The 121,896-nt window shown below is 32.4% G+C and overlaps 9 protein-coding genes and 1 long non-coding RNA gene across 21 annotated transcripts; 5 read left to right on the top strand and 5 right to left on the bottom strand.

The window, feature by feature from the left end:
* Nucleotides 1–2,204: 2,204 nt before the first annotated feature.
* On the bottom strand, nt 2,205–5,558 carry LOC137811240 (syntaxin-22). Of its 2 annotated transcripts, none has more exons than XM_068612903.1 (7): nt 5,121–5,558; nt 4,856–4,949; nt 4,419–4,558; nt 3,844–3,918; nt 3,252–3,409; nt 3,036–3,136; nt 2,205–2,569 (listed from the first exon to the last, which is right to left on the bottom strand). In XM_068612903.1, exons 1-7 carry the CDS (start codon nt 5,306–5,308, stop codon nt 2,504–2,506), a joined length of 822 nt encoding a protein of 273 aa, XP_068469004.1. In that variant the 5' UTR covers nt 5,309–5,558; the 3' UTR covers nt 2,205–2,503. The 2 variants fall into 2 exon arrangements, with proteins under 2 accessions (XP_068469004.1, XP_090154623.1); XM_090298497.1 differs by lacking the exon at nt 2,205–2,569 and adding an exon at nt 2,767–2,928 and having other exon boundaries at nt 5,121–5,550.
* A 4,590-nt stretch (nt 5,559–10,148) lies between these two features.
* On the top strand, nt 10,149–13,454 carry LOC137811239 (binding partner of ACD11 1). The gene is made up of 5 exons (XM_068612902.2): nt 10,149–10,376; nt 11,635–11,738; nt 11,843–11,918; nt 12,536–12,616; nt 12,709–13,454. Exons 1-5 carry the CDS (start codon nt 10,371–10,373, stop codon nt 13,279–13,281), a joined length of 840 nt encoding a protein of 279 aa, XP_068469003.1. The 5' UTR covers nt 10,149–10,370; the 3' UTR covers nt 13,282–13,454.
* A 5,720-nt stretch (nt 13,455–19,174) lies between these two features.
* On the bottom strand, nt 19,175–19,943 carry LOC137811238 (ribosome maturation factor). Its single transcript, XM_068612901.2, has 3 exons — nt 19,668–19,943; nt 19,527–19,574; nt 19,175–19,443 (listed from the first exon to the last, which is right to left on the bottom strand). The coding sequence occupies exons 1-3, from the start codon at nt 19,867–19,869 to the stop codon at nt 19,316–19,318; spliced, it is 378 nt and encodes a 125-aa protein (XP_068469002.1). The 5' UTR covers nt 19,870–19,943; the 3' UTR covers nt 19,175–19,315.
* A 1,310-nt stretch (nt 19,944–21,253) lies between these two features.
* On the top strand, nt 21,254–22,544 carry LOC137811243 (uncharacterized). The gene is made up of 2 exons (XM_068612905.2): nt 21,254–21,609; nt 21,891–22,544. The coding sequence occupies exons 1-2, from the start codon at nt 21,479–21,481 to the stop codon at nt 22,333–22,335; spliced, it is 576 nt and encodes a 191-aa protein (XP_068469006.1). The 5' UTR covers nt 21,254–21,478; the 3' UTR covers nt 22,336–22,544.
* Nucleotides 22,545–23,577: 1,033 nt separating this feature from the next.
* On the bottom strand, nt 23,578–28,196 carry LOC137811241 (Plastid-lipid associated protein PAP / fibrillin family protein). Its single transcript, XM_068612904.1, has 3 exons — nt 27,560–28,196; nt 24,966–25,161; nt 23,578–24,151 (listed from the first exon to the last, which is right to left on the bottom strand). Exons 1-3 carry the CDS (start codon nt 28,150–28,152, stop codon nt 23,840–23,842), a joined length of 1,101 nt encoding a protein of 366 aa, XP_068469005.1. The 5' UTR covers nt 28,153–28,196; the 3' UTR covers nt 23,578–23,839.
* Nucleotides 28,197–32,058: 3,862 nt separating this feature from the next.
* Nucleotides 32,059–41,151, top strand: LOC137811237 (inactive poly [ADP-ribose] polymerase RCD1). Of its 9 annotated transcripts, XM_090298502.1 has the most exons (9): nt 32,180–32,456; nt 32,842–32,904; nt 36,765–37,684; nt 37,780–37,999; nt 38,767–39,008; nt 39,283–39,380; nt 40,323–40,448; nt 40,527–40,622; nt 40,874–41,151. In XM_090298502.1, exons 3-9 carry the CDS (start codon nt 37,657–37,659, stop codon nt 40,898–40,900), a joined length of 837 nt encoding a protein of 278 aa, XP_090154628.1. In that variant the 5' UTR covers nt 32,180–32,456; nt 32,842–32,904; nt 36,765–37,656; the 3' UTR covers nt 40,901–41,151. The 9 variants fall into 9 exon arrangements, with proteins under 9 accessions (XP_068468999.1, XP_068469001.1, XP_090154627.1 ...); XM_068612898.2 differs by having other exon boundaries at nt 32,059–32,456; nt 36,765–37,999; XM_090298501.1 differs by lacking the exon at nt 32,842–32,904 and having other exon boundaries at nt 32,176–32,456.
* Nucleotides 41,152–43,595: 2,444 nt separating this feature from the next.
* LOC137811236 (inactive poly [ADP-ribose] polymerase RCD1) lies at nt 43,596–50,154 on the top strand. Of its 3 annotated transcripts, none has more exons than XM_068612895.1 (8): nt 43,596–44,034; nt 44,414–44,471; nt 46,330–47,598; nt 48,422–48,663; nt 49,024–49,100; nt 49,348–49,491; nt 49,574–49,669; nt 49,835–50,154. In XM_068612895.1, exons 3-8 carry the CDS (start codon nt 46,478–46,480, stop codon nt 49,880–49,882), a joined length of 1,728 nt encoding a protein of 575 aa, XP_068468996.1. In that variant the 5' UTR covers nt 43,596–44,034; nt 44,414–44,471; nt 46,330–46,477; the 3' UTR covers nt 49,883–50,154. The 3 variants fall into 3 exon arrangements, with proteins under 3 accessions (XP_068468996.1, XP_068468997.1, XP_090154624.1); XM_068612896.1 differs by having other exon boundaries at nt 43,653–43,992; XM_090298498.1 differs by having other exon boundaries at nt 43,716–44,000.
* Nucleotides 50,155–50,321: 167 nt separating this feature from the next.
* Nucleotides 50,322–51,581, top strand: LOC150029090 (uncharacterized). Its single transcript, XR_016518600.1, has 2 exons — nt 50,322–50,463; nt 51,202–51,581. It is a non-coding gene; the product is annotated as an uncharacterized LOC150029090 (long non-coding RNA).
* Nucleotides 51,582–55,730: 4,149 nt separating this feature from the next.
* On the bottom strand, nt 55,731–59,892 carry SKL2 (shikimate kinase like 2). Its single transcript, XM_068612894.2, has 8 exons — nt 59,604–59,892; nt 58,619–58,809; nt 58,348–58,542; nt 58,052–58,113; nt 57,283–57,349; nt 57,079–57,197; nt 56,405–56,581; nt 55,731–56,152 (listed from the first exon to the last, which is right to left on the bottom strand). Exons 1-8 carry the CDS (start codon nt 59,799–59,801, stop codon nt 56,043–56,045), a joined length of 1,119 nt encoding a protein of 372 aa, XP_068468995.1. The 5' UTR covers nt 59,802–59,892; the 3' UTR covers nt 55,731–56,042.
* Nucleotides 59,893–76,992: 17,100 nt separating this feature from the next.
* KAN2 (Homeodomain-like superfamily protein) lies at nt 76,993–82,305 on the bottom strand. The gene is made up of 6 exons (XM_068612893.2): nt 81,153–82,305; nt 80,879–80,955; nt 79,843–79,888; nt 79,570–79,729; nt 78,425–78,485; nt 76,993–77,583 (listed from the first exon to the last, which is right to left on the bottom strand). Exons 1-6 carry the CDS (start codon nt 81,799–81,801, stop codon nt 77,455–77,457), a joined length of 1,122 nt encoding a protein of 373 aa, XP_068468994.1. The 5' UTR covers nt 81,802–82,305; the 3' UTR covers nt 76,993–77,454.
* Between the last annotated feature and the right edge of the window lie 39,591 nt (nt 82,306–121,896).

Below are 121,896 nucleotides of genomic sequence, written 5' to 3'. Positions count from 1 at the left end.
CACATGTCGATATGGTCGCAACTTAACTAGCACTTGATCACCCACTTTGAAAGGGTGAGGCAGTCTCTTCTTATTAGCATAATACTTCATGACAAATTGCGCTTTGAGTAATTGGGAACGCAACTTATCAAGTAACTTTTGCCGCTTTGTAAGATCTACATTCACAACCTCATTGCGACTAGTTCCTATGACATATTGGGGCAACGAAAGTGGCGTTTGACTATAAACAATCTCATAAGGGGTAATCCCAATGGAGGAATGCTTGGCTGAGTTATAGTGTCACTCTGCCCAGTGTAAATATTTTCCCCACAACTTCGTTTCAGCATGGACGAAGGCTCTCAAATACTGCTCCAACATTTTGTTAATTGCTTTCGTTTGTCCATCGTTTTGCGGATGATAAGCTGATGACATTCTCAATTTTGTGTCACTCATTCGAAAGAGTTCCTTCCAGAAATTACTCATAAAGACAAGGTCCCTATTGGATATTATACTTTTAGGCATGCCATGCAATTTGCACACCATGGAAGCAAATAATTTAGCAACCTTAACAGCTAAAAAGTTTGTTGGAAGCATGCCAAAACGAGTTTCCTTTGAAAATCTATCAACAAACACTAGAATCACAGAGTAATTTTGGTAAGAAGGGAGCCTTGTGACAAAGTCAAGGTATATATCTTCCCAGACTGTAGTGGGAAGAGAAATTGGTTGTAATAACCCATAGGGTAGCTGTGTATGTGACTTGATTTGCTGACATATGACACAACCTTTAACAAATTCAACCACGTCTTTTTTCATTCATTTCCAAAAGAAATTTCACTCAATTGCCCATAAGTTCTATGTATTCCAACATGACCAGCCATTGGATGGCATGAAATTCCTCCAAAAGGACTTGCGAAGAGGGGATTTGCAAGGAATATAAATCTTGTCATGATAAAGGATAATTCCTTTAACAATTTTAAATCCTGGATGTTCCTCTGGGCAACCAAGCACTTTTTGGTACAATTGTTTGAGTTCTGGATTTGCACTATAAGTTTCTTGTTTCTTTGATATCAAATCACATTGTGGCACAGTCAACCCCATCATTTGTAATAAACTCCCATTTGTCTTGTTAAAGGCATCAACTACTTGTTAGCTGCTCCTGGTTTATACATAATTTCATCCAAGCAACTTGGACAAATAATACTATTTTTCAGGCGTTTGCACCACTTGCATCATCAATTCTCGAAGACTTCATTGATTCGTATGAATGATGAATTTTCTTCCCAGAAGATAAGTATGTCATTTTTTGCCATCTGAGTTCCAAATTGGTCATGCGAATATTCATTGCTTCTTGAAAGGTTTTCTGGCTCTCTCTAATAATTGCATAATAGAATTTATTTTTTCATCATTCTTTGACGCAAGCATGGCGTCTCTTAGTGTTTGTCTCTCAATGAAAGCACCAAAATGCAATGCCTATTTTACAAGTTAGGCTTCCTCCAAAAGATAATGAAATACTAGATAATTCTCTCATTTCTTTATTGTCAAAGTTTCCATACATATAACCAAAACAAGAACTACCAACTCAGCAAAACAGAATGGCAAAACAACAAAACAACAAATTTATGGAATCCTAACAACTTGGATTCGGATTCTCAACCATTACTTTCTTTTGCCTTTCACAGTAAAATCATAATCATCAAAATACTTAGGCTTAGTGTTTTGTCTTCAGTTGCAGTGTTTAGGGTTCAAGTTAAGTTAACAAAGAGTGATTCACTTAGAGTCTATTTAACTTGCAGATTTTGTTGAGTTAAAAAAAGGTGATTTAAATTAAAGCGAATCATCTTTTACCGGTTATTTAGCATGCTGTCTATTTAACTCAATCTAAATAGGTTTAAATATATTTATATAGATTAAAATCGAATTGATGCACTCATTTTATACAATAATAACATGTCTTTTAAAGATAAAAATATTATAATAAAAGTATAGAAAAATATAATATAATTTATATATTAAATTATTATATGTATATTAAAATTAATTTTATTACTAATTCATAATCAATAAGTGGTTGGAGAATTGTAGAACGATTACAAAGTTCAAATTTGGGAAAAGAACCCTAGATAGAGAAAAAACAACTCTAAGGAGGAACAATGGGAAAAAAAATTATCCTAGATAGAGATACTGCTAAGAGTCGGTAATGCTAACTTTCAAGTTGCATTTACAGGTAAAGAACAAATTAATATTTGTTTTATTAAGGAAAAAAAAGTAACACAACAAGCAGGTTGGGACACATCCTTAAAAGGCCCAAGCACCAACAAAGAACAGAGAAGATATACCCTAAACAAAATAACGATACACTAATGTTAATATTCCCACGTCATGTACCGAACCTGTGAGACAAGGTCCCGGGGTCATTCATGAGATCTGGTAAATCATCACTCAGTGTTAATCATCAGCGAGGGAGATCCTATCTGCAGTTCTGTAAATAGTGCATCTGATTCATGATAAAATTGATAGTCTTTGACTAAGCAGCAAGGACAATGATGACGATTAGAAGCACGATCCCAAATATCACCAAAAGCAAGCAGGTCTACATATAAAAAACAAACAAGAACATTCGTGTTTAACAAAGAAAAATACATGAAGCTTTAAAATGATAAAGAAAAGTTAGGATCAAAGATCAAGATATTGTATCCATCATTCATAATTTGAAATTGAACCTAAGGAAATTGTTATATGATCAATCATCCATCACCATGCCATAACCCAGCTCCCTAAAACAAATGGTATCCACTATGGAAACAGAAAACCTTCCAAGTGGCGACCAAAGCCCAAAATATTGACTTAAACGGTGTATAACAAGGCCTCTGTCATTCTTATAAATATGAATCATATATTGCCTTTCGAAAGTTCAAACTGAAGTCATGAAGGCTTCAATTCATTTAGCCCCTGACATGTATATCTGTTCAATAAATTATGCATCTAAATTTATGCGATGAGCACAAATGGGGTCAAAACCCAAAAACCAATAATAGATAAGAGATATTATATATTACCAAAGATGAATTTGATCTTTGCGTCTTTGATGCTTTGGCAAGTTGAGATTTTGCTTGTACAGTTGCTTCATGAGAATGCTCAATATTGGACCCAATATCATCTGCAAAAGTGGAATTTTTTTACATCAAATAACATAATCAAGTCTAGACATTAAAAATAGATTTAATACAGGAATAAGTGCAATTAGAAAAACGTAAGGGCGAAAACTAAGTTACCAATCACTGTTCCTTGCTCATGGACAAGCACAGCAAGATCTTTGAAAATCTCATTCACTTCACCAATTTGCTGCTGGATTTCTTGAATGCCTTGATCTCTTTCCTCAATGATAGCCTCATTAAATGCAATCTCATTATCTAAGAATAATACCTCCTGTCTGTGTGGCATCAATAATACAAGAGCTTAGAAAATAAAATAATGCGATGGTCAAATTTGAAGAGTATTGTCTTCAAATATTACAATGTTCAGTTTTTTTATCGAACTTAGTAATATGTGGCAGAATCCTGCCTATAACCATATCACCAAATCCTTTGTCACACCAAGGTAAAACAGAAGAAGACACTTTCTAGTAGCAATGCCATTACAGATGAAACGTGAAATTAGTTGAATTTGAAAAGAAACCTTCAGATAAATAATTTGATGTAAAGTTATTTAATTAAATAAAATGATGAGTGGATCCTGCCAGTTATAATTTTTCCATTTTATCCAATATTGATAATAGAAATAGAGCTCTTAATCTTAAAAAAAAAACAATAATCTCATGAAAATAAATCTGTAAATCACCCATTCACTATCGATGAGAGAAATCACCTTCTAGATTCCACAAGAAGGGCCCGCTCTTCTGGAGTCTTATCAGAACTAATGGCTATTTCGCCAGCTGTATAGCTGCAAATAGGAAGGAAAGTCCATATCATTAGCATTCTACGGATAGGTAATGAAGATTAGAAACAACACCAAACAGGTAGGCACTAAAGAAACACAACTGTTCACCAAAAAGAAACCTTTTAGTTCATTGTTCCAAACCAGTTCAACCAATAAAGTTGCTTCCGTATAAGTCACATACACAAACACAAGGAGCATCTTGCCTCATACACAGTTAATCTCCAACTAGGAAAACAATTATGCGCATAATTTTTCAGTCAAACAGTATGTCCCTCTTATAGAGAGGGGAGAATAATGTGCCTTAATCGCTGATTATAAAATGGAAAGAAAATAGATCTTCCTATGATCCTATCAGAGAAGTAAAGGCCAGTTCTCTAATTTACAGAATATTTACAGCTTAATTTAATCAATCAGAATACTTACTCAGCAATAAAACCAAATCAATAATAATTAAAGACATATTATAACATATATTGGCTGATTCAAACAATCAATTATTATACCTGGATGGAAGAACTGCTTGTGGAACAAAAGATGTATAAGCTGTTTCCCTCTCAGCTGCAAGACGCTGAGTCTTCTGAAACTCTTTCAACACCGCCTGAAAATCTTTTGCAAGCTTAGCATCTGCTATCTTCTTATTCGCCTGCAAATACAAACAAGACATTGAATCGCCACATTTTCTTTCCTCATTCTTTCCTCAAGGAAAACAAAAATCAAGATCACACCACCGATAATTCAGTAGATAGCTATCAAAAATACAACAAATGCATCCACTCAAAAATAAACCCAAAACTACTTTAATCTAGACTGCGTTCTATAAAAGTGCCAGCTCAGCAACAAACTCAGTAGTTTGCAAAGAAGCTCACCCATTACAGAATCCGATCAAGACAAAAACAAGTCTAAGATGCTATGCATGCTGAATTAAAGTACAAGGCATTACATTAACTTCAGCATTGTGATCAATCTCACTAGCTTGCTTAAGTTTATTCGAAGTATCCTTCACCAATTGTCCAATATGCAGTCTTGTCTTATGCCTGCAAGATGCTAACACGCATCAGCCACGTGACCGTGATAGAAACAAAGCTTAATCCAATCGTTATCTTAAGCGACAAGCAATACGCAATCCGATCAATAAAAAGAACATAATCGAGGCACATAGAGAGAAAGAGAGAGTAAAGAAATTATGATGATGATGATGATCTTACAGCTTCTCGCGGAGTTCGGGCGTGTCCTTGGGGGTTCCGAGGGTGTTGACGAGTCGCTGGAACGTGGAGACGGCGGTGTTGATCTGAAATACGCCGGAGGCCACCGCATGCGTAGGGTCTTGTTTGCCGTTGATCAGGTTGCGCCGGGAAGCGAAAGGCCGGCCAGCCTCGATGTCCTGAAAGCTCATTTTTGTATAATTAATAAACTAAATAACTGTGCGTAACCCTAAGTTCTTTTTTGTATTCGAGGAGAAGATTCTGGAATTGGAAAGAGAACTAAGGTGGGTGTTTGGTACGTATAAAGGGGGAATGTGGCGAATTTAGAGGCTCTGGTGTCCAAACCCACAGGGACTGAGATTCGAAGTTTGCAATGAAGATTGTAAACGCGATTGAGAGAGAGAGAGTTGAAGAATGTTTGTTTGGTGATGATGAGTGAGTGAGGATTTCTTCGGTATAAGTAATAATATGGAAGTCTTCGTTGTAATTTCGTCGGCACGTCCACGTGGACCCACAAAACACGTGTTTCTTCCAGCGGAGCACATAATAAATACATGAGTCTTTTCTACTCTCGTTTTCGAATAAATTTTTTTATATAATAAAAGTTAAATATATATTTACTTTCTGAATTTGAATTTGAATTGAATTTTTTTTTTCTTTATTAAAAATATAATGTTATTGAATTTTTAACTTTAAAAAGTGTTATAAAATATTCTTTTAGTAGAAAGAGTTAATGACTTTGACACATAATAAATGAAGTTTCAATAGATAAGATGTTTCAACTCTTATAAACTCTTATAAAAAGAAACATAATACTAGTATAGTTTACAATTCAAATTTATGCCTCAAAAAATAATAAAATAACAATCTAATGATCATAAAACATCAATTTTATAATAACGTATTAATTATATTATAACCTTAAAAAAATAGTTTGGGGTCAATTGGTCTAAATAGAAATTAATTACACATTCACAAAGCCTTACACTAAAAATTAAAACATAATAGTGGTTGGACACATTACATTCTTGTTTAAATTTTTTCAATTGAATATTTCTATGTAGTGTGTCATAATCTTACTGAAATATTATTTTAAAATGGAAGAATGGTTGAAAATAAATAGTTTAATTTAAGAAGGGGTTGGATAAAAATAGAAGGATAGTTATTAAAATAAATGGTATACAAACAAAAACTTGACCTGAACCCTAAATTCTAAAAGATAAATCCACACATTGAAGACTTCATAATTATAAAACACTCTTTTCATATCTTAATATAAAACTTAAATGACTATAGTAAGTAACACGTGTAAAATATGTTTATATTCTGCATATATCACTTTTATTTATAGGTATTGGATAAGATACTGTAATTTTGCATGCAAATTTTGTTGGCACGTGTCAAAGTTGCACTAGATGTTGATAGTCTTCTAACTAATAAAGATTTATGTTGCATTTAGCTTGTTATGCTTCAAACAATATTGAATATCACTTCTTTGTTCTTCTAACAACACCAATTTTAATCTAATACTGCGCAGAGAGTTTTTCTGTTGTACCAGTGACTTTTCAAGATGATTTGTAAATTCAAATCGAATTTGCCTTTTAATATAGAATTTTGAGTTTTTTTATTCATCTAGAAGTAGTACAAGATAATATAATTGTATTTATTTTCAATGAACATATTTAAAATAAAAATATTAATTTGTTAAAACTAGACATTATTTATTATGATTAAAATTATGAATTTTTTAAATAGATTTTATTTATAAAAACTAAATTATCTTTAATTAAACTGTAAAAATAACATTGTTTAAAACGTATCGCATAATAATACGATAATCTCAATTACCAAACATTATTTTATACTTGTAATCAATAATGAAAAAAAAAATTACATTGAAAAAATGGATACATAATTAAAATTATAAGTACACTTTTTATTATTTTTAATAAAAAGCCATTTTTAGTTCATCAATCAAAATCGTTAAGACAGAACCCAAAAAGTGGCCCAAATATGCATAATTCAGGGGTGCCAGGCTGGGGAGCTAGGTGAGTAAAAGAGTAGTGGCCCAAATGTATAGAAAACTTGTGTTTCTTGTATTATACTGTGGCATTATACCAGTGGCGTGAAATAACAAAGATGTCCTCACTTATTGTTTAAATTGATTTCGAGATTTGACTCTTCTCACTTCGTGCGGTCTTTTATCGTTTCAAGTGTTAAACTGTTTTAAGTATTTGGTGGGAGACGTGAGTGTAGTTGATGCTGGTTAGGTTCATTTGCAGTAATTTGTTCAGTGCTTTTACAGTCTCTCGTGGTTGTTCTTGTCAAGAAAAAAAAATGAGTTTTTGATTTATTTTTAATTTTAAAATTTGGTTTTTCGTAATGGGGTTTAGGGTGTAATGGGATTTAAGTTACAAGTGAGGAAAATTATTTTAGAAAGGCAATTATGGAATAGGAATAATAACTTCGGGAAAAATTATTGTGGAATGCAAAAGTTATTTTATGAAATCCCTTTTCTGAAAGTGATTATTCTTATTTTGGAATTGTATTTCCATAATGAATTTTCTATTTATCAATTTAATTATGGATTTTCAATTATAGAATGCATTAGAGCATCTTTCGGATTGCTTATTATGGAAGGTCTTTCCCGAAAATGATTTTCAAAAGTCTATCTTTTGTTGTTTAACCCTAAAATTCATATTTAATTATTGTTTTTTACCAGAATCAGCTAACCTAAGCTTCTAAACACGCCTTTCACGCACAACACCGAATTTAAATTTTGCTTACACCATCACTCGAAACCATCAACCGCCAACACATTCTCACTTTTACACTATTTCCTTTCAAATGAAAGGTGCAAGGGCAATTGTAATATTTAAAAAAAAATGGTATAATGAAGGTCACAAATAATAGTGCAGGAATCAAAAAGACTACCTAAAATTGGTAAAGGCCAGATAATTTGGTATGGTTGTTTCTTCCCGCACCAGATCATATCATTTCAAACCTGCACTCAGCACAATTATATAAAAAAGTCTATTTTACTTATTTAAAACATAGGTTCAGTAAGGCACACACAACACCTGGGTCATTCATTCCATACACTTGAACATGGCGATAGAGATGGAAGGAATTGTCAGAAGAAGTATGCACGGGAAAAGGCAGTGATGGTCGTTGGAAATCCCACATCGACTAGAGATGAGAGCCTTTCATAGTATATAAGTGGGTGCAAACCTTAACCCTATGATCTGATTTTATGGAGTTGAGTTAGGTTTAAAATTCACTTCGTAATAATAGTGGATTGTGATACACCGTTCTTATTCGAGAAGAATATAAATTTTCGTAAAACTTTTGAATCTGTATATTCTGAAGTATTATTTTTATTACGAATATCCATATCCATAAGTCAAATCATGAATATCAACAATCTTCCAATGCAAACATCCATAACTAACTGACCTAATTCCAGATTTCAAAATTCAAAATATATAATAACTAATTTTGAATTGTTTCATCCATAAACAAACTTGAATAATAAAGAAAATTTTGAATTATAAATTTTATGATGAGTGAATGTTTGAAATGATCTGTGTAAGATGAAAAAAATCATTTGGTATTATTAAAGCAACAAGAATGACCCCTTACAAGTCCAAAAGAAAGTAGCCTAGAATTGTCATAATCATACCAGATAAAAAGAACAAAACATAAAGACTTAAAATGCATTTGTTACAACACTACTATATAATATAATCATAACAACACGGAAATATTTAAGAATAACAAGTAATGCAAACACGGTGATCTTAAATTTATTGTAATATATTTTAATGTTAATTACCTTTATATAATAAAATTTGTTAATTTCCTACAATGATAATAATATGATAACAATGCTAATAAAAATATAATAATAATAATAATAATAATTATTGAAATGATGAAAATAATTGTAAGTATTAATGTTATTAGTGATAGAAAGCATTGATAATAACAACAATAATGGAACAAAAGTATTTCTTTTAGATATTTTACATTTTGAAATAAAAAAGTTGCCTCGTGACTTATTAAAATAAAAATAAATAAAGTTTATGGTATTATATTATTATTGTGATTGAGGTTTTTGTGTAATTTTTTAAAATTAAAAATAAAATAGGAAAATTTTATGTTTAGTGTGTAGGAGAAATTATTGTTAAGAAGTTTCATTAGGACAAGTTATTTTTTATTTTAAAATAAGTTTAATTTGTCTTTTTAATTTGATAAATGCTAACAAGTGGTATTAGGATTTTGATTTAGAAGTTGGTGTGAAATTTGTCTTTTTATGATTTTATCAGTTAAAAGCCAAAGATGAAAGTTTATAAACAAAAAGGGTGTAGAGATTTTTGTATGAGTAGCAGAAGCTAGAGTTACCACTTTGCTTAAAATGGAAAGATAAATAAATATATATAATTACAAATGGTAATAAGAAATGAAAAAAAATATTTCTTTGAAAACTAAAGTTACATTCTAGAAGATGACTTGTTTAATTTGAAATCATGTTTTTTAATACAACTGAGATTTTCTTAAATTGGAAGCAATCATCATGTGGTGGATGATGATGGAGAGAGTTCGTGAAACCCATGACAAACTCACATGCATACATAGGGATACACGTCAACTACTTCATGCTTGGCACAACCATAATGTTCCAGGAATTTTTTTATAAAATAAAATAAAAATTCTAATTGAGAGACCAAGTGCAGGGTGCTTCTAGGTACACCCAAAGATCACGAGATCATAATTTTTTTTTATTATAAAGTTTTTAATTTCTCAATCTGGATTAATAATGTTTAATTCATATAAAAAAATCAAATAATCAAAGTTATGTGAATATTATATATCAAGCTCATTATGATTATAAGAATGGTGATAGAAATTTCTGAAATATTCAATAAAAAAAGTCATTAGTAAAACAAAATAAAATACTAACATTCCTAAATTGAAAGGGAATCTGTTGGGAAAAGTTGTTTATTCACGCGTATTCATGCTTAGTTATTTGAAATCCTCAAATCCACGATTTTGGCACGTGATCTCTGAGCTTCCACGTGCGAGTCTAACCGAGTTTAACCAAGGCACGTGTGTTGAATCGCTCTTAAATCCCGAAACATTTTTTTCTTCTTCGCTGATCTCGCTCCTCACATCACCACTTGCGACACCACCAGAGTTTACTTAAGCCGCCACGTTTTCATTCACCGGAGATTCTATCTGTTATCATTTCCGATGTCGGTGAGTTCTCACCGCACCGTTTCTGACTCTCAATCCGCAAGTGTATTCTATGATTTTTTCTTCTTCTCACATTTAAGATTTCTGAAGATTTTCTGGCATGCTAATGAGGTTTTTCTACTGATAAATTTATCTCACATGGTTAGGAATGAAAATTTTAATTGTTTTTACAATATATTTAATTGCTTAATTTGTGTATTTTGATTGGTAGCGATTGTTGAGCGGTTGGTATTTTGGGTATACGAACCTGAAGACATAATTGTTGTGTTCTTAATAGGCACTCAATGTTCGATACAAAACAGTATCGGTGTACTGTTGCTTAAATCATTGAGTGAATAGAATCTAGAATTCTAAGTTGTTGTTCCAATTTGACATGTTTTATTCTTTTTAGTTCTTGTGAAAATTTAGGGATTTGTTTCATGGTTGGCTTATCTTTAGGGATAGTGGAAGTGTCCACAAGTAGTTTCGAGTTTATAGTGATATTGATATGAAACTTTTGACTATCTGTAAGCAACAAAAAGATTGAGTTGATCCCAGACAGATGTTCATGTTGATTGTTGCACATAATATAATATATGTTCTATTACTTCTGTAAAAATTGACATTTTTTTTTCGTCACTGGGTAATCACGGTGAAAGAAACATGATACGGGAATGAAAAATTCATCTTAGTTGTTGATAAGGGTTTCTGGGGATGGAATTACTTGGAAATGGCAAAGTATTGAATAGTGAGAGATTGGGAAGGGTAAATTACCTCTGTTGAGATTATAAGATTTAGATTTAGTTAGGAAAGGAGGAAGAGAGAAAGCAGACTTTGAATAACAGTGCGTTATGATGAGTTAAGAGTTAAGAGATACAAAGCACTAAATTTATTTATTCTTATACTAGACTCATAATCCTAATCAAAGAGGAAACATATTAAAAAATATCCTTTTAAAGGCAGTTTGTAAATGCATAAATAATAATTACAACAATTTTCAAAAATCATTTTATGAATCACTTATCTTCTGTTCTTAAACTTTCTGTCTACTTACAGCTTCATAAGATATACATTATAAAAATAGATTATAAACATGCTTACAAGTTATTACATATGAGACATCATAAGAGGATTTCTCTTTAATAGTAAGTATTTCCGTTGAGTAATGTGCTATGAAATTTGAATTTGTGCTTTTTGAGTTTCAGAAATTTATTGCATATGACGAAGAGAGTATTCTGTAATTCCAGGCTTCAGAATTTTAATACTTGCACTCTTTTCTCAGATAAAAACTGTCAAAGTCGTTAATGTTTCCTTGGGAGCAACTGAACAAGACATTGAGGAGTTCTTTTCATTTTCTGGTGGCATTGAATATGTTGAACTACAGAGGTCAGTTATTTTGCTCAGTTTCTTGAATCCCCTTTTAGGTTGTTTACATTTCTAATTTAGCAATTTTTGTTATACAAATAATAAATTTATGTATATTAATGCAGCCATGATGAACGATCTCAAAATGCTTATATTACCTTCAAGGAACCACAGGGAGCTGAGACTGCCGTACTTCTTTCGGTAATCCACTTGCTCACGTTATATTAATGTTTGTATCATATTAAATTTGTTTCAACAACAAAAAATGTCATATTCATTATTGGTGTTGAGATTTCAAGCTTTAGAACTGCAGAATTGTTTGTCATTATCTATAAGGCATACACTGTGCAGAAACGTTCAGCTTTTTAGAAACTTAATGCAGTATCATCGAGCTACCTAAAAAAAAGTTCTATTTGAGAATCATGGAATTCCATATGATTAAAGATCTTACAGTGTTTCTTAATACTGGAAATCAATTTTCTGCTTTGCATTGACATGACATTACCTTTTCCAGTGCAATTATTTAAAAATTTCAATCATCCTCCAGAATGAGATTGAGTATAAATGTAGTTTGATTCGGTTTATTCAACAATCTTACTGATGGTAATCTGAACATGTGTTGTTTTTGTGGTGATTCAAAAGAATAGTCACTTGAAGTATGGACAGTTAGCTGTAATTCACAATGTGCGACATTATCTGATTGTATTATTTCATGTGACTATTAAATTTAGTGGCTTTCTTGTGATTACACTAATGACATACACCTTGCTCAATTCCACAATGTATGACCAAATATAACCTAGATTCATTTTTCTTAGGGAGCAACCATAGTGGATATGTCAGTTACAATAACTCTGGATCCGGATTACCAGCTTCCACCGGCTGCCTTTACATCATCTGTGAGTCCTGCTAAGACCCTCTAACTACTACTTAAATATTGTACACAAGTAACTTTGTTGTTTTGGTCTTGCAACCACTAATATTTTTGCAGGAAAAGGACAATCAAACTCCTGGTGGTGCCGAATCTGCTTTCCGGAAGGCAGAGGATGTGGTCTCTGGCATGCTAGCCAAGGGCTTTATCTTAGGGAAAGATGCTGTCAGCCAAGCAAAAGCGTTTGACGACAAGCACCAGTTATCGTCCACAGCCTCAGCAAAAGTTTCATCTTTTGATCAGAAAATTGGACTCACTGAGAAAATAAGTGCTGGTGCTACAGTTGTTGGTGATAGAGTTCGAGAAGTGGATCAAAAATTTCAGGTTTCTGAAAAGACCAAATCAGCATTTGCAGCTGCAGAAAAGACAGTCAGCAATGCTGGTTCTTCCATAATGAAGAATCGGTATGTGCTTACTGGGACATCCTGGGTCACAGGTGCTTTTAGTAAGGTTTCTAAGGCCGCTGGGGAAGTAGGACAGAAGACTAGAGAGAAAGTGGCGAGTGAAGAACAGCAACAGAAACAAAATGTGGAAGATCAGCACGCACAGGTCCTTTCTGAGTCCTCCAGGCAAGCAGAAGCAAGTGAGCAGAAGAGTTCTAAGCCTGCTCCTGCTCAGGGTTTGATCCTTTGATTAGCTTCTTTGTATGTATGTATATACTTTCTCCGAAACTGTCGCCAAGTGTTTCAGGATGATTACAACCTTTGTTTTTTTTCACTTATGATGTGAATGTAGGACTCATTTACTGTTGGACATGAGTTTAATTATTTAATTTTCTTCTATAATATACTTTCCTAGGTGTCAAATAATTTGTTTCTCCTATTTATTTTGGTGACAGTAGTCCAGAGGAACAGAGGAAGGGAAAATTAAAACTACACAGACAAATAACAATTACAGGCCGAAATTAAAAATGATAATCATAAAATATATAAAATAGTGTTTTAGAAAATACGTTAATTTCATTTCTCTTCAGAAAAGTATGAAGTTATACTGTTTTAATCACTGTAACCCTCAGAACAATTTGATCCATCAAATTTATCATGCGTCCCAACTTAAATTGTCTCTCAAAATCCACAAAATGTCAATATTATGTGGTTAAATATATTCTTGGTCCTTATATATATTTTTTTAAAATTTAACTTTTGCACATGTATATTAAAAATTAATTAATTAGTTCTTAAATGTAAATTTAGTCCTTTTTTTATCAATTTTGTTACAATAAAAACCACCTCTAAAACTGAATTTAAATATAAAAAAGGATTAACATTACATATTTTATGAATTTAGTCTACTAAAAATTCTGTAACAGTAATAAAAATCCTCACTAAATATTAAATTTAGATATAATAATATTAAAACTATATATTTTTATAAATTGGAAGATTGAATTCATTCCTTTGTAAGTACAAGGACCATATAATTTTGAAACAAAATACAAGAACCAAACAGTTACTTTTCCCTTTTTTTTCTCTTCTGATCAAGGTCGTGTATACAAAAAAAACTAATAAATACAGTGTATTGGATTCGAAATTAAGTTCACAATACCTTATATATTTTAAAAAATAATTTAAATTATTAGGTGGTATTTTCTTATATTCTTTATATTTAAATTTTTAGTATGATTGTATAATATAAAATAAAATATGTATATACATACACATTGCACTTAATTGGGAAAATTTATTATTCATTTAGAAAGTTTTACAACAAAAAAAACTTGTTGGTTTAGTACGCACTAATTTGATACTAGTGGTTTTGAATTTATTATTTTATAAACTGATAATAAAAAAAAATACTGATGACATAAATTAAAGTCTTACTAGAAGTATTAAAATAATTTTTTACATGCAATATTATTAATAATATTTACAATTATTAGCATTTTCAAATGTAATTTTTTTTATAATTAAAAGTTTTAAATATAATTTGAGAATTTTTATGTTGTAAATCGGTGATTGGATAGATTACTATTCGTGGTACATTAAATTTGTTTGATTAATAATAATTGGAAATCTTAAAGTGTGATGATTATATCTATAAATAATTTGTGATTCAGTAACTTGAGACAAGTTAAAGCTAGAAGATTACTCTCTTTCTCTAAATACTGATATTTTCTATATTTTACTATAAAATTGCTATTAGCAATATATTATAGAGCTTAATATATAGCAATGGCTATAAGAGGTATGCTCCCACTTTTCAAATTATTATTCATCACCAAAGCATTAGAGAAAGTAACGACTCTCCTTAAGTTTCAATTAGAAAAATTAAAAATTATCTAAAATGTTCTTATTCTCAACATCTTTAATTATTATATGTTTACGGAAGATGTTAACCTTTAGGAAATTAGTTAAGAAATTGAAAATAGTTTTTTTTATTGAGATGCATTCAAAATGTTTCAATGTAATTTTTAATACATTTCATACTATTTTTAATAAAAAAAAAATATTCTTTTAAGTGGATGGTGGTTTCAAAAGTATGTGTTTAGTAATTTTTTTTTATGGCTTTTTCGTTAAGAGTAAATGACTGAATGAAAAATTTATATAAGTATTTTGTATCAAATAAACAAAAAGTTTTGTATTTGAATATTGAATATCAAATATTTATAATAATAATAATAATAATGATGAATAATAATAATAATAATAATATTTTTTATATCTGCAATGAAAAGGAACTATTTGGATTTTCACACTTCACATCCTTGGTTCTCCTTCTCACTCAATTTCATTTAGCGGTATATTAATTTTATATTTTTGTTATATTTTCCAATAGTACTTTTATCACTCCATTACCTATATAAATATCTCAAATTCAGTAGTCATTTATAATTTTAAGTTTAAAACTGAAATCATACTAATTTTTTTTTTATTGAAATATGTTTATGAAACTGTAAACTGGAAAGGGTCTTAATTTTTTTAAATTAATGAATTTTAAATGAAAAAATATTTTAATCATGCAAAAGACTATATTCACAATGAATATGAGTCTAATAATAGAACTTTATGACACGACTCTGATACTTAGTCTAACTTAAATGTCTAACTTAAATTTTTTCTTTAAAATTTCATTTTTTTTCTAACATTGTACCGTTATGTAACTGATGTTCCGACTTTAAAATTATTAAATTAATATTATTAAAGTTAAGCATTACATATGAAAATTTGAAAATTGGAAGCTCCATTTAAGTAGTGTATATAAATTTTATATTCAAATGATGAGGGGGTTTTTTTCAAGGTTACCGTTGAAACGTGAAATTGAAAACTTAAGGCGATGCCGGCATGAAATATTTATTTAAAAAATATTTTTAAGTTTAAATTTAATTTTACAAAACCAGTTAATAACGTGAGTTATACTTATATTTGTAAACTATGAAATTGTGGTATTATATATTGAGTCTGATTAATTTTTTTACATTCTTGTAAATAAGAATAAAATTTGTATAAAAAATCTTAAATAATAATAAATATTTTATATAATAATTTCATAATTTTTTTATATTATTATAATAGTTAAAATAACAAAATTATGTATCATCACATAAAAAAATATTATTAGAAATAATATAGAAAACTAAAACCAATTTATATGTTAAGAAAAATGATATATAAGTAGATAACCATAAAGAATTATAAGAATAATTTGATTAGAAATCATTTCTTCCTAAACTGAATAATTTAGTTGAAAAATATTCTTCTTAATTAAAATAAGAATATTTTTATTCATAATTGATTAATTGATGTGGGATTTTACTAATAGCAGCCACACATGCATGACATGAATCTATGTCACTTTGTTTTAAACTTTTTGCATTGTGAAGTAATTTGTGGAATGAGAGAACTTCTTCAATGTCTATTCACGAGTTATATAGTTTTGCCAAGTTCAGCTCGTGAAACCATGCCCCACATTCTTTTATTTATTAAATAAAGTTGTTGTTTGGTGATAACTGTAGTTGGGATATGGACCATTTCCTCTTTATTTAAACTTTCATGTCATCATCAACTTTTAATTTTCAATAAATGCAAAACCAGAAGTTGTGGTGGGTACAGTGGATACATATTAGATGAGTTTAGAAGAGACAAAACCAATGAGATATAAAATTTATCAATCATGAAATGTTATCATAAAGTAAATTTTTAATCCTCAATCAATTAAATTGATCAATTGGTAAGCTTAATCGTTACGCAAAATTGCTTAGTAGGGATTCAACTTTAGCCCCACTACCAACTAAAAGGGGAGGAACAAAAAAGTGTGCTTCAGGAAGAAAATGGAGCATAGGTGTCAGTGGGAAGAACTTTGCATCATTGTTATGTTCGCCACATGACTTTGTGGATATACTAACCACTTACTGATTTTTTAATATGTTAAAAATTTATATTTTATATTTTAATTATTTAAATAAAGAAATTTAAAAAAAATTAAAATAAATAAATCAGATAAAAAAAACATAATTTTATTGTAAAAAATTGTGTCAAAATTACATAAATTTAATATATAAATTAAAGTCGTGTTAAAATCATGTAATTTATTATAAAATTGTACAAAAGTAAAAATCTACACTGCTTCAATAGTGCATATGTTCACAGAGGCCACTGTTAAATTATACCTATGTAATTATATATTTCACAAGTATATTTATTTATAAATTATACAGTATTATGATAAAAAAAATAAAAAATTCAATTTGTCAATGTATTGTAATTACCATTTGGTGAAAACAATAGTCAAGTGACTTTTTGTTTTTGTTTATATTATGAGTGTTTTGAATAATGGGATAGGTACTGAAGTGACATTATTGGTTAATTTAGTTGATTTTTTAAATTATTAATGCACCAGAATAACTTTCATAGATTATAAATAATGTTGAATTGAGAATGTCAAATTCATCTTGATGAAGTATTGATTAAGATTGATTTAAAAAATATAAAATAAAATACCTAAAAATGAGAAATAAGGTTTATGAAATTTCAAATTCTTAATTTTTTTTACACAGCAGATGAAATATGTAATTCACATACTTTATGAAATTCTAGTTTTAAAAATATTGCAACAATGTATTTTATTTTAAAGTATTTCAAATCTCTATTTAAATAAATTATTAATTGATTTACTTATTCAATTGTATGAGTTGGTAGTTTTAATAGTGTTTTTCTTTGGTCAGTATTAGTTTGTATTGTTAGTTCAACATTTTAATATTCGAACATACATATATTACCATTTGGCCAAGTCAACTCACGCAACCATCAAGGGATGACGATACTTTGACACTGTTTTAATTTTTTTATATTCGTTCTACAACCAATAATAATAATAATTTATTATAATATAAATTTAATTTAAAAAAAGTTGTAAAGTATTTTTTTTTCACTAAATTGTATGAATAAATTATATACGAAAATTGTACAAATTGATTAAGTATCCAAATTTTAAAAAATATTTAAATAAATAAAAATTATCAAGATACACAATAATATCTAACATATTTAATAAAAAAATTGGCAATTATTTCCTCTTTGGACTTTTTTTTGCCAAATGTACCCAGTCAACAAGAATTATACATGTTTATTAATTAGTTTAGTCTGTAACGATTATCTAATATTTCTAAGACAGTTTTACACTAATTTGTGTGTCAAGTAATATCCAAAATGTTTTAATACTCTCCAAACAATAATAAAATGCACTAAATTAATAAATAGTGCATACTTCAGCTGCACTAGTATAATTTTATTATTTCAAATATTACTTAGGAATTAAAATAATACTGGACAAATATATATATATATATATATATATATATATATATATATATAAAATAATTTATTTTGGTGTTATCCGAGGATTAGGCTACGTGTCTTCTTCTTCCAATGGATGTCGTGAATGCAATATAAACTATATATATCTAAAAATTGATGTGATGATATATTCTATCATGCCTATCCTATCTATCTTTGAATATCATTAGGGAGCAGCCAATAAAAACCTCCAGGAATGCCCCACGTACCAGACACACACACGCTATCATAGTCTGCGTCCGATCATACATATACTTTACTAACCATTATTCAAGTTTCATCCAAACACACATAGACCAAACAAATGAAGAAAGGTTCCAAGCAAACACATATTTATATCATGAGTTTTTCACTTAAGCACCGACACTTTTGCCCTCTACAGTACTTTTCCTGTTCGTTGCTTTCCATTAACTCCCTCATACAATGACACCTGGACCTAACCTCAGAGCAACTCAGGTTGCACGGACTTCCCATGCACTCAGCGGTAACTCTTTCAGTTTCTAAAACAGCCAACACCTCACCCCAATTTCCTTCATCATAAAAAAACTCGTCAAATTCCAGCTGGCACTTAACCGCAACCCGAGGGTGCAGTAACGGTCCCCAACTCCAGCTGTATCCAACATTCACCGGGCGCACGCAGGCTATCTTGCGCCCGGAACACAATACCGTGAACACTCTCACTCACTCATTTCCTTAGCAGAGAAATAGAGATGACAAAAACAAAATGGAGAATCTAAGCAGGTGAAATTGGTTTTTATTTTATTTTAAATTTTGTGGCGATAAATAAAAGCGAATCGGATGTACAACGTGAACAAGAATATAGAATGGAGGCAAGGGAAAATATTACGGAAGGCGAGGAGCGAGCACATGTGAGCTTAAAAATCGGCGAGTTTCCGGTGAGAGCGAGATTTCGGAATCTGTTGCAAAGTTCGGATCGCCAAAACCTCGCTTCTTTTTACATCCATGTAATGTCCAATGTCGCCGCCGATCTTGTCCGGCAAATCTAGAAACAGATCGATACAAATGCATGAACAAAAAATAATTTAAAAATAAAAAAGAAGGTCGAAATGCATTGCTTTTGCGTACCTAAACGATGCGAGGGCGAGCGGTTGAATCCGGAGAAATGATTCAAGTCTGAGAGGAGGAGGAGGAAGAGATGAGGGATTTTGAAATTGAGAAATTGAAGTATGTGATATTATTATATGAAATAGGTGAGTGGTGGAGTACCTGATGGAGAGGGAGCGTGGGAGAAGAGGTAGAGGATGAAGAAGCAGAGGAGAGTGAGGACAGGAATGAAGTGAACGAACTTGTGCGGTGATGGAGGCGGCGAGGAGAGACGGTTAGGTTTGGGAGCATCGTCTTCATCGGAGAGGAGCGCCTCTAGTTTGGGGACTTTGGGTGATGGTGAACCCAGGGATTGTCTCTGCATCGTGGCTGCTACAAACAACAGAATGAGATAGAGACGAGAGAGAGAGATAGAGAGTGTGTTTCTTGTCCACTATGAATGAATTTTATTTTTAAGCTTTTTCTTTTCTTTTCTTCTTATTTTATTTTATTATTATTATTATTTTTATTTTTATGCTGAGTTGCTTGTCTTCTTTCTTATTGTGTTTCCTTTTCCTTTACTCATCTCTTTGTTTTTGCCTTTTCACTTTGGGATGCCTTTTTAGGTTCTCCCACCTCTTTGCTCTAGGATAAATTAAAGAAAATTAAAATTTAATGTACTGTAATTTTAATGTTTTATTTTTAATACTATCTTACAAAATGTGGATGAATTTCTCTTACTTATTAAAATAAATTTAATTTAGTTGAATGAGTTTTAATTACTTATCCTTAGGAAAATCAAAATATAATATTGGCATTTATTTTATTTCTAAAATATTATATTATATTGGGTACGTTCATTTATATTTTAGGTTCTTTAAGTTTGTTTGATGAGAAATTATCGGTAATAAATGACAGTGGATTTTTCTCCCTTTGATGATATAACACGAGAATCCAATACAATTATGCAACCTAGGAACAAGAGATAATTAGGCTTATTTAATCAACCCTAAAAAAGCGAAACACGAAGGACACAATGCAATAGGATCAGCCTAAAGAACCCAAATAGGCTTCACCCACACAAAGCCCAATATGAATTCGGCTTTGCTGTTTCTACTTCTTATTTTGCTAAGCTTTTACACCCTATAATTTTTGTAAATTTTGTTTAAATAATTTTGACAGAAAATTCCACTATTTAGAAAATATACAATCAAAATATGTCTTCATTGTGTTAAGAGAGAGTGCATGAATCAATACAAAACTGAAACATGTTTTCATTCTGTATTGTGAAATTCTTAATTTTAATTATTTATTTACTCAATGTACATGTATATTTTCAAAATTTTAGGTCGTGTATATAGAAACTACTCACTATAGCCCATATATGTATACTTTCAAGTTTATTACCCTTTAACACATTTTTAAATCTATTTTATTTTATGTCATTCCAAATTGTAGAAACTATTAAATAACTAACATTTTTAAATATATCGCCTACGTAAAAAACAATTATAAATTTGTGTATATAATAAGTTATGTGATAATGCAAATTAAAGTTAGTGAAATAATTACAGACTTGCTTAACTGAGATTATTTTTATTGTTACATTTTAGAAATATGAAGTAAGGGCACGTTTTTTATTTGACGGACGTGCCACTTCAAACTATGGGGTCACAGAATGTAAAGACGTGCATAAAATAATTGCAAAATATTAGTATTTTTGGACATTGGGCTGAGCTTGAAAGTTCAAGGCCCATATGAAGAAGGTAGAACAGTTGAGAGGTGCAAAGGCAAAATTGAACGCCAAAAATGGTGCAAGAGGAGGGGAAATGAAAAACGCAAGAAGGAGCGTCACCGAAAGAAAATTCTGGAAGCGCAAATGAGAAGGGGAACAGAATATTGGGCGGCAACAGGAAAAGGAATTGTCAACATTAGTGTTCAAGAACATTAGAAAATCGAAAGAGAGGAAAAAAGTTGTAGAGAGAGGAATTTCAATGGTGTTGTGGGAGATAACGCTAGGAACCGCGTATTTCTTGGGTCTCAAGCGAACATACAAGCTCGCTCTCAGGATTCAACGCAGGGTCGTAAGCCCCAAGTACCCTAAACTTCGCCAATTTCTTCACAGGTTCCTTCCTCTCTTCGATTCCCAATGCTTTTCTTATTCTTTTCTACCGGTAGGCAATAATAGGGTTTTGATTTTATTCACACAAAATTGCAATAATTTTGTTAAGGATTGCTAACTATTAGAAAATGAATTGTGACCTCAAGATCCAGTGTTTAAAAGGATAGTCATTAATCAATGATCAATCAATTGCTTTTAGCTGATTAAAAAGAACTAAATGTAGATTCCATCATGAAATTACGAATGGATGTTAGGGACTTACGTTTCTGTTCGGTGTTTTGCAGACGGACCCGTGGTGTGTTCGATGTAGCAATCAAAGTTCATCGGAACATTCAAGATAGGGACATAGAAGTAGGTAGGAATATCGGGAACTTTATATTGCGGTGCCTGGACCGAATGAAACCATCGGCGCAGATTCGTGGTCCACCACCTTCGAATGGTAAGCCCACTGAAAGCATTGGAAGGCATGCCGCAGGAGGTGGCAGTTCCAATCACAAAGGTTCTGGGACGTTGAGGAGGGACTCTGATAGGAATTTGTTTACCTCAGCAAGGACAATGGCGTCTCCTACAGTTCCGAGAGTGATACGACGGTCAAATCCTGGTGGGACTACCATCCATGGCAGGCACTTTAGCGTTTCTACGCCTCAAATTGTCTCATCAAATTATAGAGTAAATTTGTCAGGGGGTGTTGTTAGGAAGGACATTATGCAGTGGATGATGCATAACTAACCCTTTTGGAAAATGATGGTGGTGGCATACGCAAATTTGTCGTTCTGTTATCGTTGTCTCTTTGTATTCTGTATAGTTCATCAGGCTTCCTTTTGGATAACCAGTGGTTAAGCGTTTGTTTTTAGTTTTGATTAAAAGAACTAGTTGTTAATATGATGGATAATTTTCCTGTTGAATGAATAATGACATGGAGATTGTGCTGTTCTTTAGTTTGTTTTTCCCAGCAAAATTGGTTTGTGCAACTTGTAGTCTGATTTTTTCCATCCGTCAACTGCTCAGGCATACCGTGTTTATGCAAATCTAGGTACCGTGCTTATATGATATTCTAATGCATTCTTCTTTGGAGGTGACATTACCCTTTTTTTCACAACTGTTCTCACGCAAAAGTACAGATGCGAATGTAGACATAGCAAGTATTATTAACTAACCAAATGCAGGAATCACGGAACTGGTTTTCTAGTTTTATTTTTTGCTCTCGAGAATTTGCTGATTTTGAAGCAGAGGCTAACAAAGCCCGAAAAGGTTAAGCTGATGAATAATTGCAAGTATTTATTCTTATAATGTATTTATACATTTTAAAAATACCCATCAACCGAAGTTGGAGCTAGATTTTCAAATGTTTCTCCAAGTGGTAAGTGATAAATAACCTAAAACTTCAGCTTCGCTGTCTAGACAAAAATTACCGCATTCATTTCTATCAATTCTAACTTATCTAGCCGACAGAGTATGCGTTACGAACTATGCGTCATCTACACAGTCATCAATTCCTTTACATTTAGTTCGGTACGAGAAAATCGAAGTTATTGTCTGTGACAGACTATGGCATGTATCTTAGGTACAAAATGTAAGACCCTACATAGATGATGACATAAAAATTTTAAGTTTTTATGTTTAAAATTGTTTTTCTTATTGGCGGATTTCTTTTCTGAAAACTAACAAAGCACAACACAATAAACGAGTCCTAATTCCTAAACATAAAGGTCAATGAAAAATAAGTTTTGTCGGGAAAACTACTAATTTCCCTGGTGGGTTTTTTTTTCTTTTGAAATGAATTGATAATGTTCAGTTATCAAACGGTAGCAAGAGAATGCATGCCATTATGCACCCCAAAACAATCTCTTGAAGAAGGGTGAGAAATCAATAACAACCAAGTCCAAAGTATGCAGAACAGCAACAACTGCGTACAAAAATACCCATTTTGCATATAATTTTAATCTAGCTCCCAACTAAGACAAAACAGTCTCAATCTCAAAAGTAGCTTCATAAAATCGATTTCATATTCCCTCACCAAATCAATATTTCACCGAAGCTAATAAGGAGTAGACACTGTCTTTCCGATACTTTTATATACTGTAAATTGCAGCCTGAAAACATAACCCGTCATTTTTAAATATACATCAGCTTGAGAGGAAAAAGAATTGAGACATTTTGAATAAACCTTTCAGATTATTTTCAGGGGACGGGGACGGATGGGAGATGAAGAAAGACTATGATGATTACTTTCCTATTGATCAAGAAGGGGACTTCCTTCTCTTGCCAGGATGAAAAGACCACCATCCCCTCTTGATATTCGCAAGTCCTGATCAAGATATGTAGTAAGAAGCCAGGAGCTTGTCCTCTCGCCAGGGATGGGAATCTTCAGAGGCGGCTGACCAGAAATGACCCGCGATATGTTTTCCACCAGACCTTGCAGTGGACCAAGGGATTGTTGCAGAGGCTGTAGGCTAAGCTTTTGGCCAAAAATGTCCACATTTTCTGGTAGTTCAACTTTGGACTTTATCTCTGGAGGTTGTACTGAACCTTCTTTAAAAGTGACCTGCTCGCATTTAAAAATGTTAACAAGAGTTCTCTGATCACTGAAATCTCAAAAGTTCATATGCACACTACACAAACTATGGATTAACATACGACTTTTGCCTGCATAAGAATTGCAATATCATTAACAATAAGCATTATACATATCATATTTGCGAGATAGAATAGAAGCGACTATATATTTAACCACTTAATTATAAAAAGATGAACTCTTTCAAGCACCAGCAAATTACAAAGCATGGAATGATAAACGTAGTAAGTATTTTTCTTTTAACATCATATTAGCTGTACATATTATCCTTTATCCTCTTCTTTTTTTCTTTTGGCCAATAAATCAATACAGTCAAAGATGTCAAAATGCACAATTGAGGAAGTAAGGTGAAGCGTCAGCACCTCTTGCAGTCTTACTGATCAAAACACTGTCTTCAGCGTTACAGGCGTGTCTTCATGGTCCAGGTGAAGCACACCCTTAATGAGTTGTCAACCATTGCAAAATAATAAGGTCATACCATCTAATTTGCATTAGACTTTGACAATTTTGGCACAACCAGCTCATGGTTTTGTGAAACATCTTAATCTTTTATTTATTGTGAACATTACCTTTATGGCTCAAATAGTTCATTTATATGGAAATCTGATGCAATATAGTGAAATATTTTACTCTTCCTTTTAACATTAAAATAATTCATCAATGAGAAATTCACTTTTGGTGCCTTTCACCTTTAGATGTTAACCCCTAGAACCTTTTGTCATTTTACTACCTTGTCTTTAAAAAATCAGCATTCATTAAATAATAATGTTTTTCAAGGGAATACCTGTATTCTTGCAGGGCTTCGAACTTCAAATGAGGCAGATGCACTGAAAGACAAAGATGCAAAAGGGCTAGATAATGTTGTGGAGTTTATAATGGTGAAGCTACTGGTATCAATTGTTTGAGAAATCCTGTCCACCTTCAACAAAGGCAATCTTCCTGCTGCTAGAAGAGGAAACAGTTCAGAAGATGCTGTGTACCTGAAAACAGTTTGACAAGCAAAGAAACAATGACTTTATTTAAGAACTAGCACAATACATTCTGAGTTTATTTTAATGTCAAAAGGAATATTAAGTGTTGAGTAACAAAAACACTTCAAAGGTTTATAATTATGAGTTTTGCCTGTAGAAAATTTTACTTGATAGCTGTTACCCCAATATTATCCTCAATTTTCAATCAGCCAGCAATGTAATATAAGCACATTACACTAAATATGAATCCAATAAAAACCAGAGACAGTATGAGAAACCACCAAAGTACAAATGGCAATCAACCTTTTAAGATTCTTATAATGATAAAAAAAAAAGGAAAGAAACAGAGCAAATCATTCATCCCGGTGGACCAGGGTTAATTAGTTTAGTTAAGTCAGCATTTGGTTCTGAATACTGCAATACTAACATTAACCCTTTCCAGTAAAACTTCCTCATGACCTTTTTCACCTTTCCAACTCGACTTGCTGGTTGTCCAGCCATTTCCAGGGCTGATTAGTTGAATTTAGAATAAATATAAATATATACTGTAAAAAATGTCTATAAATATAAATTACTTAATTGAATATATTTAAGCAAGAAAACAAAATTAGAAGGAGCCATAAATCATTATTGGTCAAGTTTAGATAATTTTTCCCTCCTTTCTCAAACATCTAATCCACATGCACTTAGAAATTGTTTCATATATTTTTTTAAGTGATACTTTTCTATATATAATTATTTGATTTTTGTGATGTGCATGTGATGTGACGTGCCTTTACCATTACTTCATATTGCCAACAAATATTTGATAACATTAATTTAGTAGAAAAGTAATATTGATATGGCATTATTCAAAGGTTGTGTTCCTTCCTATAATTTTATTCAAAATATATAACATATCATCCCTTACTTACAATTCAACATTATTTAAAGGTGGTTCAAGTTTCCTCCTCCTAAGGATCCTTTTGGTTTCTAATAACTTATTTCATCCCTTATTCAAATTTAAAAAGGTATCCTTTTGCTATTTAAAAGATTAAATAAAAAGTATTCTTAAAAATTAACATTAAATTTTAAGGATTAGCTTAAATTTGAGGTACAATAAAAGAAAATTTAGCTTGCAGCTACAAACATTTAAAATTGTTCAATTGTAAAAAGTAAATATTATTTAAAAAATATTATAAGAATGAAACTTCTTTATTCACAATATGCATCTCTAAAAAATCAAAATAATGATATGTAGACAAATATTACTTAAGAATTATATTATATTTTTTCTAAACACACAGGAAGCTATGGATTAAAGAATTTAGAAAGATAAAAAAAATCTATAAACACACCTAATAATAATTTATGGATATTGTAATTATTTTGTTCCTTGCACAAAAATATTCAATTAAGTAATTGGTATTTATATGAAAATTTTCAAAAGTTGCGTTTTTGTTGTTGGTTATAAATTTGACTTAAATGACTGACAACCAACATGTTATAATTTCCCTTAGCTGACTGGCTCAATGAAGGGATTTAGTTCCTTGATGGGATTCCTAGCCCACTCTAAAAGGCTTTTTAACAGTTGCAAACTGAAGTTCAGCCAAGTTATACTACTGCAATGCAATTGCTGTAAAGAAAGTGTTCTAAACTACAAAAAAATAACATGGCTTCCCAACAGTCACAAAAATTCCGTCTCAACTTATCCTGGAAACTCTAATCAACAATTCATACGATGATCTTGTGCCATAAAGAAACCAATGAGTACTTCGTACTTGTTTAGAGGTTGAGGTTGATGAAGAACAACAATCTTAGTTCAACAACTTCCTCTCACCCACTTCTTCTCCCCTATGAATTAGTTGGTGATGTAGATGATACAGGCTTGTCATTCTCAAGGACATAAACCATGAAGCCTTATCTATCAATCAAGTAATAACATATTCGTAAGAAAAGACATCCTACATCATACAACAAACCCCGTGACAGGCTCATGAGGAAAGAGCCACCAACCCCTCAACATTTCACCTATAAATATCATATGGCAACCTCAGTCAAATACACATAATCGATATACAGTAGCCTTTGCTCAAGTTCAACAGAAATGTCAACCATGAAGCACTGTTCCAGTTCTCCATAACATCAACCAAACTCACCTAACCTAATTATGTGAAACAGTGATCTTCTGAAAATAGTCTCAGATGTTCATCGACTTAAAACATGTTTAAATCCTATAATCTTCTCTTACTAGGTTCACATGATGCGTTTATACTTATCTATTGCTCCAGTCAAACACTCATTAAACAATTATTGGAAAACAATTCATTCAAAAACGCAATGATACATAAATCATGAGACATTTTATATGCATAACGATATTATAACACACACGAAAATCACAATTCGTAAAGAAATTCACACTTACAGCAACACCCAGTTCCCATCTAGAATGGCAGGTTCCTCCACCGGAGCAAGGTTAGGGTTCACCGCTTCCAACTGAGTCACCAACTCGGACACCTCAGCACGAACCTCGGACCCGGCTTGAATCCCTAACTCGGTGCCATAGAGAGTATCTACCAAAGCACGCTTCAGCCCCTCCACCTTATCATCCACTCCCTCCTCTGCCGGAGTCTCAGCGATCGGAGTTCCGTTCCCGCCGTCTATATATCCGCCAGCGTCGGGTGCTTCACCTCCTTCCTCCCATTCGTCCTCGTACTTGGGAGGATCCGAGTCGGGAAGCTTGGACGACGACGCTTGAGCTTCGGGCTCGAGGTCTTCGCCCCACTCGTCGGAGATCTTCCCAGCCGGTTTGCCAGCGTCGTCAGCGGCGGAGGCGCGGAAGCGACGAGAAGGGAACCTGGGAGAGCGAGGTGTGAGAGAGAGGTGAGAGAGCGGAGAGGAGAGAGAAAGTGGTTTAACGTTTTGAGAGAAGATGAAGGGAGTGCGGGAAGTCACGGGGACGAGAGCCATCGGAACAGGGTGGCTATAGGGTGAAACCCAAACTGAAATCTGAGCCATTTTTTTCTGCTTCTCCTCTGGTTAGTACAACACAGTTATGCTTTATAACAACCACAAATAACTAATTGACAAATTAAAATGAACCATGAATAAGAAATTTGACATTTATTAATAATATTAATTATTTTTTTTCACTATTAATTTCAGATGAGTCGATATTAAAAAAAATAAAAAATGACATGTAAAAAAATATATTAATTAATTAATTAAATTTTTTCTTCTGTAGTTTGTTTGAAGTTTTTATTTTTAATTTGTAGTTTTGAAATTAGAGGGTATAATATGTCCATGTTAAAGTTATAATTGATTTAATGGTGATAGATAAAAAAATAATAATATTTTACTAAAAATGGAGTTGTTTGAAATGAATTGGAAAGATAATTAAAAATAAAAATTATTTTACTATATATGAGATTTGGTATTTTTGAGAATATATTTTTTTTTTATCTTAAGTTTATTTGTATATAAAAATTGTCTATTAATATTAATTTAAAAAATTAAAAAAAAATATTTTTTTAGATAATTCATATCAAATAACAAAATAATTATTTTTTTAATAAAATAAAATACATTAAACGAATCAGAAAAAATTTATGTAGAATAAGGGTATAAAAAAAATCTTCTTTATATACCTATATAAATTATTATTGTTTATATCACATTTTTATAAATCCAAAACCCATAATTACTTTTTTTAACTTTTTATTCTAGATGCATCTCTATTTAAAATGCATAAATTCGCCTATTTTAAAAAACATTTGATATTTTCTTACGATGACGTGTGTGTTTTTAATAATTAATTTCATTTCTTATTTAATTTAAATTGAACAGTGTATCTTTTCAACATTTAAAAGTTTAAATAAAAACATTTTCTTATGATAACGTTAACTTGGATGAAGTTTATTTTTTAAAATAAAAAATAGCATGTAATTACAAACATTTTAAGTTTTCACTATTTAACAAATACATAAAACAAAATAATTGTATATAGACAGGTATTAGTCGATAAACTATAATATTAAACACATCTTAAATGGATAAACATAAATAGACTATATAATTGAGAGACAATCGTGTTAAAAAAAACATATGATAATAATAATGGATATTTCTATTGGGTTTCTTATTTAATTTTAAATAATTTTTTCTTTATCCATTATGATCATCTATACATACAATGTATTTAAATCACATTGGCCACACAACTCATCAATCAAGTTATATTTAATGCACATGTGAGGTAACATACTGTAAAGTCAACCTTAATGTTACATGATACTATTACTAATTAATAAAATAGTATAATAACATCCCAGAAACATATGCATTAATATATTTATTAAATATCACATTAATTATAATGATATATATTAGTGACTAGTTAAGATCGTCTAACTTTGTAAGTAAATTTTGATTTCATTAACATTAGTATGATCTATTAATATTTTCACACAAAATCTCATAACACATGTAGCATAAACAGTTTGGATGTGTGATGATGATACATATTTACTATATAAAAAAATCTAAAATATATTTAAATTTTTAAATTATATATGTATGTGTGTTTTTTATCTTTATAAAAAAACTATATTTTCTACTTATTTTTAGTTATGCAATTCAATCAATCTCACTTTTTATTTTTATTTTTATCATTCTCTTGTTTTGTATATTTTAATAAAATAAGTATATAAAGAATTAAAATTAAACACTAAGAAGATAAACATAACACTGTAACAACATTTTTCATATAACCAAAGGTCCAAACAATTTCAAACACCTAAAGTCTAATGTAAAAATTAAAGGATAATTCATATTACATAAAACCATTTAAAGTAAAATAAATAAATAACAAATAACAGTCACTCATTCATGTAATCGTATCATAGATGACTTCAAATTCCTAAATAATAAAAAATGGTAGAAAGATACATAACTAAAATAATCAAAATAATCATAACTAAAATAATTATAACAATCATAAACATGTATGTTCCAACCAAATAAAGTAATAAGATTAATAAAGGTAGGTTTTAGGATTTAGGGTATATTAACACAAAAATATATCTTTTAATATAACTTTAAAAATCTTTATTTTATCTCTTAAAAATGATTTTTTTTTATATTTTTTTAATGAAAAAATATCATGAGACCAGTTTTTTTTTTCTTTTTAATTTGAAACAGTTAAATTTTGTACAATAAAAAATAAATGTCACCCTATTTTTTTTTTTTATTACAGGTAATATTAATACTGTTTGTTTTCATAAAAAAAATTATTGATTTAAGAGTTTAGGTTTAGGATATGTATTTTTTAGAAGCAACGTGCAATAATCAAATAGGAAGAAATTCCAAAATAATCAATACTGATAACCTAAAGCTGTGATGGTGGCAAAATGAGAAATGTGTTCTAAATGGTTATCATTTCTAAGTCTCAGTTATTTATTTTAATTTTTTAATATTTTTAAGATAAGGTTTCAATGAAATCAAATAAATGATATATCTAAAACTATTATGACTAACAATTTAAAAGACGTTTACCTAAACTTTAACTTATTGTTTAATTGATAATTACAAAAATGAACACTTTTGAATTTATCTGTTTAACTTGTTGCAAAGGCTATAAAAAAACAATTGTTTTTTTAGCAACAAATCGTTACATGAATTTTTTTTATTTTTATTTTTTGTTAAATCTTTTCTTTTATAAATTAATTCAATTTTTTAAAAATTATAGCAATCATTTACAAATTTGAAATAAAAATAATAATTATAAATTTAATTCATTAATACGAAAATATTTCTATTTATTCTGTATGTATTGTTTATATTATAATTTAATAAAAAAATTATAACATATATTTTACTAATTAATGTTATCATTATCATTATGATATCCATTACTTAGCTTAATCTATCAAACCTAATGTTGCATCATTTTTTTACTTTTTAAATTATTGTGTACGTCGTCACAACCATCAACATCGTCAACCCCACGACCATTCTTCCCATCTTTCATGATTACAGACTATCGCAACAATGTCAGAACGCTTAAGGGGTTAAGTCAATCGTGATCGAAGAGGAGGCATATTTTGTAAGAGATATTGTCGTCAACCGCCGACAGTCTTGCAATCACCAAAAACCCTAAACCAAAATGTTTTCTTCATATAATGAAGTGTCCATAATCGCGATTACCTGGCATAATGGATTACCTCGTCATTCATAATCAACTATTTATACTAAAACTTACCATTTTACCTCTCTGTAACTCTAATTTATACGATATTGCTCTTTCGCTAACCACCATGTCACAACCTCAAAGACCCAGAACGACCCATAAATATGAATGGAACACCATAAAACCACCTCCCGAACCACCAAAATCTTTACATGCATGAAAAATAATATATGTATCATGAACAATGAAAAACATGCAGAACTACCATGAAAAAAAAAAAAAAAATTTCATATTTACGAAGTAACACTTAATTTTTTTATTTTTTCTAATTAACGAAAGTATCAAACATTATTGAATCACTCCACTAAACTCTGAACCAACATAATCTTTGCATACATAAAAAATAGCATATAACATCATGAAGAATAATGACATACAAAACTACCATGCACAAAAATAAAGTAAAAACATTTTTATAATTATAAAATAAGAACATTTTCATCAATTGAACATACTTATCTTTTTAGTATCATAAAATTAGAAAAACATTTAATTGATGCAATTGAAAAGCTGAAATGGTTGGTAGTATTTATTATTTTTATTTGATATCAATGTAAGACCATTACTAATAAACAAACTAAAATCATCATCAACATTGAGCAAGATTTGATGAATGATCAAGGGTCATTAATAAAATTTAAATTCCATAATTAAAATGTAGCCGATCAAAATTATGTAATTAAGTTTATTTTTTTAATTTTCAAGATGCAAGTCCAGTGAAAACGGGCTGTGAGAAAGCAACATGCGAGCCTGGTAGGTTTATCAAAGCCCTAGAATGAATCTTGCATGAGTTTACTTGGAAAAGGGGTGGTGGTGAGAACACTAGGGGTCTATAGAGTGGGAAAGGTCTCCACTGTTATGTTTGTCCTCTAGTCGTTTGGGTTCTACCAAATCCTGTCATTCGCCGACTCAACCACATAGGGTTGTTCTTCGGCGAAGAACACTACCATTGCATGTATCTTCATCCTAGTTGATGCACTGGAGTTGAGAATAGAGATTAAGAAAAACAAAAAAAAATAAAATTCTGTGGCAAATAGGTAACTCTGTGTAGTTTTCTGTGTTTCTACTGTCTGAGGTAATTCTGAAACCTTCTCTCGATTCCTCCATATGTTTTATTTTCAATTGGTAGTTTGAATGATTGCGGTGATTTTGAAAATTTTTCGCTTTTGTTTGGCTTGCTTTTGTTTGGCTTTGCCATTAGAGGCAGTATTTGGTAGATCGGTTGGGATTGGTTGTTTTCTGTATTTGATCTGATTTTGATGTTTTTTTTCCCATGAATTTCTAGGCTGATTTTGCTATTAGAATTTGGAAGTGATATAAATGTGGAATTCTTTTTGGCTGTGTTTTGTTTATAGAATGTCTTTGCTGGTTTATTAACTGCCACGGACCTTTCGATTTCTTGATGTTTTTTTTTTCTCTGTTTTTTTTATGATTTTTATGCTATTAATTTCCATCACCAGGAGAAGAGCTGTTTCAGGAAGAAACATGTTGAGTATGCACACACTAGCTGCATGCATGGCTGGGTACGCTTAAGCCTTTTAAATTCATTTATACATGCGCGATTAGTTAATTTTGTCGTAAATCTTATGTTTCTCTGATTTGTGAATTTCTTGATGTTTAAGGTTTGGTGTTTGTCTAGGTTGCCTAGATAATTGTTCTGGTTTGGTGAGAATTTAAAATAATAAATCCAGTTGCTACCTGGAATTTAGTTTATTATTTTTTATTCTCTTAGTTATCCATCAATCTCTCATTTTATACAATCAGGGGTTACTCTTAGTTTTCTTGGTCTAATTGAATTTCGAATTTTGGTTATTTTCCTTTCTACCTACTCTTTGTGGTCGTACTTGTAATGGCATACATCAAGCATGCATGATTTTTGGCCTGTTTTTTCTGGAGATATTTTTGCATTGCAAACTTAATATAACAGCAGTGCATTTTTTTCATATATTTATATTTGCATCTTTATATGACTCTATTGGAGTATTTAGATGATAGCAAACACAAACTATTTGGATATAAACTACTAGTAATTGGGTTCAGAAGTACTAACTATTCTCGAAAATCTATTAATTATCTAATATTGAATTGTGCATTTGTGTTGGTGAAAATTGTATATGATCTTAAAGTTTAAGTCTTGTAAGGGGAGGACTTTCTCAAGCCTTAGTTAAATACTTAGGCTGTGTGTATAGGTGATGTGGGACTAAACACACTCCTCACTCCTAGCACAATGAAGGTGCCAACAACCCTCATGCCTTAGGATATTGGCTTGCAACATATATAATGTGGGTGATCCAACAATGAATCGAGGATGGACTTTGATCACGTATTATTAGAGTATAGTTTTACTCTGTTATTTTTCTTTTCTATATACTCTGCACATCTATTGATGGTAGGCTGTTTTTCATTCTATTGTACTTTCTAACTTAGAGTTGGTTAGAGCACGGGTCTCTAACTCTTATCATATAAATACTATATTACTGTTTTCAGTGGGCTTTCATTTTAGATAATAGTTCAAAAAGTTCCCCAATATCTTTCTCTAATCCTAGATCTATACGTGAACAATGCCTTCTTTGATGACACCCTTGAGGAAGAAGTCTACGTGATCCAACCTCTTGGATTTGAAGTCTCAGATAAGTTTTTTGTCTGCTGGTTGAACAAGGTCATTTATGGTCTCAGTCAAGCTCCCACCGTTTGGTCTGACAAATTGAGAGCCACATTGCTTCTGTTTCAGTTTTCAGCAATTAAATGTTATCCATCTCTATTGGTCTATTGTACTCAAACATATGTCATCTACATTCATGTTTATCTCGATCACATTATTATCACTAGGAAATCTTCTACTTTGATACAAATTTTAATCTCCAAACTTTTGCTCTCTCTTTAAGGACCTCCATGTGCTTGTTTACTCTTTAGCCATTAAAGTCAAGCATAAGTTGGATTGTTCACTCATTCTCACCCAAGGAAATATGTTCATGATCTCCTAATAAAAATCATTGATTGGAGATGGGACGACTAATTGTTTAGGTTATTGCATGTTGCATGTTGTTATCTTAGTCCTATGTTGCAGTATAATAAGAAATTTAAAGCTGATTTTTAAATGAAGCTTGGAATGTATGATTGTTAGATAAGTTGGTTGGAGATATTGATGAGATCAATAAGATTGATGCTTAGATTGAGAGTTTCAAGTGTAAATATGGATTATTTTGGTACTCTAATAGCTTAACATGCACTTAAAACGAAAACTCCAGCACAATAGTGGAAATTATATGGTGATGAACATCCACAATTACAAAGGTTTGCTCTTAGAGTATTGAGTTTGACTTGTAGGTCATTTGGTTGTAAGTGTAATTGGAGGGCTTTTGAGAGGGCAAGAACTTAAGTTTATAAAATTGATTTTATAATTATTTACTTATACCACCTATTATGTGGGTATGATGTGTTAGTTCATTTTTCAGTTATTTAGGTCCACCACAAAAATAGAAATCATTTATGGTGAAAGACCATGTATGATGTGGTGTTTGTGATGGCTAATTCAAGATTGAACAAGAAGGATGTTCAAAAGACAAAAATGACTATAACATTGATAATATTGCTTTTGATGATGAAGGTGAATGAAGAAGCAAATTCAACTTTGGATGCTTCAGATGAAGACATCTTAGTTGAATTTGGAGAAGATGTTAGTGGTGTTATTGCATCTAATGATGATTTGGAGATTCCTCCGGTTGTTGAAAATGATGAAGGTCGTGGAGGAGATGACATCAATGAAAATGAAGATAGTGTGAAGGACGATGATTATCCTGCTTTTAATATGAAAAATCTCCTTGGATAGTTTGTTTGTATTAAGCAATTATGATTCTACTGTTTATTATGAGTAATTTTATGAATGGTTAACCTATTTGTAGTTTGTGTATTGAATCTTACTACTTAAGACCTACTATGTGTTATTTTTATTGTCTCTATTATTTTAATGCATGCACAAGTCTATGAATATAGTTTTTCATATACTCAAAACTCTTATTATGATCCTGAAATTCCAATTTTTTATCCCGATCCTCGAGTTTGACAACATTGGTATTGTGATGCTGATTGGTCCTTTGACCTAGATAACTAATGGTCTAGATTTGGTGGTACTATGTTTGTAAGATCTAATTTGGTATCTTGGTAGTCTAAAATGCAAACAGTTTTTGCTCGTTCCAGCATTGTGTTAAGAGTATATTTATACTTTGTCTTATATTTCTTTTCTATGTACTCTTTTTATAGCATAGATGGTATGCTGTTTTTCCTTTTATCGAACTCTCTAACTAGCTCTTTTTGTATCACTATTTTCAATGGGTTTTCAATTTAGGAAATAGATCAGAAAATTTTCTTTGTATCTTTCTCTTAAATCTAATACAATTGGAATTATGCTTAATGCCTAACTCAATGACATGAAAACAACTTACAAGGTGAGAACTTCCTTAGCCTTAGTTATGAATACTACTTAGGCCATGTCTATTGGTCCATGAAATCATTAGACCTAAGAGTTTCAATTAGCACAGGCTAGGAGTGACTGCAATTAAGGCAACTTTCGAATACCTCTTATGTCTGGTGCTTTAAAAACCCAACCAATAATCAACTCAATCAATATACCGAGTTAATGAGTTACTAGGCAAACTAGTAAGTCACTAGTTGAACCACATGAGTTCTTTAGGTGACTTAAAAGAGAATATTGTGTAAATATACTATTTATTTATTATATATATACTTAATATTGTTATGGTCATGTGAGGATGGAGGTTCTGGTGCTTAAAATGCCTCGGGTCCTATTCTTGTCAAGGGGGGAATTTTACATTTTCATTCAGAGCATACATTTCCCTTTTAATCAGCACACAGCCCACAGATTCCATTTATTGCTATGTGCATTTACTGGACTTTGTGTATCAACTTTTCTTGGACCACATAATTGCCAGTAGCTCCCGGGGCCATGTGCTTCAACTTGCTCGTGGACCTCACCATAAAATGGTTGCCTGGAACTGGTTAGCCGGTTTTACAAGTGGCTCTGATATATGAGAAGAAGTTCATGTAAGATTGAAGAAATTTCGCCTAGAATGAATAGGCAATGGACAATAGCATTATCCTGTTCATTGAGTTTATTTATATTTAAAGTCTTCCAAGTCAACTGACTGTCTTTTGGATGTTGTTGATTACTCTTTTAACGATATTTTATTAGTTCAATGCTGTTTGAGATAGTACTTTTGCGATATTTTACTTGTGTAAGTATCATATTACTTCATTTTGTTATGCATGGAATGCTTTTATTGATTTATGCCTTGTTCTTTATTTTTTAACTTATAAAATGATCCTATATATTAGTTAAATATTCTAAAATGTTTTAAATATCCAGGGAATACCAAATATTCTTGATATCGTGGTCTTCTGCATTGCCGCCACAGTTTCTTTGAAGTTTCTCAGGGTCTAGGGTTGTATTCCATTAATGCACCTTAGAATATTTACTTAGGCTTGTTTGTAGATAGTTTTCTTGCTGAAAGAAATGGAAGTGAGAACTGCAAAGGCATTGGATCGGATTGCACTCAGATTGAAGAGAAAACGAGCTACCCAATATGCTGCACGTATATGCCGAGCTTTGCAGCCTTCAGGCAGGGTTGTGAAACAGAAAAAAATGGGTGAATTTAGAAAAAAGCATGCAAATGCTGGTCCTCATATTGGGCGGTCCTTGAGTAACCGCTTTTTAAGTTATAAAAAGAGTGGGAAACCGGCTCGTCTGATGTTCTATAAGAATAGCGAGTGGGTGGACTTTCCTAGGGATATTCTTGATTTTGTTAAGAAAGATCTTGAAGTCAAGAAGTCGGTTGTGGAGGTGGAGTTAAATGGGTATCATATGGTGTTAAATTTTTTCCGTATGTATATGTTGAACATGAAAACTGGTTTGCAACAACCGATTGCTTGGATTGATGAGGCAGGAGGCTGCTTTTTCCCTGAGGTCTATGCTGCTTATGATGAACAGCCTTATAATATCTGCAAACAGGACAGTGGAAAAAGTACAGAGTCATATGATTCTAATGAAATAAAATTACAATTAGAAATTGAAATAAATGGGCTGGATCAGTGCAAGTTGAGGGAGTGTACAGAGGAGTCCAATTCTTTAGTTAATGGTATTAGAATTGATACTAAACAAAAAAACTGTCCATATGATGTAGAAGTAGAAAATAGCATTAACAAAAAGGACTGTGAAAATGTTGACGAATCTATACAGCAAAATCAAGACATAGATTTAGATGCATATACTGAATCTATATATGGAAGGTTGGATTTCAATTTTGTACACAAGATATTTCTTAAGGGAATGAACAATAATGGCATTACTGATTCTGACATTGTTGGAATTGACCGGTGCTCAGGTGCGTCAATGCAAGCACGATTGGACCTATTCTTGAAGCAAGTTGATATTACCAAAAAATGTCATGGAAATGCTAATGTTCAGTATGCTTGGCTTGCTTCTACTAAAGGAGAACTGTATACAATGATGGAGTATGGGCTTGGCCACTGTAGACTATCTGCATCTAAAGGCATATATGGCACTGGTGTTCATCTTGCAGCTGTTACCTACCCTGACACCAGGTTAATTTTGATATCTTCAACTGCAAACAACTTAATCTTTCAAATTCCTTTTTTTTGTAGTCATGATCAACTTATATGTGGCTTATCTATTATCTGGGTGAAAGTAAGATGAATGGTTGTGTACGAGCTTCTTCTGATTTCTAGATTTAGCTGCAAAGTTGATGAACAATTTGATTCTATATGTTCTAATGCAATTGGTCACCAAAATCTATCTAAATTATAGCATGAGTCATAGTCTCCACTACTGCAATTTTATGTTAGAAATTTCTATGCTAGTATTTTTTCTCATCGTCGATCTTACTTTTGTTCTTGACTGTCCATATGTTCTTTCTCTGTACTCTATGCCATTGAAGAAGTATTTATATTTATATAATTTTTAAGGTAAACATTATTGTCTAGATATTGATAAAAATTGAATATATCCTAAATTTATGTAGTAGAATACTGGTTATAAAGTGTGTTATTCATAACTGCTGGAATATTCTTTAACCAGTTTTTGCTGTACTACTTTTACTTTCGGTGTAGAGTTGTGAGCATATTTTCTTCCTGGTTTTGTTCTTTTCCTAATTATTATAATTATGACTGTCAATTTTTTTGTTGAGATTGTTTTATTATATGTATATTACACACAGTACTTTTTTTCCAATATCTACTTTTATCATATTATTATGTTTATTTCACACTTTATTGTGCCTACTATTATGTATTTTATCTATATCATTCTTTTGGAATGTTTAGAGAAGGATTAAATTTTGCTGTATGTACAGTGCACGTTATTGTGATGTTGACGAAAATGGGGTTCGACATTTGGTCCTTTGTCGTGTAATAATGGGGAACATGGAGATTCTCCATCCCGGCACTGGTCAGTTCCAACCCAGTAGCTGTGAATATGATAATGGGGTGGATGACATTCAATGTCCGAGATATTATGTGGTGTGGAATATGAACATGAACACCCATATCTATCCAGAATTTGTTGTTAGCTTCAAGGTGCCTTTTGATGCTGAAGGTGATAAATTGTTCCTTTAATTTTCCCTGTTACTATTTAATATTATGTACTTAGTACTCAATGAAGTAGAACAAAAGGCAAACTAGTTGATACACGTGGATCTTTCTTTCCTTTTGGTTGAAAAATTTCTATAAGATGTTAGTATTAGGAAACATTGCTTCTTCAATAGATTGTTGATACCTCCTCGTGGGTGGTTTCTGATGCGAAGTTGTATGAGTGTTATACCTTTCTTAATTTTTTGTCTTGATCATTAATATGTGATGCATTTTTACAGCTCTTTTTTGTGGAAGTGAAAGGAAGAATACTGTTTCTGGGGTTATGACAGCCTGCCATGGACCTCAAGGACTCTTAAATTCTTGTGCAGTAGTTAAGGTATGTTACTTGATATTTGAGTTTTAGACTGATTCTTTCCCAGGCTTTGTATGTTAATACCTATTTTATAACATTTGATTTTACCTGCAACTGTTATCTTTGTTTCTGTTTACCTTTTGGCCTTGTATTTTCAATTTAATATTTAAAAGTACATTGTGTGTTTTAAGGGAAATAACTCAGAAGGAGTTGGAAGTTTCATGAAGGTTTGACTATTAAGGTAGTCTGATAGTTATAAAATGGTCTGAGTTATGGTTGCAAACACAAATTAGAGTTTTGGTGAGGAAAAACAATATTTATGCCAGAAACAGATTAGGGTATGGTTTACTTTCCCAATAATCAGTTGGTAATTTAGATTGAAGGTGATTGGGACATTACGATAGCTTCATAACATATTTGAAGTTGTCTGAATGGTAGTCTGTTTTCTCCCCCACAAGGAATTCAGTCATTATTGTTTTAATATCTCATTTTTTTGGTTTTTAGGTCCTGTTTTGTAGATAAGAGAGAAATGGAGTGAATGGAAATAAAAATAAGTGAAAACAGGGTGAGAAATAAAGTGGAAGTTAAAGATATTTGGTTGAAGATAAACGGAGAAGAAATTAGGAGAGAGAGAGAGGAGAGGGGAAATAGATTAGAAATAAAGTAGAAAAGTACTGGTGGGACCCACTCATTTTTAGTTATTTCCTTCTATTTCTTCTCTATCAGACACTCTTAATTAAATGTATTTTTTCTATTTTCACTCTCACCCTCCAACCAAACACGTTTGGTTTTCTATTAGAAAAGTGCCAAATGTACAGTAACCAGGAAATACTAGTTTTACTTTTCTGTTTACAGTTTCCAACAAACACTTTTTTGAAATTTGTCTTAAGTCAATATTGTTGGCATTATTGCCCCATATAAAGATCATAATAGAAACAATTTTGGATTTGTGGGATATTTTTCCAGGGAACAACTGCCGCAAGAGGTCCAACATCGCCTTGGATGCCTTTTCCTTTGCTTTTTGCTGCTATCAGAAACAAGGTTCCTCCTAATGATATGGAACTTGTCAGAAGACATTATGAACAGTTCAGGGTATGTAAAGTAGCTCCACTTGTTGCCTACGCCTTGATTGATGAAATATCTCTAATATATCGTGCTGTTCTTGTTCAGTCAAAGCAGATATCCCGGGAAGATTTTGTGAAGAATCTGAGGTTAATAGTTGGAGATGCTCTATTGAAACTTGCAGTGACCCAACTTCAATCGAAGGTATAGATTACCTTTTTTTTTATAATAGGTACTGTTTACTTTTTAAAAAACTTAATTTTGGCTTTGAAATCTTGCTATTGGTCTTCAACTGTGGTATAATATTAGTTTATACCTTATAAAGGAATGACTGGCTATTAAGTATGTTGGGTTATGAAATTCGTATTTGTAATAAATTTTGAAATCATAGGCAACTAACTTGCTTCTGCTATGTGGTCATACCTCCTAAATGATGTTTAACTGGCTGCATGCAGATACCATCCAATGTTAAGAAAGGCTAAGGCTTTAGTATTTTGATGGATATTTCTGCTTTTGGAGGCAAATATTTTCAATTTTTTGCTGGACAAGTCAATTGTGATATTATTAGCTCCTCCTAGCCATTTCTTTTCATCTTCTTTCGTCATTTTGGAGTTTGAATGTAGTTGATGCTAGAACTTCATTAGTTTACTTTAAACCATCTGTTTTCAGATACATTCTCAACCCACCTATTTGCTACCTTATGTTTTTTTTTTATAATAACATTCATTAAATATTTCCTTTTGTCTTTTTCACTTCCACTTCTCATCCGTATTTTGGATTGGTGTATCGCATCATAGAAAATAAGTTTTGAACAACTCTGGACATGGAAGAAGACCCCAATTTCTTGAAAGATGAATCAAACTTAATCATTCTTAAGGGACATAATTATTTGAAGATATTGTTAAAATTAACAGATAACAAACAATTTATATTTAGTAACAATTTATATTTAGTTACTAAGGTTCATTGACCTACGGTCTATTAAAACCTGGTATAGTTACTTTTTTTTTAATCTAAATTATCCTTCTTTTTTCACGTGCTTTGTATGTCACATTTATAAATACTGTATCTCCACGTGTAATCTAAATTATCCTTCTTTGTATGTCACATTTATAAATACTGTATCTTCACGTGTAATCTAAATTATCCTTCTTTGAATGTCACATTTATAAATACTGTATCTTCACGTGTAATCTAAATTTTATCCTTCTTTTTCACGTGCAAACAATCATGTTACTGATATAAAAAGAGTCATCTATTTTTTATATTAATGTAAACATTTAAGTTGTGCTCAATAATTTCATAAGTTGCAATGCATTTACAACATGGAATACCACGGGTGTAGAAAACAAGAAAATTCTCAATTTCCTACTAGACATTACAATAACTTCACAGAAAATGATTTAGGTTTCCCCATAACAGAATGAGGAAGCTTTTTGTGAACCTTCAATTTTTTTTATAGATTGCTTGTTTTGTCATGTTCACTGCAATTAATTATGAAATTGCATGATTGTTAATTGATACGTGGAAAGGAAAATAATATATATTTTTTTTGTTAGTTTGGGGATAGGTGGGTATGAATTGTTTTTTTTGGAACCAATGGTGAAATGGAAGAAAAAAAGAACCCTTTTTATTATTTATGTTAAGTTTCTTGTTCTTCAAACCAGTCTAAAATGGTTGTCAGAATGTATTTGATTTCAGAACTAAATTTTAGGAGAGAAAACAAACCAATCATACAAAAACCTACATTATGACAACGACGTTAGTACTTAAGTCGTTGATGCATCGAGGGTATATGTGACGAAAGATGAAGAAAATCTGGATGAGCTAGCTCCTTCTTATGAAGCTTTATGCTCATTTCTTCTCCAATGTCAATCCCACTCTAACCAGACACTTCCTAAAACTCGATGTTTATAATCGTTGAAAATCCTATAAACTCGATGTTTATAATCGTTGAAAATCCTATAATCATGGTTTGCATATGATGGAGAATTTGCAACAAACCAGATCATACCTGAAGATAGGTATACATCATCATCTCTGTCATTCTATATACTGCATCATCATCTTTTAATGTAACAGAAAAATCAAATTATATATATTTTAAAAAATAATTGGACGAAATTAATTTTTAAAAAAGTACTAAACTAAATTAACTGTTAACCCTTAATGCAGGGATAAAAGATAATTATATATTAGAACTCGTGTATAAAAAGAAAAAAAAAAATCTTAGGAGAAATGTTTTATTTGTTTCTGATTAATAGCTGTTTACTAATTGTTTTGCAATTTATCTTATCCACTTTATAAGACCTATGAGGTTCAATTTTATCCAATGTAGAATGAGATTACTAGTCTTCTTATATAAACAGAAATTTCATTACTGATCCTAATCTGAAATACCATAACTCACGTAACTAGTCTTTAAAAAAAATGCTTTTATTATTAAAACGAAAGTTACAATATAAACAATTGTCCATATATATATATAACAAAATCTAATCATTTATCACATTTTTATATTAACTTTAATTCTATATTAATTAAATCAATTATACCAAATTTCAAAGTCACAAATTTATCAAATATTTATTAATACATTTAATATATACATCATCTAAACCTTAAATAAATAAAATATGATTTTAAATATTTTTTTTAAAAACAATAAATACAAAAAATTAATCATTAAACAAGTCGTACACCAATAATATTATTTTAATCTTAAATAAAAGAATTGAAATCTGTACAACTTTGCACTACTTCAATTCTTTTTATTTAACACCCTAAACCCTAATAAGAATTTTAACTAAAATAATACCTATTAAACACAATTTTTTTAAATAAAACTTTAAACTAAAATAGTTTAGCATAATATAATATATTTCATCCAATTCTTACACCATCACTACTTTATCAAACAAAATTAAATTGTACAACAAAATACAACTTACCAGTAAATTTTTTTTTTCTTAACAATTTTGTAATAAATTAACGCACCATTATGGTGCAAAAATTCTTAATTTACTCATAAAAAATATTAAAATACATTTATATAGTCAACCTTTTCATCATCAGCAAAAAGACATCTCTATGTAACTTCTTGAAAAAGAAAATAATTATATTATATTATTTAAAAAAAAAAGAGAAGAAGTTCTAGAAAGAGTAGAAGATATGGACGACAGAATTGAGAAAGAAGAAATCAGAAAAGAAAAAAAAAATAAACGTTGGTGAGTCAGCAAGCAACACGGTCCAATAAAACGGAGTCTGTGACAAAAGTAAGGATAACCGTGGGTGAGTATATGAAATTCTCAGTGTGAACCTTATGTGGGTTTACTTGGAAAAGGGGTAGCGAGAAATTGCAGAATCTAGGGGAAACGCCTCCATTATCAGTTCTTTTTCTACGGCGTTGTTTTCACTTAACCCTACCATTTGTCGATCCTTCAAGTTAGGGTTTTTCGCGTTCAGCGAAGAAAGGTGTAAATAGAAACCCTATCCCTCCGATGCACACCAAGGGAATTGAAAATAGAGTAAAAGAAAAAAAAAACAAAAAAAAGTGGTGAAAAATTTGTCTGAGGTAAATAGGTAATTCTGTTGTTTTGCATGTTTGTGCACTCAGGTAATTTCTGAAGCTTATCTGGATTTTTCGTTGTGCTTTTCAATTCAGAATTTTTGTATCTGCGAGGGTTTGAACATTTTTTTTTGTCAGTTTGACTTTTCGATTTGGGGCTTGGATTTAGTAGATCGGGCTTGGGTTTGGTTGTCCATGGTGTTTGAATCAATTTTTCCGTTTATCTGTAATTTTTTAGAGCTAATTTTGCTTTTAGAAGTAATATTGATAGTTTTTTTTTGGGTGTGGTGTTTTAATTTGTTGATTATCGACGATGCGGTGTCGTTGGTTGTCGTTGACCGCCACGACTTTGCTTTATTATACAGTTTTTTTTATATATGTAAATTTTTGTAAATTTTGTTTTTATTCTGTTAAATTCAATCATCAGGAGCAGAGCTGTTTCCGGGGAAAAGCATGTACAGTATGATCACTAAATGCAGTGCTGGGTATGCATAAATTTATTTAAATTAGTGTCTTTGATCAATTTCGTGGTATTTCTTAAGTTTGTTTGATTTTGTGAATTTCTTGTTGTTTAAGATTATCTGTTTATAAGGGGCAGCGGTACGAGGGATACAGTCTTTTTTGTTAAATGATTTTTGTATCGGGTGCACTAGGTGCATTTGGAGGCCTTAAATACGAAAAATTGGTATATGGTTTTGCATCAACGCCTCACACACAACCCTTTTCAAAATTTAAGAAAAAGAGTTACTAGTGTGTTACATGGAGATTGGTCCAGATCACGTAATCCCGGAGTGTGTAATCATTTATCCTCAAATACATCCTTTTAAAATCCCGCCCACACATATATTTTATGCTCTATTCTTCAGTTTCAAGCATAGTACTAGTTTGGTTTATTCGTATAGCCCTTTCATAGATGGTGAAGAATTGGACAATGTCTTGCAGTTGAAATTTGTTTTCTCCAAATGTTGCATTAGATTCTTGTATCTCCTGCATAACTTTTGCATCGAGTACACTGTAAATTAACTAAAAGCTTCCGAGGCAGTTTTAAGCAAGAGAGTTCAGTTTTTAGGTGTTTTTTTGTAGTCCTTTCTGTGAGGATAGGTGGAGTAGAGTTGAAGTCAGGGAATGGGTTTATTAGTGCGGGTGCCACAGAAACAGCTACAGTTATTTTTATGAGTTTATTTGGACCGTTTTAGCGAGAGTACAAAATAATAAAATTGTGATCCTCTTGAATTGATATTGTTGTTTTTTATTCCCTATGTTATCTATTTATTGTTTGATGTACATTGTAATCATTAGCGTTTATTGTTAGTTTTTGTACTGGTCTAATTGAATTTTGTAATGTAGTTAAAATCGTACATGATTTACTACCTACTTTTCTTGGGAAACTGTTGAATTGCATAATCACAATTACAAGGAATACTATTTTTGGTCTATTCATCTATCAGTCGTGTCTGACATAATTAGACTATTGAGATGTAAACTTCAACTGGGAATGGAATACTATGTTAAGGAATCTATTAATGTTTAATTGCTCATCTATGTTTTGGGTAGAACTAACTGTAAAAGATAAGTGCCTTTATATCAGATTTGTAAATTTGAAGAACAGTCAACCATATTTTTGTCATCTGTTAAATTCTGTTATATTTTGGTTTTCAAAACATAAGTAGCATTGGCCTTTTAAGGTCTAGACCTCAAGGTTATTTATGTTTTGCAAGAGAATTGGTCGATCTTAAATATAAATAGTTTTAGGGTTATTTTTTAATAAATCTTGTTAGCTTTAATATCACATTTTATACATCTTTTAAACTTGTATTTTCTTGGGGTTTGCAATTTTTGGTCTCCCAAATATCATTTGACATCACTAAAAAGTTCTCGTGATGTAAAATTGGATAAATTCAGCTTCGAACGAACTAACATTACCATGTTCATTGAATTTGTTTTGGGACTACTTTTGAAGAAACTTTTCGTAAGTGCTTCAAGGAATAGGAAGGAAAAAAACTTTATATTTAATAAGCTAATTTTACCTCATAAAAAACTTTTTTTTTCTTTTTCTTGAAATGCTCAAGGGATAAGTTTATCCAAACCTGTCCTTTATTTAAAGCCTTTTGAGTGTTACTACTTTTGTATATATTATAAGTTCAATACTCTATTTATATTTAATCTTGTTGGAGATAATACTATTGCAATATGTCTCCTGTGCAAGTGTTTCAGACTCCTTGTTTTGTTATCCAGGAATGCTTTTATTAGTTATCCCCTTGTTCTTTATTTGTCAACTTCTTCAGTATGTGTTCATTATCCTATGTATCAGTTCAATATTCTCAATTTTTTTTAAACATTCAGGGATTGCCAAATATTCTTGATGTCACGGTCTTCAACATTGGCACCACAGTTTTATTGAAACTGCTCAAGGTCTAGGGTTCTATTTAACTGCTGCACCTGAGCTTTTTATATTTAAGCGTGTTTATAGATATTGGGCTAGTAGATAGAAATGGAAGCAAAAATCGTAAAGGCATTGGATAGGGTTGCACTCAATCTGAAGCGCAAGCGAGCATCCCGATATGCTGCACATTTCAGTGGAGTTTCACAACCAATTTTAGGACATTGGCCATCGTATATGTCACCGACGAGCAGGGTTGCCAAAAGGATTAGATTTGGTGGATGCAGAAACAAGCTGACAAATGCTGGTCCTCATATTGGCCATTCCTTAGTTAGGCGTTTTTCAAATTATAAAAAGAGTGGGAGACTGGAGCGTTTGATGTTCTATAGGAACGGTGAATGGTGTGACTTTCCTAAGGATGTTGTTGACTTGGTTAAGAAGGATCTTGAAGTCAAGAAGGTGTCAGTAGAGATAGAGTTAAATCGGTATCATCTTGTATTTGATTTTTTACATTTGCACAAGGTGGACCTGAAAACTGGATTGCAACAACCTATAGCTTGGATTGATGATGCAGGGCACTGCTTTTTCCCGGAAATCTATACTTCCTCCGATGAAGAACCTTATAATGTCAGCAAACAGGAAAGTGGAAAAAGTCCAGACTCATATGCGTCTAATGAAATAAAATTACATTTAGAAGTTGAAATAAATGGAGTGGATCAATCCAGACTGAGTGAGTGTAGTGGGGAGTCCAATGCTCTAGTTAAGGGTATTCAAATTGATACTAAACAAAAGTACTGTCAATATGATGTAGAAGTTGAAGATAACATTAACAAAAAGGGCTGTGGAAATGTTGGTGAAGCTATTCAGCACAATCAAGATGTAGGTTTAGATGCTTATACTGAATCAGTATATGGAATATTGGATTTGAATTCTGTACAAAAGATGTTTCTCAAGGGAATGAGTAGTTTTGGCAGTTCTGATTCAGACATAGTTGAGATTTACCACTGCTCAGGTGGGTCAATGCAAGCCCGATGGGAGCTTTTCCAGAAGCAAGCTGAAATTACAAAAAAAATTCACGGGGAAGCCAATATTAGGTATGCTTGGCTTGCTTTTTCTAAAAGAGAACTGTCTACAATGATGGAGTATGGACTTGGTCATTGTGGACTATCTGGATCAAAGTGCACATATGGCATTGGTGTTCATCTTGCAGCTGCTTCCTGCCCTGATGCCAGGTTAGTTTTTATATGATGGACCCTGAATGATAAAATCTTTTAATAATGTTAATATTGATGATAAATTTATGTGGAGCTTATACTTGATTGGCTAAGAACAAGATGATGATTAGCAGTGTATGGGCATCTTATTTTTAGATTAAGGTTTAAGGTTGATGAGCAGGTTGTCGATAAAAAATGGTTGATGAGCAAGTTAATCCTTTATTTTCTAATGCAACTGGTGACTAAAATCTATCTCTACTAAATTATAATTGGAGTCACAGTCTCTCTCTACATATTTCATTATATGTTAGAAACGTAAGGGATAGCATTTTATTCTCAGTCACCCAGTTTTAACCTATACTTGGCCTATGCTATTGTTATCTTCTGCATTGTTTTTTCTTTATAGTGTGCATGATTTAATTATTTATATTTATGTATTTCATAAAGATAAGCATTGTTGTCCCTGCATTAATAAAAGTTTAATCTAGTGTTTAGACAGTAGGATTTCCTTCTGCAAAAATTTAATCACTTTTTCATGTTGTCTTTATAACTTTGTTTTTTACTTGTCCTGTACTGGTCATGTTGAGTGTTATTCCTAGCTGCTGGAATAATCTTTAATCAATTTATGATGCACCTTTTACATTGAGGGTGCAGTGATGACCATATTTTCCTGTTGTTCTTCCTGTTATTATTTTTTTGTGTTGTTACATACAAAGTGCTTTTACTTCTGTCCTTATATAATCTATTTTTACTAATTTAGTATGTTATTATTTGGTATTTATATTATAGATTACACAATTGGAATGCTTAGAGATTGATTTAAGTTTTTCCATTTGTACAGTGTACGTTATTGTGATGTTGACGAAAATGGGGTTCGACACTTGACCCTCTGTCGTGTAATAATGGGGAACATGGAGATTCTCTATCCTGGCACTGGTCAGTTTCAACCCAGTAGTTGTGAATATGATAGTGGGGTGGATGATATTCAGTGTCCACGATACTATGTTGTGTGGAATATGAACATGAACACCCACATCTATCCCGAATTTGTTGTTAGTTTCAAGGTTCCTTCTGATGCTGAAGGTGATACATTGTTCCTTTATTTTTTGTTTCCTTTTTTACTGTTCATCTGGGCTTTCCCGGCAAAAGTAAGTTGTACATTTTAATATCGTGTAACTGGTGCTCAATGCATTTATCAAAAGGATGACTAGTTGATATCTATGATTCTTTCTTTCCACTTGGATGTATTTTTTTAATGAGTTGTTAGTATTCAGAAATAGTGTTTCATCTGTAGATTGTTGATATCAACTTGTGGTCTCTCTTACATTCATCAGATTAATTTCTTCACTCTGGTCAAATTGAACAGCAGGGGTTTCTGCTACTTGGCTGTTTACGAATATGATTCTCTTGCTATGATAATTTATTTATGTTCAATTTTTACAGGTCATTTTTGTGGACATGAGGTTAATACACCCTCTCATGGTCCTCTTGGCCTCTCAGAGTCATCCACAATAGATAATGTAAGTTATTTGATATTTTAGTTTTGTATCTAATTCTTTCGCAGGTTTTAAATGTTATTTAACAATTTTTGAACTGTGGTTTTTGTATCTTAAAAATTCCAATATATGTTTTGTATCTTAAATGTTTTGATTCCAATATAGGAGGTTTTTTAATGCTTTTGAAAGCTGTATAAAATCATGTATTGTTTTTATTTCCTATAACTACAGCATTATCCATATAATTTTGACATGTTGGATACCTCCTTAGGGAAAAGCTCCTAGTATAGTTGCTAGCACTCCAAAAGTCCCGAAATCCCCTTGGATGCCTTTTCCTGTGCTTTTTGCTGCTATCAGAAATCAGGTTCAGTCCAAGGATATGAATCTTATCAAAACACATTATGAACAATTCAGGGTATGCAAAATAAGTTCCAGTTGATGTCCTTTCTACCTTGATTGATGAAATAATATCACTAATATTTCATGGTATAATTCAGTCAAAGCAGATATCACGGGATGATTTTGTGAAGATGCTGAGGTTAATAGTTGGAGATGCTCTGTTGAGAGATACAATAACAAATCTTCAATACAAGGTATAGATGTTCTTAAGAATTAATTTGCCTGTCATCTTGTAATTGGTCTTCAACTTTGGATACACATTCTACAGAATTACTTGCTGTTATGTATTTCAATTACTATTCTCATCCTCTGCTATGTTGTGGTTGTACCTCTTAAATGTTTTAACTGACTGATTGCAGATACCGTCCAGTGGGGGATTAGATGACTCAATCAAGAAGGAATGCTAAGGCTGTTTTCCTAATGGAAGGTGAAGGTGGGAGATCTTCGGCCTTGGAATTGAATTTTGTAAACTTCTGGATAAATCAAAATGGAGTTGTGATATTATTTCTGTAGGCAAACTTTCCTTTTCATTTCCTTATGTCATCCTCACTTGGACCTGCTACGCACATGCAACTCGAACTTTGCTAAGTTTATTTTAATGTCTGTGATTATATGCCCTGTCAATTTTCCACCTTCTGTTGGGTTTTTATAATTTATAATAAAAACCGATAATTGGATATTCCCTATTTCCCCCCTTCAAATTTCAAAATGAGTGTACTTCGTATGGTGGATTTGGTGTATTGAACGGCTTGTGAAATTAATGGTGTTTTGAAGCATCTTAGGGATTTTTTTGTTTTCTCCAATCTGCCTGGTGTAGACTGTTACTGATTTTATTCTTGAATGAAGGTGCCTAGCTTTTTGGCTGGTTCATAAGAGTTAACATTGCTTCTGATTTGTCTGGGAAGTGTATCTATTGATGACGCAGTTGTGGATTTGTTTTCAAAAAAAATTACAACTTCAGAGGTTGGGTTGAGGTTGACTCCTTCAGGTCAGATTTATGTTGAAAGGGTTGTTCTTCAAATCATCGCATTCTTCTATTCAATTCATCGGAAGCTTCCTAGATCATAATTGTCACTTGAGTACCTGATCTTTGGCTGACTGGTTAGACAGTAATGCTAGTGTGTTAGTTTTTATTTTTTTGGTGAATCACCTCTCTCTGGTGTAGTCTTGTTGAAACCTATTTTCTGGAATGGCTTATTTTGTGAAATAGTCACCAGGCATACTTCTTAGCACTAAAAAAAAAGTGCGTACTCGTTCTTATGCTCCAATGGAGCTTTAAGGTCTTGTATTTGTACTAATGAAACGTACGTCAGACTGCATTTTTTGTGCGAAAGTAAAATTAAAATCTATCATCTAATAGGACGTTTGAGAACACCTGTTCTAGTGTTGAAGACTGACATACAAAAGCTGAAGTATTAAAAAATCTGATGAATTGAATCTTATTAGCATCAAACGTTGCTGATGAAAGTTTTTGGAATTTGAGTCTGGAGTTATCTCTCAGGAAATTAATTCTTAGTGTTAAAAAGGAAAAATAACTTTGGCCATCAATTGCTTCTATTATCTCTTCTGTTCAAAGATCTATTGCCCCGTCTGTGAAAAAAGTTCAAGAAACTCGATCTCGACCTTTTTTTCCCGGGTTTCTGAAATATTTAAGATCTGTTTTCTTCTTCCATGAGATTCTGTAAGGTGAAGATTTATGTTTGTTTGATGATCCTTCTAAAAGCAGGTTAACATCCATTCACATGGCATGCCAAAACACGGAGAATGATTATGTGAAGAAAAAATTTGGGGAAAGTACGGAGATTCCATTTCAACAGCAGTTGCAAAAGGCAGACTCAAAATTGAGAGGTCACAGTCAGGAATTGCTTAGTTTTAAATCAGCTCCGTTATGAAAACTCTATTATCCATAGTTTTAAAGCTGATTTTAGGTCTTGTTCTAGTCGGATGAATATTTTATATGCAATTGATGGCTGTGAGGAGTGGAATAATATCATATTTAAAGATGGAAAATAGCTTGACTTGTAGCACTTCAAGAAAAATATCGGCAATGAGCTTAATTTTTATGCATATATATATACACACACAAATAGAAATATATTTTTTAAATTTTAGTATATTTTATATATTTGATATTTCTGAGTTTTTTGTACACCTATAACAATTTTGATACTCCCAAAATATATTTTAAAGACCCGCCTTTAAATATAGTAAAGTTATGATCATTTCACAGCTGCTTTTTTTGCTGGTTCACTCGTAGGTTTAAGGTGTGTTTGAATGAATGTCATGTTGGGTATAGCATTCAATTGAAGGTACATTGGAAACTATTTTATGTTAAACAAACACATTCAGTCGTTAGATGAAGAGTCATTAGCATTTAATTGGTGCTTGGTTGGAACACAAATAGTGAGTGTTTGTTCACATGCTTTGGTGGACGGCTGATGCTGCAGGTTAGATGATTTGGTGTAGATCATGACAAGTGTGCATGAATAAACTATAATATGAACATCCATCCTCTGAAGATTGAATTCTGATGGTTTGCTTTGGATGAAACCGTGTTATATCAGGAGGTGGGATCATCAAATGTGGCTGTGCTCTGGTAGAAAATGAGAAACTATGCCTGTGCCTTCTCGTAGTTGGGTGTTGCCTTTTAAGAATCTGATTCATTTTTCTTACTAACTTAAGAAAGATATTGGCCATGTTCTTAGGGTCTCTGGTGGAGGTGGAACTGCAAAATTAGAGAGGAGAAAAAGTGCTCCCCTGATGCTGTTATTAAAAATGCAGAACAGAACAGCTTCCACCTTCACAGGTCTGATATTGAATCTTGGCAGCTCTTGGGGGAAGAAGGCTTTCTGACTTGCTGATGTGAACAGTTAGGAATGAACATTTTTATCACATACAAGAAGCATCTTGTTTTACAAAAGAAAATATGAATTAAATTTTAAATTGTGGCATGAGCATTTGATTACATATTTTTTTTTTAAATCGAGCTTATTAAAAAGTGTAGAAAAATCTGTCTTTTAAGTTAATTTAATCTGCATAAGAATTTGATGTGATCGAAATTTAAAGATATACCATATTGTACACATATTTTTATTTTATTTTAAATAACTCAAAATAATTAAAAAACTTTTATCACACAAGTATGTAGCATGTTAAAAATAATCTATATTTTAAATCATAAGAGAAAATAGTTCGACGTAATTTTTGTTATGTATATTTAGTTTCTTATATTATAGTAGCGATGAATAAAAAATCAACTACGAGATAGTCTGTCATAATCAGAAGACTAAGAATCTTGATTCTCCATTAGAAAGGATTCAAACATCATTTATAATGAAAATCGTCACTGATATCCATAGATGGAGAATGAAAAATCTAAAGTTTGTTTAAGCTTTTACTAGCACATATGAGTCTAATTGAATTTTTTGTTTATATTTTGTAGGTTCACTAAAGAGGACAACTCTAGGATGAAGGAAGATATAAAATATATCCAATCAGACCTCAAAGTTATCAAAACGTCAACTAGAGCGTAGTCAGAAGAATGCAAGAAAACTAACTCTCAGTTGACTTCAAAGGAGACAAGTTAACATCACTTTGAGTTAAACTTTAGTTTTATTAATTGTATAAACATGGAGTTGTACCTCTTTGGCATGATAAGCGTGAGCCTTTGGCATGATAAGCGTGAGCCTTGGAAAGGAGAGCATGAGCATCCACATGGTATATCCTCAATGGAGAAGATTTTCCATCAATGAAGATAGGACACTTGTATTTGAGAGGATTTGCTATAATAAGAGAGAATCATTTTTCATCATGGGAGTAGAAAGGTTTTAGGTTTAAATTTCGAACTTGGACATCATTTAGCACTATAAATAGGAATACTTATTCTCTTGTAAAATTCAGCATGAGGAAAGTGATGTTGTCCATTTTCTGGCCATAAACACTCGTTCTCGAGCTCTCTCTAGGATAGTCTCTTATGTAACCTCCCCTAAACTTCTTCCTAGTGAGTCGACCTCACCTCTTATTCTCCCAAATATGTTTTCTCCACTTCTGCATTCATTTTCAACAACTTCTACAATTCCATACAAAATTACAAATCAAAACAATGCAAGGAGAAGAAGGTTTCCATAATTTGGTACCAGAGCTTGGTTATGTTGAGATAAGTAGCTTTTCTTCTTCTAAACTTTTTACATCACTTTTGTGTTGTCTAAATTGTATTTTGATTGTCTTGAACATGTTTAGGTTTCATTTTACATTGGATTCAAATCACTTGTTTCTACTTGAACTCATATGTTGTTTTAGATGCTTTATTTTGTGAAATTGTGTGTTTTTGTTTTTTTTAGTCTTGTTTCATTTTTTTTTGTTACTTTAATTTAATTGTGTGTCTTTTTAATTTTCTAAATTTGTCCATGTTGTCAAAAACATGTAAATCCACAAATGTCATAAAATTTAGTAGTATTTTTGTTTGATTTTACTTTTTTTCTTGCTTTTGTGTCTAGAATAACAAAAAATTTCAAAAAATTGTTTGATGAGACTGCATTGGTTTGGTGCTTTTAAATTTTTGTATTTAAATTTTATTTATTTATTAGTACATTATTGATAAGTTCCTTACAGTTAAATTTTCTTTGAATTCATAATCTTCTTTCAATTCCATAGGTTTTCTTCTCTTTGTTGTTTGTTGATTTTTTGTACTGGTTGATATTTGTGATAACTTCAATATGTTTATGATTTTCTGCCAATAAGGCATTTCCAATTCACAGTAGAAAAAAAATGATAAGATTCTTGATTTAGTGTATATTTTGAGCTAAAATTTATTACTTATTGTGTTAGCAATAAGACAATATGTGGCTAAAATTTGGGAGAAAAATTTAATTTAGAAAAAAATGAAATAAATTCTTGAATTTTAGTGATTTTTTTTTTATCTATTTTAGTGTCATTCTTAAGTTTCATTTGTATGTTTACAATTTCTAGCATCCTTCATTTTTTGATTTGAGTCTTTAAAATTATTCTTTGTGTTTTTCGCATAAATCTATCTTTTTCCAAATTGAAATTTGATTGATTGATTTAAACTTTTTCTTTTTTTTGGTCGATAAAAAAAGCTTTTTCCTTTTAGAAGTGGAATTATCTTTTGTGATTGTAGAAATTATGAGAATTGGACTAACTTGATAAAACAACTTTAAGGTTATTTTCTTAAAAAGAGACAAGTGAAGGCAATGGTGGAAAAGAAACATTTGAGGGAGAGATATGAAGATTTTAATTTTTACATAAGTGTGATTGTATTTTTTTTTAGTTGTAATTGCATTTTACTCTTTTTAATAGTGGATTAATAACTTGTTTAGACAAGTGTGTCTCAAATGTCCAAATGTGTTAGTGTGTCTCACCATTAGGATTCGCCTAAATTAAATTTGTTGCAATTCAAATTCTTAGTTTTTAAGATTTTATTTCTTTAGAAACCTTTTTGTTTGTGTTGAAGAAGTTTCTTTAGGAGGAAGTTTGTGAATTGGAGGATAAACTTTAAGAAGTTTCTTTAAGAAGAAGATCTAGTACATTCCAAAGAGAGAATATTTTATAAGGAAAAGATTTTATGTGGTCAAGTATCAATGAAAGTTTGTGATCTTTTGTTAGAATGAACTCAACAAATTAATCCTAAAATTATTCATGAAGGCTGTACTAATAAAGTAACTTTTGTTCATTTGTACTCAAATTTTTGTTAGCTTAAATGAGAAGAGTTATGCTGTATATTTTTGGCCATAAACACTTGATATTGAATTTTCTCTAGGTTAGTTTTTTGTGTAGTCTCATCTAGACTCCTTCATAGTGAGTTGACCTTGCCTCTCACTTTCCCAAACCCATTTTCTTCACTTCAAATCCAAAGTATTCTTCATCCATTTCCAATAGTTTCCACAACTCCATACAAAATAACAAATCAAAACAATGCAAAGAGAAGAAGGTTTTCATCAAGTTCATTAGTCTTTTTTTTTATAATATTTAAAAAAAAATATAAAATATTCTTAAGATATTAAGTAAACATTTTCTAAATTTTCAACTGATTAATTAATATTTCTAACCCAATAAATTAAGATTATTACTTTTACATATCAAACTGCTTAATCATCGATCATCTAATTGAATAAGAATTAAGACTTTATCAAATGCTTATGATTAAATTAGTAACTCACTTTTTTAGACATCAATTAATTTCATAACAAATTAATTTACATAGCTCATTATAAATTGTTAATTTATACATACATTTAATTTTACAAAAGGCCCTCCATTGCATTTTATATCAGTTACCAATTCCTTGTCTTGTACATTCCAACAAGAATTTGGTTCCCAGTTGCTTTAATCGAGCAAGTCCACAGCAGTTCAAAAGCTGTATCATCAGTTTTGCAAACAACAAGCCCTTAATTATGTTACACCATCCAACACATAGTTATAAAACTACAGTGCATTGGTTTTTCTGACTAGAATAACAGCATGAACAACTGAATCTGTCACTTGTATTACCTTTGTGGTAGATAAACTTGTATAAACAAATTACATGCTACTCACCAATTTCAAGTATCATTAATGAGTGCCAAGACTTGTGTTACCTTCACTTGATGGATCCCAACCAGGGGGTTTGATGTTTGGCCAATCACCACGACATCCCAATCTTACGTAGAGGCTTTTTTTACCTGCAAGATGACAGTGTTAAAGTCAATCTTGGGCTAATGAAAAATTGTTCAAATTTCCTTATTTCAATCTGAAAATCTCCTCTTTCCACCTGTAAAAAATGCCCCCAATCATTTTCACCTCTATTTTTATTCTTTTCCTTCTCATATGTTACTCTTAGAAAGTAAGGATGCTACTTACTTATAAGTTATAAACCTTATTTTCAGTCTTTCCATTTCACCCCATGAAATAACATCCTAATCTTTTAAAAGTACCTGGAAGTTTCTTGTCTGACAGGATTAACTGTTTAAGGGCACTTAAACATGCTTGCGCTACACTTTTGGCATAAGTAGGATCCCAGCCTTGTAGCTTAACAACTACATCTGCATTTGTGTATGAAATTGTGCCATCTTTGACACTTTTATGGGTCTCCTGCCTTGCAGAATCTTCATCTGCATTTCAAGTTTTCGAAATCATTTTAACTGAAAACAGCATGCTGAAGCAACAATGCAAGTAAATATGCAGGGGAAGTGTGGTGAAGGAATCAAAAGAAAACGAAGGCAGAGGGAGGGCAGAATATGAATGGTGAATTAACAAGCTTCCTTTCCTTTGTATTTTTAAAATCCTCCAAAGTACTCCAAGTTGGTGGAATGAGATATAGAAAAATTAAGGGGGCTTATTGGGAGTTACACATTGTAATCTCACATTTCCTTCATTATAAAACTTCCCAAATAAGAGTGACATTTGAAACTCATGCCTTCCCCTCCTAAATCCCTCAGCTAAACACAACCTCAGTAGTAGTAAAAGTTTCTTAATGACTTTTAAGATGGGGCTCAGGTAACTCATCTCTTTTAGTTTCCAAGTTGTGAATAAACGTGAAGGTTCAAAACAAGGTTGCACTGAAGACATATAAGATGTATAAAAAAAACTCAGATGGATCAACAATTACCTAGTGCATCAGTCTGTGACAACCAGACAGTAAATCCAGCATAAAGATGTTGCCATTTATGTGCTCTTCCAGAAGCGCCATGTTGCCCTCCTAATGTTGCGACCACTGCCCTGGCATGACTGGAAAACCACTCATGCAGCAAATAAATCTGTTAGTTACCCATAACAAAATGATCCAGCAAATGAAATGAAGCCATCGACTTACCTACTTATGCTTTCAAGAACAGCACTTTCTGCTTCTGCTACCGAGTCAGAGCCTTCAGCAAGCAGACCTGGAATTCATTGCATTTGTTATTACACGAAAAATGTAATATCTAAGTCACTTCAAATACTTGGATTCATGCACTTGCTATTTGTTATTTCCATATTCTCTGGCATTAAAACAAAGATGCATCACCATTGTAATAGGTTTCAGGGAGAGAGTGGAGGGGGTTTGACTCAAGAAAACTTGACAATAAAGCACATAAATGACAGCAAGGATAATGGAGGAAAAAAAGGAAAAAAATAGTGTGCAAGGAACAATGATTTATATAAATGTGCTAAAGGACAACTAAAGCTTCAAATAAATACAGATTTTTCAATCATAGGATTATAGGAAAACAGATTTTGTTTTTCCTTTTGTAACACATCTTTTGTCAACGAAAGAAAGTAGCAAAACAAAATAGCTACAAAAACTGGTACTATCACGTATCAGCAGTTTCCATAAGATGCTGATTGTTCATTTGCTAAAAAGAACAATTGGCACATCCCTTTAATTTCAACAATTAGAGTGAGGTGTAAATAAAATTAATGTAACCTATTTTGTAAGACACCATTGAAGGCACTCCTAAGATTGATCACAGAGCACCTTTAGTAGTATCAAACTACTAGTATAGAGAAACTTTAAGTCTCTATGTTTGTCAGAAAGCTGCAGCATGAGAGAGAAACATAGAAGGCTTTGTCAATAAGAAGCAAGGCATAGAAATGACTCTCACATGAATCCAAAGTCTGATTGGTATATGTTTCCAGCAACTCTTTTGTGCTAAGTGGTGTGTACCTGAGAAGAATACCAAACTCTAAAATTTATAACCCATTGATGAAAGTTACACACAAATGATAGTATCTAACATTGAAGGGCATCCTTTGGTATAGTTTTGTATCCTTCAAAGCTGATTTAAGTTGTTAGCATTTTTATTATATCCACAACTGGAAAACATATTTCCCAAAAGTGATAACTGATTTATGTAAAACTGGAAACAAGATTTATCTGGACAGAAGATTCATATTGTACCCTAGACCAGTTGCCAGCTCATGAGCCACTTTTTGGTTGATTTCTGTTGAATCACCAACAAGATATATTGATGTTCCTTGCAAAAGTTGTGAAGATCCTGCAGAAAGTGATTCCCACGACTCCATGATGTCAGGCCATTTCAAATCTGGGTCCTGTTTCTTGAAGTTCACAACAAGTTCATCATCATCTATATACCTGTCCAAATCAGACAAATCAACTAAGGCAAAAACTAGAAACATTTTTTTTAGTACTTCCAAATACACAAACAAACCATATTGTTTCAGAGGATTTAATCCTATCAAAAAGAGGATTAGTTTCTATAAGTGTGATAGGAGCTCCTGGCTGCAACACTCTGATAGCTAAAGAGGTATCTTTTGTATCAACCGATATGTCTCTTGAGCTTCGGATATCCAAACCTCCTATTTTTAATCTTAACTCCACCTCTGCAGAACCATCGGAAAACTGCATTTTTGAATTTGGTAACTAGCTAGTATCAAATATAATCAAACTCGAAGGATAAAAAGAGAACTTTTAGTACATGAAAAATCATCAAACCCCTCCGGAACTGTCCATCTAATATCCACCCCAACAGTTAACCATTTTTAAGGTACAATTAACCATCAATAAAACATGACAATAAAAACACTAATACACTATTAACCTCTGAAGCATATTTAACCATTAGCATCACAGGTACACAGAGAATTGCATACAGTAACTTGTTTACTCTTAATTACATGTACTTGCAAAACATATTTAACCATTAGCCTCATATGTATATAAGTATAGCTTGACAATTTATTACACACATTCATTTACCCTTAACATTTTGTTATGCTAAATTAACCGCCATTGGACTTGTCAATAACCTCCTACAATGACAGAATTATCCCTATATAGCCATCATTATTACAAGTACAGATACACAATCACATTCATTTGCTGATAAAAAAAATCACATTCATTTACTCTTAACCACTTGTAAAGCAAAAATAAGTATATTTTACCTTTGTGATGAACTAAAAACTACGTGTGATGAGTGGAAGCCGTCTCATTACTCTAAACCCAATACCCATTTGCAATTCGCATGTGAGAAAGTGTCCGACACAAAAAAAAAAAAAAAACTAGATTAACTGACAAGTGACATCATAGTCAACTACCCTTTTTTTGTTTTTCGAAAAGAAAATGAATTTAACTATTCTGATGTCTTGGTTTTGCTTGTGATGTTGGAAAGAGAAGGAGGGTATGGATGTTACCTCGTAGGTGGTGGTGGACATGGGGGCGATGGAGGAACACCTGCAGGAATGGAGAGGAAGATAGTGTTTTTGAGAAAGAGAAGAAGAAGGAGAGGGGGAAAATGAAGTGAGTGAGAAGACATTGGGTTTGAAAAGAGAGAAGTTGAGGTTTGTGTGGGTTGAGAGGAGATAACAGAGACGAAGAGGAGCAACTGCCATTGCAGATAACAATAGAAGGATGGTTGGTGCCCCCTTTGCTTTTGACTGTAGTTGCTTCTTCCTTACATTTGGACTTGGGCTACTCCTAGTAACCCCATAATTACTTTATCATTTTTGCTTGGACTATATTTTCTTTCAGAATTTTTAAGATTAAAATGGAATTTTTTTAATGAATTAAAATTAGTTTATATATACATTAATTCATAAAATAAATTATTTTTTATTTTTCTCTCCCATATGATTGTTCAAATAAGTATTGGGATGTGTTTGGACCAATTTCTTTATAAATATATTTAACAAAGAAAAACAATTACTTATCTTTAAGTTAATTATTTTTGGGAAAAAATAATTTTAATTTTTCCTATTATTTTCTTTCTCTTAAAATGAGCTTATGGATAAAATTTCTAAGTATAATAATTTTTTTAAAAGAAATTTTTTGATGAAAGCATTTTTTATTTATTAAAGATTAACATGTTTTATATACAGGTGTGTTTTAATGTAATTGAGTATTTTACTTGTCATGTTAACAAAATTTGTCAAATAACAAAATAAGAAATCAAATGTAATATTTAAATTATCTAATTAGTGTTAAATGGTTTGTTTATATTGAAAACTCAAGAGTAAAAAAATAAAATAAAACAAATACAAAGAATATTCAATTGTATTTTTTCCATATTTCTGACAAACAAAAAATTGTTTCCAAAACATTAATGGAAGTCTAAAGAAAAATTAGTCAAGAATAACCTCATACCAAGATAATAAATTGCAACACAGATTTTATTTTCTTTTACAGAAAATTTTACATTTTAATCCTTCATTTACTTAAAAGTTTATTAGAAAATTAAAAAATTATGTTGATTTTTTTTTTCAGTAAAGAGCTTACACAGTGTTAATTATTTTAGTATTTTGAATCAAAATTGGACTTATACTTAATGAATCAAAATGAGTTTTTTTAAGCCATAGCTCACAAAAAAAAGCCCTATACATATTGGTTTCAGATCTATTTTTAAAAGGTCAAATTAATTTGTGTTTTTTTGCTTCATATGTCAGAATCTAGCTCAACCAAACCTACTTAAATATTGAGCATGCAATTTACATTTTTGAGAATGGATTAAATATTCATCTATTTGGTCTTAAGTAAGCTTAACACACAAACCCAAACCCAAACTAGCCTAACTAAAATCATTTTATAAAATACAAGATTTTAACTTTTAAATTTGACTATGAATTAAATTTATTTATATATATATATATATATTTGTTAATTTTCAGTTCAAACCAAATCTAATAAAAGTTTGTGAAAAAGCCTCTTTTTCTTTTCAATTTTCTTCTACTTTTACTTTACGTTCTCTCATCACAATCTCACTTGATCAGGCTTACATTTTTCTAGTGAAATATTAAATTCATAAAATGAGACGTTTTTAACACTAAAAGATAAACTGAAATACAAAAAAACTAATGTATTTTTAAAAATTTAACAGTTAGACCCCAAACACAAGGTTACCAATGAACAATAAACTAACGTGTTGATCTAATAATAATTATATAACTTAAAAAAAAAATTAAATAAATTATATTTGAAAATTTTACAAAATTAATTTATATATAAATTCCTTATAGTTTATGAAAACTTTATTTATTTTTTTGTCTATTTTTTTCTTCTTTTAGACAGAATTTAGATAGAAATCATCTTTGTAATTTTTATTTTTATTTTATGACACTCATTTTGATGTACTTTTTTCGGGTATTGCAATTTATAACCATGCCATTTGAATCATGATTTCTTTGCTTAGTCTAAATCATAAGATTCCTGCCCTTTGTTTCTTCACCCAAAACATACATGCCTTTATTTAGACTCTTTCTTCCTACACCTCCATACCTTTTTTTTTCTTCTGCCACCCCAATACTAAATGTAAAAATACCATTTTCTCCTTTTTTGTGCCATCTCCATACATAATCCGGAAGATGTTTTTGGATCCGGAAGTGTTATTGAGATTTATAAAATTCGAAACTCTTTTTTTCATTTAAAATAAGCCTATAAATTATGTAATCCAGATATATTCCGGATTACATAATCCAGAAGTCAATCTCATATTTAGAAAAGACTTCTAGATTATGTAATTTTGACTTATGGATTATGTAATCCGGAAGTTAATCACACATTTGAAAAAAAGACTTTCGGATTATATAATCTGGAAGCTAATCTTATGTATAGAAAAGACTTCTGAATTATGTAATTCAGAATATTAAAAAATGGTATTTTTGGAATATAAAAAACATATGGGATGGCAGAAGAAGGTATGGAGGTGCAGGAAAAAGCAGCCCTTTATTTATTCCTATATTTGGGCCCAAACAAATCCTTTATGCTCAGCTTCCTCGGTTCACACGGCCCAATATAAATTCTAACGCAAGGTTGGGCCAGAATATTGGGCTCGCAGGGCTTATCTATCTGGTCCACAATTGTGTGTCGGAGGCCGAGATTCCATCTCATGGAAAGAACGTCATTTCTACAAGAATAATATTATAAATTTTAAAAACAAGCATGAATCTATAATTTGAAAAAATTAAAGGTGTTTCAATATTTTTCTCTCCTTAATCTCCCCTTTTAAGTTTTTGCTTGATTCTCTGTGTCACCCACTTTAATTTGAATATTGAGTCTTTAAATTATTCACTCCATGCTTTTTTATATCACTCCAATATTTTTCTCCCTAGAAGATATCACATTATAAAAGGAGCATAGTTGAAATTTGGAAAACCCTTAAGCAACAAAATAATACATATGTTGAGTGGAGATATTTCCCAGTATTGTGCATGGAGGTAAGTAGTGGAAGGTGAATTATATATAATATTGTTGAACTTAGAGTTTAAAATAAATGGATGTGGCACACACATAGGTGTGTGTGTGTTAATTAATGGGTGGTTACATTATTGAAACAAAGTGGACCCATTGTAAGTCTACTAGGTGACTGCAATGCTGACCAAATTTAATAAGTTGTTGCATGCGAGTCAACCATATCTTTCACATACATAACATAACATAACAGACAACAGCAACATGGTACAGAATGCAAAGAAATTGATGGATCCAAAAGAAATGTTAAGATGTGAAAAAGAATAAACTAAGATGGGAAGTGTTAAGAAAATGAGATAGAAAATGAATGAATGAATTTGTTTTATGAATTTTGAATGATCCAGGGTCTGACATGCATGTCTGAAATGGTTTGGAAATCTTAGGGTTCTCTTTAGTGAATGTGTTACTTAAGGAGAAGAATAATAGTATTATTATTATTATTATATGGGAGGAATAGTGGTCCAGAAGTGTGTGTATAAAATATGTGAATAAATAAAGAGAGTGAGGAAAAGTAGATTGCTATATATTACATGGGCAAAGCATTGGTGTCATTGTTGTCGCACAACAGAGATAAAATGTTTGAGCAAAGGTCACATCGTGCTGTGCCCAAAAGCATTAAAAGGAAGTAATTATGAATGAATGATTCACAGTTCAGACTCTTTGGGATAAAGATAAAGTCATACTGACGCTGTCTTCTGACACCTTTCGTCACCACCTACCCCTCTCACCATTACCATTCACCTCCATCATCCCAAACAAACCCCTTTTTTTTATATATATATATTTTTTTCTTAACAAAAACATCCCATTATTCTAATTCCTTCTTAATCACACATCACTGTTCGGAACAAAATATTTCCAGAACTTTAAGTGAACAGAATTGGAAATGAAATCTCCAGAACGTTCCCTATTTCAGTGTTTTGGTGAAGTGATTTAAGGACAGATTGAGGAAGATATATATGGCAATGAAGCTCCCAAAAATAAAAAAGGTTCAGAAGACCGTAAGTTGGAATGGGCCACAAAATGGCCTACCAAAATAGTATACTATTGATCTCTTAGTTTGGGTTTAAGAAGACGTCAACATTTTATGTTCTAAACTTAATTTGAGCTACATTGCTTTTTCTCTTTTTAAACGATAATGACACAATATTATCAAATGTCAATGCCTCACTGGCCCGGCCCAATTTAATGGAAGATCAAATTTCAGTCTTTTTCTTCAATATATCACATTCATGGGTATTGATCAGTACTATTTATAGAAAAAAATGAATACTTGTGTTTCATAAATATCCTTGGGAGACAATAGAATCATATTTTAGATACAGTAGTAGCTTTTGAGGCCTATCTTTGAAGGAGTCTGGGTCCATGAAGCATTTGGCTTTGGTAACCCAAAATGAATTGCATGATTAAAAAAGGTTAAACCTAATCCAGCCCAAATAAATTAGATTAAAAGATTGGTTTTTTTTTTTGGGTGTAGTTTGAAAAGTGATAATTGAGAGAAGAGGAAAAGAGAATTAATAAAGTAGCCCGGCTTGAATGCTGGGAAGACAAAGACTGGACTGGGGTTGAATAGAAAGGGGAGGGGGACTACCCAGACAAAGAATGGTCACCATCGGGCATGAAAGAAAGTTTCTCTCTCTTGCCCGAAGTGCCCGAAGATGTGAAATAACAAAGTTCTTGTTTTCTCTCTCTCTCTCTGTGATGCTAAAACGACAGTGCGGTGCATCGGCATGTGGTGAGAGAGGCGTCAATCATAAAGCAATGGATTGCAAAATGATTTTGCCTCGTTCCTTGTGCTCTCATTTCTGTTTCCTTCCATTTCAATTCACTTCAAACCAAGAAAAAGACTGTTTTATTACTCCATTCTTATTATTCTTATTATTTTTCACTTCTCTCTCCTCAAACCCAACACAATTATGCCTTTCCCTCCCGCGAGAATCTCGCCTTATTATGCGTCGTCTTCTATTCTAACACGTCACTAGCGTCAATTTTTGTTAATTTCTCTCTTTTGTCTTTTCTCCCAAATCAACTTCCACCTATCTCGCTTCCCACCAACACATTCTCCCATTTCCCATTTCTACCTTACTCACTCTCCATCCATCCATCGTTTTTCATACTACTACTACACATGCAATGCAATGCAACATTTTTATTCTTCATATTTATTCACATACGTACGTACACATACATACGTATACTTTCTCCAATATACCTAAACCTATAAAATGGGGTTTCCAATTAGCCTCTTTCCATTAATCTGCTAAGTCTCTACCCCTTTTTTTTTTCTCTCTCACGCATAGCTAGGACTGGGCACGTTCCCAGTAAGATGACCAAGTGAATCAACTGCCACTCTGATGATTCTGCAGAAAAGCAAAATAAAGAGAAAATAATGGCAAAAGAAAAAAAGGAAAAAAATGTGTTAATTTTGTTTGTTTGCGTGGTGTTTATGAATTAAACTTGGTAGCTGCACGGGGTCTGACACCAATACTGAACATTAAATTGATTGCATGAAAATTGGATGGCAGTGTGTGTGAGGTAGTGGGCTAGGAGGGGCCCGTGTCGCAGTGCAACATTTCGATGCAATGCAATGGAATGGAAGTGAGTTTAATGGAAAAAGGGAAAACAAAACAAAACGACGACGCATGGGAAGGGGTGAAAAAAATAAGGGCGTGAGCTCACTGGTCGTTTTCGACGTTGTCCATACGGCATGCAGATCTGACGGCTGACAGAGAAACCCTTCATTCATTCACTCATTCATTCATTCAATTGTCGTCCACGACATTGACGTGACACGTGGGTGCAGATCCTGTGCCCAGGATTCAACCAATGAATCATAGCGTAATGATGAATAAATTATTTCAACTCTCTAGTACTACTACCACTATGCCTTGCCTTGTGCACTTACTATCTGTCTTTCGTCTTTCGTCTTTCCCCTTTCTTTATGCACACTCTTACTCTACTATTTCCATCACAAAATCACTGTTTTAAATCCATCACCTTTTTCTTTTTACACTCACCAACAATAAAAAAACATTATTAATCACTGTTATTTTTTCTCTAATTTAAACACATTATTGACAGTTAAGAACGTTAAACTAATATATAGTTTATCGAAAAACGTTGATGGCATAATAAATGCTTGTAAAAGAAAGCAGAGTTATATTTATTTTGTTGCACGGATTAATACTTGTCAGATTTAAAAAAAAAAAGAAGAATAGCACTAACTAGTAACTACTAAGGTTGACTGTGTTGAGTAGCTCAAGGCTTTAGAGGGTTGTTCTCTGGCTCCTTCAGTTATTACCACTGTTGTTTTGGCTAGCTTCTCTGCAATCTGCTGTGGAATACGTACTCTCACTATACCTATGCTAATGCAATTGCTATTGCTATTGCTATTGACCATGCACAGTTCCTGCTTTCTTTCTGTACCTATTTTATTCAAATCCAGTTTATTCATCAATAATGAATGTGTTTTCAGCTTCAGCTTCAAGCTGCTTTTAGCTTTTTTATAAATAAATGAACCAATTTACTATTAAATAATATAAGTGAAGGTACTGATCCAAAGGGGAGGGTCCTAGTACAGAAGTGACGCTGCCAATTGTAACACTTGCATGGCAAGTTTTTCAAAAGTAAAAAGTGACACTCATGAAAATGAGACAACGTCAAAAAGAGAAACGAAACAAAATGTTCCCAACTTTTTTTTCCTTTTCTTTATCCCGCTTTTCCTTTTCGATTTAGAATGAACTCTATTATGAATTTTGCTTTGCACTGTTGTTAGGATTAGTTTTTTATATATTGCTGCGTATCTACCACTTTATACATCATTAGCTTCATTTCTCAATAAATCTTAGCTCATTATTACTACGCCTTTTAATTACAAGTGAAATGGATGTGGACCATTTATAGAAACTCCAACATAATGGATAACCAAACAACTTAATAATTAATGTACTTATGTGTACCAAGAACAAATGATGAGATAGCTTTGTCGTAAAGGAAATGGGGAAAGAAGAAAAGAGTGTATACGTTGATTATGAAAGCGTTGAGTCCATCTCTGTCAATAAACATTTAGAGTTTTGCTTTAAAAAAGAGAACAAATGTCTCAAATTTATCTATAAAATCGTTGAAATTTAACGTGTGTCTCATGATATAGAGGCCTTAATCATCATGGGCTGTGGGACTTGCGTGAAGAGATTAAAGTTTGGAATCTAATAATTAAGTTACCAAAAATGATATGATTTGCTAATATGTTAATTACTTCCCCATCAAAGCTACTTCAAATTCCCATGTTTTATATTTAGAAGTAGCAAAAAAGCTTAATTGGGTAGGAAGCTTTTAGCTGGCTTTTGTTAAGTCTATTAGAACAACCGTCCTTAAACAAGAAGAAATATTGCTTTTAAATACGGCTACTTTTTTATGCCTTTTTTAAGGTGTTTTTTCATTGTTTATTCTGAATATAGAACCAAAATCTGAACAATAAGAAGGAGAAATAAGGAGTAGAAGAAAAAGGGTTTTAATATGAAGAGTGATTTAATGAATGTGTGTAGGAGGAATATAATTAAGGTGGGTCAAATAATGCAAAGGGTGGAAAAGTTAAAGTACGTACTTGCATGTCACATTATAGAACTGGCACTATTGGAATTCCAAAAAATAAATCAGTTTTGTGAGTTGTTCCCACTTTTGAAATTGGTGTGAGATGATTGGCAAAGAAAAGACATGGATGACATTCGGCAAATAAGCAACAATACTATATATCGTCACATGCATGTGTATATACAGTGAACTTTATGATATCGGAAAGAAGCATTACAGTGACAAAATCACGTGCTTACATGTATACTTATAAAGGAATAATTTATTGCAGAAATTGTTGCTGCAACTGCAAAAGTGATTAAAGCAATTATAAAATTTGCAAAGCTGTTGTTAGAAGAGTGGATTGTCAAATCTAAGAACTTTGAATTTATGCATTTATGTAAGTGCATCAATACTTACGGTTCTGACAACAATGGACAGACCTATTGTTTTGGTAACACATTAAATAAGACAACTCTTATTATTAATACATTATTTCTTCTCTCATAATGGTCTAGACATGCTTAGTAACTTCTCTCATTTCTTCTGACTTTTCTTTAAAATATATTTTTTTACCCACACATGCATGTCAATTAGAAAGGTATCTTCTATAAATATCTGGGCAATTTTTTTCGTTATTTCATAACTATATTTAAAAATATTGAATGTATCTAAAAAATGAAGAAATTAAAAATAGATACTTTATGCTAAAATTAATTAAACTAACTAACTTTATACTATGTAATTAAGAATATTTAATTGAATTTCAAATTGTTGACGCTAGTATCTTGCTAACTGCTCCTAAAATAGAGAAAATTCTATTTATTTAACGTTCTTCATGTACATATTAATTTATAAATTTAGATTTTGCACTAAGATAATTAGAATTAGAATTTATAATTAGAATTAAGACCAAATAATTTAATTAGAATTTATAATTTTTGAACCATTTATTTGAGTTGAACAATTTTAAATAAAGAAAGTTGTTTTAATTTTAATATATATACACGACATCAGTTATCTGATTTTACATAGAAGTTGTCATCTACACGTTTGACTTTTATACTCACGTTTTACATTAATTTTGTAATTCTCATAAGCAACTTATTTCTTGATCAAATTTGTGTTTAGAATGTACGATTTTGTCAACTTATTTCTTGATCAAATTTGTGTTTAGAATATGTACGATTTTGTACTGATACATTTTACACTAAAGTTATTTTCCTCAACCACACTACAAGAAAATCATGAAATATAAACTATTTTTTAGTGACAAAAATAATTAGTTGTTATAGTAACTAAATTAGAGACAATTTTAGAGATTAAAAAATTGTTGGTTTCTACATTAGTTTCTATTATTGTTAAATGATTTCTAAATTAATATCTAATTAGCAACCAAGGTTTTTGCTACCAAATTAGATACTAATTTAGATCACAAACCTTGATTGCTAATTAGATACTAATTTAGAAGCAATTTAACAATAATAGAAACTAATCTAGAAACCAATTTTTTTTAGTTTCTAAAATAGTATCTAATTTAGTTACTATTAACAAATTTCATATCACAAATCCTACATCACAATTTACTTTGTTTGAATTTGTTCAACTCAAACTAACTTACTAACAAACGTAATTAAAAAATATTTTGTCCATACTAATATATTTTTGGATAAAATTACACATTATTTGGTGCAAAACATATAAATTCTCTATGTCCAAAGAAATTTTATCTAGGATGTATGCATAGTGATATTTACATTACTCTTTCAAGCATCTATTTCGACAAATTTTAACAACAAATTTCTCTCACTTTTTTCCAACACACTTTTTTTATACAATTACATTCATATATAGATTTTATTCCTAAAGTAGTACAATTCATATATATAGATTTTATTCTTAAAGTAGTACAATTCATATAAATTTCAATGAAGGAAAGAATGTGTTGAAAAAAAAGTATAATTCTACTGCACACCCTCCTACTATTCCTCTTACTTGCCTTATAGGGTAAGAATGGATTTAATTTTATATATTTTCTTTTTGAACTATTATTTTCTTTGTAAAGTATTGGAAAGTTTTATATGCTACCAATATGATGACTAAAATATGATAATAGAAAGGGTACAAATATCGTACCCATTCCAATATCTAGATTTATAAAAAACAAATATATCATATTACCTCTTATACCTTTGTAAAAATCAACATTTATCACCATTCTCACACATATTGAATACTTTTATATTTAGAGCCAATAAATTTCTAAATTGAAGGCCTCTAAGAACGCATTTCATTAAATTTGAGGAAACTAAAATGATTTTTTTTTCTAATTTAAGAGACTGAAGTGAAATTCATCTTAAATTTTAAAAATTAAAAACATAATTATTTGTTGAGAGATAAAAATCTCATACGTCTAACAAAGAGTTGAATCCAATAGTATACCAAAAAATACATTATTATTATTATTATTTTTGTTCGAAAGCAAGTAGTATATATTAAAGTGTCATAATTGTAGCAAATTGATAGTTTAGTACGTGGTTTATATTTTATATAATTAACTTTTTTTCCATTAATAATGATTGGACATGCATGGTTTGTGAAGTAAATTATGTTGTATTCTTACTTTATATAAAGGTAGGCCAAGTCTATTATACAGTGAACAGATATAAACTAAAAATATATATATGAGTGAGGCATTTGTTTTTTAGCAATGTGAATGAATTATGGTTTATCTCTTTTTGTTTTGTATTGGTGGGAAAATGATTATGCCCCACAGGGTTATCTCAACACTCATCACTCCATGCATTCGTGCAAAACCAAAAGGAAAGTTAATAAAGCTGAAATAAAAACAAAAGCTAAAGCACCCTCTCTTTGCTTTTCTCTCATAAATGTTAAAACCATCTCTTTCTCTCTCTCTCTATTCTTTTCTTTCTTTTCATCAAACCTTCAGCTAACAACCCACCACCAATCACTACTCTACTTTCAAATCAAAACTCTGTTTTCTTCTTCTTTATATATCTATTTCCTTCTTTTCTCCCTCTATTGAATGTTTTTTTACACCTTCTTAATTGCCTCTTAAATGCAAATTAATTACCCCTGACTTCCCACTTCTCCATAGTCAATACCTCTTGTTCATCTCAAGAAGAACGCAGAGTAAAAAATGAAGAAAATCATAAACGTTCTCCAAAAACACTTAAAACACCTATTTATCATTTTCATTTACATGATGAAAGCAATGTCCTACTCGTCACTCCAATACTTAATGTTGGCTCATTTACGTCTTTTTATAAGGAATTTTGTTCAGTAGGACTTATTACTAAATCCATCTTACCAAAGATTTTGATAAAAATATAAAAAATGTTGAATGTTGAGAAGGCTAGACGTACCTTAATATTGTATTTAAAGAAGATACATTTCTTTTTTAGAGGTTGAATAAAAATAAACTTGTATTCGTTAGTATTATTTAAACTAGTTTCCATGTTAACAAATATATAAATATGAGTATAAATAATGTTTGATATTTTAAACTAGATATGTAAAGTACTAACTATGTGCATATCTACCCATGATTATAATATATCTTTATATTCATCTCCATTTTTAGTTATTAATTTTTTTAATTTATTCATATTCTATTTTAAAATTTATGATATTTTTGTTGTTGTTAATTGATATTAAAGTGCAAAAAGTGTGTATTTTTTATTTTTTTGAAAAAATTATTTAATAACTATTTAAGTGAAATATAGATATATCTTTTATCCAATGTGAATGAAAATGGAAAACAATCTTTATACGTACCACATATTAAAATAAATTTTTATTTGATGAAAACTAGCACAGTCAAACTTGGATGTTGATTGTTTTGTAACCATTTAGTTGAAAGTAGGGAAGTTATAATCTTTACCGTGTGTTCCTGTGCTAGAAGTTATTTTGATCTTACCTAGATAATCACATAATGTGATTGTCAAAAATATATTTTAATATTCATTTTATTTTTTTATTGGTGAAAAAATAATAAATAAATATGAGGTATTTTAAGATATTCAAATAATACTGTACCTCTTCTCTTAATTTGTTTCATGAGAAAAAGAAATTCTCAAGTTTGTTGATAATTATAACACACTCTGTTGATAAAATTGAAAGAAAATTATTATTGGAATGTCACTTCAAAAGAGGAAGCCTTATAATTTGGACAAATAAAAGTAGAACTCCTAACACAATCAACTATTGAAGCATAATACATATATGCTATGAATTGTTGCTTAATATTTAGTTTTTGAGAACAACATTTTCAATCATATATATATATAGATGTCGGTTCAACGTTCTAAAATTACGTCCATAAAAATTAGAAAAGAATATGTTTAAAATAAGATTTACGACATCTGAAATGGAATATAAGATTGGCAAAAGAAGAAACATAAAGAAAGAGGTAAGTAGTTAGAGTTTAAAAAATTCTGGAAACCCAATGTTAAAAGGACGAGATAATTATAAAGAATGGTATCACACTAATATCATATGTTGGAAGAGAGAAAAATAAGTTATATGCTTATTATCAAGAGACTTAATTAGGAGATAATATTCTTATTTAAACAATACGATAGGAATATTTTAATAAACTCGTAGTAAAATAATAATAAATCATATAGTATTATTTAAAATAAAAATAATATAGAACATTGCCTTTGTTATATTTTCTTATTTTTGTCTTCCTTTTTGAACATGTCCTCATGTTTACCAATGATGATGACTTTAATCCTGGCCACCGTCCTCTTCACCTGCATCTTTTCGCAACAATGATCTAACACTTTTCTTGACCAATAGAGAGTAATGAATAACAATATGTATTTCGCTGCCTAGATTTTATTCCAAAAAACATCACTACCTCGATATCAATATCCCATTGTTCAGAATTGTGACAGATTATGTACATGCTAATTTTGATTAACTAATTTTCTGAAAAGTGAACTTTATTAAATTGAAGAATAGGGAACATTCTTTATTTGAGAACCAATTGAAAGTCCGAATAGAATTAGTGAAACTTTGTCCCAGATTTATATCTAGTATTTTAGACCATTTGTAAATATGTTTTTAGGCATAAGCACTAGCTTGGGTAAAAGAAATTAACATTTTTATTTAAATTTGAAATCCATATCCACCTTTTCATATAACTATTTTTTATTTAATTTCATTCTATTTATCACATACTCAATATTTTCTTTCAATCTACTATTGTATTATAGATTACAATGGATATGTTGAAAATGAAAGTCTTAATATATTTGTTCTCTCATACTCATATCCTCTTTTGCTGATAATTTTTTTTTGTCACATTCTTTTTTTTTTTTTACTTATGATGCATCTCAAACAATTTTTTTTTGCAAGTTACAAAAAAGAAAACAAAATTCTCATTTGATAATATAAAAACATTAATTTTTTTTACTCTATTTATATCATTAATTTTCTTAATTGTTTGACCACTTCAACTTAATGTTGAGCATCCCTAAAATGATAGTTCATATGAGTGCTTCATTGAACATCACCCCATTTTGTCCATTTCACAACTTCCTATCAATTTAATGATAGTCATTATTTAGTGTTGTTTTATATCCTTCCTAGTACTACTTCTTTGCTACCATTTTATGTCAACTTTATCACTCATTTCAAGTGTCATATAGTTCAACTTCCCTAATTATCGATAGTCATTACAAACCTATTTCTATTTACCAATTACGAGTGGAAGAATTTCGCAAATGATTATAATTGATTTCCTATTCAAATTCCACTTAAGAATAAACCTACAACACTCCCTATTCAAATATATGTCTACTATGTTACCCCTAGTTTACTACCACACAAATTTAACACATATTTTTGAACATTTGCACCATTTACACTACAAAAGTTTTGTTTTGGGAACATATGTCTTAGCCAAGCCAAAGTCTTTAACTGTGCGATGCTAAATACCTCATTTGCATATACAACGAATTCAATCCTAAAAATGAATATATTTTTTTTTATTTCATATACTCGAGACAATAGTTATCCACATACTCTTCCAAATTCTATCTCCTTTACCATTGAATTTCATAATATTGAACTATTAAAAATGAATTTTAGCTAGATTATGATGAGTTATATTTACCCCTACCCACTTATTGCCCATATTTCAAACTTTGGTTGCTACTAAAGAAAATGTTAATAACATATTCTCCTCGCAAGCACACAGGTAGCATTGTTATCAAAACTTATTCCCCTATTCCTCAAGTTGTCTTTGGATGCCACTTTATTTATGAGTACCTTCCATGTAAAGGATTTCGCAGAGAGTAAAACTTTCCTCTTCCAAAACATCTCATAAATTTCTGTATTTTTACTTAAACATCTCTAAGTTTTTGTTAATAAATTTTTTGTTAATAATTAATAGAATAAATCGACACTGCTAATTTCAATCATATCTTAATCATACAACAATTTGTGTTTAAAATATCAATATCATATACATTAAAACGTACAAAATTAAAAAAACAGAATAAACCCTTGGGACAATGGTTTGGAGGAATAAGTCACCAAATTGATTTTGTGGGTGTACTTCTATAGGCAAAAAGGGGCCTATATAGTACCTGAAACTGTTGTACAATTACTAACGTGCCAGATATCTCCTCGCTCCTCACTTCAAGTCTCCTCCTTTAATTGGTAGAGCTCGGTTGGGGTTGACCTAAAAACGGTAATATGATGATCAAGTAAGTATTTTGTGTAAAGAGTGAATAGTGAAAACTGATTAAAAATGTACCTTACACATCTGTAGATGGTTTATTTATAGTTTTTGGTCATGGGCCTTTATTGTGATCGACACCGAATATATCAAATATCAGTATTAACTAATTTCTAGTATGTTCTCTGATTTATAGGGAGGTATATTGGTATGTTGGTATATTTGGATAATATATTTAATAAATTAATATCTTTCATTAAACCAGTGTTAGCTAATTTCTTGGGGATGTCACCTAGATTCGGCAGGGACATGATCATGATTCATAAGGAGTTTTCATAATTGTCACTGTTATCATTTATTGAGTTCCTTTAATGTATATCAATGTGGTTGGGGAGTGATTGGATCGTCCAGTACCGACCGGTACAGTGGGCATCTCTTTGAGTCGGTCATAAGGACAAACCCGATTCCAATAACACTCGAAAGATTCATCATTAATAAAGTAGAGTAGACCCATAGAAGAGATTATGACACAATCTTCAACTAAAAACCTTAAGGTTTAGTGCTTGTGAGTCTTTTTTTACTTATATGTCACTCAAATTTTGTTAGAAAATATGACTTTAAACTAGAGGGGGGTGAATTGTTTAAAGAGGGTTTTCGCAAACTTTTCAAAACTAGAATGAATTTATCTCAGGAACCAATTGATTCAGCAATTCAGTTAGCCAAAACAACAAGCAAAAGATGTAGTACCAGAAAAACAATCGGTTGTTTCGTAGAAACAATCATTTGTTTATACCAGCAAACAACAAATAAACTGAATTTAAAGAGTTAGAGATAGAGAGATTGTACACAGTTGTTTATTCTGGTTCACTCCAAACCAGAGCTACATCCAGTCTTCTCAGAAACCCTGAGGAAATCCACTAAGCAATCGCCACTTGATCACTTACACAACAACCAAGAGAATGACCTTGAACACCTCAAGAAACACACTCTCCTTGGTCAACACTAAGATTACTGATCTTGAACACCTCAAGAACACACAACCAATCTCAACAAACACAGAAACGAATTGTTCAACAGAGTACAAGGATTACACTTGTTATAGAAGGTAATTTGAAATCAATACAAGCAGAATCCTATTCCAACACTTTGATCAACCACAAACTCTTAGCAATCTCAGCACTTTGAAAAACTCTTTTGAAAAACTTTGTCAAATATTCTTAATTGTCAAATCTGTTTTTCTGAATTTATTCAAAGATGTAGTTTGTTATCAAATCTTAACAAACTCTTAACTTGCATTAAAAGATTGGTCAAAGCATTTAATGAATGGAGCGTAAGCAGTTAAAACATTTAAAGCTCATTCAAAGAGAAAACAGTTTTTCTGTTATGGTCCCAAAACAAACAATCGGTTGTTTCCTCGAATCAATCGGTTGTTTTGGTACTTTAACAGTTCAACCATTCAAAACAGTTTTCAATCTTTTTCTCAAAACACCTAAGTATAAACAATCGGTTGTTTCGACAAAACAATCGGTTGTTTTAACTTAGTTTGAAAACATTTTACTTTCACAAAGATTGAGAATGCTAATGCTTTTAGATTTAATCAAAGGATGGATTACAACATATAAACTACCCCAGAACAAAGCTTAAACCAGCACAACAACATCAAGCAAAGCAGAGGCTTCAACATCCTTCAAAGGATTTGGATTCTTCAAAACATGAACACCACTTGGTTCAACAAATTTCTCATTCGTATTCAATGTGAAACTTTCAACTCATACTTCTATTATGAATTTGTGGTGCTTTTTTCCTTATATATTACTCATTTTTGTTATTTACTGTGAGACTTTCAACTAATTATTTGATACCTCTTCAAGTGTGAGTTAGAATTTTTACCATAAGATTCATCACAACACGACATACTTGTCCCATAGTTCCCCTGATCCTAACTAATATTGGATTTTGATCATAACGAACACATGTCTCCATCTTAGTTGATCAAAGAGAAACTAGGCTCTGATATATATCATAGTTGAGATGTTTTGTATAAGAGATAAATCTGAAAGAATGAGACATGAGTTAACCATAAAGAGATTGATCCCACCTCCAATACAAAACCTTAAGGCTTTAGTTATTTAATTTTTTTAACTTACAAATTACTCAACTTTCTCATTTTTACTCGAGTTTATGACAATAATTTTACAAATATTATTCATAATCAAATTAAATACTCAAAAATGATTTTGACTTTACAAACATTATAGTGTCTAGCTATTCGGGTGAGATTTCTTCGGGTGAGATTTCTTGTCCTAGATAAATTAATGAATATGACAATGATGTCATTCTAAAATATAGATTGCGACTATATTTTTGGAAAGTTTGTGACAACCACCAAATTACTTTAATTAGAAAATAAAAATTCATTATTATTTAGATAAATGTGATATAACAAATTAACCAAACTTCTGGTACCCACTAAACTTATACGAATCATCAATTGACTAGGTTCAAAATTTGAATAAATGTTTATCTTTTTTAACGAAAATTTTAATTAAAGGTGTAGCCTGAATCCATTTTTTCTATTACATGAAGGTAGTAAAATTAAAAGAATCAAGGTACTTATTTCCATTTAATATATTGAAAAAATTAATGACAACATTATATGAAACTTAAATTTTGTCCATAAAGGAGGGAAGAAAAAAAAAAATATTTTAGCAGAGATTTAAGATTAAAAAAAAAAGTCTACACTGGTTTCGCACGGGTTAGCATTTTCCTCGGAAAACCAAATTATTTAGGCATATAAGAAAGGAATATAGATTCTTTTCTATTTTAGGTTTCGTTTTCTTAAAGATATCATGTGTTATGATTGCCACTTTATTTAAATTTTTTGGTGAGTTCATTGCCACTTTATATGTATCTTAAGCTTGACTATGTTCGTATTCTTTTTTGACACTTTATTAAATTTTTTCAGTCTTTTCCTAAGTCCATATTCTCAATTCTTTCTTTTGTTCCTAAAGTGTAAAGCATGTGCCTAGAATTGAATATAGGATTAGGAACCCAACTTCTTTGGTGGAAATATCTAAATATTTCATAAATGTAAAGTGCTCCATTACAATTACCAAGGATCACTTCATACTTTTAAGACAACTCTCTCTCTCTCTCTCTCTCTCTCACTCTCTCACTCTCTCATGTCTCTTTCTTTCTCTCAGATTGCAAAAACATACAAATCAATTAGATTTCATATATTTACCAAGAAAATATAATATGTTGATTTGGATCTCACAAGAGCTCTGATAGGAAGGCCATGCTTTTTTCCCTCACCCCTTTCTTTTGTTGCTTTCTGTCTTTCTTGTCTCCTTGTGTTCTTTAGCTCCTTTTACTTTTCTTTTTTCTCTTTTGTTTTCTTTTTTAGCTTTCTCTTTCTCTGATTTTCTCAGCGGCTTCCTCATTCTCATTCCAGCGCTCTACCTCTTTCAGTTTCATAGTAGATAATCAATAATATGTATTCAGAGGGGATCAGATCCTTCTTAAAGTGGCTGCCCCAAGCTGAATTCCAAATCCAAATTAGGCTTCTTCTGGCTTGATCCCGAAACATTTGAGGATGAGCTTCCATCTGATATTCTCTCATAGCTTAGACACTTCGGATCCATTTCCTTCTGAAAAACCAAACATAAATCAATCAATTAATTAATTAAGAACCAAATATCATACTAAAAATGTTAGAATATTGTGCACACTGCCTAAACCAACTACTTGATTGACCCAGCTGGATTAGCAAATATAATATACAGTTCTATGTAATGATGAGAATATGACATATATTGGGAAACAAATTGCCGAGAAAGATCTACAGAAGAAGTCTGTGTGAACAGGTTTTGAGAATCAAAGAACATTTGACTGGGAGAATAATTACAGAATATTTATATCAATCAAGGAAAAATAAAGAAACTTCAGAGAGGTACACCTAAAAGCCTGCTAAGTTCATTGCTGAGCAAAGAAAAAAAGCCTGCTAAGTGCTGGAATCTGCATGTTTATGTGCAAGCTTTGAATTTGATCATTTACTAATTCTTATGAGTGTTATGTGAGAGACCTAGAATTTCATAGTTGAGACCGTTGATAATTGAGTCAAACGGGGTAGGTTTAGGGTTATATAGATGGCCCTTTTCTATATGATCATTAATAAATCTTAACTAGAGGGACGTCTTTTACGGCACAAATTGTTTTTAAAGCGTTGTTGTAATTAGTGTAAATGCGAAAAGGACTGGTCTACCCATTTGAATTTGTGAAGGACAAAGCAGCTTTATGGAAAGTGTTTTCCTTTTCTCATCTTTATAATGTGCATGGCAAGATGAAAAAGATCAAACGTATTTCCTTTCACTCTCAACTCCCTTTCATGCATTCCAAACGCAGCTTGGTATTTGTGTACAAATAAAACTTTTGAAACAAAAGGCCAACCATAGCTAATAAAGGGGAGTTAAGTAATTAGCATTTACATACCTCAAGAGAAGGCACGTTTCCAACAGAATCAGTCTTTGTCTTCCCATGCAACCAAGCTTCCCTGTAACAACAAACACATCGAAAGAATATATCCCATTACTGAAAGCCATGTAGTAAAACATAAAGTGAGGAAAAGAAAGCTATCTTTTACTGCCTTAATTATCTATACACACTTTTACATATTTTGCTGATTCAAATAAAGTTGAAACCACCCAATTGAAAGCCCATTGTTCATGGCTATATATTATATAAATGTGTGTGTGTATACATATAGGACCATTCAAGGAAGTTTCAAAGGGCACATTTTGCTTTGGCACCAGATTTCTAATTATGGGTCTACCAAAGGCTTAGCTTTGACACTAAGTTTCCCAATTGTAGGGCCCATGTAATAGCCTAATGTCTGAACCCCACAAAATCCTAAGGAAAGAGATATCTCTATTTTTAAGGTGGATTTTGGCAAATATGAAACTCCTGTCTCTTTGAATGGTATGTAGGAATGTGTGTGGGTTCCTTTTTTACTCCCTTTTCACCCACTAGAAGAGAGTATATTATTACCCCATCATGGAGATTGGATGCTCATGGTTTGTGGACAGACAGAACAAAGCAAACTGAAATGATTTATTCTTTTTGTGATTTTTTGCGCCTAACCATGTTTGCATGTGAGGTTGAGAGAGAGAGAGACACTGAGAATGAAAAGAACAAAGAGAGAGAGAGAGAGAGAAACGCTAATGTGAATAAGACATGCATGAATTGCTCCGATTTTTATTAGTATTTTGCAGCATGACTGCCGGAGAAACATGGAATGGAATATATAAAATAGGCAAAAAAGTGAAACAAGAAAAACATTGATCATAATTTTTTAAAAGTCACTTGGTAATAGGAAAATAATTATGTTGCCAATATCACTCGAAACATGTTGCATAAAACTTTAGTTATGCATTAAGAGCTCGGTAAAACTGAAATTTTGGCATTCTAGCCTTTCCACAAAGATAATTCTACGTGATACATATATTAATCAAACCCAAAAACTAAACAAACAAAAAAGTCCTTTCAAGCGAATGTATATAATTAAAAAATTTATATCTACACATAAAAACAAAATATGGACAAGTGTTCACATTTTTATCTAGAGCAAGAAGCATTACCTGGAAGAGTTACCCCAAAGACCATGATACTCCTTATCTTGATTAACACTTGATCTTCCCTGTTTAATGGATACATCAGACCTTGTAGAAGATTTTACATCAAACACTAAGTCATCAGAAGTATCTCCAGACGACCCATTATCATACACATCCGATTGCCCTAGTTCATGATTAAAGAGGGAAATAATAACCAAGTCAGATAAATCAACAAAATGCTAACTTTCACAGCTTAATCTTCGGACAATGTTTGATAAAACAAAAATCGACACTAACCTGATGAAGCCGCGGCTCTATCTGTAGTTTTCACCGTCCGGTACATCTGGATTTAAATTTTGCATCATAAACATTAGATAGTGTAGTATTACTATAAAGTAACTTAGAAAAACACGATCAAAACCCTGTTGATAGACATCATAATATTAGTAAGTACTTATTATTATTACAGTTGTTGTCGTTTACAAGTGTGTAACTAAGATAAGAAGAAGTTTGGCTGAAGAATGAGAAATGCATACGAAGTTGCGAATTGTGAGTATTAAATTAAAAGGAAGAAGAGTAAAAGTTGTAACACAGAAGCATTTATGGTTAAGGCAAAATGCATATATGCATGGAAGCATGTGACTAACCAGGGTTAAAGCTGGCATGGTAAAAAAAAAAACCCACATCTGAGGAACGGATCATTGAGAAATGATGGTGTTGGGTATACACGTACTTGCTTATCATTTATTTATATACCATTTTAAAGGAAATATATAGACATTATTTCTTTAATGGCATGGACTGAACTATGAGCTTGTCTGATCTCGGCTAGGCTGCGACTCATTTTGGATTCATAGAGGCTTTGTCCTACTTGTTTCAGAAATCGATAAGTACCTCACACTTTCTCTCTCTTATTTTATTTTCTCTTTTTCCCCTTTAACTCGGCTGGTTCATTCTTCCAAAGCAAAAAGCTGTTTATTAGGTTGCAGAAGCAGAAGCAGAGGCAGCAGATCTAATAGAAAAAGAAGCGCTAAGAATTTGTGAGACCCTTTGTAAGGAAACCATTGGAATTTGAAATATATATTCATGACTTAACTGCTTCCTGTAATGTAAATGTAGGCTGTGGATTTTAAACACATATATGCATAGTACGTCTTACAACCACCATTAAAACCCCAATCAGAACCGTACCACCTTCAAGCTGACTCAAGAAATCCATAACAAAAAATTAATAAAAACACTGACTCACCTTCAATATTATTCAATATAATTATTATACACATATTAAGGTATTATGAACAGGTGCAATCAATTAACGGCCTTAATAGATTACCTGTAAATGAGACTTCACATGTGCTAAAGTGAGATCCTTCACATCCATTAGCTCAAGAACTGATTTGGGTGTAGCCCCTAATGAAAACCCGTAAAGAGAAAGATTAATTCCCAAAACCAAATTTATTTCATTAAAATAGTTGCGAAAGGAAAAAAATTCACTTTCATTTTTCTTCTTTGTCTTGCTGAATTAACTTCCATGAGTGAAAGCAAGGGTGTAAGATGAAAATTAAGGCAAAAGAAGAGAGGGGAAAGAAAAAAAAAATGAAGCATACTTTCGTGGCCACCTAAGAGTTCAACGGCATGAACAAAGCGAGCATGGAGGGTGGAAGTCCAACGCATCCTGGGAGCCCTCATGCTACGCTTGGCAGGGAAGCGTGACAAGAACCTTGATCTCATAAGGGCCTGAGAGTGGAAAGGGGTAGAAGCAGTGTTTGTGGTGGAAATAATAGAAGAAGGGGTGGTGGTTGAAGGCTCTAGAGGGAGATGATGGTGGTGGTGGTGGTGTTGAGTGAATGGTATAGGAGGAGGGTTTTGGTACACTGGGATTCCTCTAATGGGTCTGAGAAAGCCGAGGTCTTGGCTTAAGCTTTGGTGCTGAGGCTGGAACAGTGGCTGGTGGAAGTAATGGTTCTGCTGAAAGGGTTGGAAGGGGTTGGTGGTGGCATTATTGGCAACGTTTTGGAAGTGGTGAATGAGGTTAGAGGAGTTGGAGTTATCTGAGGCTTTTGGATTGGAGAGGGAGAGGGCGACGCAAGAGTCTTGTTTGGCCATTGATGATATGGAGTTTCTGGAGTCCAAGGCTCTCTTCCAAAACCCCAAATCCATGTCTTCTTCTGTGCTTCTCCTCCAACTTGATGTTGGTTTGGTGTTCGGAGGGCTGATTTGTAAGGACAAGTCTGGTTGTGCTGGGAAAAGCTCCATCCAAACAAGCCTTTATGTCTTGCTGCTTTGGCTTCTTCTCTCCTGAGTTTCGTTTTATAGACTTCTCTTCCCCCTGCTCAGCTGCTCAGTTTCCTTTTGTCGTGCAACACTATATATATGTATATATAGTAAGAAAAAGTGGAAGGACTAAAGAGAGTGTGGCGAGGGGAAGAGGGAGCTAAAAGGGTGCTAGGTGTGGGTAATTAATAAGATTTTGTGAAGGTGTGTGGATGGAGTTTGAAGCATTCAATCAATTTGGAGTAGTTGCAGAGCAGAGATTTGAGATTGAGAGGAGAAGAGAAGAGAGGGCATGGAGAAATAGAGAGAGAAATAGAGAGGGGAAGAAATGACAAGGTATGTGAAGTGAATGGCTGTTTCTTTTGTGTAAAGTATATGTGAGAAAATGACACTTAAGGGACTATACTATAGGGGGTGGTGGGCAAGAGAGAGATTAGAGAGAGAGAGAGAGAAGGTTGTTTCTTTTGTGGACGTGGGGGGTAGGGTACTACTGGGGTGAGAGTGAGAAAGGGGAAAAAAAGAATGGAAAAAGGAAATAATCAAAAAAATAAGATAAGAGGGAAAAAAAGAAAAGAGAAAGGTAATTAACCTGTAACTTTTATTCTGTTTTACAAATATACTCTTTTTTTTTTCTTTCCTTTGGATTAAAAATGGAAAAGGAGGACATTTCTCAAACACCTTTAACGTGTGTGCTCATTGTTTTCATCTACAAATCCAACTTTCTAACAAGCACACCCACACACACGTACACAATACAGAACCCCCCTTTCACTGGACTGAAACCTAGGGCTTGGTTCTTTTCATCTAATCCTTAAAAAAATTTAAAATCCTGAAATTTACAGTCACATGATTGCACGCAAATTTCAACATCTTGGGGATTTGTTTTGTTTTGTTAACAGCCCAATTATAAACCACTCATTGAGGTCATGATGAACCCTAATTCTCCGCAAATCACATCATGCATTCTTCTTAGCATAAATTTGGACCCATCCATCCTATTCTTGTCATATTCTTTTTATAATCAACCATGAAAATCAAAGGTATATTTGTGGGTTGTATCCAAAATCAGGACAAATTGGAAAGTCAGATTTACCCTATATTTTATTTGCGTACCCCCTTTGAAGAGGACCTTTCTAACGTGGGTAAATTTGTCTTTAAACATCAAGGCCCTTAAGTCATCAAATAGACATCGGAACGTACTACTGAATTATATACACTCCACTCACTCTCCCAGACACATACCCTAGACCTACAAAAGGAATCAAATCAATAAAAAAATTTATAATATGTTTTCTATATGAAAAATTATTGCGAAACTTGTATCAGGAAAATGCTAAGAAATTAATTAAATTCCTGCGATAATCCATTATTCCTGGTCCTTGAGAAAGTTTGGGCCAAGATATGTTATAGTCTCGTTGACTTAAACTTCATGGTAAATTACAGATATATGGAACGTTGATGGAAAAAGAAAACACAATTTGGTGGGTCATGAGACTCTGTCAAAATTAAATTTTATGGTTACGAGTTTTGGGATTGAAATGGATGGTCCTAATAAGAGTCCATAAGAAAAAAAGATGGTCCTATGATACACTCTAGAGATAAACGACGTATGAATAATCTCTGTCTACCAATCAATGTGAGTCACTGTCAAGTTTACACAACATTATATGTGTCCTATAGCTTCATCATATTAAACTGTGCTAAATTATAAGCATATATATAGCAAAATCAACTAGTCAAAGGTGACCAATCACTCTTAATTGGAATTAAGTTTTGTAATCATTTTATATTTGCGTCCTAGAGGAAGGTATTAGGGTTGGCTCATTTTGGGTCCAATAATGTAAGACATGACATGGTTTTCTATTTCTGCTAGGAATAGGGGTGCAGATGTTTCAATCACTCAATGGTGCTAATCAGCTTTTCATATGCAAAGTTCTCATCAACAAAATTCGTTTACTCTCCTTGTCTCACTTAGCCTACTCCTGTACTTAGTTTATATAAGAATCTCTTTTCCTACACAAAAAAGGAAAATACTCCATGCCTTCATAATTAACATATATTTTTTATCAACAATAAAAAATATGAATAAAAAGGAGATACACAAAAAATTCAATCTCTTGAATCAAGATCTATAACATCACAAAGAACCTATTAATCTAAAGGGTCGAAGCAATATTAACACAACAATGCTTCAAATTCCATCTCACCCCATCAACAAAACATCTGGTTTGGGGAGTACATGGGAGTATCTCAGTATCTCTGGTCGTTTTGCCTATCTCTGGAATCTAAATGTAATGGCCTCACCTCAGTTTTATGTGTGGAGAGCCTTGTTGGATAAGATAACAACCAAGCAGAACTTCACAAAAGGGGGATAATAATGAGAGATACATCATGTCCTCTATGTCGAAGGGAGGAAAAGTCAACTTCACACATCCGCATTACGTGCAACGTCTCAAATTCTGTATGGAATATGTGCAATAGTTAGCTTGGGGGTTAGTGCGGTGAACCACAGTGTCTTGGATAATCACTTTGATCAGTTTTTAACAAAGAGAGTAATAAGCTGTGAAAAAGTTTGTGGATTTCTGTGATTTGGTGCATTTGGAAGCATAGGAACGTGGTTATTTTAATCAAGCAAAGATTAATGTGGAGGAAATCTTTACCTTGGCACAAGTACAATCTAGGGCATAGATGAAACATAAAGTAAGGAAAGCAAACTTCTCTTTCTTTAATTGGATTTTATCCCTTCTAATTTGCATTAACATGGTAACTAAATAATTTGTTCGGTGATAACATGATTTACCTTGTCTTTGCTTAGCTTTTTATATGGTATTGCTAGTCTTGAGCTTTGAAAATATAGTATGTGGGCTCTTTTTTGCATAAAGGTGTAGTTATGTTTCTTTTTTAGATGGTTGTGAGGCGTGGGAGGTATGGTTTTTGGTGCAGGTTATCGAGACAAAAGACATGCTGGAATGGATATGGAATTGTTGTTACATTGTTTTCACATCAAAGATGGTTTTTCCATAACCTTGCAAAGGGTTACTACACACGGAGAAGATGCAATGCAGTGTTCCTTGTTCCATCCAGGATACCAACAGGGCATGCTAGTCAGGGAATTGGATAGGATTTTGTAGGAATGTTATTTGGGTGTGCTTTGTAACGTTGTATAAACGTGTTTGGCAAGGGAATTTATGCAAACCTTGCTACTGGTTATGTTTTAATAATCTTTAGGAAGCCTAAGCTTACTCTATATGTTGGTTTGTAAGTTAGGTTGTTGGTTTTATTTGATACTTGTATAAGGGTTGTGACATCTCTGAAGTGTCCCCTTGTATTCATTTTATTCTTTGTTGAAATAAAAAACACCTACCAAAAAAATAAGATATAATATAATCTCATGGTTATCTGTTTCAAATAAATACATCTGAAAAAAGAAATCAATCTATTAAACTAAAGAACATAAGCGTTGCTTCAACTTTCACCTCACCCCATCACAACACAAACGTACAAAAGAAGCAAGATAATACTAGAATCTCAGACTACCATCTTCAAACAAAGAATCCAAAGAAGTAACTAATTTTCTTTCCATGATGAAATAAGCAAAAGCTTTATAATCCCTGGCTAATAGTGTCCTCAATGAGCTTACCCACAGTAATAGTGTTAGCTTAGTGATGCTCACATTTTCCCTCAGTCAAAAACTCCTTCTAGAAAAACAACCAACATGTTAAGGAACATCATATGTCACTCGTATAGATTGAGAAAATTTGAATATGCAATAACTTCAAGATCTAGACTTTAGAGTCTGATTCAAGTTAACACATTCCATACAACAAAAGTGTTGCAAAAATCAAAGTACCAAAGATTTGATGCATGTTATGGGGCATAAATACCAATATGAATATGAAAAATAAACTTTAGAGTACTTATATATAATCCAAGTTGAAGTTTTAATCTGTATTGAAGCAAATATTTAAATACCATCTAAGTTTATTTTTGAATATTATCTCATTTCTATAGTTTAAATTACCCACACAGTATCTATCCAAAATAGATTTATATATTTTATTGAGTTTCTTTGTTAACCCAAAAGTTCATAGTTTTGATAGTAAAATGTAACATCCTTATGGTGCACATATCCCAAATTTGTTTTACTAACCATCATGTAAAAAAAAAAAAACTAAGGAATCCATGCAAGTTATTACACATTACACAATTAAGGCTAATAACATGGACATCATATCACACATATATTTTTATTATTTAGTTAGCTATTAACTAAAACTAGAAGGGATATGTTGCAACATAACATCTACGAGTTTCTTTTAACAAAATTCTTCATATAATTGATTAATTCCTTTTATTTTAACATTTTGGTGTTTGACCATATGCTTAAGTTCACTCTAACCAGCCTTTAGATCTTTTTATTGGGATTAGTCTCTTGTTAATTGAGGTCAAATTAAATTGGTAGGAATGTTTTTTAGCAAACTAAGTTACAATGGATGAGTTAAGTATCTGTAAAGTCCTTTAATATCTTAGTAAGTAAAATATTTGACAATGGCAATTTATAAGGTGTCCAAGACTGGTTAGATAACTTGAAGCATAAGAGTTTTAAAAGGTAATGTTAGCCTATTCTAAAATAAAATGTTATTAATTTATATTCCAACATAATTTTTTCTTATTGAGCTATATCATACTAATTTTATTTTATATATATTATGGGAAATTTTATTTAAATTTAAAATATTGTTTCTAAAATTAAAAAAAAAAACTTATTTAAAAAAGCAGATGGAATTAACTTTTGTTTAAAATTACTTACTATAGCATATACAAAACATAAATATATAATTGTATGTTTCCTACAGTTAACATGTCGTTTTAAGGATTTGTTCTACGTGCACTTAGGCTTAGGTAAAAGGTCAAAAAGGCTCATTAATTTTTAGGCTGGTTCATGTTTAGCAATGTTTTTGCTATGGTTAAATTTATAGACTTCTATTTAGATATAATTATGTAAATAAATAAATAAAAGGAAAGTCAGCAAAAGATATTATGATACTTCATCGCCTTAATCTTTTTATGAAAGATCAAACTTCATCAATCAAACCGATAGATTAAATGTTTTCATCAAATAAATATATAGATTAAGTGTATAATTTCATAATATAACTTTTTAAAAGTAATATACTTAATGATTTAAGTAAGCTAAGAATCGAAAACTTATTTCTAAATTTAAAATAAAAATATAACGTAGAAATACATTTTTTTTAAAGATATAATTTTATCAAGTTTGGTAATTTAATGTCAATTAATTTATTCTATACAATACAAGAATTTAGTTTGGTTGTACAATAACATATTACAAAAATTATAATAATACTCAATCGTTCATTTTTTTTATCATAAAATTAATCAACCCGCACTTGATTTTCTAAAGAGTGCCTCTCACATCTTAGAAAAATCAAATTTTAAGTAATAATTATGTCTCTTTATATTGATGTTATATTTTTTATATACATTTAATTTAGAGTTTTTATTTGTTAAATTTTCGTAAATTTATCCAGTTTTAATTAATGGTTCTTTCTCAATTTAACCAGAAGTGGTTAGTATTAAAACGAAGTGTTTTAGACAAGTAAATATATTATACCAAAAGTTTAAAAATTTAACGAACAATATGGGTTAATTTGCTTGTAATTATTTTTTAATAAAATAAGTACATTTATCATTTTTATTAAATTTTATTTTTAAAAAAGTAGTTTTTAGCCTATATTAATAAAAAAAATCCATTTGCTTGTTAAATATGTTGTTTTAAAATTACTTCAATAAAACTTTTTTTATTACAAGAAAATTATTAAATAAAAACTAATTTTAGATATCAAAATAATTAGTTGGTATAGTGACTAAATTAGACTAAAAAAATTATTGATTTCTAAATTAGTTTTTATTATTGACAAATAGTTTTTAAATTGGTATCTAATTAGCTATCAAAGTTTTTGCTACCAAATTTAGAATCTAAATAATTTGTAGTTAAAATCTTGGTAACTAATTAGATACCAATTTAAAAATTATTTATCTATAGACTAATTTAGAAATCAATAATGTTTTTAGTCTTTAAAATAGTCTCTAATTTAGTCACTATAACAACTAATTATTTTTATCTCTAAAATTGATTTTTATTTAACGATTTTCTTGTACTGATCGGAAAGAAATAAATGAATTTTTCTATAAAACTTATTTTAATTTTAACAAACTGAGATATATATATATATTATTATTTTTATTATTACTGATTGACTATGAATTATGTTGGAGTTCAATCTCTTAAATTGATTTTCTTGGCCATGGAGACGATAGTTAATGAGCATGAGTGGTACTGTAGTTACTAGCAATTAATTAAGGAAATAAATAGTTAATTTGAATATGAAGATAAGCGAATCCTTAAATTTGGATCTAAGAACTGGTAAGGTGTTGAATGTTTGATTATGTAAGCAAAGTAATGATTGGTGAATAAGGAAAAAAAAATAGAATAAAAAAAATGAAAAAGTTTAGGTTGAATGATCATTCGATTTTGATGGAAGGGCGAAGCTATAGCAGTTCCTATGTATAGGCTTGACTACTTTATGTTGGGTAAATAATTGGTAAATCATGTTTTGGTCTGCTACCATTCTTTCCTAATTGCTTCAATCACCAACATGCTTTCTCTATTAGGTTTAAGCTAAACTCACTTTTTGACCCTAAATATAATACTTATTGTATTTAATTAATCGGTAATCTGTCTTTGAAATCACTTTCAATTCAGTAATTAGGGTCCAAATTTAGTAAAAGGGTAAAAGGTAAGATTTGAGTTGAAGTTGAAGTTGAAGGTATCCTTGTGAGATTTGGTCATGGTATGTAAAAGGATATCCTCTATAAAACTCAAAGACAACACAGTTCCAGAAATTATTTGGTAACATGATGATTATTGTAAGAATTTATCCTAGAAATAAAAAAGAGGAGGTATTGTGTGAGAAAAGTAATGAAAGTGTGAGAAAGATGTGTAGATTTAGTTATATATATAGGTTGTGAGAAAAGAAAGTAAAATTTTCTTGTGTTTCTTTCCCCTTTAGATGAAAAAAGTAGAATCACTAAGAGTGTGTTGGGCAAATAGAAAGATGATGCAAAAGCTTTAATAATGGCTTTAAGGGTTGGGTAGGACGAGGAGCATTGGTATGCGTTACCCTTTGCTACGTAAGTTTGCTTTTGATATCCCTTCCTTAACTCATTACTCAACACCCAACTAATATCTATGCATCATCACCTTCCTTTTCGATAAAGCCTCCATAGGCCCCCCCCACCTTTCCACCTTTTCAATTTCGATAAATTCTCTTTTTTCATTGCTCCATCATAATATTTACATTCTTTTCAACTATATACTAATTTACTATAATAAAACCTTTCACCATAATCCATACTAAAACCCAAAATTATGTTAATCAAAATTATTATTATTAGCTCATTCACAACAATTATTTTATTTATTTTATCCATAATTCTATTTAATAGTAATGATAAGGGTTAAATATATTTTTCGTCCATATATTTTTACACGAAATTTTGATTTTTATTTCTAGTTTCTTAAATACTTGTAATAAATAAATTATTTACAGTTTTTTTACGTAATAAACTGATTTTCAATAAAATAGAATATTATAATATCATAATACAATTATATTGAAAATTCGTTTGTTACATACAAAAGTATTTATAATAATTTATTTCAATATTTTACTTAGTACAAGTATCTAAAGATTGAAATATGGAAAAAAATTAATCTTGCTTATCAAAATAAAAAATATAATTAGTCCTAATGATAATAATATATGATGAATTATTTGATACTATTATTACACCTTGAACCGTCAAAAGAAATTTTTAAAAGAAGAATGGGAGTTATTGTTTTTGGTGTCTCGATTAACGAAAGTAATCTTAGAAAGTTGTCTTTGCATATCCTACAGCACTTTATTTTGGTATGTTTTTCTGTGCAAGTATGATGGTGATAAATTTGTTGGTAGTATTTAGTATTATTGTTGGTTACTTAGGTTGAAACGTAGGGTAATTTTGAAAACGTAATTTAGGGTAAAAACAAAAGGATGTTTTAGTACGTAGCGTTGAAGCCCAAATGGGGCATGGCATGGGCTATATTTGTAGGGCTAACAAGGTTTTGGGTAAGCTGCAACTTTATTTAACACGCCTTACGGTAAAAACTAACCAAAAATCCTTCTACACACGTGAATCTCCATATTTCGCTTTAATAACTATTTTTTTCTTTTTCTTCCTTCATCTTTATATCATTCACTTCCACATCTTCTTTTTCTTATCTTATTTTTTAAAATAAAATACAATTTTTAGTTAGATTAATTACCCGTTTCATCCATCTAATTTCTACTGTATATTAATTAATTCAGGTCTTCAAGCCTTTTAGAGAAACTGATCAGCTCTCCATTATCCAAATTTAACACTTTTTCCACTTAAATTATTTTATATTTTCTGTGAACTGATTTTTTTTATTGATAATGAATGAATTAAATTACTTGGAGTATTTGAACGATACTCCAATCATTTTACAACAAAAAACAATAATATTTTCCAAAAAATCAGAAAAGTCATCTTTCCCAGAAACACTTATTCTTTCCCAAATGATGAATGCCTGATTTTATATGACCAAGTAAAACTGAAGTGTGATACCGTTTTAAAAAAAGAAATGTACTAAAACTTAATAAAAGTAATTTAAAAGATTTTTTAAGATTTGAACTGAGGAAGATTTGTGATTTCATCATTTTGGGAGAAAATTGATATTTTGGTTGAAAAGTTTTGAAAGAAAATTTGGTTGATTTAAACTATAAATGTGTTTAGTAGAAAAGACATTTTCCTTGAGAATGAATGAGCATTATGGTAATACGTCCTTTATTACCAGAGGAAGGAAGCAGCTATATGAAGGAATATAGGGTCCCTACCTATAATATGTATTATAAAAGTCTAACACACACAGTAATCACTGACCTCTGATCCTCGTGTTTGTGTTAAATTATTGGTTAGTGAGTTAATTAATTTTGACTATATTCTACACAAATACCCACCTCATTTTTGTCATCAACACAATCCTACATTGAGACCAACAAAATATTCCAAACTAATCAATCAATTTCCCATGGGGAAAATCACATCTAATCTTCCTTCAAACAAGATAATAAAATGTTAATTAACAAGTTGTATGAGACTTGAGGGAGTCCAACACTTCAAATTTTCAAGTCAAACAAGGTGAATCCAAAATTTCACATTTTTCTATCCACCAGAGAGCATGCAAGTATATATATAATAATAATTAATATACGATAAAATGGTCTTCCTAGGGTTCCCGACAGCATTGGAAGCACTGTAACACAAACAAATGTATATATAAACATAGTAATTTACTAATTATTTGTAAGCTGTGATATCTGATTCTTATGTTCATGTTTAATACAAAAATGGCAACGCCGAAGGGCATGGTCCGGGAATACAGCCCTGACATTTGGTTTTCTCAAGTTATCAATTTTTCGCTGTTTCATTAAGGATATGGATTATTATATATCCCCATTTGTCAACCATATTCCTAGAAAATCAAAATTAGGGTTCGGAGTTTGTGAAGTTTGGAGATAAACTATAGTTTTTTTTGTATACCACAATTAATGTTTTAAGAAAACGATAAGAGTTTAGAACATAAATGTCGTATGCTTGTATATTAATTATTTTGCTAGAGATTTGTGCCTTAGAAGCATCTAAACTTTGTCTCTTGTCAAATGTATATTTTACATTATAAACTCCATGTCCCGTGCTCAAGAAGAATCTTAATTCTATTTTGTTTGATGTAATTGAAGCTCTCAACATTGCCTCTCTTTAACTAGTTGTCAATATTCCAGAAATTCCATATATAAAATAGGATTTATCAATGTGTTGGTATGATCTTTTGATCAATATTACGAGTACTACAAATCACATTTATAACAAATTAAAAGGACATGTATATACTTGCTAGTTGATGTATTTTATAGATTTTTTTTTTAGTTGTGTCACATGATTTTGGTTTTTTCTTTTTAATTGAAATTTTTTTAATCATCCTCTATTTTTATTTTTATTTTTTTTAATTTTCCTCTATTTCTATTTCAACGTTTATAAAAAAAAATTGAGGATGATTAAAAAAAACTCAGTTAGAAAGAAAAAACCAAAATCATGTGATACAACTAAAAAAAAATAAAAAATAATATATATATATATATATATATATATATATATATATATATATATATATATATATATATATATATATATATAGAAACCCTAGCTCCTCTGAATTCAAACAAAAGTTGCAAAGTATTATGAACTTGATATGCGTCAATATGAAACCACTTGCTCAGAAAACAAGAAACCCGTCGAAAAAAAAAATGCTGCAAATTGTAGGAACCCGGATCAGCAAGGAGCAATATGACTGCAACAGATAATTCTTCAAATTCCCCTTCATCCTCTTGTCTTTCAGTAGACTGAACTGTAAAGCAAAAATTGCCTAAGTAGATGTTTGCCAGGACCAGGTGTTTGGTATGTCTAGGATCATATGTACTCTGTAATGCATACAAGACTTAATTGTAAGAAAGAGCTAATCCTACAAAATAATCATTAAATAATAATTTAGAGATTAAAATAATTATTTGTTACATTAATTAAATTAAATATTAATTTAGAGACTAAAACATTATTTATATCTAAAATAGTTTCTATTATTAATAAAAAATTATAAATTGATATCTAAATTAATAATATAGGTTTTAATTACTAATATTTTAGATTCTAAATTAATCTCTAAAAGATTAATAGAGACTAAATTAGAATATAAAGTAGTAAGTAGTTAAAACTTTTGTATCAAATAATTAGATACCAATTTAAAAACTATTTATTAATAATAGAAATTATTTTAAATATCAATAATTTTCTTAGTTTATAAAATAGTCTTTAATTTAATTAAATAGTAGCTAATTATTTTGATATTTAAAATTAGTTTGTATTTAATAATTTTTTTATAGTGTGAAAATTCATTTAACGTGAGTGTGGTTTTAATTTCAATACCTCAAAAAATCTAAATATGTGTCCTGTATGCTTGTAATTTATACTTTTTTAAATAAAAACTTTCATGTTAGGCATCACTATGCAACTTGACATCACAACTACGCTGATACTTCAAGTAACAACAATCATTTGTCATCACATGAAAAAAGTATTATTAAAAAAAAATACAAAAATATGGGGGGACTAAACCAAAACCCATATATTAACAAAAACGATACATAGGTAGACTATACCTATTCATAAAAAAATTCTAAGAACAAATTAGATGGTAGCCTATTATATCAATGAAAAGATTCTTTATGAATAAATCCTAAATTAGTCAACTTATCAGCACACGCATTCCCTTCAAGAAAAATGAGTAACCCTAAACCTGATTTTCCCACAGTAATTAAGACAATTATTTCATCGATTACGAACCATCCAAGGAACATTGGTCCTAACAGTAAACGCATCACAAACCAAAGCAGAATCACATTCTAGCTAGACATTAGTAAGCCCCATCTTTTGAGCTTCCTACATAGTATGTATAACCCCATAAAACTCAGCAACCAGAGCAGTCTAAACTTTAAGAAACGCGAGAAAGCTCCAATAAATTTCTCCATACTCCCACGGAAAATACCTCCACAAGTAGCAAGACCAAGATATCTCCTAGCAGCCCCATCAGTGTTAATTTAACCCAGTCTGGTCAAGGAAACTCCCATTTAACATGAAGAGGACGAAGAATTTTACTAGTACGAGTATTAATACCAAAAAACTTGATCACGTTGAAATCCAACATATCATTCTTCATTGAAGCTTTAGACGAATTACCCACTAGACGAGTTCAATCTTTAATAACCGAAATAGCCCTAGAAACTTCAATCTTATCCGGAAAACGAACATAATTTCTCATACGCCATATCATCCAAATAGAAAAAGTTATCACAACAAGCTTAATCAATTTAACCAAAGGACTACCATCACTCTTAATAAAAAGAGAGAAGATCATCCTTATTATAGAAATGAGAAGTAGGAAAAATTTGTCGAACCCAACTCCAAATACGCAAAGCATTAGAACATTCAAAAAATAAATGTTGAATAGATACCTTTTGTTTTTCACAAAGCGCACACATTGAAGAAATATGCAGACCTTTATTTTGAATATGTTGATCTGTAGGAAGTCGCCATGAAAAAATTTCCAAAGGACAAGAGTTTTGGAAGCCGGAAGATATGAAGACCAAATAAATTTACCCCAACCACAAGGAACTCCTGAATCAAAGAAAAAAGTACTAGCTGATTTAAGAGTGAAACGACCAGACTCATCTAGAATCCAATTAGGAATATCCTGTTCCGCCCTAACCATGGTATGACTAAAAAGATGAGGCATCTGTTGTAAAGACAATGGAATATTTCAATCACCACTTCCAAAACTGAGAGAATGTATGTGGAATGTTAGCACCATCAGATAATCCTACAATATTTGTTAAAGAAGTAATACCATACCATTTATCATTTCTAGAAATTAATAAAAGAACCTGTGCCAAACAATCCAAGAAGTATAATCAAGTGTAGTAGAATAAAACTGCTTAATTCCATGCCAAAGAGATGAGGATCTATTAACCATTCGAAACTCGTAATTTGATTTAAGAACCCTAGCTTTCAAAAACAAAGACCAACTTGTTGCTATAAGCAAAAGTCCAAACAAGCTTAAGAAGATATGCATTATTTTCATGATGAAGGTTAATAATCTTCAAACCTCCAATCTCAAGGAGAGAAACTTGTAATCTATACTTTATTGCCTGATAAGAAGGCATAAAAAAGAAAGCATTTGGAAATTTTGATGTTATTCTTGTCCAAATTGTTATCTGGACTATTATGAAAATTTATTGCAGTTTGATGTGATTGTTGAAAATGATATTATTTCTATATACCACTACAAGAAAATCATGAAATAGAAATCAATTTGTATAAACCAAAATAATTAGTTGCAATAGTAACTAAATTAGAGACCATTTTAAAAATTAAAAAGAAATTTGGTTTTTAAATTAATTTCTATTATTTTTTATTATTGTTAAATAGTCTCTAAATTGATATCTAATTAGCAACTATGATTTTTGCTACCAAATTTAGAAACTAAATAATTGGTAGTTAAAACTTTAGTTACTAATTAGATACTAATTTCTTTACCTAATAGATTATCTTGTGTTGCAATTTTGTCTTGAAAGACTACACACATTAAAAATTATACAAGAATGTATTTTTATACATGTGAATGAAAATTAATTCAATATCTCAATAAGCTTTTCAGATAGTAGTTAATATTTATCTAAAGTAAATCATGTCAATCTTAAATTCTCGTTGAAACATTTTTAAATTTATTCATTTATTTTTTTCTGATAAAAAATCTAAATTAAATAATTGAATAAGATGACTTAAAAGATGAAAAATACTATGATTCTTAAAAAAACACCTTTTAAGTTTTTTCTATTGCTTTGCAATTCTTAATTCTTCTACTTGTTTTATTTATCTTTTAGGACAATTTTAATTCTTATTAATGATTTTTTAGAAACCGGGTTAATTAAGATTAATTTTGTAAGTTAATCAATCTGTTAAAATAAAAATTAATTGAAAAGGTCAAATTTTCCTATACTCACTACAAGAAAATGATTGAATGACAACTAATTTAGAAACCAAAAATAAATAATTTCTATAGTAACTAATTTAGATACCATTTTATAAACTAAAAATTATTGGTTACTAAAATGATATCTATTATTAATAAAAATTATAATATAATTAGATACTATATTTTTGGTAGCTAAAAATAAAAAAATAAAAAAATTATAGAAACCAATTTTTGAGTCTCTTGCTAAAATGTAAATGGAAACCATTATTTTAGTCACTTTTAATCTATTTTAGAAACTAATTTTTGGTCTCTAAAAATAATAAAATTAGAAAGTAATTTTTTAGTTTCTAATCATCATATAATTAGATACTTAATTTTTTAGTCACTATTATTTAAATTTAAATACTAATTTTGAACTAATTAAATTTTATAAAATTAATTATTAATTTCTAAAATATTTTAAATTAATATGAATAAATTTACTAATTTATTAATTTTAGTTTAATATTAAAATAATTAATATCAATTTATAAATTAAATTTAAAATAATATTTTAATATTTAATTTTATTTAAATATAAAATTAAATTAATATTTAAATTAAATTTTATAAAATTAATTATTAATTTAATTTAATTTTTTTAAATTTGAGAGAATAGGCTGCAGGCTGTAGGATTTGAATTTCAAACTCTTTCTTTCTTTTTATTTCTACATTTTTCGTTCATCTCTCAGTCTCATCTAACAGTAACACACTCTGCATAAATATAATATGGTAATTTGTTTTTCTAACTATTTTCTTTTTATAACATCTCAATATATATATATATATATATATATATATGGAAAGTGTGTGAAATTTTTTTAGACAAAGATGAATGGAATTCCTCCAACTATATTAGATTTGTTTCGTCACACGCACCAACGACGTAAAGACAACTCTTAGGTGGATCAAAAACCAAAATAAGTAAATGTAATGAACTATTACCTTTTATTTTAGTTCTGTTATATTTTTTGTTTTTTCATTTTCAATGTTAAGGTCATTGTTAGTTTATTATTGTTGTGTGTTTAAATACAAACTGTAGATCTTTTCAATGTTAAGATTATCATTTAAATACAGTATGCAATAGTCTAGCTGGCGTTTATACATATTGTGTAACAAAACAGAACACCCAAAAGTCACAGCCGGGTTTATGTGTCGTCCTGCAACACTCACCAAATCAAAAAAAAACATGTTATAGTTTCTTGCTGCATGCATACGTTCCTTGGAATTATAAACAATTAGGCTCTATGAACAATTACTTGTCCTCTTTCTTGGTAGATTCTTGACAAGTCTTTTTTGCTTTATCTTGCATTGCCTACTGCAATTTCACAAACTGAATTTCTTTTGCTGTTACAACTTGCTGAATGACTTGGATTTGGTCCTGGAATTTTTTGTCTTCTGAGCTCATCTACAAAATAGTATCAAAATGATCAGTCATAGAATGATTTTTTATATCATACACATTTTGCATATTCATATCAAATTGATCAGTCATTGAAAGGTTAGAAAATATGTGAATGATTATGGCTTTAGACACTTTTCTGTATTGGTATTCATTAATAATGTTACTTAGCAGCCATTCATTTAAGATAAATGGTTCTCTTGTGACTGGTTGGAAGTGTACTTGTCCATGAGCTGCGTCAGTTCATTTTCTAATTTTTATTATTTTCTCTCTCTCGGACTCTAATTGCATAATCTCCTTGTCCTAGGACTTCTGGGAACTATATATATATAGGAAAAGAATGATAATAAAGAAGCACATTTTGAAACGTGCTTGGAATTATAAACAATTAGGCTCTATGAACAATTACTTGTCCTCTTTCTTGGCAGATTTTTGACAAGTCATTTTTGCTTTATCTTGTATTGTCTGCTGCAATTTCACAAACTGAATTTCTTTTGCTGCTACAGCTTGCTGAATGACTTGGATTTGGTCCTGGAATTTTTTGTCTTCTGAGCTCATCTACAAAATAGTATCAAAATGATCAGTCATAGAATGATTTTTTTATATCATACACATTTTGCATATTCATATCAAATTGATCAGTCATTGAAAGGTTAGAAAATATGTGAATGATTATGGCTTTAGACACTTTTCTGTATTGGTATTCATTAATAATGTTACTTAGCAGCCATTCATTTAAGATAAATGGTTCTCTTGTGACTGGTTGGAAGTGTACTTGTCCATGAGCTGCGTCAGTTCATTTTCTAATTTTTATTATTTTCTCTCTCTCGGACTCTAATTGCATAATCTCCTTGTCCCAGGACTTCTGGGAACTATATATATATAGGAAAAGAATGATAATAAAGAAGCACATTTTGAAACGTGCTTGGAATTATAAACAATTAGGCTCTATGAACAATTACTTGTCCTCTTTCTTGGCAGATTTTTGACAAGTCATTTTTGCTTTATCTTGTATTGTCTGCTGCAATTTCACAAACTGAATTTCTTTTGCTGCTACAGCTTGCTGAATGACTTGGATTTGGTCCTGAAATTTTTTGTCTTTTGAGTTCATCTACAAAATAGTATCAAAATGATCAGTCATAGAAGGATTTTTAATATCATACACATTTTGCATATTCATATTAAATTGATCAGTCATTGAAAGATTAGAAAATATGTGAATGATTCTGGCTTTAGACACTTTTCTGTATTGGTATTCATTAATAATGTTACTTAGCAGCCATTCATTTAAGATAAATGGTTCTCTTGTCACTGGTTGGAAGTGTACTTGTCCATGAGCTGCATCAGTTCATTTTCTAATTTTTATTATTTTCTCTCTCTCGGACTCTAACTGCATAATCTCCTTGTCCTGGGACTTCTGGGAACTATATATATGATAATAAAGAAACACATTTTGAAACGTGCTTGGAATTATAAACAATTAGGCTCTATGAACAATTACTTGTCCTCTTTCTTGGCAGATTCTTGACAAGTCTTTTTTGCTTTTTCTTGAATTGCCTGCTGCAATTTCACAAACTAAATTTCTTTTGTTGTTACAGCTTGCTGAATGACTTGGATTTGGTCCTAGAATTTTTTTTCTTTTGAGTTCATCTACAAAATAGTATCAAAATGATCAATCATAGAAGAATCTTTTACATCATACACATTTTGCATATTCATATCAAATTGATCAATCATTGAAGGATTTTCTACATCATACAGATTTGTATATTGCACATCATACAAATTCCCCCCCCAAATGAGTTAGATGTCTGGTGTGATGTAGCTGAAACCAAGAATGGGAGGATATATGGTCTTTGTTATTGGAGGTAGGCCTTACTACCTTGGCCCATCTTCTTCCTCAAATGGGTGGATACAAAGTCAAGAGCTTGATGCACTTAAAAGAGATATGGAATTAGTTAAGAAAGAAAGAGATGAGCTTCGAATCAAAATTTTAAATATTGAGCAACTTTTTGAGAAAAACAATGCAATGATTCGACAATGGATGGATATCATTAATCGCCAATCAATGCCACCAAGTTTTGAGGAAACTCAAGATGAGGATGAAACACAAGCACCCAGTCAATCACTCAGTCCTTATCAAGGTAATTTTGTTACACTATTCTATATATATTTTTAAATTTCAATCTTGCTAATAAATTTTATTTTATATTTTTTGACATGTAGATGATTTATATAGAGGCCATGGAATAAAGTTCACACAAAAAAATGATAGATTAAGCTTTTTACTTTTCAAGCGCCTTGTTTGAATCATTTGTAATGATTAGCAACAACTCTTAGCTTCTAAATTGATAAAATTAATGAGCTTGTTTGAATCATTTTCAATGACAGCATAGTTGTTGCTGCAGGATTATAATGTGTCACTCTCATGAGCTTTGAAGTCCTTTTATTCTGTTTTTCTATGCAGTTTTATCCCAACTATGCCAATCTTTTTTGCTTCACTGTTAGGAACTAAAACCATAGTTGGTAGAGGGTAGATAAAGTAAGAGTGAGTATGATAGTAGGTGCAACTATGTAAATTTTAATACTTGATACATCAAATGTATTGATTTTTATACTTGATAAATAAATAAATAATAATAAAATAAATAAATAATAATAAAAATAATAAAATAATATTTTATAATAAATTATATTATTTAGAGACCAAGTGACCATTTTTTGGTATTTATATATTTGGTCACTAAATGAGTTTCTATATATTTTGGTCACTAAATTGGTTTAAATAAAATTGGTTGTTAATTTGATTTTTATATAATTGGTCACTAAATTAGTTTCTACATATTTTGTCATTAAATTGGTTTTTATTTAATGGTCACTAAATTGATTTTTATTTAATGGTCACTAAATTGGTTTCTAAATTAAAATCTAAATTGGTATCTAAAATTAGCGACCATGATTTTAACCACTTAAAACTATTAATTTTTAAATTAGTTTTTAATTAAGTTAGTGACTAATTTTATCATTTTAGAAACCAAAAATTTAGTTTTTAAAAATACTTTTCCTTGTAGTGACTATTCTGCTAAGCATTAAATTAAAGATCGTTACATTCTTATACGAATCAAAACTTATTACTATTTCACTGCACTTCTTTATTGACACGTGGTAATATTGTTATATTTAAAATATAAATTTACTCTTAAATAACATTTCAATAATGCCAAATTATGGAAAACATGATTTAAATTGTCATAAAGATACTATTAGATAAACTGACTGATTGATTAATTTTATATTTTTTTTAAATTTGGTATACATTATTTACCTATTAAAAAATCATTAAATAAAAATCAAATTCAGAGACAAAATATTATTAATTTATATAGTAATTAAATTAGATACTATTTTAGAGATTAAAAAAAATATTGATATTTAAATTAGTTTCTATTATTAATATTTAATTAGCTACCTAAGTTTTAGCTACTAATTATTTAGATTTTAAAGTTAGTATCTAAAATCTTAGTATCTAATTAGGTACCAATTTATAAATTATTTATTAATAATATAAACTAATTTAGATATCAATAATATTTTAGTTTTTAAAATAGTATATAATTTTGTTAATATAATAATTAATTATTTAAAAATTATTTTTTATTTAATAATTTTCTTATAGTATTAATAACTTTAAATATGAAATTTATCAATTTAACCATTGGAAGGAAAAGTTAGTAAAATCTATATTATACAAAGAAAAAACCATTGCATTAATTTATTTCATATAATGTTATTTAAAATATAAATATATGTTCATTGTGGACAACATAAGAGAATATCTAATAATATGTGAATTTAATATACAATATTAGAAGAAAATATTAAATAATTTAATGTTGAATTAATTAATTAATTACGTTTTGTATTTCGTATAAAATTATTAAACTATGTAAACCTAAAAATATCTCAGTTAATCTGAAATTTTTCAGAAAATAAATTAGATCAAATATTCTTTTTAAATTATCGAATTTGATATTCACCGACTAAATTAAAATATTCTTAATGTTTTGATATGACATTACGCATAAGCTCAATAATATAAAAGAATCTAAAGCTATATAATGATGCTATAGGACCCAAAATTAAAGAACACTATGAACTAACTTTTATCTGGTTGGCTATCGTAAAGTTTCTTCTTTATTTTTTTTCTTATTGTTTTAACCATTATTATGCTAGTGCATACAAAGTGTCAATATATCATTTTTTTTATCAAACAATTGAGAAATAAATTTCTTGAAAAAAATATATTTACAAAATCCCTAAAAAAATATTATATCTCCTTGTGATTAACTTATACATTTTAAAGAGTCAAACTTAAATTATGTTTTGTCATATTTTATTAAACATATTACTAAAAATATTAATAAGCAGGCTTCGTCTAGTAGTAATTAATTATTGTGGACCTAATTATACTTACTCTAAAAATGTTTTGCAAATTAAACGACTATTTTCCTGTTAAAATAAAGTATAAAATTAAATATTATAAAAGAAAAATATCAGTAATTAAGTGTAATACAAACTGGAAAAATATTTAAACTGTAAGAAATATGCATGATTATTGAAAATATTTTTAAATTAAAATACCAAACGAATAATGATGAAAAATTAATAATTTCTTGAAGAGATTTAGACTATGTTCCTGCTAGGGAGATGGGACCTAGAGAACTATTGAAGTCTTCTTCTCCTTCCTTCGGTACGGGCAGGTGACTGGGTGATGAACTGGGATTCTTCTCGTCCTCCTGCTTATCCCTCAGCACTCGGCACTCAGTCGTCGGGTGAACACCGGATTCTTCTTCTTCTTCTTCTTCTTCTTCTTCTTCTTCTTCTTCTTCTTTGCGTGTGACCGGTCGGACTCTCCTCCCTCGGCCATACCGCTTATGGACTTTAGCTGGGGGGATCCCAACGTGGTTGAGAAAGCCGAGCGGCCGCTCTAGTTATTTCGATGTTGTGCCTTGTGAACCAACTGAGAGAGTGTGCATGGGGCGACCGGGTGACGGTCCCCCTTTCTTTTATATGTATACTTGTTTCTTCTCTGACCTCCACGTGTCTTTGCCTTTTGACACGTTTACGATGGGCGTTCTTCGAGCGCTCAACGTGGCGCCCACCCAGGTTCATCCGAACACCTGGGCGTCCCTTCAGGCCTTCCGCCTGTTGTGCAACGTAATGCGCCTTCACCCTTCTCCCTCTTGTTTTCTCTGTTATTATGCCTCTCACCCTGCCAAGAAGGCCTCGTGGCATTCATTGGTTGGGCGGACGGGTAGTGTTTTATTCGACCTATTTGCCGGCTCCTACAAAAGATTTAAGGAGCGTTTCGTTAAAGTCATCATTCGGCCGGAGGCGACAACCATATTTTTTGACGAGTCTGGTGGATCGAGGTTCCCTCTCTACTGGACTCGCAAGCCCTGCGGCTTCAAAGAATGGCCGAGGCCGACAGAGGGTGCCGATGAGATGGAAATTCTTTCGCTCTTTGACGCCCTCCCGAGGAGGCTCCCATGTCGAACGCTGGTCAAGGCTTATGCCAAGCCTGGGCGTTGGGCGACCGTTCGGGGTACGGGTTTTTGTTTTGGCGTTTAGTCGGTCCGTTGGTCGTCATCTTTCATCGTTCGACCTTTTTTAACTTGTGTTTTCTTTTTCCAGAGACCATGGTGAACGAACGACCAAGTGCTGTTGGCGTGCTTGATAAGCACCGACAGAAGGCGGCCGAGCGCAAGGGTCGCCGCAGCTTGGAGGTGATGCCTCCAGTCAATGAGGTGGCGGCCCAACCTAGGGAGCGGGCTGGTCCTTCCCAGAAGTCCAAGAAGCGGCCGAGGGAGGGTAGTAACATAGCAACTACCGTCCGGTCGCTTGGTTCGATGCCGACCCCGCCTCCTCCTCGTCGAGAGGCGGTCAAGGTGGCGCAGCTCTCTCCTCGCTCCCGCCCGGGTTCATCTGGGCCGACCCCCTTCGATCTCTTGGGGCGCGGCCATCAATTCACACGAAGGGTTCGTGTGGCGCTCCCCGATGAGTCTCGGGAGTCCCTCCAAGGTGTCGCCCCGACAGAGCTCTTCAGGAGTGGCCTCGAGCTCGTGTGCCGCTCGGTCGTACTTTTCCAGCACGGTCTCCAGGGGCAAGACCGACACGTGGAGACCGTGTCACACTTGGAGCATCAGCTCTCGGAGGTCACCCAGTCCTTGGAGCAATCTTTGGCTGCCAACGCTGACTTGACAACCAAGATTGCCAAGGAGTCGGCCGATAGGGAGTTAGCTCAAAATGAAGCTGCTGAGGCGAAGCGGCAGCTTGAGGCCGAGAAGAGGAGGGCGGCTGCTGAGGTCGCCCAGTTGAAGGAGTGGGCCGACAGGAAGCTTGCCGAGTCGGCCGCTGAGGTACTTGCCCTTCAGACTGCCAAGGCCAAAGTCGAAGCTGAACTGGACGAGAATTACGACGAGGCCGAGGAGTTATTGAAGCAGTGCTTTGAAAGAGCCGTGCGTCAAGGGCACGTGCTATATGGAGGGCCGCCGGCTGCTGGGGAGTTCGACCTTGATTGTGAAGTCTATCAGGGTCGGATCATGCCGAGTGCTGAAGTGGCGGCCTTGACTGCTCGAGGGTCTGAACCGGCCGGGACCGAAGTAGGGGAGGCCGAAGTTCAGGGTAGGGGGGCTGAGGCCGAGGAGGGTGAGTGTATTGAGGTGCAGGACTAGGCTTATACCTTTGGCCGGGTTGTGGCTTTTTCCTTCTTTTGTTATCCTCCGGGGCTGGGGCGTGGCCTTTTTACCTAATTTTCTGATGTATCGCCCAGTTTTAATGCTTAATATATTGTCCAACTTTCCTTTGAGTTTTGCATAAAAATTTTCAGTCGGCCTCTCATTAATTCGGGCGGTCGGCCATTAATTGCGAGTGTTAAGAATCGAGCAAGTGAAATGCGGGCGATCGGCCATTAATTGCGAGCGGTAAATTCGAGCAAGTAAGATATGGGCGATCGGCCATTAATTGCGAGTGTTAAAAATCGAGCAAGTGAAATGTGGGCGATCGGCCATTGATTACGAGCGGTAAACTCGAGCAAGTAAGATATAGGCGATCGGCCATTAATTGCGAGCGTTAAACTCGAGCAAGTGAAATGTGGGCGATCGGCCATTAATTGCGATCGTTAAACTCGAGCAAGTAAGATATGGGCGATCGGCCACTAATTGCGAGTGTTAAAAATTCGGTTGGCCGGCACTTGTGATGTTAATCGAGCAAGTGGGCGATCAGTTGGCCGGCACTTGCGATGTTAATCGAGCAAGTGGGCGATCAGTTGGCCGGCACTTGCGATGTTAATCGAGCAAGTGGGCGATCGGCTGGCCGGCACTTGCGACGTTAATCGAGCAAGTGGAGAGTCGGTTGGCTGGCACTTGCGATGTTTAATCGAGCAATCGGGCGGCCTGTCGTTGCTTGTACGACGGAATATTTTGGAGAGGTGGTGGCAGAATATTTCTAACTACTTGGATGAAAACGCCTCGTTAAAACCTCCCTGGTTGGGTGAGGAAAGAGTGCGTGATTTTATTGATTTTAGCTGTAATAGAACTTGAGGTGCGTGGTATTCTACGTCCTCGGTACAATTTTTCCTGAAAGCCATTCTAGATGATAGGCTCCTCCTTGTGCGACTTCTCGGACTCGGAAAGGCCCCTCCCAGTTGGATGAGAACTTCCCTTCCTTTTTTCTTGCATCGCTGCGCATTCTCCAGACGAGATCGCCCTTCTGGAAACCCCTCGGCCGGATTTTGGTGTTGTATCGTCTGGACGCCCGGGCTTTGCAGGCAGCCTCCCGAATCTTGCTTTTGTCGCAGAGCGCACTTACCAGGTCGAGGTTAACCGCTAGGCTTTCCTCGTTTAGGGTGAGATCGAACATTTGCCGTCGTATGGTGGGCTCGGCCACCTCAACCGGGATCATGGCCTCGGTCCCGTACGTCAGACTGTAGGGTGTTTCCTGTGTGGTAGTTTGCGGGGTGCACCTGTACGCCCAAAGTAACTCGATCAGTTCCTCGGTCCATCAGCCCTTTGCTTTGCCCAGCCGCTTCTTCAGCTCGTTGAGTATGACCTTGTTGGCGGCCTCAGCTTGCCCATTGGTTTGTGGGTGTTCCACCGAGGCCATGATTGATTTGATGCCCAGGTCATCATAAAAGGACTGTAGGCCTCGGTCGATGAACTGTCGGCCATTGTCAGTTATTATTGTGTGTGGGACGCCGAATCGGCAGACAATGTTTTTCCATACGAAGTTTTGCACATTCTTTGCCGAGATGGAGGCGAGGGGCTCGACCTCAATCCATTTTGTGAAGTAGTCGACTCCCACCAGGAGGAACTTGGTCTGCCCCTTCCCTGGGGAGAATGGTCCGATAATGTCCATCCCCCACATGGCGAACGGCCACGGGGAGATGATGCTGTGCAGCTCTTCCGGCCTAGTGTGGAGGAGGGGGCCGAATTCTTGGCACTTGGCACATTTCTTTACGTATTCGGCACAGTCGCCCTGTATGGTCGGCCAGTAGTAGCCGGCTCTCAAGACCTTGGCGGCCATAGTTCTCGCCCCGGCGTGATTTACGCAGACTCCTTCATGGATCTCGGCCAGGATGTACTCGGCCCTTTTGCTGGTTATGCATTTTAGCAGAGGGGTTGAGTAGCCTCTCCGATACAAATCTTCGTTGATCATGGTTTACCGGGCGCATTGTTGCTTCATCGCCTTCTCTTGGTCGGCCGTGCACGTGCCGTCCGTCAGGTATTGGATGACGGGTGTCATCCAATTGTCGGCCTCGGCCTCAGCCTCTTCTTCTTCTACGGCCATACACTCGGTCTCGGTCTCCGTAACACTTGGATGTCTCAGCCATATTTGTATGACCGACCTCTGGTGACTCTTCTTTTTGGTGACCGAGAACTTGGACAGGATGTCGGCCCTCTTGTTGTCCTCCCTCGGTATGTGTTGCAAGGGTGCTTTGCTGAAGCGGACGATACTGTTTTTGGCCGCGTGGGAGTACCGCTGCAGCAAAGACTCTTTAACTTCGAAATCTCCATTGACTTGGCCGACCATCACCTGGGAGTCGCTTTTGCATGTGACCTCGCACGCTCCCATGTCGTAGGCTAGGTTCAGCCCAGCCAGCAGGGCTTTGTACTCGGCCTGATTGTTGGTCGCCCGGAATCCAAACTGGAGGGCTTGTTCCAAGAAGAGGTCGCTCGGCCCCTCCAGGACGACTTCCGCTCCACAGGCTGTTTTATTTGAGGAGCCGTCCACATAGAGAGTCCAACCGCCCGAAAGGGTGGGCAGCGGTGTCAGCTCGGCCGAGAAGTCGGCCAAGCACTTAGACTTGATGGCGCCCCTCGGCTCATAGCGTATGTCAAACTCGGAGAGTTCGACCGACCATCCTATCATCCTCCCTGCAAGGTCCGGTTTAGATAAAATTTTAAAAATAGGGTAGTCGGTTCTTACAGTTATGGAGTGATTTTGGAAGTAGGGGCGCATCCGCCTTGCCGTGAGGACGAGTGCGAGAGCCACCTTCTCAATCATCTGATATCGGGTTTCGGCCAAGTGGAGGGTTCGGCTGATAAAGTATATGGGTCACTCCTCGCCCTCGGCTTCCTGCACTAGGGCGGCGCTGACAGCTTCTTTCGAGACTGCTAGATATACCAGGATTGAGATGTCGGGCCTCGGCTTTTGGATGACGGCCGGGGATGTGAGGAACTCCTTGAATTGTTTGAAGATTTCCTCACATTGGTCGTCCCAGATGAATTTTTTGCCCTTTCGGAGCAACTGAACGATCGGCCTCGTCCTCTTGGCCATGCGGGGGACAAATCGAGAGAGGGCGGTCAGCCGCCCAAGGAGTTGTTGTACCTCCTTCACGGTGTTCGGGATTCTCATGCTGAGTATGGCCTGACATTTGTCGGGGTTGGCCTCTATCCCTCGGTGGGTGAGCATGAAGCCTAGGAACTTTCCTCCTTCCACCCCGAAAGTACATTTTTCGGGGTTGAGTTTCATGTTGACTCCCCTTAGAGCCCTGAAGACCTCGTCCAGATCCTTCAGATGCTGTTCAAACGAGTCGGACTTCACGACTATGTCGTCCACATAGACTTTCACGACTATGTCGTCCACATAGACTTCTACCGCCCGGCCTATCAGATCCTTGAAAATTTTGTCCATGAGACGCTGGTAGGTCGCCCTGGCGTTCTTGAGGCCGAACGGCATGACCTCGTAGTAGTAGTTGGCGTCGGCCGTCATGAAGGCCGTCTTCTCCTTGTCCCTCGGGTGCATGCTTATCTGGTTATAGCCAGAGTAAGCGTCCAGGAAGCTCATAATTTTGTGGTCGGCCGCCCCATCCACCAGGCAGTCAATGCTCGGGAGGGGGTAGGTGTCCTTCGGGCATGCGCTGTTGATGTTTCTGTAGTCAACGCACATCCTCCAGTTACCGTTAGGCTTGGTAACCATGACGACGTTGGCCAGCCATGTCGTGTATCGGGCCTCCCTTATGAATCCGGCCGACAAGAGATTGCCCGCTTCCTCCTTTGCCGCGAGTCGCTTTTCGTTGCCCAAGTCCCTCTTCTTTTGGGAGATCGGGCGGGCTTCCTTGAATATTGACAACCGATGGGTGATGACATCGGGGCTCACACCCGGCATGTCGGCCGGCGTCCAAGCGAACATGTCGATGTTCTTTTTTAGTGCGGCATGCAAGATCTCGGCCTCGGCCGCTGCCAAGGCTGTTCCTACAGCCGTGTTGTCTTCTTCGTCGAGGAGGGGGACTCTCCTTAGCTCTTCTCTTGCCTCCAGTCTGTCTTCGGTCGCCCGGGGGTCGAGGTCCACCAACGCCACGGTTGGCCTGATTTCCCTCGGGCGGTCCTTCCTGAGGGAGCGGTCTTTTCGGGAGGACTTCTTTACTCTGAGGGGAGAGGAGTCGGCCCTTAAAGGTTCCACCCGGAGGCTCTCGGCTTAGCACTCTCGTGCTTCTTTTTGGTCTACGTGGACCGTGAGAATGTCCCCTGTTCTGGAGGGAAACTTCATTGCGAGGTGGGGGGTTGATACTATGACCATCAGCCGGTTGATGGATGGTCGGCCGAGGAGGATGTTGTAGGAAGTGTGGGCGTCAATGACCAGGTATCGGATTTTGATGGTCCTGGTGCTCTTCCCCTCTCCGAAGGTGCTGTATAGGTCGATATAACCCTTGGTGCCCACCCTCTCGCTCGAGAATCCTACCACGTGGTCGTCGTATGGCATCATCTCGGTCCCGGCCATCCTCACAGCCTTGAAAGTTTTCCAGTAAAGGATATCCACCGAGCTTCCTTGGTCCACGAGGGTCTTCCGTATGGTGAATCGGTCTATGTCGACCGCTATCACCATCGGGTCGTCCTGCTGGCGGTAGTCTACGCCCTTGAAGTCCTCGTCCATGAAAGTGATGGGTGGCATCCTCGGTCGGAATGCCACCGTGTTCACTTGATGTACCGCCCGGAGGTGCCTCTTTCGAGCGTTGTTCGTGCTTCCTCCTCCGGCGAAGCCGCCGGCTATAGTATTGATAACCTCTCGGTTACCTCTCTGATCGGCCTCCCTGGGGGGATCGTCTCTTCGTGGGCGGTCGGCCCTTGCGGGTTGTCAGTCGCCTCTTGCATTTCGGTCACTTCGGCCGCGTTGAGGTGACCTCGTCCGCCTGGGTGGATCCTCCCGGCCGGGTGGGTCTCGGCCATTCCGGACGAAACGTCGGAGATGCCCGGCTTGGATGAGTTCCTCGATCTTATCCTTGAGAGCCTGACACTCGTCGGTCGAGTGTCCGGTGTTTTGGTGGTACCGACACTGCTTCCTCCGGTCGGCATTATTTGGGCTGGCCACCTTCCTTGGCGGAGGGATCAACTTGGCGTTGAGGGTTTCGTCCAAGATCCTCCCTCTCTCAGCCGTCAACGGCGTGTATCTCGAGAATCGAATTGGTCGGTCTCGATTCTCCCGTCGCCGGTCAGTTCTCTGTATCGGCCGCGCTTGGCGGTCCTTTTCTTCCTTCCTCTCTTCGCCGGTCTCGGCACGGGCCTGGTTGCGGAACTCTCTTAGTTCCTCCAGCTGCATGTACTTAGCGGCTCTCTTTCGCAGCTCGTCCAGGCTGTCGGCCGGCTGCATGCATAGGTTGTCGGCAAAGGGCCCTGGACGCAGAGCCGTCAGCATGTGGTGCATGGCGACATCCGGACTCAGATTTCGGATGCTTATCGCCACTTTGCTGAACCTATCCACGAAGGTTCTCAGCGACTCTCCCTTCTCCTGGCGGATGCCTACCAGAGCGATGGAGGTCAGATGGTGCGGCCGGCTGGTCGCGAACTGTGTTTCGAACTTTGCGACGAGCGTGGCAAAGCTGTCGATGGAGTTGGGTGAGAGCTTGGTGAACCAACTACGGGCTGCACCCTTCAAGGATGTGGGGAACGCTCGGCACAAGACGGCGTCGTCCGAGGTGTAGAGACTCATATGGGTGGTGTAGGCGTCCATATGCTCGTCCAGGTCGGTCGACCCGTCGTATTGGTCTCGGTTGAAACCCTTCCACTTCTCAGGAAGTGGGACTTCGATGATGTTGTTTGTAAAGGGATGTCGGCGGTTCGGGTCGGCCGTCAGGGTCGTCCGGGTGGACCTGATTAGGCATGACTCGTCGCCCATCTCAGTTCCGCGGGGAGGGGGTCGGCCTCTCGTCCCCTCGGCCACATCCGGGTTGGGGGGAGAGGTGTAGGACTTGCCGACCACGTTCGTCGGTATGACAGAGGGTCCTCCCTCCCCCAGCTTCTTTCTCATATCTTCGTTCTCCCTGCGGAGAACCTGCAGCTCTTGCTCATTTTTCTGAGTGGCCTCCTCGGCCTTTCTTCGCATCTCGGCCATCTCCCTCTGGAGAGACAGCAGCAGCATTGTTTGGTCGGCTTCAGTCATTCTTTCCATGCTTCTTGTTGAAACCATATACTTTTTTCCTTCAGCTAGTATCCCTCGGCCCCACGGTGGGCGCCAATTGTTCCTGCTAGGGAGATGGGACCTAGAGAACTATTGAAGTCTTCTTCTCCTTCCTTCGGTACGGGCAGGTGACTGGGTGATGAACTGGGATTCTTCTCGTCCTCCTGCTTATCCCTCAGCACTCGGCACTCAGTCGTCGGGTGAACACCGGATGGTGGGGGTACCTGCGAAGGCACTCCGACGCTCAAGTCAGTAAAGCGGATGGTCAGCTCTCAGGTAGGTGAACAGTAATAAATGACGTACCTTACTCCTTGGAATGTGTGCTATTTATATTATTCTTATGGGTCTACCTTGTTGGGCCCGTTTATCGAGGTGGATATCGCTTAGGGTTGCATTACCTAATTCTTGATGGTGGATTAGCTTCATTGAGCTTGGTTTGAGAATTAATTGTGATGGGGTTCGGCCATCGGCCACCTTCTCATGGTGAGGGTCGGCCATCGGCCAAATCCATGTGGTCTTCGACCGTCCCAGTTAGGTCTTCTAAGGTCTCGGTCTCTCGGCCAAGTCCCCAAAGGTCTCGGCCACTCGGTCTCTCGGCCAAACATCCAAAGGTCTCGACCATTCAGTCTCTCAGGCAAACCAACTGGGTGTCGGGCAGCTAGGCAGGTCTTAGCCTCGCCCAGTACCGGTACAGACTATAATATTGGTGTTTGAAGAGTGTTTAAATTATTTTTTACAGTTAATTAAAGACCATGGATTGAGATGACAAAAAGATGTGCATGGTTATGCATTTGCATTTATCAAGTTTGTTTGAAATTAAATTTGGATAAAAATGAATTAATTAAATTAGAGAAAACACTTATTCTCCAACCTTATACAAAAGGATATCTAGCAAAACCAAAACAACAATGTCTCCCACCACCATAATCATAAAAAAAACTTGGTACAAAAATAACATCAAAATAATTACCAATCCTCCCACCAACTGTTTTCTCCGAACATATTTTACACTAAAATAAAATATATGAAAAATAGAAGGACAATAGTAGATAGTGACAAGTCATTTTGAATAAGGTGAGTAGGTATATTACGACATTCCTTTAACAATTTTTAATTATAGGATCTAGCACAATTAAAGTATTTTGTTTTATTGATATTTTGTTTAGACGGGTTGATTTAAACTATTTTAATTTTAGAATTAAATTTTAAAATAAAGTACATCGATCAATATCTTATTAAATTTTAAATAATTATTAATTAGTACAATTATTTAATACTTTATTATTTGTATTGATTGATTGATTTTCAATGGCATATCTTTACATCTAACACTCAATTTGTCAAAACAAATCAACATTTTCTCACAACCAACAAAATCAACATCTGATTTGTCTAAAATAAATCACTTATTTTTAATCGAAAACATACAAGTCAAAGGATCAACCACCAATCTGAAAAGAAAAAACAAGTTGAAGGAACTTTGGAGGTTACCCAAGACGAGACCTTCAATTAAGTCATTGAGAAGATTTTGAAATGATCTATCACTCCTCCCTTAAAAAAATTATTATTCTGATGTCTCCAAATCTCATTAACCAAAGCAATCCAGACAATTCAAAAAACTAAATTAACAAATGTAGGCGCACCAGACAAATTAAATTGTAAGAAATATAAGGCAGAAGCATGATAGTCAACCGAGTTCAACCCTAACCAGGCATAACAAAGATTTCAAACAAGCCAAGCAATTCTGCATTAAAAAACAAATGACTTGTTGTCTCCTAATTCACCCCGTAGAGGCAACAAGAAATATTTCCAACCACAACCCCATGTCTTACCAAATTAACCTTAGCAACAATCTTATTTTCCAGAACCCTCCAAGTTGTGACATGGGCTAAGGGCAAAACTTTCATCTTCCAAAGAGAGTTATACAAGCTCGTGGGCTCCCCAACTACCTTACCCCTTAAAAAATTGTACGCATTATTAGGTGAATACTCAATGCAATCACCGTCCTTTTAAACCCAACTATCATCGATTTCAAAGATGAGTCTCGAATCGTGCACTGCCTCAAGAAGCTAACTAACATGTTCCTTCTTCCAATTGAAAAGTCCCCTTCTCCAAAAGAAATTTCATTATTAATCCAATCCCCACAACAAAAAATCTTAGCATCTTTGGTTATTGCTAGAGAGAAAAGCGTTGGAAATCTACTTTTTAGAATGTCAGAACCCAACCAATTATCTTACCAGAAAAATAACTCTTTCTCATTACCAACTTCCCACCTGGAGTTGTCTTCAAATGACCTTTCCCAAATCTCCAGCTTCCAGACCTCCTTTAAATCTCTCAACCAAAGAGAGTTTGAGATGAGGAACCTTTGCTCTTTTAAACTTCTCCAACCACCATACTTAGACTCTAGAATTTCCTTCCAATGCCCTCCCTTACTCAAACTCAAATGCCAGATCCATTTTTCCAATAAGGTCGCATTAAAGAGCTTGATATTAAGGATGCCAAGATCGCTTGCTTTCCGAGACTCGCACACCTTATCTCAAGATACCCAGACAATTTTCCTCCCTTCGGACCCCCAACCTCATGAAAAATTCCTTTGTATAGACACGATCTTCTTCAACACAGTAGAAAACATCTTGAACAAAGATAAATAGAACAACGATATAGACGAAAATACAGATTTGATTAGACAAATCCTCCCAGCCATCGAGATGAATCTACCCTTCCATTTGTTCAATCTATTCTTTTTTTTGTCAACAACGCCTTCCCAAAACGCGCTCCTCTTATGACACCCCTCAACTGGCAACCCCGAGTATTTGAAAGGAATTTTCGTCACCTCGCAAAGCGAAGAGTAACAGCCTGATCGACTTTCACCCCTCCAATTCTGGTTTTCAAGAAATTCACCTTAAGACTAGAAGCTAGCTCAAAGCAATTCAGAATGACCTTTAAGTTAAACACGTTTTTAGTGTTAGCATTGCAAAAGAACAAAGTGTCATCTGCGTACTGAAGCATATTGACCTTAACCTTCTTGCATCCAATCTCCAGACTCTCAATCAAGTTCTTCCGAACAACTTTCTTTGAAACCTCGACTAGCCCTTCGACTGTGATAAGAAACAAGAATGGTGCTAAAGGATCACCTTGCTTCAGACCTTTCTTCGGAGTAAACTGCTTCAACAGACTCTCATCTACTAGAATAAACACCAACGCAGATTCCAAACAATATTTAATCCAGAAGCTCCACTTCTCGCAGAACCCAAGCCTATCTAACATGTAGTAAATAAATTCCTGTCGCACCGAGTCATATTCTTTCTCATAATCCACCTTAAAAAAAATGCAGCTCTTCTTCTTTCTCTTCACCTCCTCTAAAACTTCATTGGCCACAAGTACGCTATCCATTAAAGAAAGCAGATTGTCCAACGTTAATGACTTTATTCATCATTTTCTTCAACCTGATAGACAAAATCTTAGAAATAATCTTAAAAAGGCACCCCACCAGCGAAATAGGTCTGAAATCACACAACTCTTGCGGATTGACGGATTTAGGGATCTGAAACATAAACAAAGTGTTTGACCCCCTAGGCCATTTTCCTCTATTTGCGAAATCATTCACTGCCAAAAGAATATTCTTCTTTAAGCAATCCCAACAAAATTTAATGAAACCAAAATTAAAACCATCAGGACCATGGCTCTTCGAGCTGTCACATCTCCAAACTCCATTCTTAATTTCCTCTTCTAAAAAGGCGCCTACCAGCATCGCGTTGTCAACTCTAAAAATAGTATTGAAACCTACATTATCCAACCTGACTTGCAGCCCAAGATCCCTGTCAAATTTGGACTTGAAAAAATATCTAACCTTAGCTTTAACCACTTCCTTATCTTCACACCACTAACCATTCTCAAAGACCCCATTAATCATGTTTCTCGCTCTTCTCCACTTAATTGTCGAATGAAAAAACTGAGTTTAAATCACATTGTTTCAGTCACTTTTGACGGGCTTTCTGATACAAAACAACTTCTTGTTTAAAAAAGTTTCGACTTTGTTCTACCAACAAGATTCTCCCCTCCTTCCTTCCAAAGCCATCCAAACATCTCTCCGCCTTGCACACCTCATATATAAGCCATTTATTGTGTACAAAGTCACTGAACTTGTCATTACATTACTAGATATCTAAATTTCTAATCAGTCTCAAGTCTCAATCCACACTCATATCTTTTAACACAAGAGTGCAATCATTTGAGAATGTGATATGTGTTTAAAAAAAACAAAGATCATAATGTATGGTATGTGAAGAAAGAAAAACAAATTCTAGAATGCAGATGGAATATAATAGGTTGTGTTTAACAAAAAATTATATACGATTATTACATTCTAACATAATCCATTATATAATGGATATTTTTAATATAAGCAACGCATAAGTTTCATATATTATATTATAATATAATAAATAATAAAACTAATATAATAATAAAATAAAATAATTTAATTTTTATATTTCATAAAATAATTTATTTTGATATATTACTATTTTAATACCTTTTTTTATTTACTAAAATTTATAATCATTACAAGAAAATAATGAAATAGAAACCAATTTTTAGAGACCAAAATAATTAGTTGCAATAGTAACTAAATTAGAGACCATTCTATAAACTAAAAAAAATTGGTTTCTAAATTAGTTTATATTATTGTTAAATAGTTTCTAAATTTGGTATCTAATTAGCAAGGTTTTAACTACAATTATTTAGTTTCTAAATTTGGTAGCAAAAACCTTGGTTGCTAATTAGATATCAATTTAGAAACTATAACAATAATGAAAACTAATTTAGAAACCAATTTTTATTTTTTTTTCTAAAATAGTCTCTAATTTAGTTACTATTGCAAGTTACAACTAATCATTTTGGTATCTAAAAATTGATTTCTATTTCATGATTTTCTTGTAGTGAATAACTTTTTATTTTAATTTTAAAAACTATTTTAAGTCTAATTTATGTTTAAAAATTAATTTTGTATCAAATTAGTTTTAAAATGTTATTTTACTGATTATTTTTTAAATATATTAAAAATTTATTTCATTATATATTTACATATAGATATATTATAAACTTTTCACTTACTTTCTAATTTTCTTCTTTAAATTTAATAACCTTATATTTCACTATTTTTCTCTTTCATTCTTTTCTTTTTAATTAATTTTCATGTAATACAAAAAGAAATATTATTCTCGCAACAACACATATAGATATTAATAAAATTAGGCATATATTTAATGGATATATGTGTAGAACTATAAAGAATAGATAATTTTAAATTTTACCTTTTAAATTGTTGTTAAAAAAAGACATTTAATAATAACTTAAATTATTGTCATATATAATAATATACAATAATATATGTTATATGATAGTTTTAAATTAATTATCGATCTATATATATATATATATATATATTAAATTTTTTGTATATTATATTATATAAAATTATTATATGAGAATTATCATATTATGTATAAAAATGATGATGATTATCATTATAAATATCATTTTTTTTTTATTATATTTATACCAAATAATATTATATATAAAGTTATTTGTGTATGATAAAACATGTTATAATTTGTGTTCAATTCACAGTCAAATATAATTTATAATTAAAGTAGTATAAAAAATATTCATAATTCACTGAAAAAAATTATTAAAAAACAATTTTAAAGAAAAAAAATAATTAGTTAATATAGTGATTAATTATTTTTTTATCTTTAATATTAATTTATATTTAATAATTTTCTGATATTATGTTAGATATATACCATGTTTAAATAAAATGAAACATCACTAATCAGTTAATCAGTTGATGATGTATGTATATTTGAGTTTCAACTTTTTTTGTTTTTCAACTAATCAATAAGTTGAGGATTCTTCAATCCATACACATAATATTTCTCTTCATTGGTGTATAATGTAAACACATTCATAAAAAAATAATGATTTAAAGTATAAAACATAATTTAGATAATAATACTGAAATTAAATAATATTTAGAGGAATTTACATCATTCATAATTGTTTCTGCAAAAAAGGGGGTCAGAAACTCTCTTCAAGCTAAGTACGTTGACTTCTTGGATTGACTCTTCAGGTTGGACCTAAGTCTGGCAAGCTTCTTAAGTTGGGCTGGATCTACTGCACCTTTCGGCTTCTCCTCTCGGTCTCCTCTCACGATTGGGTGTGTACCTGCAAGGCGCTCCGATGTAAAAGTCAGAATCAGTTTACTTGATTATCAGATAAAAATTACTCTACTTACCTGTTAGACTGATGTCCTATTTATAGTATTTTCTTATTGTGCTCATAATCTACTTGGGCCTTTCTTTTTGTACCCACTGTCTTTTTAAACACACCTATTAATTTGGGCCTTATCATATTGAGTCTTGCTACAGTAACCATATTTATTATAATATATATATATATATATATTACATTTAATTTTTTTACATATATACTTTTTTACTACACCTCTTTTTAGTGCATCCTTTTGGTTAGACCTCTCGGCCTAGCAGTACAATAATTAAATGTAATATTGTAATTTTTAACACATTACATACACATATATGCAATGACATATTACTCTTCCTAAAAGAAGTTGCTTTCATAGAAACCTTCACATGATTTATATATGATGATAACAATCTAACAATTGGATCATATGATTGTTAATAGATACATGTTGATTTTTTTTCAAAATATTTTTATTATCTATAAGCAACAAGTTCATATTAATGAAGTTATAAATATATATATATATATAGAGAGAGAGAGAGGAGTGGTCAAACTCTTGTACAAAACTGAACAGAAACGTACAAACATCTTTCCCAAAAGCTTACCACAAATATCCTACTTGAGTAACTAAAAAACAAGTCAATAAATCAAAATAAAAACACCACATAAACAACCTAACACCTCATAAATAACCTTCTAAAAAATCAAAACCTTAGAATTTCAAAGTCTCTTAATCAAATACATACAAACTAAAATATCAATGCACTAAACATAATAAGAAAAACATATAGACAAATTTAAAAGTAACCCAAAATTATATCTTTAATTGAAAAAAAAATTTGAGAATGATGAATTACTTCTCCTTTAAAATAAAATTCTGCTTACCTTTAAAAAAAATCTTTGGTGTGATGTGTTTTTATGAAAATGTATGATCCAAAATATTTATAACTATTTGATCAAGTATTATTTATTATTTTAATTTTCTTATTTATAAAGTATGTATAAGTTTAGATGCGGAGAAAAGTAGCAGTGTAACGATATTCAATTAAAATGTTAGCATTAATTAATCCATGTGTTTGTCTTGAAAAGGATTACCAGTTGATGGTGTCAAAGGTTTTCAAATGGTTACAGTGAACAATTCCTTTTCAGTAAATCCTAATCAACAAATCTCACTCAGTTAGTGTAGAAAGCAAGCATTCATCATCGTCTTCCTTTCACAGCTAGCAACTATTCTGCTCAATCAATTACTCATATCATCACACATGGTTAATTTATTCCATATGCCTATTAGACTAAAACCCATGTCACATTCATGTTATTGTTTCTTTCTACAGTGTCAGTGTGCTTTGCCTTTCACTAAATAAAACACCATGGCACAATTCGGAGACAAGAAATGCAATGAGTAATAATTTCAAACAGAGTCAAACATTGAAGGAACAATCATACATGAAAAGAACAAGTTTTTCTTTATATTTTAGAGTATAATATTAAAACAAGAAAACAAATAGAATTAGACACACTAATCTATTCTATCTAATGTTCAGTTAGTTATACATATGTCAAAATTTCTTGTGAAGGAAAATTGTGTCAAAATTTCTCTCATATTATGTTGAAAATTATCCAGCAGAAGTAAGAATGTGAGAGTTGGTAGTTACAAGAGAGGGGAAATCACTGAATTTTGTGTTGATTATTTGGAGGTATTTGGGTTTTTCCTTATTGGTGTTACCGACATGAGAGATTATTATATGGGTCATATATTTTGTTGGAAACGATAAATGTTTTGCTCCGTATATACAAATTGAGTCGCAAAAGTCAAACACAGTGCGTAGCAATATTTGAACCACAGAAAAGAGAAAAGGTTAATATATGCAAAACAAAGTGAAGAAGTGAGGATGTCAATGTCAATCAATTAGCATGGGCATGGACACGACTGTGATCATTTTACTCCAAATCCCCATGTCCATACAGTGCTATGCATTGTTTCATGGGAAAAATATTAATATTCAAAACACAAAATTATAAATATTAATATTTTATATTTATAGCATTAAAACTAATGTTCGGATCAGTTGGTTCTACCCTCATCCAAAATATCATATTTTGAAAATTTTTAATATAAATTTTTAATAAAAAAATTTACTTTAATAGATCAGTTTACAATTTTTTTTAAAAATTCATATTTTTGCATGACCGACATTTCAAATAAATAATACTTTTTGAAAGTCTATCACATTGGAACAAACTAACCAAGTTTATTTAAGTCTTTATATCAATGGTTGTTCTGTTGATGACTTGTGTAATAATAGTTCAATTTATATTAAAAGAGAAAAAAAAATTATAACTTATTTAATGGTTTGATTAAGGGTTAATTAATTATTAATATAGAAATTTACTAAAATTATTTAAAATTTCAAGTAAAAATTAGAAAAATATTTACTTATAATACTTGAAATATGATTGATGAAAATAAATGATAGATAAACTAACAACTCATTATAAATATAAAATGAATCTCTTAATATGAACAAACTATGCTCTAGTTAGAAAATTTATAAATCATACATAAATATTTTTAATTAGAATAATTTATATTATAATATTAATTTTAAAAATAAAGTGAAAAATACCAAATCGTATTCAAACTATAAATTTATTGATCTCAACTAATTTGTTTAGTTCACTAGTGAAAAGACAAAAAAAATATTCAATTCTTTTTTAAGGTTATATTTTTAAGTAAAGTTAGATTTTTATAATATGAATTTTCTTTATCATTAAGAAAAATAAAATAAATGTTATTCATTTTAGAAGTGGTCTAATTTTTATACGGATCAAAGAGACAATCACACTTCTTTACCGGCAAAAACATAACTTACTAATTTATCATCAACTACCTACACATACATTACCAATCAAAATATCCTACCACTCTAAGTCACCAGAAAAGCTAACACTTCTCAAAGATACCAATAACCAGCCCAACCAACCTAAAAACATAAAAGACTTTTAATCGAATGCATACACACTTTAGATTTTAAGGACCAATCAGTGAAGAAAAAGATCACATGAGACACTTTTGATGAAATTCAAGACCAAGTAATAAGTAAAATTATTATATATTTCACATTAATTAAATATAAGAGCAATTTACAATATATAAGTGGGGTAATCATCACCTTACAAACCGATTTTTGTAAAAATGATTTATGTGATTATTTTTTATTGTTGATTAAAAAAAATTATGTTAAGAAGATATCAAATTAATCACAAATATATGAATCTAACATTCAAGATATACATGTCTGACCATGAAGAAAATGTTATAAATGGAGACCATCATTATCTTAAAAAATAAATTAGGTTCCTACACTTAAAAATATTTTTTTTTTTTTAATTTTTTAAGATAAGCTAGATATTAAAGTTATTATTTTAAATATTTTTTTCTCTCCCTTACGTATTCTTCTCAATTTCGAGGAAAAAATCATCTTCACAATCTTTTTTTCTCTTATATCTTTTGGTCTATATATATAATGAATGAAAAAGGAATTTTCACTCGTGTCAAACAAACAGCATGAAGGAATAAAAGTAACTGCGTAAACAGTAGGGGTCGTTTTGCAGCAGGGTACATATAATCCACCTAATTTCTCTAAAAACAAAAGCATCGATTTTGTGCATGGTGAAAAGTATGGTTTAGATAGACTGAAAATTTTGAAAGTGGTCTTGAGTTAATATACAAAGTTCCTTGCTTAAAGCAGGTTTGTTTTTCTTTGGTTTTACTTTTCCCTGTCTACCACCTAATTAATGAGCATCATCAAAATCTCTTTTTTGTTCTGTTAAAGCCTTAAAGAGTGAAATTATGGAAATCATCAAAAAGAAAATATATAATGACAATAAGTGATTTGTTGAGAGATGACCCTACGCGTTTCATGTGTCGATTTTTAGTCGACACGATTGTAACAGTTGTGATTCTCATTATAGGTGATAATAAAGGAATCTTTAAGGAACTAAAGGATATTACAGGTAGAAAAATTGTCTCACCCATATCTCTGTTTTTTTCCTTTTATATCTTCATTCCTTGCACTTAATTAATCAGTGGAACATTTGTTATAGAAAATATATGAAGTGGAGATGCATTTTGTTTTGTTTAGTGATTGGTGAGAGAGAAAAGAAAAGGTTGTAGATGCAGGTAGTATATATTGTTGAGAATATATTTGTTTCTTCCACGCAGCAAACAAGAAGATTGGTTTTTGTTTTTGGGCATAGCGTAAGAGAATAGTAATTGGGCAACACTTAGGATAAAATCTGAATCATATATATGTATAGAAATATCCTTTTTCTTTTGGAAAAATTGAAAGGTAAGGATATAATATTGTATGGATGAGAGTTGAATAACATTCTTTTGAAAGTGTGATGAAATGATTTGGGGTTATATGCCTTGGAAACATAGCAGAACCCATGAATTAGAATTTTGTTGGGTGGAACCCCACAAATTAAAGAGTTGAAAAGCAGCAAAAGGGTTCTTTTTTCCATTTGCGTCCTAGCTATAAGCACATAGGCATATAGGATATATCCCCGTTTCTTTCCTAATACTCCTCCACAAGAAAAATAAACAAAGTAAAAGATGGAACATTTTGAATACATGTTTTCTGACAAAGAGGAGCAATGGATGATAAGGTTCCCCACATATCTAGTTAGACTACAGACTGAAAGATAATATGCGAGATTTTGACAAGAACCCATTAACATTAATTTTGGCTTTGTTCCCTGTCTCAATCTTACATTTTTCTTGCTTCACTTCACTTTCTATAAATTCACACATTTATTCTCTTTAGGAAAAGTTATACATAATTGTGGGAGCTAGATGGATGGCCCTACCAAGTTTCTTTAGCTATTCAATCAAACTGGAAAATTGGTGGATTTGCCATGGAAGTCAAGTTACACAAGCATGAAGGTTCCCTCTTGATTTGACTCATTGTTTGTTTCCTTTGATGGACAGATAATAATATTATACATATGCTTGCTTCAGTTACCAACTTGGGGAGGCCAGATACCTAGAACTCCCAACACACAAATTCAAAACACATTGCTCAAAAATCAACATAATTATCATTCACCTTCATTATTTTTTTAAGAGAAACCAAAAATGTAGCAAAAGGGTCATTACCAATGGGTCTGGAGAAGTCCAAGGAAGGCTGCAAGGAAGGAAAAGGAATAAAAAGGGTAGAGTACATCATATCATAGGGTTGAGTGAAACCTTTTTCGTGTATGGTGTATTGTGTGAAAAGAATCGAAGAAATAATCAAACTAAAAGTGTGATTGAGATGGATCATGCTAATACATCTCCAGAATAAAATGATGAAAATAGTTCCTCCTTCTATACGCTTCTATTTAGAAACAAAGTCCTTAACAACAGTTCTTTTAGGTTGGATAACTTTAGTGATGCAGACCCATGTGGATTTTTTTTATCAGTAAAATAAATAAATAAATAAAAATTATTTAAGGGTGTTTCAATTTATATACATATAACTATGCTACTCAACATAATGTTTAATAATCTTACCCAAATCAACCAAGTCAAAACCAACTATATACAGCCAAGAACTAACAGGAACATTAAATTAATAACAAATTAAGACATCAATCAGAAAATAATAGGAGGAAATAAAAACTATTTTTTTTAAAAAAA

The sequence above is a fragment of the Phaseolus vulgaris genome, chromosome 2 (genome assembly GCF_051622355.1).
Source record: "Phaseolus vulgaris cultivar YP4 chromosome 2, ASM5162235v1, whole genome shotgun sequence".
In the NCBI taxonomy this organism is placed as follows: domain Eukaryota; kingdom Viridiplantae; phylum Streptophyta; class Magnoliopsida; order Fabales; family Fabaceae; genus Phaseolus; species Phaseolus vulgaris.
This window is presented reverse-complemented; position numbering and strand designations above follow the sequence as displayed.

Bases quoted from the DNA above. Each gene is read 5' to 3' on its own strand.
- LOC137811240 (XM_068612903.1), bottom strand. From the start codon at position 5,308: ATGAGCTTTCAGGACATCGAGGCTGGCCGGCCTTTCGCTTCCCGGCGC. The intron at 3,919-4,418 runs GTATAATAATTG...TCCTATTTGCAG, and splicing joins CAAGCAGTTCTTCCATCCAG to CTATACAGCTGGCGAAATAG. The intron at 3,137-3,251 runs GTAACTTAGTTT...CCACTTTTGCAG, and splicing joins TGAGCAAGGAACAGTGATTG to ATGATATTGGGTCCAATATT.
- LOC137811239 (XM_068612902.2), top strand. The intron at 11,739-11,842 runs GTCAGTTATTTT...ATATTAATGCAG, and splicing joins GAATATGTTGAACTACAGAG to CCATGATGAACGATCTCAAA. The intron at 11,919-12,535 runs GTAATCCACTTG...CATTTTTCTTAG, and splicing joins AGACTGCCGTACTTCTTTCG to GGAGCAACCATAGTGGATAT.
- LOC137811238 (XM_068612901.2), bottom strand. From the start codon at position 19,869: ATGCAGAGACAATCCCTGGGTTCACCATCACCCAAAGTCCCCAAACTA. The intron at 19,575-19,667 runs GTACTCCACCAC...TCCTCCTCTCAG, and splicing joins CCACGCTCCCTCTCCATCAG to ACTTGAATCATTTCTCCGGA. The intron at 19,444-19,526 runs GTACGCAAAAGC...ATCTGTTTCTAG, and splicing joins CTCGCCCTCGCATCGTTTAG to ATTTGCCGGACAAGATCGGC.
- LOC137811243 (XM_068612905.2), top strand. From the start codon at position 21,479: ATGGTGTTGTGGGAGATAACGCTAGGAACCGCGTATTTCTTGGGTCTC. The intron at 21,610-21,890 runs GTTCCTTCCTCT...GGTGTTTTGCAG, and splicing joins CTTCGCCAATTTCTTCACAG to ACGGACCCGTGGTGTGTTCG.
- LOC137811241 (XM_068612904.1), bottom strand. From the start codon at position 28,152: ATGGCTCAGATTTCAGTTTGGGTTTCACCCTATAGCCACCCTGTTCCG. The intron at 25,162-27,559 runs GTAAGTGTGAAT...AACTGTTTTCAG, and splicing joins GATGGGAACTGGGTGTTGCT to GTACACAGCATCTTCTGAAC. The intron at 24,152-24,965 runs GTATTCCCTTGA...AAATGCGAGCAG, and splicing joins GAAGCCCTGCAAGAATACAG to GTCACTTTTAAAGAAGGTTC.
- LOC137811237 (XM_068612898.2), top strand. From the start codon at position 36,912: ATGGAAGTGAGAACTGCAAAGGCATTGGATCGGATTGCACTCAGATTG. The intron at 38,000-38,766 runs GTTAATTTTGAT...CTGTATGTACAG, and splicing joins GTTACCTACCCTGACACCAG to TGCACGTTATTGTGATGTTG. The intron at 40,449-40,526 runs GTATGTAAAGTA...GTTCTTGTTCAG, and splicing joins GACATTATGAACAGTTCAGG to TCAAAGCAGATATCCCGGGA.
- LOC137811236 (XM_068612895.1), top strand. From the start codon at position 46,478: ATGGAAGCAAAAATCGTAAAGGCATTGGATAGGGTTGCACTCAATCTG. The intron at 47,599-48,421 runs GTTAGTTTTTAT...CCATTTGTACAG, and splicing joins GCTTCCTGCCCTGATGCCAG to TGTACGTTATTGTGATGTTG. The intron at 48,664-49,023 runs GTGATACATTGT...CAATTTTTACAG, and splicing joins GGTTCCTTCTGATGCTGAAG to GTCATTTTTGTGGACATGAG.
- SKL2 (XM_068612894.2), bottom strand. From the start codon at position 59,801: ATGGCAGTTGCTCCTCTTCGTCTCTGTTATCTCCTCTCAACCCACACA. The intron at 58,114-58,347 runs GTACAATATGAA...TATTCTTCTCAG, and splicing joins GAGCTGGCAACTGGTCTAGG to GTACACACCACTTAGCACAA. The intron at 56,582-57,078 runs GTAATTGTTGAT...CTTGAAATGCAG, and splicing joins GTCACAGACTGATGCACTAG to ATGAAGATTCTGCAAGGCAG.
- KAN2 (XM_068612893.2), bottom strand. From the start codon at position 81,801: ATGGAGCTTTTCCCAGCACAACCAGACTTGTCCTTACAAATCAGCCCT. The intron at 80,956-81,152 runs GTATGCTTCATT...GGTTTTCATTAG, and splicing joins ACTCTTAGGTGGCCACGAAA to GGGCTACACCCAAATCAGTT. The intron at 79,889-80,878 runs GTAATCTATTAA...ATTTAAATCCAG, and splicing joins ATGTGAAGTCTCATTTACAG to ATGTACCGGACGGTGAAAAC.